The sequence below is a fragment of the Grampus griseus genome (assembly GCF_964374135.1).
Source record: "Grampus griseus genome assembly, chromosome: 11".
Lineage (NCBI taxonomy): Eukaryota > Metazoa > Chordata > Mammalia > Artiodactyla > Delphinidae > Grampus > Grampus griseus.
The window spans coordinates 36043154-36187332 of NC_139005.1; the positions used below are offsets into that span (position 1 = coordinate 36043154).

The following is a 144179-nucleotide window of genomic DNA, read 5'->3' on the forward strand; positions in this document are numbered from 1 at the left end:
GGCTTGACGTGTGTGTGATGGATCCAGGCAGCTATGCTGTCCACCTTGATGGCTGTCGGCGTTGTCAGGATGATCTGGTAAGGTCCTTTCCACCTGGGTTCTAGGGTCTCTTGTCGATGGCGTTTGACAAGGACCCAGTCACCTGGCCGGAGCTGGTGTGGAGTAGGTGGGGGTCCTGTTGCATATAGCTCTTTTAGTTTGGGCCAGATTGTCTCGTGTATCCGCTGTAAGGCTTGGAGGGAAGACAGGAGATTATTTTCTGGGTCCAATTGGATAAGGTTAGTCTTTAGATTAGGGATGATAGGAGGAGGCCTACCATGCATTATTTCGTAGGGAGTAAATCCTAGCTTATAGGGGGAATTTCGCACCCTAAACAGAGCGTAGGGGAGTAGGACTACCCAGTTAGCGCCAGTCTCCATGGTCAATTTAGTCAAGGTCTCTTTTAGAGTTCTATTCATCCTTTCTACCTGTCCTGAACTCTGGGGCGGTATGCACAATGTAATTTCCAATTAGCCCCAAGTATGGAAGCCAGATCCTGACTTACCTTAGAAACGAAGGCTGGCCCGTTGTCGGACCCTATCATAACTGGAAAGCCATACCTGGGCAGGATCTCTTCTAGTAGCTTCTTAGCTACTATTCGTGCAGTCTCATTCTTGGTTGGGAATGCCTCAGTCCAACCTGAAAAGGTATCTATAAACACCAGTAAATATTTATACCCATATTTGCCAGGCTTTACCTCCGTGAAGTCCACTTCCCAGTAGGCTCCAGGCTGGTTTCCTCTCTCCCGGATGCCAGTGGTTGGCGGGTGGGTGCTGGCATTATGGAGTTGGCAGACTGCACAGTCAGCAACCAGTCGTTCAGTCTTCTCGGAGACATTTTTAATTTTAAGTCCAGTCTGCCTGATGAGATCCTGTAGCCGTCGGGCGCCCAAGTGGGTGCTACGGTGGATCCGTTCAAGGACCAGGGTTCCTAGTCTCTCAGGAAGGAGGATATTGTTTTTAGCGTCCCGCCACCATCCGTCTCTAACCTGGGTTAGAGGAAGCTTGCTCATCCATCTGATGTCATCCTCCGAGTAGTCGGGTTGGGGCGGTAGTTCCCGGGGGCCTGGATCCGGCAGTTGCAGGGGAAGTAATGGTATTGGAGTGTGTGCCGCCTTTCGAGCCGTCTGGTCTGCCAAATTGTTGCCTCGGGTGACTGGATTCGTGGGTTTTTGATGCCCCGGGCAGTGTACAATGGCTAGCTTTTTGGGTTCCCATATGGCCGCTAGCAAGGCCAGGATTTCCTCTTTGTTCTTGATGTCTTTGCCCTCTGCTGTGAGTAGTCCCCGCTCTCGGTATATTGCCCCATGTATATGTGCGGTAGCGAAAGCATACCGGCTGTCTGTGTATATGGTAGCTTTTTGGCCTTTGCTCATCTTGAGAGCTTGGGTCAGGGCAATTAATTCAGCTTTTTGGGCTGAGGTCCCTGGGGGGAGAGTCTCTGCCCATATCACCTCAGTTTCTGATGTTACTGCTGCCCCCGCATACCTCTGACCTTGCTGGACAAAGCTGCTGCCGTCAGTGAACCATGTGACTTGTGCATCCGGTAGGGGCTGGTCACGTAGGTCTTCCCGAACCCCATGGATCTGGGCCAGTACCTCTGCACAGTCATGGAGTGGGGAGTCCAAATCCGGGTCAGGTAATAGGGAGGCAGGGTTTAATGCCCGCGGCGGAGTGTAGCTGATTCTGAGGGGATTTAACAGTAGACCCTGGTAGTGGACCAATCGAGCATTGCTCATCCATCGGTCGGGAGGCTGTTTGAGAACCCCGTCGATGGCGTGGGGGGTGGTGACATGTAACTCCTGCCCCATAGTTAGTTTGTCAGCATCCTTTACCATTAGGGCCGTGGCGGCGATCATCCGGAGGCAAGGAGGCCAGCCGGCAGCCACTGGGTCCAATGTTTTTGATAGGTAAGCAACAGGCCTGGGCCAAGGACCGAGGGGCTGGGTCAACACGGCCTTAGCTATGCCTTTGCTTTCATCTACAAAGAGGTGGAAGGGCTTGGAGACATCAGGGAGACCCAGGGCGGGTGCGGATAGCAAGGCAGTTTTGATCTGCTGAAATGACTGCTCAGCCTCTTCTGTCCATTCAAAGGGCGTCTGCTCTTTGGTGGCTAGGTATAGCGGTTTGGCCATTTCAGCAAATTTGGGTATCCATAAACGGCAGAACCCAGCCGACCCCAAAAATTCCCTCACCTGTCGAGGCGTGGTGGGTCTGGGGATGCGGAGGACGGTTTCCTTCCGTGCATCTGTGAGCCATCGTTGCCCCCCTTTCAATAGGTATCCCAGGTAAGTTACCTCAGGCCTGCAGATCTGTGCTTTCTTGGCAGAGGCTCGGTATCCCAGGGTGCCGAGAGTCCGTAGGAGGTTTCTGGTTCCCTGCAGGCAGGCTTCAGCGGTCTCAGCAGCTGTTAAGAGATCATCAACATACTGCAGGAGGGTTACATTGGGGTTTTGTCTCCGGTACTCACTGAGATCCTCGTGTAGGGCCTCATCAAACAAGGTAGGCGAGTTTTTGAATCCTTGGGGAAGTCTGGTCCAGGTGAGTTGTCCGTTTATACCTCTCTCGGGATCTGACCATTCGAAGGCAAAGAGTTCTTGACTTTTGGGCGCCAAGGGTAAACTAAAAAAGGCATCTTTGAGGTCCAGCACAGTATACCATTGTTTTTCTGGACTAAGGGCGCTCAAAAGAGTATATGGATTGGGCACAGTAGGATGGATGTCTATGACCCGTCTGTTGACTTCCCTCAGGTCCTGCACTGGGCGGTAGTCTTTACTGTTAGGTTTGCGGACTGGCAGCAGGGGTGTATTCCAGGCCGACTGGCAGGGACGCAGTATCCCCAGGTCAAGAAGACGGCGAATATGAGGAGTGATACCAGTCTTGGCCTCTAGGGGCATGGGATACTGTCGGACACGTGCAGGATCTGCCCCCGGTTTGATCTCTATGAATAGGGCTAGGCGGTGTTTGGCTAGTCCCACCCCCCCTGTTTCTGCCCATGCTTCGGGGAACTGCTGAAGCCATGACTCTATATCTTGATTTTGGGAGGGTGGTTCCTGGTGAAGTCGGTACTCATCTTCCAAGTTCAGGGTGAGCACAGATATGGGTTGGTCGTGAGGGTCTGTTACGATTGGCCCCTCTGGCCGAAAATGAATTTGTGCTCCCATTTTAGTGAGTAAGTCTCTCCCCAGTAAGGGGCAAGGGCTATCGAGAATGACCAGAAAGGTATGGGTTACCCTTCCCGTGCCCAAGTCCACAGTTCTCTGAGTGGTCCAAAGGTAACGTTTGACTCCCGTAGCTCCCTGGACCCAGGAGGATTTGTTAGAAATTTTCCCGTGGGGCTTAACCAAGACCGAATGCTGTGCCCCTGTATCCACCAGGAATTGGACTGGTTTCCCCTCCACTCGTAGGGTTACCCTGGGTTCGGGGAGGGGGTCCGAACCCCGTCCCCCCTACTTTGTATCATGTGTAAACAGGACTGGGGTGGCGTTCGGTTGCCATTGCCCCTGGTTGGGGCGCGGCTGCCTTTTCTTGGGGCATTCCCGAGCCCAGTGGCCCTTTTCCTTGCAGTAGGCACATTGATCTCTGTCCAATGGTCGCCTGGGAGGTCGAGTGGCTGGGGGGCCCTCTTGATCTTTCTGAACAATGGCCGCCAAGACTTTAGTCATTTTCTCAGTGGCTTTAAGTTGTTTATCCTCTGGGGCGTCCCGGTTATTAAAGACGCGCTGGGCGATACGGAGTAAGTCCTGTATCTGTTTGCCCTCCAGATCTTCTAACTTCTGGAGTTTCTTTTTAATATCAGGGGCTGCCTGGTTAACGAAGGACATTACAATGGCGGCCTGATTTTCGGGGGCCTCTGGATCCATAGGGGTATACTGCCTAAAGGCTTCCATTAATCTTTCTAAATAAGAGGAGGGACTTTCTGTTTTACTTTGTACGATAGAATATACCTTGGCCAAATTAGTGGGCTTGCGCGCGGCAGCCCGGAGACCCGCCATTAGAGTCTGGCGATAAATGAGCAGTCGTCCCCTACCTTCTCCGGTGTTATAGTCCCATTCATCCTGCGGGGGGCGAGTTAAGGGAAAAGCTGCATTGATGAGGGCAGGGTTAGCGGTGGGTTGACCATTATCTCCAGGAACCAGTTTTCTCGCCTCCAGCTGGATTCGCTCCCGTTCTTCGGTAGTGAATAGGATCCGGAGGAGCTGTTGGCAGTCATCCCAGGTGGGCTGATGAGTGAACATAACACTATCTAGAAGAGCTATCAAGTCTTTAGGATTATCAGAAAAACGGGCATTCTGGGTTTTCCAATTATATAGGTCACTGGTAGAGAATGGCCAATACTGGAGTCGGGGGTTCCCTGTCTCATCGGGAGGGCCTATTTCTCGCAGGGGTAGGGCTATGGTGGAATCAGGATGGCGGAACCCTGGGTCGCGCTGAGTGCGTCCGCGAGTGCGCCCAGCCGGCCCCTGGGAATTATTTTCATTGGGCAGGGGGACCGGTAGTGCCTCTGCCTCTCGGTCCTCCGGTTCTGGCCTGGGTGGCCCTCCGGGAGGGGCCGCAGGAGGTTCTACCAAGGGGAGAGGAGCAGGAAGGGGGACTGGTTGTGGGGCCACAGGAGGAGATTGATATGGGGGGGGGGTCTAGGAGAAGGAGGTCTTGGCTGTCAGAGAGTATGGGTGCAGTTCGGGTCTGAGGCTTGGGAGGTTTAGTTGGTCGGGCCGCAAGGATCTTATATGACCCTGATGACAAAAAGGGGGTCATCCAGGGAGGAGGGTTTTCTACCAGGTCCTGCCATACCAGGATGTAGGGGATCTGGTCCGGATGGCCTTCTTTTCCTGGCAAGAAAACTCTAGATTTAACTTTTAGGATTATAGGAAGACAAAAGGTACCCTCGGTGGGCCAGCCAACCCCGAAAGTTGGCCATTCAGAGCGGCAGAAGGTAATTAGTTTTCTTCTCCGGATATCCAGACTGAAGTTGTGTCCTCGGGACTTTACATCCCCGAAATTAGCGAGAAGGAGGGAGAGGGGGGTACTCTGTGCTTGGCCCATGTCTAGGTCCTGGAAGAGATTGATTAGAAAAGGTTACTCTGAAAACAAAAGTGATTAAGAGCAGTCCCAATAGCGGAGTCTGTAAAAGGAGGAAGGGGAGGTTATCGCGTGCGCGCTTCAGATGGGCTGTCAGCCCCAGATGGGTCGTGGTGGACGTCTCCAACCACACCCGACTAGGTGTCCTATAGCGCGTCCGCCAGGACTGTCCTAGTCCCCAAAACAGAAGGTACCCTGAGCCGGCTTACTTACCGATCGGTTGTCAGCGATGACCCGTTGACCTGATGTCTGGTGGGCTTGGGGGCATCCCGGACGAGCCCCCAAATGAAATGCCCAAGGTCGCGAGGCCCCTCCACAAGACCACCAGAGTCGAGAGTCAAAGCCAAACGGCAAGGGTCATTTATTGCAGGTTCGAACCTGGACCTCCGCGCACTCGTTGCCGGTGACGCTAAGAGGTCCTGGCGGAGTTTAGTACAGCTCTTTTATAGACCGGTACAAACATAGTCGCCGATTGGTTGACTTTTAAACAAAGACACTAGTCGCCGATTGGTTGACTTTTAAACAGAGACACTAGTCGCCGATTGGTTGACTTTTAAACAGAGACACTAGTCGCCGATTGGTTGACTTTTAAACAGAGACACTAGTCGCCGATTGGTTGACTTTTAAACAGAGACACTAGTCGCCAACTGGTTGACTTTTAAACAGAGACACTAGTCGCCGTCTGATTGGTTGGACGGTTGCGGGGGGGGGGGGTGTCAGCAGGCGTAATTACAGAAGCGAGAGCGGCTGGTTAAGTTTCGGTTTCCTGAGGTTTTGTTTCTTAATTAGAAATACTTAAGGCGGGGCCATGGTCGCAAAAAGAAATAGTGCAAACAGGAGGACTGATACAACCCTAGCAGTGCTGCGGCCTCCACCAGCCCAACGGCAGGGCGTCGGGAGGCTGTGCGCCCAACTTCAGGCGGCGCTCCCAAATGTGGCAAGCCCAGCGCCGCGCCCTGGAATGGTCCTTTTTCGGCCCTTCCCCTCCGGAAAGAACAGAAAAGAAATTCCAGGAAAAGCACAAATTGAATGCAGGGCGTCAACTCAGTCTTATTCTCACCAAACTAGAACATAGCCCCCTCACAATGACCTTTCTCTCCATCCTATCATCCACTCATCCCCATGGTCCTATCCTAGACCTCATCACTACTAGAAACTGCATTACTTCTAAACTCTTAATTTTACAATAGTACAATACCACACGTTTCAGCCACCAGATCTCTTGTTCATGTATTCCCACAGCTACAAACCTTCAGCCCTTCCCTCAGCTAGCCTAGATCATGGTACACTATCATAATCACACTCTTTCCAAAGACCCTGAGCTCTCTTATCCTTTTATTCCTCCATACTACGCTCTTGTCAAAACCCTGATTGTTAATCTGCCTTCTTCATATATGCACTGGTATCTGAAAATTGGTAAAGAAAAATCATGAATGTAAAACTTGTTTAGCTTTAAATTAGTATCACAGACTGAAAGCAAGCGGGACCCTGTGGGGTCCTCCCAGGTACAAATCCTTTCCATGTTTCTTTTTTATAGGAAATGGGCTTTATTCAGCCTCCTAGACCTTCCTGAATACTAAAAGGCAGAATCAAACTGGTACTATTCAGGGAAGTGAGGGAATGCAGAAACAAAGGAGGAGAACTCAAGAAACAATAGTGCAGCTATTAAAGCAAGCTCTCCTTCCTCCTCGAGATATACATAACAAAATCTTTGAGTTCTTCTGCAGGAACTAAGGCCCCACCCAGGTGGAGGATGGTAACTTCAGGCTGAGCACAATATTGCTGGAGTGCAGCCCTGTTACCTCACCACTAACCACTCAGAAGAAATCACACTCCCCGCAGCCCTCATACCCAATTTTGCTGACAAAACTTCTCCCCCAAAACAGTCAGGGAGTTTGGGGGTATTGAGTCACTCATTCTACTTGCTTGGGCCTGCAATAAACCCTTCTCTGCTCCAGACTCCAACTTTTCAGTTTGTTTTGCCTTTCTGTGCTGCAGGCACATAAAACTGGGTTCGGTAACAAGTACACAGAAAGACCCAGAAACCCTCACTACTCTGTTTTTCTGGTAGATTCACTTTCCCACACCCTCTTTTATTTTATGTCCTTTTTCCTCTAACCTTCCACACCCCTCCTCAGTCTTCACCTTCACTCTCAGCTGAAGACTTTGCTAGGGAACCATTGACCAAAACCACCATCCTTGGCCAGACATGATGATAACCGCTTGCATGAGTTGTCTCACAACACAAGGTCCCAATGAGGAACACGGTGCTCCTGCTGAGAACTAACTGAGAGAATTCTGGAGGGGCCACAAGGAGGGAGTAGACATCTGCCAACCTCCCAGAAACCCTCACGCTGGAATCCATCTTGGCTGAGACATGCGTGCACCATCAGGCAGGACCCTGAGTCAGACCAAATATGAACCAAGAAAGATGATTGGCCAGGGACAACCCAGAAACTAACCCCATTACCGTAAAACCTGAGACTGTGAGTCACGTGGCAGCGCAGTTCCCCTGCTGCTCTCTGCCAGGATGCCCCTTCCCAATAAAGTCTTTTGCTTTATCAGGATTTGTGTCCTCGGACAATTCATTTCCGAGTGTTAGACAAGAGCCCCCTCTTGGGCCCTGGAAGGGGACCCCCTTCTGGCAACATACCTACACAGAGATGTGCCTCTGCACTGCTCTTTTCTGTGAGTCCAGAGGAGAAAATGCTCTCCCCTGCTGAAGGAAGGCCCCTCTTCCACACATGGTCCTTTATTCAATCCCTCCTGCTGTCATCAAGACTGTCTCCTTCTCTCCCGTTCCTACATTGTTGACATCCCCTCTCAACTAAAGCATTCCATTGCTTCCCCGACATTCTCGAGTAGCTTTGACGTCAAAGAAAAGGACCTCACTTCACTGTAGACATCCCTCTACATTCCACACTACCTTTCCACCCCACTTCACAGCAAAACTGCTTCAAACTTTTTCTATACTCAACCCTGTCTGCTTTCTCACTTTTCCTCATCTCTCTGAAACTGAGCAGGACCCTGTGGGGCCCTCACAGGTACAAAAGGCTTTCTGTGCCCCCCGTTTCTTGTTTGTAGGAAAAGGGCTTCAGCCTTCCAGACCTTCTCTGAGTTCAAAAGGGAAGACTCAGTTACTAATTCGGGATCGTATAGCAATGGGGTAGGATCCTCGTTCCTCCTCAGGGGATGTGCAGCAATGAGATACTGAGTTCTTCCACAGGAGCAGGGAAGAACTCCCGAGCTCCACCCAGTTAGAGGACGGACGGTAACTTCAGGCTGAGCACAAGTATGTGGACCCCAGACTGGTTGCAACCAGAGGGCTGGTGACTGAGATTCCTGGAGCACCACCCTGTCACCTCCCCACCAACAAATCAAAAGAAAGTCACATACCCTGCAGCCCTCTTCCCCAATTTTGCCTATAAAACTTCTCCCCCAAAACCATCAGGGAGTTTGGGGTTTTGAGCCACTCATTCTCCTTGTGTGGCGCTTGCAATAAACCTTTCTTTGCTCCAAACTCCAACGTTAAAGTTTGTTTGGCCTCACTGTGCACACGAACCTGGGTTTGGCAACATCTTCAGTGGGCTCCAATCTGGCTTTCACTTACATTTAAGACTATTTTTGTCAATGTCATTTTCATTCTCTCTGTTGTCAAATTCAAAGAGCTTTTCTCTGTCCTTATCTTACCTCTCAGCAGCATTCCAGGAGGAGGTTAGCCTTTTCTTGTTATAATCTTCTCTTGGCTTCCTGACACAATGCATTCTTGCTTTTCCTCTCACCTCACTGCCTCCTCCTTCTCAGAGACGGTGTCTCCTTCACAAACTCTCTTTGCTGGTGTCCCTCAGAGTCATTCCAGGGTCCTCTTCTTCTGTTTTCTCTCTACACCTTTTCTTCCATGATCCCACCCAATAGTTTTAAATACCACCTATACTTTGATGATTCCCAAATTGGTATCTCCAGTATGGATGTCTCCTCTCAACCCCAGGTACTCATAACCAACTTTAACCAATGTCCATTGAATGACTCAACAGCTTCATGAACCAAAATTGAATTTCCAGTTCAAACTCGTTCCCCAGACCTTCACTGTCTTAGTAAATGTCTTCTTTGCTCATCTCACTGCTCAACCCAAAAGCCTCAGAATCTTTGTGATCCCTTCATTTCTGTCATTCATCACATTTAATCCATCAGAAAGCCCCAATGATTCTAGCTTTACAGCCTATCTCAAATATACCCATTTCTTTAACTGCCATCAACTTTGTCCATGCCACCATCATTTCCTCATTTCCCCTCTAGTCTACTGAATAGTCTTTCCCTCCCTCCCTCCCTCCCTCCCTTCCTTCCTTCCTTCTTTCCTTCCTTCCCTCTTTCCTTCTTCCTATTACAGAGCAATGTGCCCCCAGTGCAGAAAGCCAAACTCTGACAGCAGGTGTTTGCAGCAAAGTAAGAATTTATTTGCAGGAAGTCAAGCAAGGAGAATGGGCAGCTCATGCTCAGAAGACTCAAATTCCCAATGGCTTTCAGGCAAGGGTGTTTAAAGACAGTATTGGGAAGAGGTTCATAGAACGCGTGATCACCTCTTGGACTTTCTTCTGATTGGTTAGAGGTGAAGTAACAGGGTAATGTTTCAGGAATCTCAACCTTCTGGTTCCAACCAGTCTGGGGTCTACATCTTGTGGTCAAAAAGTGTCATCATCCTCCACCCAGTTGGGGGAGGGAGCGTCTTAGTTTCTACAGAACGATTCAAAGATATGCATCAGGTTGTTATATTTATCCCTTCAGGAGGATTTAGGAGTCCTGTGACCCTATTGTCCTAACCATTAACTGCCTGAGCCTGCTCTCTGGAACGCACGGAAGGCCTAGGAGACTAAAGCCCTTTTCTCTACAAACAAGAAACAGAGAACAGAGGGGTTTTTACCTGGGAAGGACCCCCAGGGTCCTGCTTGGTTTCAGTCTCCCCTTTTCATTGATACTCCTCAATCCTGAGAGGAACAGGGGCAGGACAAGAAAGGGAATAAAGTTTTGGATAGAGAGATTAATCATAAACTCAGCAAGGGATCTCAGTTTTAGGGGGACTCGGTTTCCCTTCCTTCTCTTTCTCTCTCTCTTTCTCCTTCCTTCCTTTCTCTTTCTGCCTACTTTGTAATCTCTTGCCTATCCCTTCCTACCCCATTCCCCGCAACAAGAAAGTGATTTTAAAAAATAAGAAGATTACTCCCTCACCCTTCCCTGGGTTCTATTGCACTTATAATAAAATCCAAACCACTTACCATGTTTTATATGGCTGGGCTTCATCTAGTCCCTGCCCAACGCTACAGCCCCTTCCCCTTTGCTGAACAATGCTTATCCCCATAGATTCTGCCCCAGTTCCACAGACATAGCATGTTTTCCAGTCTCAAAGCATCTGCACATGATCTTTCTTCTGCTGGGAACCTTCCTCCCGCCACTCCTGCACATCCAGCTTCTTCCCATCCTTCACAATGTGCCTGAAATGTTACCACCCAGGGTAAAGTTTGCCTCATATCTACCTTGTTTCTTTTCTAGAACTTATTATAATTTACACTTTTTTATTGACTTAGATTGTCTCTTCAGTGAAACTGAATATAAGCTGTGTGGGCAATGACCACATTGAACTTGTTCACCATGATATTCCTATAGTCTAGGACAGAGCCTTGCAAACACGTATTTCTTTCTTTCTTTTTTTTTTTTTTTTTTTTTTTGCGGTATGTGGGCCTCTCACTGTTGCGGCCTTTCCCGTTGCGGAGCACAGGCTCCGGACGCGCAGGCTCAGCGGCCATGGCTCATGGGCCCAGCCGCTCCGCGGCACATGGGATCTTCCCAGACCGGGGCACGAACCCGTGTCCCCTGCATCAGCAGGCGGACTCTCAATCACTGCACCACCAGGGAAGCCTCTCAAACACGTATTTCTTGAATGAATTAAGTACCAAATCAATGACATACCTGGAGGGAAGTGACATGATCAAATCCATGTTTTAGGGCAGTGGCTCTTAACTAGAGGCAATCCTCCCTCTCCCCCAGGGATGTCTGGATGTTTTGTATTGTCATGACTGGAGTGAAGGAGGACTTGCTAGTGAGTAGAGGCTAGGGTTGCTGATAAGCATCCTGTAAGGCACAGGACAGCCCTACACAACAAAGAATGATCTGGCCCCAAAGGCCCACAGTGTCAAGGTTAAGAGACCTGCTTTAGAGAGATCAAGGTAAAATTTAAAGAATACATTATTGCTAATCTCTTCCTCAGTTGGCAGTGGAGAGACCAATTAGAAGGTCGTTCCAGGTAAGAGAGGATGTCCTATAATAGAAAAAAGTATGTGGTAAGGAGAGAAGTTTGGATATAGGGTAAATGTTTAGAGCTGACTATACTTTGTAAATAACCATTGGAGGAGAGAAAGAGTCAGACAGACAGACAGACAGACAAAGATATCCAGGATTACCCACAAGTTTCTTGTTTAGATGTCTAGATAAAAGCAGTGCATTCATTAAGTCTGAAGATATAGGAAGCTGAGCTCACTTGGAGAGGAAGATGAAATCAGTCTTGAATGAAACGTGAAGTTAATAAATTGTTGGGGAACTCACAATTCGAACCTAACAAATTCCATCGCTGAAGTAAAAAAAAAAAAAAAATCCAAGATATAAATTCTCAGAGATAAATCAAGACAAATCTTATAAAGGTGAAAACAATACGGTATGAATAAATAGCATACAGTACAATTACTAGAGATATTTCACAAAAGGAAAGAAAAGAGAATAACATGAAATAAGGTAAAAAGGAATAAAAACTTCAGAAATGCAGTGATTCAAAATATCTAGAGAAATCATTGAGAGCATACAATAAAGCAGAAACTGAATTTACAATAAGATGATGATGAGAGTAGGAAACCTTTAAACTGATGTATAATCCCTTTTAGCACAAGTGAGCAATAAATGGCCAGTTTGGATTACTCATGTGAAAGGAATTTAAAAGTTTTATAATATATATAGAAAAGATCTTTTCTATATGTATCCCCTTTAAAAACAATGGTGTTAAGGCTTCTGATTTTATTTCTGACCTTTATAACTTGAAGTTCTTCATCATAAAGAAGATTTATATATGTTTATGGAACCACAACATAAAAATATACTTTTGACTGAAAGAAATTATACTTTAAGATCAAGGCTTCATTGTAAAAGACTACAATATTTTAAAATACTGGTTGTGGGACTTTCCTGGTGGCACAGTGGTAAAGAATCTGCCTTACAATGCAGGAGACAGGTTCGATTCCTGGTCAGGGAACTAAGATCCCACATGCTACAGGGCAACTAAGCCTGCGCCACAACTACTGAGCTCATGCACCTCAACTAGAGCCCATGTGCTGCAAACTACAGAGCCCACACGCTCTGGAACCCGTGCGCCACAATGAGAGAAAACCTGCACGCTACAACTAGAGAGAAGCCCGCGCACCACAAGGAAGAGCCCGCACACTGCAAGGAAAGATCCCGTATGCCTCAATGAAGATCCGTGTGTCACAACTAAGACCCAAGGCAGCCAAAAATAAATTAATAAATTTGCAAAATTTATTAAAATAAAGAAATTTAAATAAAGAATTTTTAATTTTAAATTAATTAAATTAAATTTAAATTAAATTTAAATTTTTTAATTTTAAATTAAAATAAAGAAATTTAAAAACAAACAAATAAATAAATAAAATAAAATACTGGTTGTGGTAGGCTGAGATATCTTCCTTCCAAAGATATCAGATCCTAATCCCTGGCACCTGTAAATTTTACCTTATCTGGAAAAAGGGTCTTTGCAGATGCGATTAAGTTAAGGGTCTTGAGATGGGGAGATTATTCTGGATTATCTGCGTGGACTCTAAATGCAATCACATGTAATCTTATAAGAGGGAGGCAGAGGGAGATTTGATACAGGCAGAAGTAGAGAAAACAGACAGAAGAGGAGGCCATGTGACTATGGAGACGGATTGGAGTGATACACCCGCAAGCCAAGGAATGCTGGCAGCCAGCAAAAGCTGGAAGGGGAAAGGAATAGATTCTCCTCTAGAAGTTCCAGAAGAAGCTAGCCTTGCCAACACCTTCATTTCAGCCCATTAATATTGATTTTGGACTTCTTGCCTCCAGAACTATGAAAGAATACATTTCTGTTGTTTTAGGACACCAGTTTGCAGTAATTTGTTATTATAGCAGCCATAGGAAACTAATACAAAAGAATATTTTAAATACTTGTATATTTAAAAAACAAGAAGGAAAGTAGGGAGAGATGAGACGAGATGTGCAGATATCTGATCTCAGAGGACATTGTAAACTGTATGAGGGAGGTTGGTCTTGATCTTAGCTTAGGGAAGAACCACAAAAAGATTTTAATCAGAAGAATGGTCTGATCAAATTTGCATTTAAAAAGGATCCTTCTGACTACAGCCTGGAGAAGGAGTTGGAAGGAAGCTAGAAGGAAGAATGCAAAGAGACTTCTAGGAAACAAGAAGGGGTTGCAAACCAGAGGGACTGGTGATCTGGAATGCATTAGCGGCTGTGGGGATGGTTAGAAGGGGCCAGGTTGAAGAGATGTTTAGGGGAATGCGTAGACAAGACTCAGTAATTAATTATATATGAGGGGAGCAGGGAAGAAAGAGTCAAGCTGACTCCCATGTTGCTGACTTCAGCAACTGTTTGTCCTATTTTACTATTACCCAAAGAAGGAAATACTGCTAAAGATTTGAGGCGAAAGAACTCATTTGAATTTGAGATGTCTGTGAGACATCCAAGTCAATGTGTGTTTTCTAATTTTAAAAGTAACATGATTTGTAGTAGATTATTTGGAAAATGGAGGGAAAAAAGAAAGCAAACATCATCTTTAACCCCACTACTCAGAGACAGTTACAGTTAATACATGGGTGTATAGTCTTTTCTTTAAACCTGTATACACACACACACACACACACACACACACACACAAGCAATATTAGGTGATTAAAATATTGTTTTGTAATCTGTTTTTCCCTTTAACAATGAATCATGGCCATTTTTATCAATCATCATTCTTCTACAATACTTTCAACGGCTGCATAGGATTTTATTATATAAATTTGCTACGACTGATTTTAGCAGTCCCCTATTGTCATCAAACCCCTTTTGTCATCAAAATATATAACGAGAGGACTTTTAGGGCAGTGAAACTATTCTGCAGTTAAATATCATTATACGTTTTTCAAAACACATAGAATGCACAACACCGAGAGTGAGCTCTGATGTAAACTATGGATTTTAGGTGATAATGGTGTGTCACTGTAGATTCTTTCATTGTAACAAACGTACCATTTTTGTGTGAGATGTTGATAGGAAGGGAGGTCGTGTACATGGGGAGGCGGGAGGCATATGGGAACTCTCTGTACCTTCTGCTCAACTGTGCTGTGAACCCAAAACTGCTCGAAAAAATAGTCAAGTGTATTATGATGAGCATCCTTGTATGTAACTCTGTTTGCATATTCCTGACTATTTCCTTAAGATAAATTCCAGTAAGTGGAATTGTCTGCTCAAAAGGTATGCTCATTTAACAACTTGTTTGTGTTACCGAATACCCCTCCAGAAAGTTTATGGTAAGTTACACCCCTAAGAGGGTACACTTGAGTTGATTTCTTATCCCTGACTCAACACTGTCCATATCATATTTCACTCCACACCTCCATTTACCCCATCCTCAAAATAATGCTATCGAAACATTATTGGATATTTCCATCAAAAAATCCCCATTTTCTTAACCACAATATAGTACCAAGTTCACTCTGTTTTTTGACTACCAGCTAGCTGCATCTCTGAGAAAATGTATGCCATGCTAATTTGTCTTTATTTAAAATAAAGAAATTCCCACATGGATCCCAGATGTTGACCATTTAATGCAAGAAGGTGTTTCCTCATTATACAAACATGGTATGTGTCCTAAATATTGGCATTGTTTCATTTATGAATCACTTAAAATAACTACATCACAAAAAACAATGGTTCACGTGTGAGTCATAAATTAAACAATGCCAATTTTTTGATGTGCACCACATTTGTATAATAAGGAAACACCTTGGATTAAATGGTCAACATCTGGAATCCATGTGAGGGCTTTAAAAAATTAGTGCTACATTTTCTTAAATTGTCCCATTGTAGAAAGAAATCCAAAATGGAGGCAATTTTTACAAAAATTTCCCTGCTCCAAATATCCTTGCAAGTAGTGCATTGCTTGGTTGGTACAAAAGCCTAAGTCAAAGCAATATAGTCAAGTTCCATTACAGGGAATGCCATAGGAGTCTAAGTCTTCTGTTTTCATTTATTTTAGATCTTATGCTGTGATACTGAGGAACACAGTTGTAGTGGATTGAATAGTGGTTCCCAAAAAAGATACGTCTATGTCCTAACTCCTAAAACCTGTGACTATGAACTTATTTGGGAAAAAAGGGCCTTTGCAGATACAATTAAGGATCTTTAGATGTGATGTTCCTGGACTTCAGCTCTAAATCCAGTGACAGGTGTCCTGGATAAAAGAAAGAAAGAAAAGAAGAAAAAAAGAAATAAAAGAAAGGCAGAGGGAAGTTTGTGACATAAACACATAGGAGAGAAAAACATAAGAAGTCAGAAGTAGAGACTGGAGTCACACAGCCCAAACCAAGAATATCTAGAGGCACCACCAGAAGCTGAAGAGGGGGCTTCCTCTCCTTCTGAGAGACCAAGGCCCTGCTGACGTCTTAATTTTAAATTTTTAGCCTCCACAACTCTAAGAGAATAAACTTCTGTTATTTTAAGCCACACAGTTTATGGTAATTTGTTATGGTAGCCCTAGACAACCACCATGGAAATTCATTGTAATAGGATTAGATTTACATTATGAATTGGTTATGACACGCACTTTTTTCAAATTTAACATGCTTGATATTTTGACTTTTGATTAGCATCAAGCACTTAATGGTTCTATTTTGGGTTTAGATAACATTCAAGGCTCTCTTTTAACCTTGGAATGTTCTGATCCCAAAAGATTCTCTCCATAATTTCTGTTGTTCAAGCACATTTGAGAGAATATCCATAGAGTTGTGAGAGCTGGGGAATTCTAGACTGGACAGGCAAAACAGCCTTATCAAAGAAACCTTCAAAATGGTGACACACGTCAGATACCCATTAGCTTACTGGACCTCTGCCCACACTGTGAACAAAAATATGTACCTGAAAAAGCTAACTAATGTATCAATGTGACCATAAAGCACAATTAAAGAGAGGTAGACTATTACCCTACACTAGTTATGTTTGCTGCTGGCTACGTACTGAAATCCATGTGTATACACTCCCTTGGATTTTGAATGGATGGGGGATGTTTTGATAAATTTCATGGTGGATTTTTGGAAGAGGCTCTCCAGTTAGTATATTTGATATTCCTTGATATTCAACACCACTGAAAGTATAAGCCCAAACTTCCTCAATTTTCATTCTACATCTAGTGTTTGCTGGGCTTTCATTTAGTTAAAAGAAATAACAAGCATCAGATTGTTTTTCTTAAGTAAATTTTTGGTACAGGAGCCCAAGATCATTCTTCCCATGACCTACCATCTCCTGGCCCCATCCCCTGGTCCACCTCAAGAAATGAAGGAGTTACAAAGAAATAATATTATGCAGCTGTCATAACCAGTTTAAAGAATTTTTAATGGCATGGGAAAATATTCTCTATAAAGTTGAGTAAAAAAAAACAGAGGATAAACTAGATATACACTAGGATCCAAATTTGTTTAGACATATACATTTACATACATTCAAAAGTGAAAAATTTTCACAAGAGCTAAACTGGCTATCTCCAGGTGGCAGAATTACACATGAATTTTTCGTTGTTAGCTACATTTTCAAGTGTTTCTTAATAATGAGCATGTACAGCTTTTATAACCAAAAATACTAATGTAATGGAACCCAACTAACAGCTGGAAGCTAAGAACCATCTTTGGGGGGGGGCTAGTACGTTGTCCTTAAGGTATTTGCTTATTTAAGAACTGGTTTATAAAGGATATAAATTAATTCTCCAAGATTTTCCCTATATAATCAAGAATACTCATCATCCTGATTTCCTCCCACTTGTGTTATTTGCTTTTTCTTCGCTCTTACCACTCACCATGGTTGCAAGTTGATCTGAGGCTGGGAAGGTAGAAAGACGAAAGTAGAGGGTAGGGTGCACTATGAACAAAAAAGTCACTATATTCTTTCCTTAGACTCTTTCTGACTCCTCTTGGGACCAATTGTGGCCTAAATGGAGGGGAGAGAGCACAGAAAATCAGCAATGCCAAATAGCTTGTATTTTTCTGAAAAATGGAGCACTCAATAATCACCCCCCCCCAATCCACCACCACCACTGCAAATGGATAGATAGGGTTTTGGAGGATGTTAGATTATTTTTTACCCCAAATTTACTGGATCCAGTCACTGGTAACACGGAATATTTCAGAAATAGTTTGGCAAGAAGACCAGATCATAAGTTCCTTAAGGGCACGGACCATGCTCTCCCTCATATTTGTTTACGTAGAGCCTAGGACAGTGCCTGACATATAATGCTTAAGAAGTGTTGAGATCCAGAAAGAAAAAATATTTTTGTGGATTTCAAAAGAGTGCAGAGGCAGTGTCTAACAAGCTCACGAGCGCAGCGGAATGAGCTTTGTTTTATTAAAGGCCAGCGGAACCTGACGAAATCACTGGTCATCAAGGGATCGGTGGTGGAGCAAGCTGGGGAGTATGTACCTTTGCAAAAGATGCATCAGAATGGGGAATGAAGGGAGCCAGAAAGAACACGTGTGGTTTATATTTAATTATGCTTTTATATTTGAAAAGTGAAAAGAAGTATATGTATGATTCTAAGGGGGTGGAGTGGGAGGTGTGGGTGCTGAAGAGTATTATGAGGTATATGCCAAATCTGTGCACATACCCAAAACTGGTTGGAAGGTATGGCATGTTCAAGGGTATGGATTTTTAAAGGCTGTGAACCACCAGACTGAATAATTAGGTTCCCCATTCAAACCACTTCATTACTAAGAAAACAGAGTTGCCTTTTAAACATCGGTGATCATGGCCTCACTGTCTCCAGATCCAGTGACCATTCCAAACCTGGTTATATACTTCCAACCCTTCATACTTAGCGTTATAAAATATTTTCCTGTATAAACGCTGAAGGATGGTGTTCACCATTTTTTCCCTTCTCTTCCACCTAAGATTAATTAGACAATGTCTTTTAAAAAATTTTAAACACTTTTGCCTGCAGGCTTATATGGTCCTGGTGCTTTCTAGAGTAGTGTTGGTCTGGAAAGCAGACAGAAAACATACTCTTATGTGATCCCTCGGAGCAAAGGAGTCTGCATTTAGAAAACAGAGGGAAATACACGTGTAAGAACACTGTAGGTGGAGGCGGCGTTGGTAAAGCACAAGTCAAAGGGGAAAGGAGACCCTTGTCAATTAGAATATGAAGCTCAGCACTTCCCTCCAACAATCTGGGTAAATGAAGGCAAAATCAAGGCACAGCAAGCATATGCCTGTGGACCATGTGCGTGTTTGTGTGTGTTTCCTAAGTACCCCTAATATATTCATCCAAGATGTACTTTTCCTAAGCCTTTAACACACGCTGAGGTAGAAACCAATTAAAAAATGTTATCTGTGGGCTTCCCTGGTGGCGCGGTGGTTGTGAGTCCGCCTGCCGATGCGGGGCACACGGGTTCGTGCCTCGGTCCGGGAAGATCCCACATGCCGCGGAGCGGCTGGGTCCGTGAGCCATGGCCGCTGAGCCTCCGCGTCCGGAGCCTGTGCCCCGCAACGAGAAGGCCACAACAGGGAGAGGCCCGCATACCGCAAAAAAAAGTATCTGTGTATACGATTATCAGGCCAATCATACAGAGAGAAGCCTCCGCTGGGTCTCAGAGCTCGAGATGAAACCCTGGGGGAAGATCATTTAAGCACCAAGTAGCTCACTTCTAAAACCTGGGTAATCGGATGGCCAAGACGCATGTTTCTCTCATTTGATTTTTAAATTATTCTCAAGAAACATTGACCATAGATAAGCACTCTATGATTTCTAGCAACAAGTGATAGAAAAATACACTTCCATTTCATAAACACTCCTGAGTGACTCTTCTCTACAGAGACTTCAAAGTTGAAGACTTTTGTGATTCTTTACTTTCCCCAAACTTCAAAATTAATAGAGAAGATACTGAAGAGAAAATCATTCCCCAAGTAAGAGATTATAAAGTACAACGTGCTTCTGAATTTCTTTAATAAATTTCTCTGCAATCCTCAAAATGTATGTCTTACAATGCATCTGAGAGCTGGGTGAATACATTCACAGTGGTAGACACCCCCGCATGGTTGGTTAGATTTCAAGAGCTGAAACTTGACTGCCAGGGGTCAAATCCCATTTATTACCCTCAGTACCTTGGGCAAATCACCCTGACCATACTGGTCTGGGTCCCTTGTCTGAGTAACAAGAATCCTAATAGTAATAGAGTCCCTACACTTCATAGGGTTATTGTCACGAGGATTAAATGAGTTAATCCACATTAAAGGCTTATTAGCAGTCTCCAGCACACAGAAAGGACCTGATAAATGTAAATGAGGTTAACATTATACAAAGAAAAGAAACCGTATTATAAATCATTTTAAGACAGGTTTTAAAATTTAAATTGCTGTCAGCAGATCCCTGCCTCTGCTTCCCACAAAGAGGGACTGAGACAATCTTCTTCTGAGATGATTTTTGATCTTCTGATAAAGACATAAGCTAGCATACACTCAATCAAGTTCCATTCATACAAAACAATTCCCTGGTGTTGACAGAAAACATTATCATCTGAAATATTACCTTTGCTAAAACTTTAAACCCTCGAAGTCTATAGCTAAGAACGTAAGCAAATTAGAAGCTACTCTCCTTATGTAGCTTTCTCACTAACAAAATTCCACATCATAAACTTCTACTAATGTTTCTTGTCCACAGATTAATAACAACCTAGTTCAAAACCACATCATTTCCTTTTTCTGCCTCATTTCCTTCAAAGTGAAACATAATTTTTTCTTGGACCTGGAATAAAAAATTCTAGATGAACTAAGCAAATCGTTACCAGAAATGCAATTTTATAATAATACTATTTCAGAGTACTCAAGAAACATAAAACATCTGTGGTGATGTTTTTGTTAATACATAAAAATAACCTAATATATACTGCATACCACCTAGATGGAAAATTGAGTCTATAACTAAAAGTGCAAACAGAAATCACTATAGATCCCATCAGTATCAGGTTTTGAAGCCCAGTTGGGAACATTTTAAGAACTGTGACACTTCTTTAAGTCTTGGTTGGAGGTCACAAACTGCTTGGCACAGATGTTTTCTTTGGCCAACACAGTATTTCAAAATTATTAAACTCAAATATCTTTAGGTGAGTCATGCCCTCTATTTACCTGACAGGCCCTTAAAGGCATTTTATTTGGCAGACCCTGATTAAGACCCATCCTTACAGAAAAGAGATCAAATGATAATCATTAGTTAAATGGGTCCCTCCCGCACTGATAGCCTGATAAAGTTCAGAGCCTTGGAAATTAAAGGTACTAACAGTTACATTCAGAAATTCTTCTAGTTGCTTGTTGGATTAATTGTAAATACATACTTTCAGTGCGTGTATCTAATAGTGGCTCATTTGATTAGGATCTCTGAGCTGAGCTGTTAAAAATCACTTACATCTGGATACTGAAAGAAACCAGAAAGTAGAGAGTTTTTTAAAAATGTTCTTTTGATATGAAAATTTGTACTGAAGTCCAAATTTCACATAATTTTCAAAAAATTAAAAACATTCAGTCATCGTTGGTTTTTCTTCATATAAAAGGAAGTGAATTCGCTCAATGCACTATTTAGAGAGAAACTAATTTCTACTAATGTATTTTAATGAATATTTATATATATACACATAGAGACACACGCATATATACACATATTCAGAGTAAGGACTGAGCTGACCATTATTCTCGTTCTTTTCAGTTCCATCGTACTTTCTGGGAGATTCTGTTCCACTTACAAATTAAGTCTGAGTCTAGGACCCAAATAAGAGAACACTGGAGAGGTTTCCTAAAACATTAGTCCATGCTTCACTCCAAAGGTGTTAGGTTTTAGGCACTGAGACACAAGCTAGCAGGCTTAAGAGTCCAAACGTTAATAGTTAACTGTTTTTACGTTAACGTGGCAGAATGCTTCCATTCACACTGAGCCAGTAAGTACACCCTTGTCTCTGGCATCCTCTTCAGAACACAAATATAAGGCACCTTGCAGTGACTTTGCTTCTGGGGCCAATGCCCCTGGACTCTCCAGGATTAGTCTCTCTGATGGTTCTGGTGAATTCTCCCTCCATCTTGGACTCGAGTGCTGTTGGGAGATTTCCCAGAGTGAAGGACATGGAGAAGGGAAACCCAGAGCAGATCTTGAGAGGGGGTCCTCTTGAAGGACTACTTCTTGGATACACCTGTTGGAAAGCACTTCCTTTTCTTTGGAATTCCGCCATTTCATCCTTCTGTTCTGAAACCAGATTTTCACCTATTGATAAAGTAATTGGACAAAATGATCACTTACATCACGTTACTTCACTTCAGCATTTTAAACTGTAATTTCTTCCACTGTGCCTTCCATAGAATACCTTATCCTGAGAGCCAGCCTAGCAAAGTCCTTGTGGCTTTTTACTTCAGAAGTATCTGAGAAATTACTTTAGTACAGCATCTCCACACACTTATGAAACAAAACAACTGTGGTAAGCTGCTGACATCCTGAAAGTCAGACATCTTTCAAGACTGATTTAACTCTCTTCGATATTTTAAAATCTCATTTAGTCTGTGCTAAATTATTTATCCAAAGGAAATGTTATTGACTAGTAATAGCATCTGAGTGTTTACTTTGTGCCAGGTGTCAGGCCAGGCGCTCATCGTGGATTATACAATTTGATCCTCACAAGGACTGCAAGAAGTCCTTATTTCACACATAAGAAAACTGAGGTTCAACGCAATGAACCAGTTCAAGGTCACATAGCTAGTAAAACAGAAGCATTTAGACTAGAATCCGTGACAGTCCCACTCCAGCGGTGAGGCTCTTATAAACATTCAGACCTCATCAGAAACTTCTGGAGACTCAATTAAGATTACATTTTATAATGCTTGGATAAATTGCAGGCTTTATACAATTTTTAAGTTCGAGTACTTCCAGGATTTATCAAACTCGAAGAATTAGGCTCAATAAATAACAATTGATTGTAATTAACCTAAAAGTGCTTATGATGGTAGTTTCTAATTTGAGCCATAACTTCCCCCACCCCACTTGAGTCTCTCTTTACTGCTAACCTCCCTCTGACTGTGTCGTCAACTGTGCCTGAGCAGGAAACTTCACAACTGGTTTTCTGATAGCCAATCACATTGCTTTCCTGTGCATTACACTGCACCCTTTTTTAGTAGCTTTCTAGTTTTAGAACAAAAACTGGAAAATTTTTACCTAAAGAAGTAATTATTAAAGTGTACCAACCAGATATTTCTCCCAATGAAGTAAAAAATTCTACCTGAGATGGTCTTTCCAGATTGGCAAAACAATTCTTTCATTCTTTCAATGTGATGGGCAATGTCCAAAATGGCTACAAAAGAAACCTACCACAGGCAGCTGAGTCCGAAAGACTGCCATCTCAGTTGTAATCCTGTGATTCAGGCTTTTCACAAGAAACCAGTCCTAATGCATACATAGCAGAGCATTTGCTTCTGTTCACAAACTCATTTATTATTTGCAGTAGGCATTTACTCCCAGAATGCCTGCCAACTATTTCTAATGGGTTTTCACCAAGACAGTTATTTGTTGCCATTAGTGATTTTTGTCTTTCTCATCACATTAATTATTTTCTTCTCCTCTTAGCTTTTCTGTATATCCAGAAATTTTTTGAGTAATATCTCAATTTAAAAAAATCATGAAAGGAGTTTCTTCATAATCAGTGGCATTGGGACAAATGTACATATTTGGGAAAAATCATAAAATAAAATTTCTACCTCTCAACAAATACAAAAACAAATTCCAGATGGATTAAACAGCTAACCATAAATACAAAACTACAAAAATTCTAGAAGAAAATATAGAGATGATCATTACAGTCTTGGGGAGATGAATGTTTTCTTAAGCATGACATAAAAAAATAAGGCTACAAAGGGAAAACTAGATCTGACTACATTAAAAAAAGAGAAGTTTTTGTACAAATAAAGATGCCACAAGCATATGAAAAAGCCACAAACTACCCAAAAGAATTAAAAGCAGGGACTCAAGGAGATATTTGTACACACAATGCTCACAGTAGCATTATTCATATTAGTCAAAAGGTGGAAGCAACCCAAGTGACCACTGATGGATGAATGAATAAACAAAATGTGGTATATACATACAACTGAATATTATTCAGTCTCAAAAAGGAAGGAAATTCTGACACATGCTACACCATGGATGAAACTTGAAGACATTATGCCTCGTGAGATATTCCAGTCACAGAAGGACAAATACAGTATGATTCCACTTGTATGAGGTGCCTGGAGTAGTCAAATTCACAGAGACAGAAAGTAGAATGGTGGTTGCCTGATGCCTGTGGGGAGGGAGGAATGGGGAGTCATTGTTTAACGGGTGCAGAGTTTCAGTTTCGAGAAATGAAAAATGTTCTGGAGAGGGATGGTGGTGACAGCTGCATAACAAGGTGAATGTACTTAATGCCACTGAATCGTACACTTCAAAAAGGTTAAAATGGTAAGTTTTATGTTATGTGTATTTCACCACAATAAAAAAAAGCCACAAACTTGGAGGGGATTTTTGTGGCAGCTGTTAACAGGAAAATGTTACAAACCATAATATTCCAAATATTTTGATTAACAGCCAAAGTAATTGCTGCATATCTATCAACAAAAAGACAATAGAAAAAAAAATGGTGCAGCCATGAAAAGGTTAAATTCAGATGAAAAATGACCAGTAAAGTGATTAAAAGATTCCCGAGTTCTGATAATTAGGAAAAAAATAACAAATACAACTGCCCATGAGGTTGGCAACATTTTCAAAAATTTAAATAGTGGAGGGATTGCAAAAAAAGGACTACTTATTAGTAAGAGTAAAATTTGATATAATTCAATATCTTGATACAATATTTGGAAAGGAATTTTTAAATTGATCACAACTTAAAATGTACATACACTTTAACTTATAAATCCGACTCCTAGTTCCCTATCTTACAGAAATATTTTTAAAGTGCATAAAGATATGCAACAGTAAAAACTAGGAAGTAACTTAAAGCTGAGGATGGCTAAGTGAATTACAGTATATCCATGTCATGGTCTGCTCTGAGACACTCACTAAAAAAGAATGAAGTAAATGTGTATGCAGACATGGAAGGATGTATCCCATGCCATTTGAGTGGGGGAAGAAAAAGCAAAGGGCAAAACAATACTCACTGTCAGCAGCATTAATCCTAATAGCCCCAAAATGGGAACAATCCAAACACCCACCATTAGAATGGATAAACCCTGGTTTACCATGTAATACACACAGCAATGAATGTAAACGAGCTACTGCTACAACACAGCCACGTGGATGAATCTCGCAAACACATGGTAAGTGAAAGAAGCCGTATACCAAAGAAGATGTACTGAGTGATCCTATCTGTATAAAGCACAAAAACAGGCAAAACTAATCTATGCTGTTCAAAGTTCCGAAGGAGAAGGTAGTGACCGGGAGGGGGCAGGCAGGGGGCTCCTGGCCCGGTGGTAATGTTCTACCTCTTGAGCTGTGTGCTGGTGACACAAGTGATTTGTATTATCCTTCAGAAGATGTTAAAATAGATGCAGAGTGTGATGCCATTTTTATTTAAAATTATATACACGATTCTAGGTCTCAGCTTCTTCATTTGTAAAACAGAAATAGCAAAAGTAGCTACTTTTATTATCTGCAAATAACATCAAATGTAAGGGCACATAGTAGTCATTATGAAAGTATCTGTGTTTTTATGTTTGTGCATATATGACACACATATAAGTTTATTTTAAAAATAATACATGATATGCCAATAAACTCAAACAAGAGCCATACATAAATGACAGTAGTAACCAGGGAGTTGGATTGGAAAGGGAACAGATATGTTTTCATTTTTAACTTTACCAATCTCCCTTTTGTTTGAATTTACCGTAATAAATACCATGTAGTCACTGTGTAATTAGATATAGTGTACATGCAAATAAGACAACGTTAAATTACTTCCAAGCTGTTCGCCAAATTCAATAAGGCAAAAAGCGTTCATTCCTGAGGCACTTGAATTTTAAAAACTATATAATCGACTATGTAAAACTATGTGCCTGTGGATAACAACTGGGAGATAACATACAAATATGGAAACAGTTCGTTATCTCAGAGTGGAAATATTATGGTCATGGCCTCATAAATAGTCCTTAATAGGCTTGCTGCATTCCCTTTTCAACAGTTCCTTTTAAAGAAGATGCTATGTACTATCACGGATTTTCACACTTTCCCAGAGCACTGTCAGATCAATCCCAGCCACTTTTGATCTTTTAACACCTACCTCAAGTTCCAACTCAACCAGAATCCCCCAGCCTCCCAAACCTGCACACTTTCTCCCCTCTGACTCTGCTGTGTCTTATCCATACTAATGCCATGCAGGCCAGGCCCACTGAGCCCCCCACGTGATCCTCTCTCAGGCCCAGCAATTCCTCTGAGGATCAGGTAATTCCCATCACTAGACTCCCTAGGGGTATAGGAACCAGTGCTATGACCATCCTTTCCAGAGATGGGGATTAGTGTAAGGCTCCAGAGAGATACATAAGTTCTAGGAGAACCACTGATCTAGCTCCATTATTTGGCAGTATATCTAACCTACCAGGGGCTGTTTCCTATATTAATGTCTTATATTGTTATCTAACCGTTCATGAGGTTCTGCTTTGTTTTCCCAGTTGGTTGTATAAATTCCTGGGGTCCAAGGAGTGTTATCTTAATCAGTATTTATCAATATTCCCTCTTACCTAGCACAGTGTCTTACGCACAATAGACCACCAAGATATATCTATTGATTTGTCTGTCACAGACACAAAATTGCTCTGTGACATAGACAGAATTCCTATATTTGTCCCTGTTTTTAAAGTGAGAAACTGAGGCACAGAGCAGTCAATTAAGGTTATGGGCTCATTAGTCCCACACACGAGGAAAACACAGACTGGCTGATCTAGGTCAATTATCCTCTACCACACCTCGTACTGCTTCCTACGACTATAAAAAGTCGGGGGACAGGGGGACAGATCACTTCCCTAGGGAAAGGAAGCAAGGTTAAGACGGGTTTCATCCAAAAATAACTAGTTTAATAACATCCAAAGTTAGAAACCAGGTCATTTGTATTGAGGGAAGTACAGTAGAGCATGGTGGTTAACACAGAGCCTCTGCTAGCCCTTCAGGGCCTTTATGCTGATTCAAAGATTCCAGGTGGAAGGAGCCTTGCACCTGGAAAGTCAGTTTGACAAGTAGAGTACCTGCTGCATTTCAGTTGCTGCCATCCCTCTTAGCCAAATGGCCTTGTGCAGTGAACATCCTGCACAACTGTACATGGTGGCTCCAGGTTAAAGAGAATGCAAACTCCAGAGTCAGATTGCCTGGAGTGGGAGCCCAGTTCCAAAGCAGCTCCACTTTGTGACACTGGACCTCTGTTTACCTCTCTACATTTCCTCATCTAGAAAATGGGGATATTTCATATGGTGATTATAATAGGGATTAAATAGGAAAATGCTAGTGCCTTATACTGTTAACTATTTATAAGTAGGCCAATCTTTAAATGGAGTATGCTGCACTTCCCAAAAGGCTAGAAAGTCTCTTTCAAAATTATATGAAATATCATTGTACAAGAAAGGTTTGTAAAGGTTGCAAATGTGAAACTACTTGACTGTACTTGACATAAGCCCACAGTGCAAAATAATGAAATCTATTAAGAGGTATTTATGAGTCACTCATTCATGCCTTGATTTTGGACTGGAAATGAAGAAAAAGACAGGAAAATTGGTTCCTGCTTTTGAAGGCAATTATGTAACCTGTTTCTCTGAAAACAGAGCAAACAATGTAATGATGTAAATGCCACAAGCCTTCGCTTTTCTCTTCATTTGGGAAGAATTAATCAGGCGAAAACCTAGACCTCTTCAGCAAAGGGACCGATTTCCAAATAGGAATTGTGACATATATTTCCACCCACTAAAAAATTATGCAAGTCGTTTCAATAATGCTTCAGGGTCCAGTGCTATGCCTACTACAACAAATAGTTACCAAATGAATGGATACCATTGGATTCCTTCAGAAATCAGGAGCAGTAGATATCTTCCTGCTCATTAGTACCTGTGATTCCTTTAGTCCCAAGTTGACGGCAAGTTTCTTTCGGTCTGTTTTGCTGATATATTTCTGCTTCTGAAACATTTTCTCCAGAGCCTTTCTCTGGTCCTCAGAAAAGACAGCTCTTCTTAAAATACCCCTCCGAGCTTTGGAATTAGATTCCTGTGTCAGAAGAGGCAGCACACTCTCTTCTCCTAGAGGGGAGAAAAGATACAAAAAGCCCCATTAGCTGTAGGGAGAATTCCAGCTGTCTTTTCCACGACAATACCCTCCTTCTCTGTACCATGGCCCAATTATCTCATCTCTGAACTCTGCACATGTAGAGAGCTTCTTAACCTTTTTTTGGTCGTGGACTCCACTGAGAATCTGATAAATGCTCTTTGCTCCCCATTGGGAAAAAAAAGTACATATGCTTGCCTTCCCAATTTTGCATGCCATGTCAGAAAGTCCATGGTCCCAGGTTACAAAGCTCCAATGCAGAACTAGTAGGTGGTTTAAATACTTAATTTTCCTCTAATTCTTCATTTATTTATTCATTCATTCATTGTCTCAAACTGTTGAACACTTACCATATGCCAGGCACTCCTCTCAATACTACACACTGAGAAATAATACGTATGTTTTATCGTACTCATTACCTATAAAATCAAGTGGGAGGCATTTATTGAACCAGCATCACAAGTGTGACGAAGTATTCCTAAGAAGAGGGTGCACTGGGAGCACAAAACAATGGGCTTAATCTTCATCTGGGATGTCAGGGAAAGCTTGCAAGAGTCAGAGATGTTTAAACTGAGAAGGAAGGTTTGGAAGACCTCCAATCACCCCCTCCCTGATTCAGTTGATCATCAACTCCTTCAGGGAAGAGACATTTACTACTTTTTCTGCCTTTCTGCAGCTAGCACAACACTGGTTCCCACCCTCTGTGAGTTTCATTCATCATTCACTATTCATTTATTCAGCTTCCAAGCTGTGGTAGGAGGAATAATGTCCTTTCCAAAGATGCCCATGTCCTAATCCCCAGAACCTGTGAACATATTACATTATATGGCAAGCGGTAATTAAGGTCGCAAATGGAATTACAGTTGCTAATCAGCTGAACTTGAGGTTAGGAGAGTATCCTGGAGTATCCACGTAGGCCCAATGTAATCACAAGGGTCCTTATAAGTGGAAGAGGGAGACCAAGAAAGGAAGTCATAGTGATAGTTTTGAAGATGCTACACTTCTTCCTTTGAAGATGGAGGAAGGGGCCATGAACCAAGAAATGCACTAGAAACTGGAAAGGCGAGGAAACAGATTCTCCCCTAGAGCCTCCAGAAGAAATGTAGTCCTGCTGACACACTGATTTTAGTTCACGGAGACCCATTTCAGGCTTCTGACCTCTATAACTGTACGATAATAAGCTTGTATTAAGACATGAGGTTTGTGGACATTTGTTACAGCAGCAAGAGGACACTAATACACTGGGTATCTGCTGAGGAAACCAGACAAACGGCACATGGTCCCCACCCTCAAGGAGTTCACCTTCTCATGGGAGGACCAATACATGAACGTCACTCCAGAATACAGGCACCAGAGGAGCAGGGACTCCAGTGTACGACTGTATCCGGTATGCATTTGGGTGTTTGATAATTATTTCTAAATAAAAAAGCAAATGCATGTCTTAAGTACTGAAATAGAATGATCCCTACAGTGCTCTGGCATCACAAAAAAGGAAGTGATGAGTTCGAGAAAATAGTCAGGTTGAGTCAAGTCTAAAAGGACAATTCAGTTCCAGAGAGAAAGAACCAAGGCCAATCCAGGCAGAGTGACTAGCATGTCTCAAAGCACCAAAGCACAAAGGAATAAAGTCTCTCCAAGGAAAAGTAAGCAGTCTGCAAGGCCTTGGAAGGGCATGAAACAGAGGGTGCAAGCTGGCAACCGGATCCAGCCTGCAGACGGGCTTTGTTTAGCGTGTTGGTTAAAAATTCTGAGTTAGTCGTTCACATTTAATAACTGGGAGGTTTCATGTGAAGTCCAGGTTTCCAACATCTCTTCAAAGGTAACCACACTAGGCTCACCTTCCCATAAAGCAGAGATCTACCATAGTGAGTGGCAGGTGCCCTCTTTAGATGGAGCATGTGGTCCCCAGTTTGCCATAGCCTCACCTAACTTGCTTTTTTTTTTTTTTTTTTTGCGGTAGACGGGCCTCTCACTGTTGTGGCCTCTCCCATTGCGGAGCACAGGCTCCGGACGTGCAGGCTCAGTGGCCATGGCTCACGGGCCCAGCCGCTCTGCGGCCTGTGGGATCCTCCCGGACCGGAGCACGAACCCATGTCCCCTGCATCGGCAGGTAGACTCCCAACTACTGCACCACCAGGGAAGCCCTAACTTGCTTCTTATCTGACAGGCTGTTGAAGACATCTAGACCTCTGGCACAGAGATTATGAAATGGAATCAAGCCAGACCATAGAGAACTACAAGGGTTTGGAACATTACCCAATAGTTAGTGAAGACCAATAGAATATGTTTAAGCAGGGTGTGACATGATAATAATAAACCTACACTGAGCACTTCCTCTGTACTCATACTTACTATGTTAAGTCGCTGACATGCATTATTTCATTTAATCCTCCCAACCTACCTATGCCATGAATGCTACTATTATTCTTCCCATTTCACAGATGAATAAAAAGAAGCTTAGGTAGCTTACGGAACTTTGTCCAAGGTCACATGGCTAGGGCTTCAAACCCAGGAATACTGATTCCAAAACAAATGCTCTTAACCCTACAGTGGACTGACACAATCTGACTTGTATTTTAGAAGAAAAATGTCAATAAGTGGATAAATCTCATCAATTTTACCTCTGTAATATAATAGCTTCCCTTCCTATTTGTTTAAAAGATTGTAAATATCTCCCAGCTAGTCTCTCAGCTCTGGGTTGTGCCTCATTCTGATTCATCCTGACATTCCCAGAACTACTGGCCTCTCCCTCTTTCTTCCAGGTCTGTAACACCTGCATCTCCGTAGAAATGCAAGAGCCCCTGGGATGTAATCAAGCCCAGTTCTTTACAAAAGTCTACTTTTACTGATGCCCTTCCCATTCATCCTCTCATGGGATCTTGGTTAATTCTCCAGCTACAGAACCAATTATTTTTGCCTCTCTCACACCGAGGTCATAGCTGGAAGTCAGGCTTTGGCACCTGGATTCACTATTTCTTAGAGATTTGAATCGTTTTATGCAATATTTGTCAGTAATAAAAATAGTATAAACATCTCAATATGTTCATATCTTCCTAAATACTTTTCTTCTCTGAACTATCCTTTGTATAGAGACCATGGAATTGGCCCTTCTGCACTATTTCAGATCACAGATTCATCTCGTGAGACGGTGTCTCTCTAGGAAGCCTCAGGACAGAAGTCTCTGGAGGATGGAAGAACTGGGTTTGGATCTCAGCACTTGGAGTGAGTTACTCTTTCAGTTTATTTTACGGAGTTTCTTTAAGGATTTGATGAAATAGCACAAAACATTTCCAGTGCCTAGCCCACAATAAGGATCCCTCAAATCTATTTCACTTGCCCCTGTTGAATTTCATTTTATTCTTATAAGAATCATATGCCACAGACATCCTCTGTACGGATGAAGAAGTGTTCAGAGCAGTTAAGTTCCAAAGCAGCACAAAGGACACAGATCTCAGTGGTAGCAAGACCTTCTAAATTCAAATTCTTGGCTCCTTTCTATGCTTCCCCACACTCTTTCTTGATGGGTCAAGAATGGGAAGAAAGAAACATTTATAAACATAGCCAGAGTTCCTGTCTGTGTCTATGGGCTTCTGCTCCCTGTCCTGGGTCAGTCTGTGAGCCTGGACCATATAGCATCTCCTATACAACCTGGCAACAGTGTCCTCAGATTCCAGCATCCCCTTCTCACTTCCTATTTTGATCTGGAATTCTTAATTTGTAACTGTATACAATCTACCATTATTAAAGCCATATGTACTAAAAATTAGGAAAGAAACTTAAATATCCAAAGTTAAAGAAATGCATAAGCACATTATGCTATATCTACTAGGTGAAATTGTAAAGAACCACTAAAGATGATGACTAGGAAGATGAGGCAGCAGCAAAACAAACAAACAAACAAAAAACATTATCTGCTCAAAGCTAAGTAAAAATGCAGAGAAAAAAGACTGAAAGGCAAAACTACCCCACTAAGATAGGATACTGTTGTAGAGTTATGGACAAATAATTCACCTCCACTCTACATTTTAAGTCTGGCTCAGTTTTCTAAGGAAAACAAGCAAATGTTGTAGTAACCTTTTGGGGAGTAATCTGGCCAAGTGATTGAGTCGTCGCTGAGTGACACCTGAAAATGAATCCACTCCATCCTTCACAGATGCTCACAGTTGATAAGGAGAGGTCCGAGAAGAACAGAGACAGCCAAGGTACAAGTGAGATAAACACCCGCAGACCACCACATAGGAAGCTTTTAAGCACCAGATAAGAAGCCACTTAGTCTTGGAGGCCAAGAGAGTGAGTCCTGAGAGAGAAGAGCTGCCAGAAGACTAGCAATTCCTCTTGCTGGCCATCCTGACAAAGGTGGGCAGAGAGAGGGACTGACATTTGCAGACGCATGAGTGGGGTGAGGACGAGTGTGAAACGTGGTGAATCTAGGAATCTCACACGGCTTGGAACTTCCAGACTGCAGGGGATGAGCGGGAAGAACACAGGACATTAGCTGGGAGGTAGATGAGGGCCAGGGGTGACTGAAACAAATCTAAGGGATAATTTGCCACAGAGGAAAGCCTTCCAAGGACTTGCCCAACTTAGTATTTTAGAAAGGCCAATACTTTTTGAGCTAATACAACCTTTTACTTTTTTAAATAATTTTATTTTGTTCTTATTGAAGTATAGTTGATTTATTGAAGTATAGTTCAATATTGTTCAATATTGTTCTTATTGAAGTATAGTTGAAACTAACAGTTTAGTTAGTTTCAGGTGTACAGCACAGTGATTCAGTTTTATATATATAGTCTTTTTCAGATTCTTTTCCCTTATAGGTTATTACAAACTACTGAGTATATATATTTCCCTGTGCCATACAGTAGGTCCTTGTGGGTTATCTATTTTATAATACAACTTTTTAAATCTGTACAGAAATACAAACAAGTTTTTGGACCAATAAAGCTAGTTTAAAAAAAAAATCTGCCTACATTTTTTTCTAAGCTGAGGTTTTATACATAGGGATCATGATTTTACTCATTTTCACCCCTTCTTCACCAAGATTTACATGTTTACATAAAACAATGGGGTAACACATTTAAATGCCCCTACGACTTTTAATAGGAACCTACAGGTTTTCCTATTGAGTTATGTTTAAGTGAAGAGAAAGAAGAGTCCCGTCAAGGGGATCTACAGATAAATTATTCTCACCAACGTGGTAAAAGCTAACGTTGAAGGGTCGTGCACACAAAGCAGACCTCAGTCTCTGAAAGACAGAGCTGGAGTGGTTGTGAAGGTCAGAGGGTTAACTCCTGGGTCTGGTCTTTGGGATTCGGTGCCCTATAAGAAACACGAATACAACCACTGAACAAGCAAAAACCATGGCAAAGATAAAGAAGATTCCGTTTTTCCTTTCTTTGCTAGTTGCCTGGTTTCTCTTCGCATTCCTCTCAATACACAAATTGCGCTTGTTTTCATAAACGGAGGTGGCTCAGTTTCCTACAAGAAGCATGTGACAAGATGCTACTTCTACCACTGATGCTCTTCTCCTTGTCTCCCCCATGAGTCTTTTGTGGGCTGTCTCTGGATCTAACCATAAACTACCCTATACCATCTTCCTACCTTCTAAATCTAGGAATATGGGCTCAATTACACCTGCGAAACATAGTGACTTCAAGAACTTGTTGGTAATTCAAAAATCTCTCAGAAGCTACTGAAAAGTTACAAGCAACAAACACCTCTGATTATTCCTAAATTCATGACAAAAGTCTGATTTATATGGAAACTTACAGGTGACAAAAATAAATAAATAAATAAATAAATAAATAAATAAATAAATAAATAAATAAAATAAATAAATAAGTAAAATAAATAAAATAAATAAAATAAAAATAACAATGAAAAGGGACAGAGTTTAAGGCATGCAGTAGAAAAGACAGGGCCGCCAATTGAAGGTGCTATAGGCTCTGCTAATTTGCGAATATCATTATTATTATTTTATAATGTGGCTTCCATATATATTTGGGGCTCAACATGCGCTGATGTATGTGGCAACGACAGGCAGCATGGCATGAAATCTTTACCACAATCCCCAGAGGTACATATTATCATCCCCATTTTCCACAGGAAGAAACTGAGGTTCTGGAAAGATAAGTTGTGCAATTGAGGTCATACACCCAAGCAGAGTGAGGCCAATCAATGCTCTTTAAAATTATACCGAAGATTGTGAAAATTACCAATGTGCCGGGAAAGAGGTCGGGAGGTAGGGAGAGTCATTAAAATGGCAGAATGACCTAGTATAGAAAAGTTTACAAAGCCCTAATTCCCTGCATCCTGAGACAGCCCCCATGTACCACACCCCCCTGGGAATCCCTGTGTGCAGTGCCTTGTGAAGGGCATTTTGAACAGAGGTGTGCTGTGTGTGAATGATACAGTACGGGGTGGGGGGCAGCGAAGAGCAATAGAGAAACACAGCAGTAGATAGGCCTCTGTCTACCCCAAGGTAGGCTACTACTACTACTTATGAACATTTGGGGAGAAAGGGAACCCCATTCCAGGAACGACCCTCGAATACTTTCACTGCCACTGTGGAACTGCTGAATAGAGCCATCAACTTGGAAAATCTATTGTCTTCGAGTCTCTGACTCCTTTAAACTTTCTTCCTGGTTGACCAAGTGTCATTTATCTCCCTTCACTATTGAGAAGTCAAAACCTATGTTCAACTTATCACACATACACAATTATGTTTTCACCACAATAATTAGGCTTCTTTCTCTGTTAGCACAAAATGCTGCATCCCTCTGAAAATCTTAGAGTTCTAAAGATAAATCCTTATAAAAGAAGCTCTCAGGCAGCCTTTTATGGATTTCCATAGGTCTTGATCAGTTCCCCAAGCCCACTCACTGCTCCAGCTGAGAGCAGGAAACATCCAGGTCAGGTGGTAAGAAGACCCATCAGAGCACTGCCACCTTTGACAGTGTCACTCATAGGACGAACCTACAGTAATAAAAATAAGGTCCTTTCCCTGCTGCCTTCAACAAAATCCTAAATTCAAATTTGGAGAGTATTCTATGTTCTTTTAAGTTTTAATGAGAAAGGGAAGATAGTAAAATGATCTCAAAACGCAGAATCTAAGTTCACCTCCCAAGAAAAAGGGACAGCAATTTATCCCAGAAGAATATTTCCTCACTCATATTTTTATAATGCTGCTGCAAATTTAAACTTTGTCTTTTAATGCATAAAATTCTTGAAAGGTCAAATTCAAGTTGGGTACTCAAAGACAAAACGAAATCATTATCTCATTAATTCAATTAGCTATTCTACAAAATTAAGACTCCTATACATTTCATGTAGTCTTTTCCTTAAGGTCATTCTCTGCATAACTTCTACAACTTTCCATCTCATTTTATGAAGTATGTTATTTTGAAAAGAACCTTATGGATATACTATCAAAGATTTTCCTTACACTGCTTTGGGGGAGAGGAGAACTTTTACCACTGCCTTTAAATTTTTCCCCACTGTAAGGATTGTGCTTAAATACCCTATTAAACTATTTATTATATGTGAGAAGGGCACTAGATGAATGATTGTTTCCACAGTGCCACAAGTCAATCATAAATCTAAAAGGTTAACAAGAGAAACTAAATCAATTTTAAACAAGTGAATCATGTTAACAGTCAAAATGGTATTTCACTTGCTAGCTGAGGATGTGTTGCTCTAATCCTACACCTTTTAGAAAGAGTGAAGTCAATATTGTGAAACAATGATGAGGGCCACTGATTTCATCTCTTAGTAAAATTTTTAGTGTAAACCATAATTTTGGCTATCCGAACTGAAATACAAAATTACTTCAACAGTTCATTTTCCTTCTTTCGTACAAATGGAAAAAAACTTAAATGCTTGGGCATAAAATCATTCTTCCTATTAAAAAAAGAAGAAGAAAAGAAAATCTAGTAAATGCCTTAAATTAAAAAGCTTACCGGGCAGTTGTAAGTCTTATTAACTGTTCCTTGGTATCATTATTATTTATGTAATATTCTTAATTGAAAGCCTAAATCCACCATTTCATTATTATTTGCTGCCAATACAGTGAACATCATAAATAAGAAAATAAGAAATTCATTTCAGATTTATCACCAATGAGACACCAATGTTTATTAAGAACACTTGTGGCATCTCTATGCTGTTTTATTTTATTTATTTATTTATTTTTTCTAGTGTTCTTTCTTTTTTTTTAAACATCTTTATTGGAGTATAATTGCTATACAATGTTGCGCTAGTTTCTGCTGTATAACAAAGTGAATCAGCTATATGCATACGTATATCCCCATATCCCCTCCCTCTTGCGTCTCCCTCCCACCCTCCCTATCCCACCCCTCTAGGTGGTCACAAAGCACCGAGCTGATCTCCCTGTGCTATGCGGCTGCTTCCCACTAACTATCTATTTTACATTTGGTAGTGTATGTATGTCAATGTTACTCTCTCACTTCGTCCCAGCTTACCCTTCCCCCTCTGCATGTCCTCAAGTCCATTCTCTATGTCTGGGTCTTTCTTCCTGTCCTGCCCCTAGGTTCATCAGAACATTTTTATTTTCTTTAGATTCCATATATATGTGTTAATATACAGTATTTTTCTCTTTCTGACTTACTCCACTCTGTATGACAGACTCTAGGTCCATCCACCTCACTACAAATAACTCAATTTTGTTTCTTTTTATGGCTGAATAATATTCCACTGTATATATGTGCCACATCTTCATTATCCATTCATCTGTTGATGGACACTTAGGTTACTTCCATGTCCTGGCTATTGTAAATAGTGATGCAATGAACATTGTGGTACATGACTCTTTCTGAATTACGGTTTTCTCAGGGCATATGCCCAGTAGTGGGATTGCTGTGTTGTAGGGTAATTCTATTTTTAGTTTTTTAAGGAACCTCCATACTGTTCTCCATAGTGGCTGTATCAATTTACATTCCCACCAACAGTACAAGAGGGTTCCCTTTTCTCCACACCCTCTCCAGTATTGTTTGTAGGTTTTTTGATGATGGCCATTCTGACAGTGTGAAGTGATACCTCATTGTAGTTTTGCTTTGCATTCCTCTAATGACTTGTGATGTTGAGCAGCTTTTCATGTGTTTGTTGGCAATCTGTATATCTTCTTTGGAGAAGTGTCTATTTAGGTCTTCTGCCCATTTTTGGATTGGGTTGTTTGTTTTTTTGATGTTGAGCTGCTTGTATATTTTGGAGATTAATCCTTTGTCGGTTGCTTCGTTTGCAAGTATTTTCTACCATTCTGAGGAGTGTCTTTTCATGTTGTTTATGATTACCTTTGCTATGCAAAAGCTTTTACGTTTCATTAAATCCCGTTTATTTTTGTTTTTATTTCCATTTCTCTAGCAGGTGGGTCAAAAAGGATCTTGCTGTGATTTATGTCATAGAGTGTTCTGCCTATGATTTCCTCTAAGAGTTTTATCGTGTCTGCCTTACATTTAGGTCTTTAATCCATTTTGAGTTTACTTTTGTGTATGGTGTTAGGAAGTGTTCTAATTTCACTCTTTTACATGTAGGTGTCCAGTTTCCCCTGCACCACTTATTGAAGAGGCGATCTTTTCTCCATTGTATACTTTTGCCTCCTTTATCAAAGATAAAGTGACCATATGTGTGTGGGTTTATCTCTGGGCTATCTACCCTGTTCCATTGATCTATATTTCTGTTTTTGTGCTAGTACCACACTGTCTAGATTACTGTAGCTTTGTAGTATAGTCTGAAGTCCAGGAGCCTGATTCCTCCAGCTCCATTTTTCTTTCTCAAGATTGCTTTGGCTATTCGGGGCCTTTTGTGTTTCCATACAAATTGTATAATTTTTTGTTCTAGTTCTGTGAAAACTGCCTTGGTAGTTTGATAAGGATTGCACTGAATCTGTGGATTGCTTTGGGTAGTATAGTCATTTTCACAATGTTGATTCTTCCAATCCCAGAACATGGTATATCTCTCCATCTGTTTGTATAATCTTTAATTCCTTCCATCAGTGTCTTATAGTTTTCTGCATATAGGTCTTTTCTCTCCCTAGGTAGGTTTATTCCTAGGTATTTTATTCTTTTTGTTGCAATGGTAAATCGGAGTGTTTCCTTAATTTCTCTATCAGATTTTTCATCATTAGTGTACAGGAATGCAAGAGATTTCTCTGCTTTAATTTTGTATCCTGCTACTCTCCCACATTCATTGATTAGCTCTCGTAGTTTTCTGGTAGTATCTTTAGGATTCTCTATGTATAGTATCATGTCATCTACAAACAGTGACAGGTTTACTTCTTCTTTTCTCATTTGGATTCCTTATATTTTTTCTTCTTCTTTGATTGCAGTGGCTAAAACTTCCAAAACTATGTTGAATAATACTGATGAAAGTGGGCAACCTTGTCTTGTTCCTGATCTTAGAGGAAATGGTTTCAGTTTTTCACCATTGAGAACAATGTTGGCTGTGTGTTTGTCATATATGGCCTTTATTATGTTGAGGTAGGTTCCCTCTATGCCTGCTTTCTGGAGGGTTATCATAAATGGGTGTTGAATTTTGTCGAAAGCCTCTTCTGCATCTATTGAGATTATCATATGATTTTTATTGTTCAATTTGTTAATATGGTGTATCACATTGACTGATTTGCATATATTGAAGAATCCTTGCATCTCTGGAATAAACCCCACTTGATCATGGTGTATGATCCTTTAATGTGCTGTTGGATTCTGTTCGTTAGCATTTTGTTGAGGATTTTTGCATCTATGCTCATCAGAGATATTGGCCTATAGTTTTCTTTGTTTGTGACATCTTTGTCTGGTTTTGGTCTCAGGGTGATGGTGGCCTCATAGAATGAGTCTGGGAGTGTTCCTCCCTCTGCTATATTTTGGAAGAGTTTGAGAAGGATAGGTGTTAACTCTTCTCTAAATGTTTGATAGAATTCACCTGTGAATCCATCTGGTCCTGGGCTTTTGTTTTTTGGAAGATTTTTAATCACAGTCTCAATTTCAGTGCTTGTGATTGGTCTGTTTATATTTTCTATTTCTTTCTGGTTCAGTTTCGGAAGGTTGTGCTTTTCTACGAATTTGTCCATTTCTTCCAGGTTGTGCATTTTACTGGCATATAGTAGCTTCTAGTAATCTCTCATGATCATTTGTATTTCTGCAGTGTCAGCTGTTACTTCTTTTTCATTTCTAATTCTGCTGATTTGAGTCTTCTTTTTTTTTCTTGATGAGTCTGGCTAATGGTTTATCAATTTTGTTTATCTTCTCAAAGAACCAGCTTTTAGTTTTATTGATCTTTTGTATTTCTTTTTCATTTATTTCTGATCTGATCTTTAGGGTTTCTTTCCTTCTGCTAACTTTGGGTTTTTTTTGTTCTTCTTTCTTTAATTGCTTTAGATGTAAGGTTAGTTTGTTCATTTGAAATTTTTCTTGTTTCCTGAAGTAGGATTGTATTGCTATAAACTTCCCTCTTAGAACTGCTTTTGTTGCATCCCATAGGTTTTGGGTCATCGTGTTTTCACTGTCATTTGTTTCTAGGTATTTTTTGATTTCCTGTTTGATTTCTTCAGTGATCACTTCGTTATTTAGTAGCATATTGTTTAGCCTCCATGTGTTTGTATTTTTTAGTTTCTTTCCTGTAACTGATATTTAGTCTCATAGTGTTGTGGTTGGAAAAGATACTTGATATGATTTCAATTTTCTTAAATTTACCAAGGCTTGATTTGTGACCCAAGATATGGTCTATCCTGGAGAATGTTCCATGAGGACTTGAGAAGAAAGTGTATTCTGTTGTTTTTGGATGGAATGTCCTACAAATATCAATTAAATCCATCTTGTTTAATGTGTCATTTAAAGCTTGTTTTTCCTTATTTATTTTCACTTTGGATGATCTGTCCATTGGGGTGTTAAAGTCCCCTGCTATGACTGCGTTACTGCCAATTTCCCCTTTTATGCCTGTTAGAATTAGTCTTATGTATTGAGGTGCTCCTATATTGGGTGCATAAATATTTACAATTGTTATATCTTCTTGGATTGATCCCTTGATCATTATGTAGTGTCCTTCTTTGTCTCTTGTAATAGTCTTTATTTTAAAGTCTATTTTGTCTGATATGAGTATTGCTACTCCAGCTTTCTTTTGATTTCCATTTGCATGGAATATCTTTTTCCATCCCCTCACTTTCCATCTGTATATGTCCCTAGGTCTGAAGTGGGTCTCTTCTAGACAGCATATATATGCATCTTGTTTTTGTATCCATTCAGCCAGTCTATGTCTTTTAGTTGGAGCATTTAATCCATTTACATTTAAGGTAATTATCGTATATATGCTCCTATTACCATTTTCTTAATTACTTTGGGTTTGTTTTTGTAGGTCTTTTACTTCTCTCGTGTTTCCTGCCTAGAGAAGTTCCTTTGCATTTGTTGTAAAGCTGGTTTGGTGGTGCTGAATTCTCTTAATTTTTGCTTGTCTGTAGAGGTTTTAATTTCTCCATCAAATCTGAATGAGATCCTTGCTGGGTAGAGTAATCTTGGTTGTAGGTTTTTCCCTTTCATCACTTTAAATATGTCCTGCCACTCCCTTCTGGCTTACAGTTTCTGCTGAAAGATCAGCTGTTAACCTTATGGGGATTCCCTTGTATGTTATTTGTTGCTTTTAATATTTTTTCTTTGTATTTAATTTTTGATAGTTTGAATAATATGTGTCTTGGTGTGTTTCTCTTTGGGTTTATCCTGTATGGTACTCTCTGCACTTCCTGGACTTGACTGACTAGTTCCTTTCCCATGTTAGGGAAGTTTTCGACTATATCTCTTCAAATATTTTCTCAGACCCTTTCTTTTTCTCTTCTTCTGGGACCCCTATAATTTGAATGTTCATGCGTTTAATGTTGTCCCAGAGGTCTATGAGACGACCCTCAATTCTTCTCATTATTTTTTCTTTATTCTGCTCCCTGACAGTTATTTCCACCATTTTATCTTCCAGCTTATTTATCTGTTCTTCTGCCTCAGTTATTCTGCTATTGATTCCTTCTAAAGTATTTTTAATTTCAGTAATTGTGTTAGTCATAACTGTTTGTTTGCTCTTTAGGTCTTCTAGATCTTTGTTAAATGTTTTTTGTATTTTCTCCATTCTGTTTCTGAGATTTTGGATCATCTTTACTATCATTACTCTGAATTCTTTCTCAGGTAGGTTGCCTATTTCATCTTCATTTATTTGGTCTTGTAGGTTTTTACCTTGCTCCTTCGTCTGTAATGTAATTTTTTGTTGTTTCTTTTTTTTTTTTTTTTTTTGATGGATGGTACTGTATTCCTGTCTTACTGGTTGTTTGGACTGAGACATCCAGCAATGGAGTTTGCAGGCAGTTGGATAGAGCTGGGTTTTGGAGCTTAGATGAGGACCTCCGGGAGTCCTCACTCCGATTAATATTCCCTGGGGTCTGAGGTTCTCTGTTAGTCCAGCAGTTTGGACTCTGAGCTCCCTGCACAGGAGCTTGGGCCCAACCTCTGGTCTGGGAACCAAGATCCCACAAGCTTCATAGTGCAGTAAAAAAAAAAAGAAAGAAAGAAAGAAAGAAAGGAAAGAGCAGTACAATATCAAAGAATAAAAAACAAAATAAAATTAGAATGATAAAAAATACATTAGGAAAAATAAAACTATAATTGGAACAACTGCAACAAAGTAAAATAAAACCACACCAGAAAAAAGAAAAGGAAAAAAAAGGGGGGGAGGGGAAACAAGCCAAAAGGAGAGAACAATAACAAAGTATAAAGAATAAAATAAAATTGGAAAAATAAAAGAATTGAAAAAATAAAAATATAAAAGAATCAACCACAATGAATCAATAAGGTAAAACAATCCCAATCTAAAAGAGGAAAAAAGAAAAAAAAAATTAGCCTTGACTATGGGGGCAGAATTTAGGCAGGGGTGGAACTTAGGCAGGGGCGGGGTTTAGGGTGGGACGGGACCTAGGTGGGTGGGGGGGCTACGTTTGAGCATGGGGTGGGGCCTCTGCTTAGGACCTGCATGGAATAGGAGAGGGAGCACGTCAAAAGGAGGGACTCTGGAGTGTGTAGTTCCGGAGTTTGGAAGTAGCGCCCTGAGTGAGGGTGTATGGGTGGGGCTTGGGTTCTGCATGGCAGGAGCGAGGGTCCAAGGGCAGAGGATTAGGCCCGGGAGCCCAACAGGCTTTCCGGTGCCTAAGTGGACAGGGAAAGCACTGGCTGCGTTCCTCCACGCCCCCCACCCCCATCTCCCCCAGGTTCTCCCCTGTCACCACTGCTGGACCCGTAACCGTGGGTCAGTCCCACTGGGTTTAGGCACTCCTCCCCTCCCCCAGCCACCCCTCGGGGTGCTGGTCCTGGAGGTCTGGCCTTTACTTTTGCTCCCCCTTCCCTCCCTCCCGCTCCCTCAGGAACTGCACAGCTGGAGGGGGCCTTGGTTGGCAGAGGATCAGGCCCGGGATCTCAGCAGGTTCCTGGGGGCCCAAGTGGGCAGGAGAAACCTGGCCATACTCCCTTTTGATCCTCTGCCCTCCCAATGGTTCCCCAATTTCCCCCTTCGGGTGTGGGATCCCTTCCCCTCACCCAGCCGCCCCTCAGGGGTGCCAGTCCCATCCCGCCTCCACTTTTCCTCCCCCTTCCTTCCCCCAATGACCCATGTCCTACCCGGTCACTGGGGCCTCCTCCCATCCCCTTAGGTTTCCGAGGTTCCCCACCGGTGCCTGGTAGGTGCCCTAGTTGTGCCGAGACGCGAATTCCGCATCCTCCTAGTACGCCATGTTGACTCCACCCTTCTATGCTGTTTTAAAATGCCAACTTAGAAATGGAGACAAACCAAGTGCATTCTCATCCTCAGCCTGAACTGTGCTGATTTTCCCCTTGTACGTTTTATTAAATGAAAAAGATAAACACAGGGCTTTGTAAGCCTCCAGAGATAGACACCACAATTTACAACAGCTACACAAAGGCATAAAGTGGGAAGGGCTGAGAAGCAGATGGAGAAAAATGAGACATGCTTAGGGTGATTTTTTTCAAGCAGTCAGGAAGATGAGGTTATCTAGAAAATGACTTTGGACCTACTTTTATGTGCTCTATTTAGTAAACTGGCCTGGGCATTAGTATGCTTTTATGGCTTAGGAACTCATTAAAACAGTACTATAAAATGAATACACACACACATTCACGCATACATGAATGTCCACCTGTTACATGCAATATTTTGGTACATTGCCCCTTACCTGTCTATATTTCCAGAGAGTTTCTAAAGTAGAAGACCAGTATTATACCAGGGTGAAAACACTGAAACTAGGGGTTGGACCTCTTTCAATCACCACCCCTGGAATACCACACTGAAGATTTAATTCCACAGAGATGCCACCATGCTGTGGTATCAGATATTTGGGGTTTAAGTCTCTACTCCAGGCATCCTTTCCTGATACTCTAATATATGGTGATAAATGTCTCCTTAATCTGTACAACAGTTTTCAATTATCCTCACAGGAGACCACCTTGAAGGAGCGAGAAAAGGGTTTAGTCATGGTTTCTATTTTTCTCTTTGAATCAATACATTCTAGTTAAATGGACAATTAATAGGTCACTTCCAAAATAGTGTATCAGTCCTGGTTAATAAACAATCCCCACAGTGGACAATGGGCCCTATGTATTCAGCAAGTCCTGTATACACTCAGCTCATCCACTAAATCCTTTTTCAGGTGGACAGGGTTATATGGGAAGATGAGCTAGAATGAGTCTATAAAAGTCAGTTTCATTCACCGCTTTATTTTTCAGCCAAGTGCTTTAAATGGTGTCCAGAAATTCACTTGGAATGTGAGACAGGAGAAAAGACTGACACACAGAGCCTTGCTTTATGACCATACAAAAGGGCAACTGACCCTTGCCCGAGCCTTTTCCCTGTGAAATGGTTCCGAAAGTTCATCTGCACAGTGAAAAATCGTGGTGAGGTCGCGTGTGGATGAGTCAAGTGAAAGTGACGATTGGTCACGGGTCTGTCACCCATTGTGGCCGGGTCCCGGCCATGTAAAGTGCTCTGTGGGAAAGTATCAGCCCCCTAAAGAGATGCTCAGAAGCTTGCAGCTCATTAAACGGCCAGCATTTGCTGCCTCACTTGTCAGGAATCATTCTGTTGAGCAACTGCTCTCCTGAAACATTCATAAAACACATGCAGAGAGGCAACAGGGAATCTGAATTCAACCGTGATACAGCTCTGGACTTCCACCTGACTCTAACCCTATTTCACTTTTCACCTGACAGAGCTGTTAATCTGAATCAATGTTTTCTCTTGGGCAGCTGAGATAAATGCACCCCTCCTCTGGACTTCTTTATCATAAACTCAAATCCTCTGTCTACAGATTCTTAGCTGACCTAGAAATCTCAAGATCAGGTGAATTTTATTTCTTTTTATTTTCAGTTAGACATTTTTTTCTTTGTGCGTGTGAGTGTGTGTGTGTGCTCTTCAAGTTTTTGAAAGTTGTCATTCTCCCTCTACCCTGCACACTATTACAATTGTGTAATGTTTGAAAAGTTCTCTTGAAAACGTTTCCTACAACCCTGGTTGGTTTTCTTAAAGATCTTAAGACAAGGTATTTATCTCCTTCTACAATCTTGACAATTTTTGATTATTTTCCATGGATACCTAGTGACTTTCTGTGTCACATTTTCAGTTGAATGGAAATTTTACACAATTTCTTAGCTTTCTTTCCTTCCTTTCTTCTTCTTTAAATGAGCATTGCTACACGTTTCAGAAAGAGCCAAATGGGTCCCTCTGAGATCTTTTACATCAAATGGAAAATAAGTTGTTTTCCTTGGTGTGTCAGCCCTGGGTTTCAATGCCATTAGAAGCCACTCACAATCGCTCAGTGTGCTGAGGTTCGATAAATCTCTGGAAACCTCCTGAATAGGATCGCTGTGATTTTTAGTGAGGAATTATCTCCTTGCCATTGCATTACCAATTAGTTTTCCAGAGCACATTAAATCCTGATGCTTTGGTTTACAGAGTAACTGAGGCATTGCTGATGAAGTATAAAAACTTACTTGGAAAAGCAGTGGGGGAGGCAGGGCGCCGACAGGACCCACCGCAGCACGACGAGTAGAACGGCGGGGCGCTCAGAAAAAAAGGCTTGGAAGGCGCTGCAGAGAAAGCGTTGATCACACTGATTAGCCATATCTCTTAGACAGTATTCAAAATTCCAATTTCCCCGAAGTCATGGAGTAAAGCACTACATCTTCTGAGGCTTTCGTTAAACTTTTACTGGAATTAAAGTCATTTTAAAGCAGGTTTTACCTGTCAAAGAGCTTGCTAAATAATTTAATCAAGATTTGGAAGCTGTGGTGTAAACAATCAAATTATCAAAACCAAACTTAGAGTCATTCGTTTTCTGTGTGGTTATAAGTAGTAAATATCAAATAGTCCTTTATCTAATACAACCTCGAGCAACACTGCCCAGGAGAACTCTCTGTGATGATGGACATGTCCTCTACTTGCACTGTCCAATATGTATCCACTTGTCACATATGCCACTAAGCACTTGAAATGTGGCTAGTATGTCTGTGTAACTGAATTCTTACTTTAAGTTCTTTTTAAATTTAAATAGACTCATGTGTCTAGAGGCTTTCACATTGAACAGCACGGCTCTGGATATAATACTTACCAAGAAACAATCTGGATGTTACACACTCCAGTTTACTCTTTTAAGAGATGGTATTACTCTACTGCTTATTTTCAGAAGGTTCTTTGAAATATATAGATAGCTAGATTCCAAAGTTGATAACAGTTAATTTACTGAGCAATTCCATAACAAAAAGTGGTCTTTCTGATCACTTTTACATGACTCAAAGTATTTGAGAATAGTAACAACATTTACTCTCAAGAGATATCAACCTGAAAGCATTTGTGTTTATAGTATAGGGAGTTGCCATATAATTCTGCTCTTCTCATTTTATTAAACTATTCTATTCAGAACATTTTTAATTCATATACACGGAATAGTTATCATTACTTTTGTAAATAAAGAAATTTTACACTCTGTTCCTCAGTAGATGAAAAATAGCTATAAAGGATGTCACAGAATATTAATGGCTCTTCTTTATTGAGCACTTACTATATGCCAGGCTTTGGTTTAGTACCTTAGATACAACATGTCCTTTAGTACAGTGGGGTTTAATACAATATAAATATGGGTGATATTTCTTTAGGTGGGCAACTTGCTTTTACCATCACATACCCAGCAGAGTGCATGGCACATTCTAAATAGTCAAAAAATGTTCAATAAATGAATGATCTTAAAACTAAGAAATAGGAAATCAGGAATTAACCTCTTCCCTGCTCCCCTGACACACCCTGAAACATAGTTATCTTCCACAACAGATGACCTTGAAATCTAGAACATGACTTGAAAATAAATATTTTTACTACTCTCCCTTCATTTTCAATGGAAACTTTTTTCTTTTCTTAATCATATACAGTGAATATTATTTTGCTACAAATACATGTCTTTTTCAAGAACACAGTAATTTCAGACTCATATTTTAACCAAATGATAAGTATGTGTTTATTTTACCAGTATCTTTGAAGGATATTTCAAAATAAGTATATATAAGAATTTTATGGTCCCATGGTCTTTAATGTCTTTGAATTGCAAATTAATCATAATGCAGGGTCTTTTCTATAATATGATGGAAAGTTGTCAATGTCAGTGTTTTTAGTTTTTAAACATCTGGATTTTCAAATAATAAAATGTCTTAATGCTACCTTGAAAATATGGCAACTAAGCAAAGTATGAAAAGGAGACCCACTTTGGTGCTCAGTAAGTTCTATGAAACTTTAAAAAAATTTTCATTGTTATCATAAGTTGTTCTAATACTGACTGAAAAACCATCATAGAAATGATAAATCACTTTATTTGAATTTGACATCTTAAATTATAAGAGTACGGCATTATTTAGGCAGAGTTACATTTTCTAATGTTTCTATGAGTTTATGAAGCACTTTGAAATGTGGAAATACATTTCCCTGTATAAAAGTTACCTCATTATGTCTATTCTCAAGTATTTCTGTTAACTAACTTATTTCACCTCCAAACTAAACACTCTGTAGATAATTAAGTTATGGCTATTGTGCTGTTTGGCATTTTTGAAACTGAGGTAAAAGAAAAAGGCTGAGCCATGTTGCCTTCACATACATGTGTGTAAGCATTTATCATGACAGTTGGAAATATACACACAAAAGAAATGTTTTTGCTCAATATCTCGCGTAGAAAATAAGCACATTAGTGATACTATTAAAATAACAATGCAGGACATGGACAAATTACAAATTGTACTCTTCTAGCCAAAACGTTTCTCAGTCTAACCCTATGGCCCTAAAATGAAAAAATAAAGAATTTTTTAAAAAATGGATGGTTCATTTGAGACAAGTGTTCAATTAAATTCATTTGTGATGATAAATGAGGTTCTGAGACATAGGACCTTAGTGGTAAATTTAACCAGAAAAGGTTTTAATGGAACAGTTTGTTACAGTGCTCTATATTATCCTATCTGAATATAGTAAAGCTGTAATCAAAATGACAGTCTGTCTACAGTAGCAACTCTAGCGGCTAAAGAACTACATGTGACATGACCAGGCTTAAAGTTCCACCGTGTAGCATTTCTCCACCTTTTAAAATCACCTCACTGACACACATATATTTACACAGATTAGTCAATTCCTAATTTCCATACATAATACACCTTGTTGAAGCTGGTTTATGTAGAAATCACTGTGAAATTCCAATTAAGTGCTCCATTTTTTTATGTGCTCCTACGTGGACATAAGTCAAATGCTAATCCAGCTGAGCATGTGACTGCAGGGATGTTGAATGGTGTGAGGAAATAGCCATTTAAAACAACGTAGTGCGTTAAAAACATGTGTAACACTTTTAAGTGTTTGTAAACCACATGGTTTTTAAAGTGGTGAGCAAAAACAGAAACTCAAGTGTGATAAAAACAAAGGGACGAGTTAACAGATGCATTAAAACTTTTGTAAACCACTTAAGAACTACCTTGAAGAAGCTCTGAAAAGGGCAGAAAACAAGGCAATTTCAAGCAGATGATATGCATTTCAAAGCCAATCAGTATCATTTAGATGCAGTCACTTTATCATTTATCATGAGAGAAACAATTCATTTTAGGAGTACTGAACAATATTTATGATCATACTATTTACGGAATACTTCCTATACACAGGCACTGGACTGGCTATGCATTTAACACTTGCTATTTCATTCATTAATATTCAACCTCAAATGGGCAAGCATCTGGAATGTGATGATGACTGGTCTCAGCACATTTTTTAAAAGACCAGGGAAACACAGATATTTTAGCACAGTATGTAGTTATTAGCCATGAGGGATAAGGATGTCATGCACACAGACTGCCAGTTATCCAGTAAGAGATGGAACCCAGAAAATGGACATCTCCACATCTCCCCAGCTTTCCATAAGAGAAAAACGAATGGCTTTCCCTATGGCAAAAATGCACACTGTCAGGTTCTATAGCGTGATGTTAGGTTCCCTCAGCACAACACTTCAGGATACTCCAAATTTTGTATCCTGCCAACAAATCTGCCTTCTGGGTTCTGTGGGAATCTCTTACAAACAAATGACTTAAAATTTCCGGAACAAGACTGTCTGAATCCAAATGGCTAAAATCACTTATTCACAGAAAACTTCATGAACTTTTCATTTCTTAATCAGATGTTCTGACTTATTTGAAGACACAGAATCAAACTACCTATTAATTATTTTGAATGTTTAATTAAGATGGGAACTTAGAGGCAACTTAATGGTGAACTGGCCTGGTTTGTTTTCTTTTTAACTTAACTACACGGTTCTCTGACAAAAGCATCCCACAGTCAAGGGTGGTTACAAGCCTAGATACAGAAAAATTATTTTCAAAATTCTGTTGTCTAGAAAGCAAGCAAAACATTTTAAATTGTTTTTTATTATTTTCATTTTTCTTTACCCATGGAGAACAGAGTGTATCTACATGGGGTGAAACCACATTCTTTTTATTGTCATAGCAAACTGTGGTATTGACTGATCTGTGCTGACGTTTCAAAGGACGGATCCTAAAGACCACTGATAAAACCTTCAAATAAATTTCAGGAGCTACCGCGATGCTATGCCGACTGGGCAGCATATTTTAGAAGGACAAGGAGAAATGAGAAAACGTTCCAAGGTGTCTTACAAAGGCAACCAAAAGGTCAAAAAATACCTCTGGGAAAGAATAACAGAGAATTAAATAATTTCAAAAGGATGGTTTTAATGACCTCCTTCAAGTGCTGGGCACATGGCACCGGGAATAAAGAAATCTAAACCCCTGACCTTGAAATACTACACAATTGAACTGACTATAAAGAATAGAGTGGACCCACCCCACCCCCCGCAAAAGACTCTAAAGAATGACAACCATCTGTCTTGAGTAGTAAGACCTAAGAAATAACACTTATGAATAAGGTGTGATTTATTTTATCACACAACCTGGACGGAATTCATTTATGTGATTCACGTGCAAACTTGCCTTCCATCACAAGGCTAAGCAAGTTAAGTCATCCTTTACCTTTCTGCTCATCAGAAAACAAGAGAAGTCTGCATTTATTTTTGCCTTGAGTATTTCAGAGACAGCAAAACAAAGGTCTTAATGTTCTAGTACAGTTCACGAGAAGATAAAGCAAATGCAGAGTCTACTTGTTTGATTCTGTCCTTTTAATTCCACGCAAATAATACTTATTGCATATCTATCAAGGGCCACATTATGCACCGTGTGCTGGGATGACACAGATTAAAAAAGGATGGCTTCCCTCCCTGGAAGAATTTCTACCTTTAAATGTTCCGTACCTTACAGGTCTGAATCTGCTAATCAAATAAATGAAATACAAATATCTTCATATGCCAAATTCAGTTTTTTTTTTTTTTTTTTTTTTTTGGTACGCGGGCCTCTCACTGCTGTGGCCTCTCCCGCTGCGGAGCACAGGCTCCGGATGCGCAGGCTTAGCGGCCATGGCTCACGGGCCCAGCCGCTCCGCAGCACGTGGGATCTTCCCGGACCGGGGCACGAACCCGTGTCCCCTGCATCGGCAGGTGGACTCTCAACCACTGCACCACCAGGGAAGCCCCAAATTCAGTTTTGTCCTATAAAATCTGAGGCATTTTCCAAGGCCATGAGATCTAAAAAACATAGTACTGTGTGTTCCCCTAGCCAATGTTTCTCAACTCTGAATACACCTCAGAATTATCTGGAGTGCTTTTCAAAGATACAGATGCCCAGGCCCCACACCAATTGGGTTAAATCATGCTGGCGAGGAGTGGGCCCCCTAGTATACCATTATTTTTCAAAAGTTGCACTCGTGATTATAATGTATAATCAGGATGAGGCCACTGAAAAGAACACAAAAAAATGCCTGACGTGCAGCAGGCACTCAATAAATGTTAGCCTTTATTCCTACCACTATTATATAATTTGGGATCGATTGTAAGACAGCATATAAAAAGAAGCAGCATGGTCCACATTTCCACTAAAATATACTATCAAGAACAAAGAAAAGAGTTATTATTGTTAGGAAGGCTTTGTCAAAGAAGGCTTTAAGCAGGAAAAGCATCTTGATCTGGAAACTTGATTTGGAAAGTATTTGAATGGCAAAAGAAGAGAAAGGCATTCCAGGAAGGAAAGGTGGCATGAACAAAAGGAAAGAAGGCAAGGATGATGGTGACACCCAGGGCAGGTTAAGGAGACCAGCCTGACTGCTGGCCCAAGGCCAAAGATGTGAACATTAAGAATGTAGTTGGGAAGCAGCCGCATGGCACAGGGAGATCGGCTCGGTGCTTTGTGACCACCTAGAGGGGTGGGATAGGGAGGGTGGGAGGGAGGGAGACGCAAGAGGGAAGAGATATGGGAACATATGTATGTGTATAACTGATTCACTTTGTTATAAAGCAGAAACTAACACACCACTGTAAAGCAATCATACCCCAATAAAGATGTTTAAAAAAAAAAAGAATGTAGTTGGACACCCCAATGTTCACAGCAGCACTATTTACAATAGCCAAGACACAGAAGCAACCGAAATGTCCATCGACAGATGAATGGATAAAGAAGATGTGGTGTATACGTATATGTGTGTGTGTGTATACACACACACACACACACACACAATGGAATATTACTCAGCGAAGAATGAAATAATGCCATCCGCAGCAACATGGCTGAACCTAGAGATTATCATACTAAGTGAAATAAGCCAGACAGAGAAAGACAAGTATCATATGATACCACTTATATGTGGAATCTAAAAAAAATAAGATACAAACGAACTTACTTACAAAACAGAAACAGACTCACAGACACACAAAACAAACTTATGGTTACCAAAAGGGATAGCGGTGGGGAAGGATAAATTAGAAGGCTAGGATTAACAGATACACACTACTATATATAAAATAGGTAACCAACAAAGACCTACGGTATAGCACAGGGAACTATACTCAGTATTTTGCAATAACCTATAAGGGAAAGGAATCTGAAAAAGAATATATATATAACTGAGAAAAAAAAGAAGGTGGCTGGAGGAGCTAAATGCAATTGATGGAATGAAGGTCTTGAAGGACAAACTGAATATTTTTATTTGATCTGATAGTCAAATGGGGATAATTAAGGTTTTCCTAAATAGCTTGGTGATATGATGAAAGCTACATTAAAAAAAATCACCTGGCAGTAGTGGATGGGCTGTAGTGGAATATACAGGGGCTAAATGGAAGGATTCTACTGTGGTCACATGCTGCGTGGCAAGAGGTAACGACCAGTTGTTTGGACACTCCCACTAGCATCTTCTCTTCTGTCCTCACGACACCAACAAGGGGGTGGGGTCTGGCTTTTCCTCAAGCTGTGGGGTTCTAGTTCATTGCAATTATCAAAATTAGTGCCTTTCCCTTCAAGGAGTCTTCATTAGACAGCTGCCTCTCCCTTCAAGGAGTCTTCATCAGACAGCTTCCAAAAAATGAGCAAAATTTGAGGAAATCCCTTGCTCTTTTTATTATAAAGTCAGTGTCACAGAAGAGAATACCATGGCAGAACAGTACCTGTAGCTCTCAAACCTCTAAAATCCTCAATAAAGGCTCCTTGAGTTCCCAGCTCTACCACGATATGTGATTAATTCCTGGCACACTTTAAATGGTTGCAAATTATTTGGCACTCCTCCCATTGACAGCCATCTCTATTTCCCCTTCTCTTATATTTGGGATAGTCTTGCTGCCTTGCTTGACCAAGGGATATGGAAGAAGTGACATTCTGGAACTTCCAAGGCTAGGTTGTAAGAAGACTTACAGCTATTGCCTGGGTTTCCAGGAATGTTGCTCTTAGAACTCTGCCTTTCAGAACCCAGGTGCCATGGTATAAGAAGCTCCAGGCCCTTGGAAAATCCAAGTGTGAATGCCGGAACCGCTCTAGTTGAGCACCCCATCAGCCAGCGTCCCTGTCAGCCAAGCGAGTCAATAGACATCCATCTTGGACATCCAGCCCAGCTGAGCCCTCAGATGATGGCAGCCCCAGCTGACCTCTAACTGCAATGAGATTCCAAGTGAGAACCACCCAGCTGCGCCCTGCCGGTCCACGAAACCGTGAGAGAAAATAATAAATTGTTCCTTTAAGCCTCTAAGTTGTGAGATGGTTTCTTCGCAGCAATACCCCTTTTCCAGTATGTATTTTACTTATGGTGGAAGGGTGGAAAGCTGTCTTTCACATCTTTCCCTGTATGTTGTCAATGGGCTCTTGAGGTATGTGGTTGAAAGTCAAATGGTGAGCCTAACATCTGTGGTCATTTTGAAATGAGGCTCAATGCAGTTACATGAATTGCTTGGGATTATATAATCAGTAATTTAAAGACCTTAGATGTGAATCTAGACTTTAAAATTAAAGAATTACTGCTAAAACCAGCTCAGAAAACTACACATTCTTTTAAAATTGACTCAATTTGCCATTTATGCTTTGGAAAAGGTTTTGGCAAACTTTTACTGTAAAGGCCCAGATAGTAAATACATTAGGCTTCGCAGGCCATGTGGTCTCTGTTGCAGCTGTTCAATGTGCAGTGTGAAAGCACCTATAGAAAATACGTAGACAAACAGAAATGACTCTGTTCCCGCTTTGAAGAATCTGTCTTTTGGTTTCAGACCCAATCTAACTCTAGGGTAGGTTCAACACACCTAAACTCAATCCAGTCCTAGGTTAGTCTATTAAAAAAATTCACCAGCAGTCATGGTTTTTATTCTCTTTTAACGTACATAAATCTTCTCAAAGAATAATTCCTCCACATATTTTAATTTTGAAAGTATTAGGGATTTAAATCTTTAAGGAACAAGGAATTTTGAGACTTCTCAAGAGAACTGGTAGATATTGTATATTCTGTTTCTGACGGCCACTTAGAACTAATGAAATCAAGGCTGTTATGGCATGCGTGGTGCCTGAACACGTGAAAGAAAAGGGAAAAACCTAGTTCATCTTTGGAATACCTATAAACAAGAAGGCAATTAAATATTCAGCAATATATAGAAAAAGACCTGATGTTTTTTTCCTTTCCTTTTCCCCATGCTTTGTTTGATTCTGAAACAAAAGTCTAAAAACTTATAGAGGCTTCCTGATCTTTGACTTTAGAGAATTTTAGTGCCTTAAGTTTACTGTTCATATAACTTACAAAAAGAGTGTGCCCCTGAAATACTCCCAACTAATAGCTGGCTGACAAAATAATAACGTTATTAAAGATAAAATCAGTTATGGTAACTTTATATAAAGTGATGAATCACTCAGCATTGCCAAGTCAAGTATTGACTGGAGGCTAAAAAGAATGAAAGGGAGAGATTTCATTAAAAGTGGAAACATTACTGAAAGTAAAATAAAATATTTTTGGAATAAAATATACAAGGGTCTGGTAAGCATATTATACGTTAAGGCAAAAATCCAAATTCTTACTAAGAAAGTTTAAAATGGAAGCATGATCTAATGAAGTCTTTAAAGAAGGATTCTAACAAGCATTCCTGGATAAAAATCATATTGTTTCTTTCTACAGTTTCCCTTTTTATTCCTGACAGACTCCAGGTGCATTTGAATGAAAACAAAGTGATTAAAAATTGTTTTTAATTAAAAAATTTTTTTTTAATTTTAAATTTTAAAAAATTGTTTTTAATTTTTAATTTGACTTAAAAATTGTGTACCTTCACTGTGGAAAGAAAAATGACAGTAATTAAGGTAAAAAACTTTATTTAGGGCCTCTGTTAACCCAAGATTAAGTGGACAAACACTGTTTTAAGAGCTACAAATCAAGCCTTCCCACAAGGTATAAAATGGATTCTAAAATTACGGGAGATGTCAGCAAGAGAAATAGTGTGGTGGAAAGTAGGTTGAGGAGAAAATAAGGTATTTACCCCCCAACTCTAACATAAAAACACATTTCTTATGCAAAATATTTGATAATCCTATTGATTAATGCCTTATAAGACTTCAGAAAAACCTTATAAAGCAAGGTTACATAGAGATATGAAATAAATGGTAACTTATCAGTGACTTTTTTTATGAATCCAACAAAAACCTTACATTATGACTTCAAATTATAGAAGTTAAAAACTAAATCGAAATAAGCAGGATACCAAACAAATAAGATCTGCCTCAGGAATCAGACACATTATAAACCAGTCTCACAACATGATCCAATGGCTGATTTGTTAACTCTTAGAGTTTGAGAATTAAGAAATTTATGACTCAAAAAAAAAAAACCAAACACACATTTGTTTAAATATTTGAAAGACGATAACATTTTTGCTTCTGTAAAAACTTTCATAGCAATGAAGCTAAAAGTATTTTATGAACACAGCTATTATTTATGTTGCTTCCCTTACTTTCAACTTGATACCATCTCTATCATTGTTCAGCAGCAAAACTAACCGTAAGATGTTTTCTTATAGCAAAAAGAGACTTTTTCTGGTGGGCACAAGAACAGGATGGAGGAGGCACACTCCAAAAGGAATATAACGGACTCTAATGCACAGCATTGGGTCCCACAACTGAGCCACATTGATGGCAAACAAAAGTAGCTAAAAATCACCGTTGCCAATTATTTTAAGTTGCCCACAACATATGACATCCTTTGGCTTCCTGACACGACCCTGAACCCTCTGGAACCTACATTTACTTCTGCATAAATCCGTACGCAATTTTCTGGGCATTCAAACCACTGTGCCTCTTAAAATAATCCTCAAATCCCTAAAGTGAGTAAGAGTTAAGGGAGAAATTCTAAAATGTTCCTACTTGCCTACTGTATTTACTCCTATTTGATTATTAAACCTCAGCAATAAAGCTTCAATACATGTTAACAGATTGAAATTTCTTGCTGTTAAAGCAAAGTAGAGAAGCATATTTTAGGGATTGGGAGAGGGATAGGTGCTAAAGTGAGAGGCAAGTAAAATGCACATAAATTGCTACCCTTTTGTAATTCCAACTCAGACATTATTTTGGAGGGAGTGTGGTTTTCTCAATCTGAACCAGAAGTAAAAGGACTGTCTCTTAATCCTACTGGTTCTCGTCACTGCAAGAACTTCCTGAACCTGAAGTTTATGAACTTGGGGACCCTATAACAATTTGTTCAGAGCTGATTCCTCAGGAACTATGTAAAAGTTATTAATATCTTCATATAAATCCAAAGATATGTTGAGCAGATTATTTTTAAAAGTACAGGTGTAGGGCTTCCCTGGTGGCGCAGTGGTTGAGAGTCCGCCTGCCGATGCAGGGGACACGGGTTCGTGCCCCGGTCTGGGAGGATCCCGCATGCCGCGGAGTGGCTGGGCCCGTGAGCCACGGCCACTGAGCCTGCGCGTCCGGAGCCTGTGCTCCGCAACGGGAGAGGCCACAACAGTGAGAGGCCCGCGTACAGCAAAAAAAAAAAAAAAAAAAAAAGTACAGGTGTAGTAAGAATATTGTTTGGTATTATCTACAAATTCCACCAAAGGATGTTTGGGGCGATAGCCTGAGCAAGGAACTACCAGCATGGGTCCCATCATTATCCTTTTCTGGATCCCCCATTCCCTTTGTCCTGGTTCTGGGTCAGTATCATCAATAGTCAAGATCCTGTGACTTTAATTTGCCAAAACAAACCTAGAGCATAGCGTCAGCAAAAATAAATGACAAACTCCGGCTTCATAAATCAAATCGCAGTCTTCAGCTGGACTGGAATCCCCACCTGGAGCACAGATTCATCTTCTTCTCCCTCTCCAAAGTGCCTAAGATGTAAGAGAAGCTATTTTATGTCACACTTTCAGGTATCTCAGTGAAAGCGGATAAAGCTACCAGTTGGGAAAAAAAACGTAAGTGCAAGTAGTTTAAGACGGAGTCAAGGATTAATAGGTCAAGAGTAACTGGCACTGTGAGGTGGACAAGACACTCAGAGTGCACGTGACACATTAATTAACAGCCCTACAGGGGTACCAGAAAAAAATACTATGGATGTGGTTCCATTTCTGTACTACATAGTACAACCTACTCGACAAAATTACTTTAAAAAAAGAACAGTTCAATTCAACGTTTCAGAATAAACATTTGCTTTCTAAGCCTTTTATATGCAGCCCTAGGAGTAGATTTAATAATCACTAAATTACATTCAGGATATTATCTTCATTTCAAACACTTTCTAAAATGTTTAACATAACAAATGTTACTGAAAAGCAAGGCTATTTGTTCCACTTACTTTGAAGAAAACTGGTGACATAACTAAGAGAAATTTTAAATTTTCAGCTTTTTACATTTCAGGACCCTCTTTAATATACAAAAACATGGATATTTAAATCTAGCACAATAGCCACCAAGTAATGACATTAATGAACTTCTGGGGGAGGATCTCTGATGATTAGGATTTACTTGAAAAACCTGGTTTCATTAATAAACTATAATATCCAAAATTCTTTTTTTCACATACAACCCCTGGAGGTGAATCTACTCAACTACCTGTTATTACACTAAACATGCCCCTTTCAAACTTCGAAGACTGCCCTCTGATTTTTTAAGTTTTTAAACTACTCTATATATACAACTTGACAACATACAGCTATGGAATGTTCCTTTGCTTGCTCTAAATACTTAAAGGCTTGCCAGTTTTCAGGGATGAAGTACTATATTCTCTGTCAAAAGCTATATTCTCTGTCAAAAGCTAAACTTTCATCCATAATCTGTAAACCTGTGTTACTGTCACCACCTTTCAGACACGTAACAAGATGAAGGGGAAGGCCAATTTCTTTCCTTATGGGCTCAGATATAAGATCCCTGCCTGATTTATTATTGTGATACATGCAATTGGTTATCCCATAAGCCCTCATTAGTTTTCTCACATCCAGTGAAAGACTAATCCAAGGAATATGGAGATTTGGGGCAATTTTCTTCTCTTTCACAAGACCACAGATGTTTAAACTGATACTTCAGACAAAAACAAAATTAGGAAGTGGAATAATCTTTGTAGGAAAAAATTGGCCTATTATGAGAATTAAAGCAGCTAACAATTATGAAAATGCTTGGTAAACCATAAAGTAGGACAGAACATGGACTATAAGCTTCACAGGGGCAGAGACAGTCATCTGTTTTGTTCACTGATTCTCCCAATGGCCTGGAACAGTCTGAACACATGGGAGACAGTCAGTAAGCATTTGCTGAATGAATGAACTATATGGTATAATTAATAGTGGGTAACAAAAATAATGAAGCCGAAATGCATGCAGTGGCATAAATCCTCTAGTTAAATGGTGCTTTCACCAGTGCCCTTAAAAAGAACTCCGGGGTTTTCTTATTCAACATCTAGACTGGTGCACTCAACAAATTAAGTTGAGAAAAAAATGAGTAGTCAAATACACCGAAATCATTAAAAATCACATTTTGTGATCCACTCCTAAGTTAGTGTCTAAAGGATGAGAACTGGTTGTTCACTGATGTTTCAGAAAGAAGTATTTTATCGTTCTGAAAACAGTAGCTTTTCTAAATCTCCTTTCTACTCTTTACAGAACGTCAATCACTATTTCATCCTCATCTAATTTTCAGGTGATAGCTAACATTGTCAGCACTCATTATAACTTCATAATTCTTCACAGTACAAAAGAATTTCCACATTTGGTAGGGCAAGAATCTGTCATTTAAATAAAACTGGAGCACGGTTCAGAAAGCTATATTCTCTGTCAAAATTTTTTTAAAATGTTTTTAAGCAGCATATTTGTGGGCACAATTTTATGGGGTTCTAATCTTAAGATATTTTTTGAGTTTCAAAAATTAAATGCACTCTTCACAAGAATGAGTTTTTTGAAATAAAAAGTTATTTGTTCAAATAAAAATTAACCTAGGAAAACATCAAATCTTCAATAAGGACTGAAAAAAAATTAGGAAAAATATAGGCTTAAGCTATATGAAAATACTTCAAAGTGAAATTTAACTTCTTATACTCTCAATTATTCCAAAAAGCATTTTTGCATTTTGATACTTTAATAAGCGTACAAGAATGAGTATGTTCTTGAAAATAAAAATAACGTAGTTAGGAAACCCTTTACCCAGTAATTGTAACATCTTGAATGAAAATGAATAGGTATACAAAATTATTTTTCAGTTATTGAAATGTCTGCATTTGATTCGCATTTGGTTTACTTAAATTTAACCTGTAAAATCTACAAAGGTTAAAATTAACTTTTTTGAGGAGCCAGTCATGATCAAGAGCAACTTAAGAATTCTTGAAAAACAGCTTCTATGAACACCATGGCAAACCACCAAAAGTTATACAAATCACCAAATCTTCTTGAAAATGTTATTTTAATGAGTCATTATTTACCAGCTCTTGTCTACACGAACCTGCTTTACACGTTTCTAATTTTCCTAATACTTCAAAAAGAACAGAGTGGCTCAAATTTCCAAGGCACATAAATTTTGTCTTAACTGTACTTGTTCCTCTCCCAGGGTGCGAAAAGGCTGCCTAGAATTTAGGTTTTACACTATGTGAATGAGACCGGTGCTAATATAATTATATTTGTCCCATTCTGTTAGTAACCATTTCAAACTGAAAGACCAGGACAGGTTCTAAACATGTTCAATTCTATAAAGCCATTAGCAATAAATTTGATTCGGCAGTTTGGTGGGACAATGAAATCTGCTGAAAAAGCGTCTATTAGTCATTCTGGACAAACCCACCGGGATTTAAAGAATGAGTTAAGATCGTCAAAGGACGCAAGCCAAAAAAAAAAAAAAAAATTAATCCACTGGATCTCAGTTTTTGAGTCTCTAAGAGGCTTTCCCTTTCTCGCTGCCAATTTCGGCAGCCCCTCCCGTAAGCTTTAGCTAATATATTGACTAAACTGTCCGCATCCTCTTCCCAGTCACGACACTTAGGTTTTATTCGGGAATTAAAACAAGCAAACCAAAACTGCCCTTCTTTTGGTAAATTCTCATTTTTTGGCGAACTTCCTACTCCAGGTGCCAATTAGGCTGTTCCAGCTCAGCACTAAGAAAAAGCCAGCCTCGATTTTCTTGCGTCTCAGTGATCCAAAATGTAAGAGTGAAGAAAGCCAAAACTTTGCGCAACTCTTTTTCCAAAGATCTCTGCGCGCGTTCTGCAACCGCCTCGACCGTCGCAACGGTTTGAAGAGGCAAAAGCCCCCAAAGCGGGCCGAGCGAGGCTCTCCAAGCCAAGAACTTTCCAGGGAAAGGGTGTCGCGCGGCCTCTGGGACAGGAGCGGGCGGGTGGAGACGCTGAACTTGGGAAACCCCGTGAAACTGGTCCTGCGAACCCAGAGATCTCAGGACCGGGGCTGCCCTTTCGGCTAATGCCAGGAGGTGCCTCCAGAGTTTCTTCAAAAAAGGCCTTAAATTCAAGGCAGCCCTACCACTTGTAGAAAGAGGGGACGGAGAGGAAGCTGGTGGTACGCGAAGGGGAGGAAAATCACAGTTAGTGGTGGTACCCTCCTCACCCCCGAGGCGGCATCTCCACTGAATCTCTAGATGCTCTCGAAAGGTCTAGACCCAGGCGGATTCCTGCGCACTAGGGCCGGCGCGCCCAGGTCTCGGGATCCTTAGGCCAAGAAGCGCCGCGCGCAGCTGGGGAGGGGAGAGCGGACTCACCTGGGGTTGATGGCTGGAAGGCACAGTCTCGGTCCGCCGGAGCCCGGCTCGGCAGCCTGGCGCCGTCCGCCGAGGGGCTGAGCACTTGAAACGCCCACCGCGTGCCGTAGAGCGCCCCGCTGGGGCTGACTGGTTCTGCCGCGGGGCACAGCTTGAGCGGAACCGGGCTGGCGGGCAGGGGCCGGACCTGAGCGCCCGCGGCGAGAGCTGCTGCCGGGCCGTGGGGCGGGGGCGGTGGTAGCCTGTGCGGCGGGGCGCCCCCAGCCCGCAGCAAGTTCTCGATCAGGAAACTCTTGCCCAGGTTGCCGAAGCCCGGCGCGGCGGGGAAGTTCAGCAGCGCGGAGGAAGCCACCACGTCCCAGTAGGCGCCGGCATGGGCCGCCACGGCGCTCGGGAGCATGGTGCGGCGCCCCGGACCGCTGCGCGCCCGCTTCCGGACCCGCGCCCCGCGCGCCGCCTCCCGCAACGCTGGAGCGCGCTCAGCCGGGAAAGGAGGCGAGAGCACCGCGGACGCTGGCGGGTAGGGAGAGATATTATTTTCTGGGCTGGGCGGTTTTTTAAAGGAGGGGAGGAGTGAGTGTGGGAGGGGGGAGCTGTGCGTTTCCCCTGCCCGCGGCGTTGGCTCTGGGGGCGCCGGGGGAGTCCCTCCCGCCCTCTATGCAGATTCAGACTTTTTTTTTTCTAGAAGGCTGGAAGGTGTGTCCAGCCCATCCATTCATGTCACCCGGCCCACAAAGTGACAGACGCGGCCAACAATAAGGGCAACCCCGAGAGTCCGAGCTTTGGCAAGGGGAGGGGACGCGTAGCCGGAGGAGACGGGAGTGGAGGCGACGGGAACCGGGCGCTCGCCCCCTCCCAGCAGCCAGGCCCCGGCCCTCTCTAGGGAGCCAGCGCTGCCCCGGGGGGCCAGGACGCGTGGACGCCCTCGCGGTGCGCCCTGAGCGCGGGCGGCGCTCTCACCTGGAGAGCGCTCGGCGGACCACCTGTTGGGCGACCCCTGGCTGTCCCGTGTTGGTGTCACTTCAGGGCATCCAGGGGAGGAGAATGGGAGTCACCAGTGTCTCGAAGGGCTGTAGTCATCAGAGAAAGCCACACGTGTTACTGAGACTTGTGGTGGTACAGATGAAAAGGTACCTTTTCAAGAATGGGGTTGTTCGCGTATTAAATGTGGCCCCTGTTTGTTTTTAAGAGGAAAAGAAATGTTTTTCTTGAAGACCTTTTAAGAAATTTCTCAGGTTCCAGCAATTCATTTCCAGTGACTTTTTAGTAAGATTTGACTTAGGAAGACTCAAGAAGAGGTGATCTAATAAATTTTGATCTAGAAAAGGGGATCTTGGTTGGAGTTGGTTAAATGGCAAACAACAGATGCTTGAGTCCAAAACCCGGGAAGAAAGCCACCACCAAACCAAAGGTGGCTGGGGCCTCCTCAGAGACCCGGGTGTGAACACTGAGCTCCTTAGAATTATAGTTGCTCTTTTTTCTTTTTTTCCCTAGAATTGTGGGTATTTTCAATTTATTGACAGTCTGCCAAATAGAGACTGGACAGGTGAAAAAAAGCATGTGTGTCATTAAAAGTTCTAGTTAACCACAAGGCAACCTCACTTTTAAAATTTATTTATTTTAAAGTTATTTATTTATGGCTGCGTTGGGTCTTGGTTGCTCCGCGCGGGCTTTCTCTAGTTGTGGTGAGCGGGGGCTGTGCTTCATTGTGGTGCGCAGGCTTCTCATTGCGGTGGCTTCTCTTGTTGTGGAGCACAGGCTCTAGGCGTGTGGGCTTCAGTAGTTGTGGGACGCGGGCTCAGTTGTCGTGGCTCACAGGTTCTAAAGGGCAGGCTCGGTAGTTGTGGCGCGTGGGCTTAGTTGCTCCGGGGCATGTGGGATCTTCGCGGACCAGGGCTGGAACCCGTGTCCCCTGCATTGGCAGGCAGATTCTTAACCACTGTGCCACCAGGGAAGTCCCAGCAGCCTCATTTTGCTCATGACTGTCTATGTCAATGGAGTGTTTACACTGTGACTTCTCTGTCAGTTCACACTTCCCACTACCACTCTCCTGTGCAAATTTCGATGCATTTATTTAGAGTACAGTTTTTAAAGGATGTCTGCAAAGTTTGGGGTCACATGTATAGTTTTACTCTTTACCCTAAGAATAATTTTGCCCCTAGCTTCCATTTACTTAAAAGCTGGCTGGAGTTGCCAGGCTTGTGAGATAAATTTCCTCTTGAAAATTCACCTGCTTGATTTGTGTTTCCTTTACACTTGGTATGTCCAAAGATTTTTAAAGGTCCACCCTTTCCCGCTGCTGCCAAATGGGAGAGAAGTTTCTGGCAAGGCTGGTGCATGTTACTAATATTCATTCACTTATTGATTTAATCAACATGCCTTTACAGAGCATTTCATGTATATTGAGCACTTGTGGTGGTCCTGGGAATATATAAAGAAAGATCTTGTCGTTGCCTTGAAGTTCACAGCCTAGTGAGGGAGAAAAGCAAGTAACATCTTGTAATTTGGAGAGAAAAGTGTGAGAAAACTTCCAGAAGTCTCCCCTAAACTGAGTCCTAAAAAGTGGACTGTGGTTGAGGATAGAATGTGAAGTAGTAACCTTTGAGATTAGCAAGGAATAGAGCGATTACATCATCGCTGCCATTCCTGTATCATAGCCACCATTTATCCAGTGTTTACATTTAGACAGGTATAGCACTAAGCACTTTACACATTTTAACTTGTTTGTCTCCACAATAATCTTATAAGGTTGGTGCTATTGTTATCCCAGTGTTACCATGGGGCCCAGAGAAATTTAAGTAACTTTCCTAAAGCTGCACAACTACCAGAGCCATAAGGCTGAGACACAATTTAAACTGGATGATTCCAAAGCCTTGGAACCTTTAAGTTCAACTGTCACCCTCTCCACAAACCTGATTTGCCAGGCTAAATGGTGTTGCCTGGCCGTCCGAAGAGGGGCTGAAAAACAAGTATTCCTTTTTTTTTAGTGGAAGGTGACAGTGAAGATTTGAGCAAAGAAACTGTTGGGTCAGCCAACTTGCCACAGACAGATAAGAGGCAACTGGAGAAATCCAGACAAGATGATGTGGAATTTAATAAAGTTAATGGTAAGAAAATGGAATGGAGGAGATAAATATTGTAATGATTGAATCAATAAGACTGGATAATGCAGGTCTCAGTGGGGGGGTGACCCCCTCCCTCCCCAGGGGACATTTGGCAATGTCACAACTATTGGTTGTCACAACTTGGTGGGGGGCAGGGGTTAGCTACTAACACCTAGTAGCTGGAATCCAGGGATGCTGGATTAAACATCTTGTAATGCACAGGACAGCTCCCAGCCTGAAATGTCAGTAGTGTGGTGGCTGAGAAACCTCAGCTATAGAGGATAAGGGAAGAATATAGAAGAATATCACTTCTCTGGCTTTCTGGTTCAGTGACTGAGCAGATGCCCACTTATCAAGATGGGAACTCGTAAGAGGAGGAGTAGTTTTACATGGGGGTATGAACAAAAGGATGGAGATAGATGTTCTGGTTGTTTATGAAATCTTCGAGGGAGAATAATGTAGTGAAAAGGGAAGTGAGTCAGGAGATAGATGCTGGGGGATACCGACATGGAGGGATGGAAAAAAGAAAGAGGAGCTGTGAAGGACACTGAAAAAACAATCAGTCAAGATTTGAAGACAGAAACCAGGAGAAAATGGTAGACAAGGGAGAGACAGTTTCAGAAAACTGTGAATGGCAAGCTTTGGTGAAGACCTGCTGTATGCTCAGCAGTTTCTTCTTCCAGCTGGACAAAAGCCACAGTGCATCTCCCAGCCTCCCCTGCAGGCTGTGTATGGCCGATGGAGTAAGAGGGGAAGTGATCTATTTCTCCTCCAGGGCTGTCCCCTGCTAACAATCCACACAGCCCTCTGCACTCTTTGCTCTTCAGCCGCCAGATCAGAGGTCCAGCTGAGGACCCGAGGTCCGCAGGGCATGGTGGAGCCACAAGGTGAAAGGAGCCTAAGTCCCTGCATCACCCTGGAAGGCCAGTGACCATGAATATTTCCATGAGTAAATTATGACATAAGCAAAAAGTAAACCTTTATGAGCTAATGCCATTAAAATTCAAAGAGTTGATTTCCATAGCATATCCTCACTTACCTTAGTTAATATGCAACTCTGTAAATGCTTCAGACCAAAAAAATAACTTGATTCTAAGTGACTAGGGCAAGAGGCTTTTCATGGGGAGCAAGAGAGGCAGAAATCAGTCTGTGGATGATTGAAGGTCAACAAAAGATAGGAAAGTAGAGATTGAAGAAACATGAGGGAAAAGCTAAAGGGAGTCATGGGTTAAAAGAAGAGATGAATATATCTATATGATGAGAAAAAAAGAGGTGCTACAGACAGGAGGCTGAAGGTTCAAAAGAGGTGGGGCTGTTTGATGGAACCAAGAGAGGCGATGAGCCCAGCACAGGCTGGGTGGGCTCTTTCTTTCCTGGTAAAGCAGTGTTCCAGGCCTCAGGCCCATTCTTACGCAGCCAAGTGGGGGATGATAAAGACTGCCTTTCCCAAGAGTTATCTTTATCTTCAGTTAACACCAGACTTCTTTAGTTAGTTCAATGAACATTACAAATTATTTTTCAGGAGATCAATAAGTGGTGTTTAAGATATGGAGGGAAGCATTCCACCTTTATGTGAAAGCCTTTAACCTCCAGAATGGAGCCCAAGGCTTAATTCTGAACCAGGCCTGCGCTCAGCCACTGACTCAGAGAACTCATTTCCTAAACCCAACTAGGGTTAGCAGCATCCCAGGACTAGAACACTGTCACATTTCCTCAAGCAAATCTCTCTTAGAGGATGTGACCTTGAAAGGGCCAAGAGCTGGACATTATTGAGCTTCCAAAATCTATTATATGACTGTCTCTGTACCCACTTGCACATAAATGTTTAAGTGCATCATAGAATTCAGTCTGACACTTGCTTCCACATCTAGTGATAGTGGGGTTATGGGAATGGCTCTATATCCCTTAATTTGCTTAACCAGTTGTTAGAAGCTACTGATATTTATGAAAAAGAACCTAATAGTTGAGAATGCAGAAAGAGGCTCAGCCCATTTTGCTATATAGAGTTTTCATTCCTTAAAGAACCACCTTGGCCTATGCTAAGATCCAGTCCAAAAAAAAAAAAAGCATCATGACAAACTTAAATGACTTCAGGGTCAGATGGGTAAAACCTATGGGATAGCCCGGTATAAAATAATGAGTGCGAGTTAGCTAGTAAAGAAGGGTGGGAGGGGGAGAGAAGGAGAGGAGGGGAGAGAGCCTGTAGGGAAAAGTGTAGGCCGAGACCTATATTGTCATTAAGCTGGAGAAGTAGGCTGGGGCCAGATTGTGCCTTGTATGCAGAACTCAGGATTTTGGACTTTGTCATTAAAGCAATGAGATGTGCATAAGAAAAAAAATTGTAACTATGTGTGTTGATGGATGTTAACTAATCTTATTGTGGTCATCATTTTGCAATATCAGATGGTTGTGTTGCATACCTAAAACTAATATAATGTATGTCAGTTGTATCTCAATAATGTCTGTCAGTTGTATCTCAGTCTCTGCATTGAGATACGATCTCCTATATGTATTTTAAAAGACCACTTCTGTGGTACGGAGGCTAGGCTAAGATTTGGAGAAAACTGGGATTGGAGACCATTAAAGTAATCCAGGTAAGAGGTCCCAGGAGTTTGGGCTGGGTTTGTGGCAATGATGATGGGGTGAAGCAGGAGAATTTGAGAGCTATCTAGAAGGTATCTGTGAATTTAGAGTCTGAGGAAGTCTTGTCTCTCCGTAAGGAACCAGTATGCTTAGTTTTATCAGACCGTGAGAACTATATAGCCATTGTGTTTCCTGATGTGTTTTGAATGCCAAGAAGTTGAGCTAATTTTAGAGTTCAATGGCAGTAACTCCCTTAGCCTGCCTTTCCCTCATCCCCATCCTCTCCTTAGCTCACTTTACATCTTTTATGTTTATTTTAATGTCTCTGTTATATGTGTATCCATTTAGTGTGTCTCCTCAAATCCTTTAAGTGGTAAACAGATACAACAAAGTATATCTTTTTTTATTTTAAACTCGCATGCTTAACCATAGTTCCATTAAGACCTGGACCTCTGTAATGGAGTCTGAAGAAGCTCTTCCCACCCCTCCATGATCAGCAGAATTCTTCCTTTTGAGCAGGAGAGTCTCTGTGCTTCGTGGGGAGAGAAGCCTTCTCATAGCCCTGGTAATACAGACACTGGATGAAGTCCAGGATGAACTGCTGACCTCTCGTTGGCAGCCTCTGAGCACCTGCTCCAACAATCAGACATCTTTTAAAAGGAGACGCAATTGTGAGGAGCTAGGCTCTGCCCTCAATTTAAAGGAGAAGATTCAGGAACCTTTTGTATCCCTTTTAGTAACCTTTAAGTCTGGCTGGTGCAGGGTTACTCAGGGAGAAACAAATATTTCCCATTAACTGCTAACTGTGTAGATTCGCTCCATAGCCCAACACACACTCACGACTCAGAGCCTGAGGCAGATTACATTCCTAATCCTTGAATTAGAGGAAAAAAATTAAAAAAAAAAATACAGGAATATGTTAAGAGTTAGGCATATTCAACCACGTCAATAACCATTACTCAGTTGATTTCTGTACAATTCTCTTCTTTCCCAAACATTCTCCCACTCCCTCGACCCCATCTCATCCCATATACTCTCGGGTCTCTGAAATACATTCTAAAACTCTGGCTCACCTCTGAAATATGTTTTCAGTGTTGACCTGGCAGGACTCATGCTCCGATTGTCCTACTTTTCCTGCACATGTCTTTCCTGGCTGGCTCTGTTGGCATTGGTGTATCCTTTTGCCATGCCTCGGGCATTGTTCATCTCCGTGCCCTGCATTCAACCTTCAAGCTCTATTTTACTGACTTTCTTCGGTAACTGGGAGACTTCCCAGTTTCTTTCCAGGCCATTCAGTTTCTCTGGCATTCCTTGCTCATTGATCATTTCTAACCACGTCTCCCCTTGTACTGCTTGGCCCCAAGTGAAATGTGAGAACCACTGAAAGATTTTGAGGAAATTACCCTGGGTGCTGCTGAACAGCAGCCTTTTCAACCGTTTCTCATTAGCTCAATGTCCTCAGAGTCACAGGTGCCTCTCATTCATATTGAAATCCTGCAAAGCTTTCTGGTTGGCCCTGAATTACCGCTTTGGACAAAAGGAAGGATACACATTGCATCGTGAATTTTGTCATGTTCCCCAATGTTTACACCAAAGTAGTCCCTTCTGATGAACATTAAGTTGTTTGCATTTACTGCCAAAATTATGAAGTACACACGGAGAAGCTAATCCCTTGTGAAGCTCCACTCTAAGGCTCTGAATCCAGGCTCTCTTAACCAAATTTAGATGTGTTAATCGCCTTGCTTCAGGGTGTCCTTTCTCTGGTGAGACTTTGTTTCATGTAAAATACAACAAGTATTTTAGGCCAATAAACAAAAATTAATCCCTAGAGTTTTTTCTAGTCCCCCAGTCCTCTGTTGAGTTTCACAGCTTTGATTTATTTGAAAACTAGAGTAACATTACACAGCTTCTAAAGTAAGCATTGCTTGAAAGTCAACCATTTAAATTATGGGGTGTAATTCTGCAGTGGCATTCCAATACCCTCCCTGTTTTTCAAGTTACTACATATATTTCACTCTCTCCATCATTCCATCTAGTAATCACCCCAAGCCCCAATCCAACACTTCTGCTCTAGCTACACGTTCTTCATTTAGCCTACACACTTTGACCAGTCATTCAGCGATGAACTTGTGAAATAGCACACCACTTAACTGAATGACACACCAACATCTTTCATTTCTTCTTCCATTGCAATATTGCATTACAGATTACGTTGTTTAATTAGATAGATTCTGCCAAAGTCTCACCTTTTTAATAGAGCATAACTACTAATTAGTACTCTGATTAGGTTCTTGTTAGATTTGGAAGTAATAAGTTTTGATTTCTTTAAAATATTCTACAACTCTGACTTCTTACTAATTCAAATGGCCTTCTCCTAGGCAACACTCTCTCAATGTAAGGGTTTACTCGTTCCAAATGTATGTAATGTTCAAAGATAGGGATAGGTTAGTTATGCTCTGGTAACACATGACTCCAAAATTGTAATGGCTTAAAGCAGTTAAGGTTTATGTCCATCTCTGAGGGCCATAACTCTCCTCCACATAGAATTTATTCCTGGCTTCAAGCTGATGGAGTAGCCTCTATCTGAAGTATTTCTGGCCTTTTGGTAGAAGGAAAAGAAGGTATATCAAAGCACATACTAACTCTTAAAATTTCTGCCCAAAGAGGGCACACGTCACTTCTGCTCACATTTCACTGGCCAAAGCAAGTCACGTGGCCATGCTTGAGTTCAATAGGGTGAGGAATAAAATCTTCCCATAAGGAGGGACACTGTGCATGTGTGAACAGTTATAAAGTGCGCTACAGTATCCTAATCATATAATATTCTGCATTAATTAGAAATCAGAACATACATATAATACTACTGGGTTATAAAATCAAAGGAAAATATGATGATCGAAAACAGTAAACTCGCTTGATCATAGAAGGAATTATCTTTGGTTTGCCTGAGTACTAACAAAGCCTCATAGTAATGCCATTAAATTATTTAGTTAGATACCTATGCAATTTTTTTCTTCATTTATTTCCATTAATTATCTGGATTTTTTCTTACTTTGCCTAATATAGCTATTAATTTGAGATAGCATTGAATAATTTCTAGTGATATTTTTGTATAGTACAGATCACTGATATCAGAGTTTTAGACATTTTAAACTGTATCTTAAATGTTTCTATATAAACCATAGTCTTCTTCAGTCATTAAAATAACATAACTGTTTATTCTCTAAAGATATGTTGTTTAGTAAACTACTCCAGTTAAAAATAGAGGAACAAACTTCTCCCCTCATCACCCTTTTTTTTTTTGAGTTGAAGATATTTGCTTGCTTCTACTAAATGTAGTTACAGTTAACCAAAAAATAAATACAGCTTTTTAAAGGTGAATTAATGCCCTTTTGAGCTATAGCTACTACCAAGCATCTCACAGTTTATTTATTCAAAAATACTTATCAACTGCTCTAGTACATACAGTGGGCAAGGTACTGGGGATACTGTAGTAAGTAAGACAGAGATGGTCTCTCCTCAGGGAGTTTAAACTCTAGTTAAAGAGATAGAAAATACATTATTAAGCAAGTAAAATAATTATATGCTGTTGATAAATGATAAGAAAAAATGAAATGGATGCTGTGTTTAGGGAACGAATTGAGACAGAATGAATATATTCCAAAATAGTATATTTTGGAAATAGAATATATAGATCTTACTGATGGATTGTTTGTACGGGGTGAGCAATAGGGAGAAATCCAGGCTCACTCAATGTCTGGGTAGATCACCTGGGTAGATGATAGTATCATCAACTGAGATGTGGAAGAATAGAGGAAAATCAGGTTTTGGAGGTAGCTGGCAGCAGAGGGCTTCTGTGTTTGACACGTTAAGTTTGAGAAGCTTATTAGATATAGAAGCACAAAGATCAAATAGAAAGAAACCTATATAACATCTGATATGTGTAATATTGTACATAATGGTATTATATGTTAGAACGTGCATAACGTTTTATATATATGTGTGTATAGAAAGAGAGACGGAGACAGACTACATCATCTAGAGATAGAACAGAGGAGGCAGAGCCAGCAAAGAAGATGGAAAAAGAATGCAAAATTTCTTCTGTAAAGGGTCAGATAGTAAATAGTTTAGGCTTTGCAAGTCATAAGGCCTCTGCCACAACTACTTAACTCTGCAGTTGCAGTACAAAAGCAACCATAGACAATACAGAAAGGAATGTATGTGGCTATGTTCCAATAAAGCTTTATTTATGACACACTGGAATTTCATATAACTTTTATATTAATGAAATTTTATTATCCTTTTTATTCATTTTCAACCATTTAAAAAGGTGAGAACAATCCTTAGCTCACAGGCAGGACAAAAGCAAGCAGTGGGCTAGATTTGGCCCATTGCTGTAGTTTGCTGACCTCTGAGGGAAACTCCCGTGTATTAGTTATCTATGACTGTGTAACAAGTTACCCTAAAATTTAGCAGCTTAAAACAACAAATATTTATTTTCTCATAGGGTCAGTGGATCAGGAATCTGGGCTCAGCTTAACTGAGTCCTTGGCCCAGGGTCATTCACAGGCTGCCATTGAGGTGTTGGCTGGGACTAAGTCACCACAAGGCTCCACTGGGGAGGATCTGCTTCCAGGCTCACCTGGTGGTAGCTGGCAGGATTCAGTTCTTCCCTGCCTGTTGTCCAGAGACCTCTTTTAGTTTTTGTACCATGTGGGCCTTTCCATAGGGAAGTTCACAACATGGTAGCTGGTTTCCATCGAAATAAAAAAGAGCAAGCAAGGGGGAGTGGGCAAGATGGAAGCCGGAGTCTTTTGTAATCCAATCTCAGAAGTATCACCCATCACTTTTGCCATATTCTATTCATATAGAAGCAAGTTGCTGGGTTTACCCCATGCTCAAGGTGAGGGGATCACACAGGGGCATTACTACCAGGAGAGGGGATCATTGGGAGTCATCTTAGAAGCTGCCCCCTGCTGGGAGATGTGGTGTTACACACAGAGGCTGAGAAAGGAGAGTGGTTCCAGAATGCAGAAGTGGTCAACTGTAGTCAATGTTGCTTAAAGGGTTAGAAAGATAAGAATGGAAAAGTATTAAGTGTAAGGAGATGATACGAAGAGTGAATTGCAGGAGAGTTAAGTGGAGACTTTATAAAGGCCACTTTCAAGAATTTTTGCTAGAAGGAGTCTAAAAATGAAGTAGTTGCTAGAAAGGTACATGAAGTAAGGAGGGGCTAAGAAAAGAAAAGAAGGTAGGCGATTCTTGAGCATGCTTGTATACCGATAGGAATAGTTCAGTAGAAAAAGAGAAATTCTTGATGCAAGGGGGAAGAAAAACTGAAGGACTGTCCTTAAGAACAGAAGTGATGGAATCCAGATTACTCGTGCAAGGATGTTTCTCTGATGGGAGGAGGAGGGCATCCTCTGTTGTAACTGCACAGAAGAACATGGGAAGAGATATCAATGCGAGCAGTTTGTTGATGGAAAGATAAAGGAGTTCCTGGATGGCCTTCATATATTCAGAAAAGTATGAGATGGTGCAGACTGGTATAGGAGATTTGAGGATGGAGGTGTAGATATGCAATAGGACACCATTTTTTGGAAAGTAGGGAAGTAAACTTACAGGGAACACATTTTAAGATTGCCTGGCGTGATCGAGCTCTGTGTTCATGTTTTTAATGTCAGTCATCCTGATGGTTTGATTTTCTGTAGTACCTTTCAGCTGCTCAAGTTTGCATAGGAGAAAATGGGTAGTTTGCGGTTTTGCTGACATGTACAATGAGGAGGAGTAGAGGCAACGACTGTATTTAAAAGGAGTAAATGAACCATAGAATCAAGGTGAGTCCATAGAGAAGTGAAACCAGGGCCAGTCTGATTGTGAGAGAGTGGTGAAATAATAGAATAGAGGGGATGCTTCTTTACAGAAAATTGAGATTCAGAGGAGAAGTTGACCACTTAAAAATGCTTCTCATAAATAAAGTCTCCTTAATAAGAGGATACTTGACAGGTGAAATCCACGTTCAACTTTGAATTAGTTTGATTTGGTGATTTTTAAATCACTCAGACGGAAAGGAGGTTTTCTCCTTTAAGAAATATGGCACTAAAATGAAGGAGAGTGATCTTTAAAAGGAAAGGGAGGTTTGACCAGGAAGGGTAGGGGAGGGTTGATGCTGATGAACCAGCTGGAGCAATCAGTGTTTCTCCTGTAGCTTCCTAACCCTGTAATTTCAAAGCCTGGATATGCAAAAGCGTCACCTGTGTAGAGCTTGCTGAAAATCAGATGTCAGGCACCACTCAACACTTTCTGATTCAGAATTAGCATCTGAACCTTAACAATCACCTCAGATGTTGCTGATGGACAGTCGGGCTGAGTGTAGCCTTTAACTGGCTGGAAACTTCTGCTTCCTGCTTCTTGGAAGCAAGTCACCATAGAAGTGCGTCTATCCAAAGACCATCATGCTGAGACAAGCCCAAACCACATGAAGAGGCTCTGGAAAATGAGGTGCCACTTAAAGAGAGAGGGGCTGACAGGGGGAGTATCAGAGATAGACAGACAGACACTAAGACACATAAAGGCAATAAACATGTGAATGAGACATCTTGGATATCCAATTACTATGTCCCTCTCTTTGGGTCTTCCCTATCTGTATTTAAACATGCTCAAGTTTCTCCCAGCTGGCAAAGCAAAACACATTCTTAACATCAGAGATTCTTCTCTAGCATGGCTTTCACTTTTTACCTTCAAGTTTACCTTCTAGAAAGGGTTGTCTACTTTCTGTCTCTCCTCCCCATTCACTCCTCAAACTACTATAACATGACTTCCTCTCTCATCCTATAGAGACCTGCTCATGCCTGAGTCATCAGTGATTTTTTTTTTCTTTTTTGCTAAACCCAGTGGTCACAGTTGGTCCTTCTTGAAATCTTGATTTCTCTTAAGCTGATGATGCCTATAACCATTTCCTCTTCCTTGAAACAGTTCTTTCTTTAACATTGGCTCTAGTCTCTTCTAATTTTCCTCCTACTTTTTGAACATCTCATTCCATTTATCAGTGTCCCTTCCTCTGCCTGTCTCTTAAATTTTAGTGTTCCATAGGAACTTCTTTACTAATATTTTACAAACTCTCATTGGTTGCTCTGACTATCCATCTCTGTGGCTTCGACCACTACCTCCATGATGAGAATCCTCAAACATCTCTAGCCAAGATTTCTGTCTGAACTAGAATTCTTAACCTGGGGTTCACAGACCCATTGGGGGGTCTGTGCAGAATTCAGAACAGCTTAGGTGGGAAAAAATTATACCTTTCTTCTCATTATTCTTTAACTGAAATTTAGCTTTTCCTTCAATTATGAATGTACGCAACAAACCACAATGGAACAATTAGTACCTGTACCAATAGAAGCCACAAATACTTTTATATCAAAATGCAGTTGTTGCAGATATCTTGAGATATGACTTACACTTACTGCCACTTGAAAATTTTGGTAGTTATTAGACCTACCACTGGATCCTCTTATTATTTAACATATTAATAGGAAAATTCAAATATTACGAAGTCACAGATTTCCTTTTCTATATTTTGATACTGCTTTTCCTTTTTTACTCTCTATATTTTATTTTATGATTTTAAAACATTTTTCTGAGAAGGGGTCCATAGGCTTTATCTATGATAGACTGATAAAGAGATCCATGAGACCAAAACTACATTTAATTCCTGAGATAAACTCAACTCTGTCATATACATGGCTAGATTTAGTTTGCAAATATTTTGTTTAAAATTTTTGCATCTATGTTCATGAATCAGATTGGCCCATGATTTTGCATTCCTATACTGTCCTTTTTAGGTTCTCTTTTCTTTTTTCTATTTTCTGGAGATTATATAAATTGAAATTATGTTTCAGGAAAGTATGGTGAAGTCTTTTCTGTATAACTAAATAAATCAGGTGTTTTGGGGGGGAGGGAGATTTTAGCCACTGATTCAATTTCTTTAAAGATTAAAGATTACACTGATTTTCAGTCAGCATGGCCATCATCAAAAAATCTGCAAACAATAAATACTGGAGAGGGTGTGGAGAAAAGGGAACCCTCCTACACTGTTGGTGGGAATGTAAATTGGTACGGAGTTACCATATGATCCAGCAATCCCACTCTTGGGCATATATCTGGAGAAAAACATGGTTCAAAAGGATACATGTACCCCAATGTTCACTGCAGCACTGTTTACAATAGCCAAGACATGGAAGCAATCTAAATGTCCATCGACAGATGAATGGATAAAGAACATGTGGTACATATGTACAATGGAATATTACTCTGCCATTTGCAGCAACATGGATGGACCTAGATATTATCGTACTAAGTGAAGTAAGTCAGAGCAAGACAAATATCATATATTGCTTATATGAGGCATCTAAAAAAAACTGATACAAATGAACTTATCTACAGAACACAAACAGACTCACAGAGTTAGAGAACAAATTTATGGTTACTCGGGGGGGAACAGTGAGGGGGAGGAATAGACTGGGAGTTTGGGATTGACATGTACACATGGCTATATTTAAAATAAAATGCCTTTCCATTAAAAAAAATTAAAGACTACACGGGTTTTCTATATTTTCTTGAGTCACCCTTGGTAAGTTATATTTTCTAGAAATGTATTAACTTCAAATTTATAGGCAAAAAAATATAATATACTTTTTCTGTTTATGCTCTGTGGAATTTCTAATTATATCTTTTTTATTCATAATATTATTTTTTCTTTTTTCTCTTGATTAGTCTTGCTAAAGTGTGCTTAGTCAATTTTATTAATTTTCACAAAATATCAAATTGGTATTTTTGATCCTATTTTATGTGTTTCCTATTTTCTGCTAGTTGCATTTTTATCCTTTTCTAATTTTTATTTTCTTTGGGTTTATTCTGATGTACTTTTCCTAATCTGAGGGTAAAGTGCTTAAGCAATTAACTTTTATTCTTTCTTTCTAATATAAGCATTCAAGACTAAACTTAAGTACAGTTTATAAATCCCATTAACATTGGCAAACAGTGTTTCACGTTTCAGGAAATGGCACCACCATCCACCCACATTCAGGGTACAATCTTCAAGTCATACTTGATATTTTTCCCACTCCTTCATACGCATATCCATTCACTCACTAAATTTTGTTGATTTTCATCTTTTAACTATTTCCCTGATCTGTTGATTTCATCTTATCACCGTCTGACAATACTCTAATCCAAGCCTTGATTATTTTTGCTCATTCTACTACAATAACCACTCTAATTTATGTTTCCTGAGAGCAGAGTGTTTGTTTCTTGTTCATTGTTATATCCTCAGAGACAAGAAAAGTACCTTGTACTTTAAAGTACTCAATAAATCCTTGTTGAATGAATGAATGAGAACCATTCTAACTAGCCTTCTCCTATTTACTTTTGGCCCTCCAAGATGTTTCTTTTTCTTCTTAATAATGAAATACTTTAGGCTTAATGTCAGGGCAGGTAGAGATCCAGATGGCAGAGTTAGGAGGACACTGAGCTCATCTCCCTCCACGAACGCATCATCAAAAATACGACTACAGGGCTTCCCTGGTGGCGCAGTGGTTGAGAGTCTGCCTGCCAATTCAGGGGACGCGGGTTCGAGCCCTGGTCCGGGAAGATCCCACATGCCGCAGAACAACTAAGCCCATGCACCACAACTACTGAGTCTGCGCTCTAGAGCCCGTGAGCCACAACTACTGAGCCCGCGCACCTAGAGCCCATGCTCTGCAACAAGAGAAGCCACCTCAATGAGAGGCTCATGCACTGCAACGAAGAGCAGCCCCCGCTCACTGCAACTCGAGAAAGCCCGTGCTGAGCACCGAAGACCCAACGCAGCCAAAAATTAATTAATTAATTAATTTTTAAAAAATAGAAAGAAAGATCCATATGCAGTTTGGTAGGAAAGGAGGAGAAGCAATCTGATTAGGATCTGCACCCTGGATGGAGGACCCAGGAGAGGAGGGGGATATCACAGGCTAAGGGATATTCCCTGGGGAGCAAGAGGTTCAAGCCACATATCAGGCACCCCAGCACTGGGATCCAGGAATGCAAATCCCCTTAGCTGGATTGAAAACTAGTGGGGCTTACCAGAAGGCTAAAAGAAACAGAGACTCTGCTCTTGAAAAGCATGCACATGCTTGCTTACTCCCAGTCACAGCACAAAGGCAGCAAACTGAAAACTGCCTGGGGCTCTAGCTGGCTTGCCAGGACTGCCCCGGTTTACCCCAGGCCTGCACCAGGCACCCACTCCTGCCCGTATTGCTCCAGTGCTGATCTCCACTGGAGCAGGGGCTGCCATTGCCAATGACAGTGCACACACTTAGAGGGAGTGGAGCCAGCTTGGACATGACCCCATCTCTGATCAGAGTGAAGGTAGCCATTGCCAGGACACACATGCCTACCTACATTTAGGAGGAGTGAAACTAGCTCCAGGACAGAGACCCACATTGCCAGCAGGAGCGAAGCCAGCTCAGTAGTGTGAAACCACCCCTCTGTCCCTGACCCAGCCTCTAACCAAGGCACACAGAGGGAAAAAGTAAAAACCAACACTAACGTGAAGCCCCAAACCCATAGGCCCCTGTCACTAAACCAACCAAGGTAGAGACAGCCATCACCCACACAAGAGAAACCCAACTCCTTCAGGGGTTCTGCTTCAGCACCTTGAGCCCTGCACTCATACCTGATAGGGTAGGGACAGCCATGAGCATCAGAGAAGCCCTGGATTGCACCTGGCTGTAGCTTTAACCCCTCCATCTCCAGCCCTGTCTCCCACCAAGGTGATAGCTGACAGCACACCCTGGGGGAAGATGTGACCATGCTCACTTCAGACCCAGCTTTCCCACCAAAGCCAGTGGGCACACACAGACTGCATAGAAAGCTCCCACACAGGGACACCCCTTCAAGACTAGGATAGGTAACTGTTTCATGTAATTTCATAGAGACAGAAATTTAAACAAAATGAGAAGACAGGAGAATATGTTGCAAATGAAAGAAAAAGAAAAAACCCTGAAAAAACCCTAATGAAATAGAGATAAATAATTTACCAGATAAAGAGTTCAAATCAATAACAAGAATGCTAACTGAACTTGGGAAAAGAATATATAAACACAGAATTTTAATAAAGAACTAGAAAATGTAAAAAAAAAGAATCGGAGTTGAAGAGTATAATAGCTGTAATAAGAAATAAACTAGAAGAATTAACATCAAGGTAGGTGATACAGAAAAATGAATAAATGATCTGGAAGATAGAATAATGGAAATCACCCAATCAGAACAGCAAAAAGAAAAACAACTTTTACAAAATGAGGAAAGTTTAAGGGACCTCTTGGACAGCATCAAGCATACCAACATTTGCATTTTAGGGCTCCCAGAAGGAGAAGAGAGAAAGAGAGAAAAGGATCAAGAATGTATTCAAATGAAATGATGGCTGAAAATATCCCGAACCTGGAGAAGGAAACAGATATCCAGGTATAGGAAACACAGAGAGTCCCAAATAAGATGAACCCAAGAAGACCCACACCAAGATATATCATAATTAAAATGCCAATAGTTAGAGAATTCTAAAGGCAAAAAAAGAAGTCACATACAAGGGAACCCCCTCTAAGGCTACCAGCTGATTTTTCAGCAACAACTTTGCAAGATAAAAGGGAGTGACTTGAGGGCTTCCCTGGTAGCGCAGTGGTTAAGAATCCGCTTGCCAAGTCAGGGGACACAGGTTCGAGCCCTGGTCCAGGAAGATCCCACATGCCACAGAGCAGTTCAGCCTGCGTGCCACAACTACTGAAGCCCACGCGCCTAGAGCCCGTGCTTCACAACAAGAGAAGCCACCGCAATGAGAGGCCTGCATACCACAACGAAGAGTAACCCCTGCTTGCTGCAACTAGAGAAAGCCCCACGCACAGCAATGAAGACCCAACACAGCCAAAACTAAATAAATAAATAATGTTTTTTTAAAAAAAGGGAGTGACTTGATACATTTAAAGTGCTGAAAGATAAAAACCAACAAACTAGGATAGTCCACCCAGCAAGGTTATCATTCAGAATTGAAGGAGAGATAAAGAACATCTCAGACAAGCAAAAACCAAAAGAGTTCATCAATACTAAACCAACGCAAGAAGAAGTGTTAAAGGATCTTCTCCAAGTGGCAAAGAAAAGGCTGCAATAAGAAGTAAGAATTTGATCACAACTAACTGCTGAACAATCATCGACAGGAAGACACTGGAACTCACCAAAAAAGATACCCCACATCCAAAGACAAACAAGAAGCCACAATGAGATGGTAGGAAGGGCGCAATCACAATAAAACAAAATCCCATAACTGCTGGGTGGGTGACCCAGAAACTGGAGAACGCTTACACCACAGAAGTCAACCCACTGGAGTGAAGGTTCTGAGACCCATGTCAGGCTTCCAAACCTGGGGGTCCAGCAATGGGAGGAGGAATTCCTAGAGAATCACACATTGAAGGCTAGCAGGATTTCACTGCAGGACTTCGACAGGACTGGGGAAAACAGACTCCACTCTTGGAGGGCACACAAAAAGTAGTGTGTGCATCACGACCCAGGGGAAGGAGCAGTGACCCCATAGAGACTGAACCAGACCTACCTGCTAGTGTTTGGGGGTCTCCTGCAGAGGCGGGGGGTGGCTCTGTCTCACTGTGAGGACAAGGACACTAGCAGCAGAAGTTCTGGGAAGTACTCCTTGGCGTGAGCCCTCCCAGAGTCCGCCATAAGCCCCACCAAAGAGCCCGAGTGGGCTGCACTGTTGGGTCACCTCAGGCCAAACAACCAACAGGGAGGGGACCCAGCCCCACCCATCAGCAGGCAAGTGGATTAAAGTTTTACTAAGCTCTGCCCACCAGAGCAACAGCCAGCTTTACCCACCACCAGTCCCTCCCATCAGCAGACTTGCACAAGCCTCTTAGGTAGCCTCATCCACTAGAGGGCAGACAGCAGAAGCAAGAAGAACCACAATCCTGCAGCCTGTAACACAAAAACCACATTGATATAAAGATAGACAAGATGAAAAGGCAGAGGGCTATGTACCAGATGAAGGAACAAGATAAAACCCCAGAAAACAACTAAATGAAGTGGAGATAGGCAACCTTCCAGAAAAAGAATTCAGAATAATGATAGTGAAGATGATCCAGGACCTCGGAAAAAGAATGGAGGCAAATATCGAGAAGATGCAAGAAATGTTTAACAAAGACCTAGAAGAATTAAAGAACAAACAGAGATGAACAATACAATAACTGAAATGAAAACTACACTAGAAGGAATCAATAGCAGAATAACTGAGGCAGAAGAATGAATAAGTGACCTGGAAGACAGAATGGTGGAATTCACTGCTGTGGAACAGAATAAAGAAAAAAGAATGAAAAGAAATGAAGACAGCCTAAGAGACCTCTAGGACAACATTAAGCACAACAACATTCGCATTATAGGGGTCCCAAAAGGAGAAGAGAGAGAGAAAAGACCCGAGAAAATATTTGAAGAGTTTATAGTCGAAAACTTCCCTACCATGGGAAAGGAAATAGCCACCCAAGTCCAGGAAGCACAGAGAGTCCCATACAAGATAAACCCAAGGAGAAACATGCCAAGACACATAGTAATCAAACTGGCAAAAATTAAAGACAAAGAAAAATTATTGAAAACAGCAAGGGAAAAATGACAAATAACATACAAGGGAACTCCCATAAGGTTAACAGCTGATTTCTCAGCAGAAATTCTACAAGCCAGAAGGGAGTGGCATGATATACTTAAAGTGGTGAAAGGGAAGAACCCACAACCAAGATTACTCTACCCAGCAAGGATCTCATTCAGATTCGATGGAGAAATCAAAAGCTTTACAGACAAGCAAAAGCTAAGAGAATTCAGCACCACCAAACCAGCTCTAAAACAAATGCTAAAAGAACTTCTCTAGGTGGGAAACACAAGATAAGAAAAGGACCTACAAAAACAAACCCAAAACAATTAAGAAAATGGTAATAGTAACATACATATTGATAATTACCTTAAACGTGAATGGATTAAAGGCTCCAACCAAAAGACACAGGCTTGCTGAATGGAAACAAAAGCAAGACCCACCTATATGCTGTCTACAAGAGACCCACTTCAGACCTAGACACATACAGACTGAAAGTGAGGGGATGCAAAAAGATAATCATGCAAATGGAAATCAAAAGAAAGCTGGAGTAGCAATACTCATATCAGATAAAATAGACTTTAAAGAATGTTACAAGACACAGGGAAGGACACTACATAATGATCAAGGGATCAATCCAAGAAAAAGATATAACAATTATAAATATATATGGACCCAACATAGGAACACCTCAATACATAAGGCAACTGCTAGCAGCTATAAAAGAGGAAATTGACAGTGACACAATAATAGTGGGGGACTTTAACACCTCACTTACACCAATGGACAGATCATCCAAACAGAAAATTAATAAGGAAACACAAGCTTTAAATGGCACAATAGACCAGATAGATTTAAGTGATATTTATAGGACATTGAATCCAAAAACAGCGAACTACACTTTCATCTCAAGTGCACACGGAACTTTCTCCAGGATACATCACATCTTGGGTCACAAATCCAGCCTCAGTAAATTTAAGAAAATTAAAATCATATCAAGCATCTTTTCTGACCACAACACTATGAGATTAGAAATGAATTACAGGGAAAAAAACATAAAAAACACAAACACATGGAGGCTAAACAATACATTACTAAATAACCAAGCGATCACTGAAGAAATCAAAAAGGAAATCAAAAATTACCTAGAGACAAGTGACAATGAAAACACAGCAATCCAAAACCTATGGGATGCAGCAAAAGCAGTTCTAAGAGGGAACTCTATAGCTATACAAGCCTACCTCAAGAAACAAGAAAAATCTCAAATAAACAATCTAACCTTACACCTAAAGAAAGAAGAACAAACAAAACCCAAAGTAGGCAGAAAGAAAGAAATCATAAAGATCAGAGCAGAAATAAATGAAATAGAAACAAAGAAAACAATAACAAAGATCAATAAAGCTAAAAGCTGGTTCTTGGAGAAGATAAACAAAATTGATAAACCACTAGCCAGACGCATCAAGAAAAAGAGGGAGAGGACTCAAATCAATAAAATTAGAAATGAAAAAGGAGAAGTTACAACAGACACCGCAGAAATACAAGGCATCCTAAGAGACTACTCTAAGCAACTCTATGCCAATAAAATGGACAACCTGGAAGGAATGGACAAATTCTTAGAAAAGTATGACCTCCCAAGACTGAACCAGGAAGAAATAGAAAATATGAACAGACCAATCACAAGTAATGAAATTGAAACTGTGATTTAAAATCTTGAAACAAACACAAGTCCAGTACCGGATAGCTTCACAGGTGAATTCTGTCAAATATTTAGAGAAGAGCCAACACCCATCCTTCTCAAACTCTTCCAGAAAATTGCAGAGGAAGGAACACTCCCAAACTCATTCTATGAGGCCATTATCACCCTGATACCAAAACTAGACAAAGATACTACAAAAAAAGAAAATTACAGACCAATATCACTGATGATTATAGATGCAAAAATCCTCAACAAAATACTAGCAAACAGAATCCAACAACACATTAAAAGGATCATACACCATGATCAAGTGGGATTTATCCCAGGGATGCAAGGATTCTTCAATATACGCAAATCAATCAATGTGATACACCATATTAACAAATTGAAGAATAAAAACCATATGATCATCTCAATAGATGGAGAAAAAGATTTTGACAAAATTCAACACCCATTTATGATAAAAACTCTCCAGAAAGTGGGCATAGAGGGAACCTACCTCAACATAATAAGGCCATATACGATAAACCCACAGCAAACATCATTCTCAATGGTGAAAAACTGAAAGCATTTCCTCTAAGATCAGGAACAAGACAAGGATGTCCACTCTCACCATTATTATTCAACAGTTTTGGAAGTGCTAGCCACGGCAGTCAGAGAAGAAAAAGAAATAAAGGGATACAAATTGGAAAAGAAGAAGTAAAACTGTCACTGCAGATGACATGATAGTATACATAGAGAATCCTAAAGATGCCACCAGAAAACTACTAGAGCTAATCAATGAATTTGGTAAAGTTGCAGGATACAAAATTAATGTACAGAAAACTCTTGCATTCCTATACACTAATGATGAACAGTCTGAAAGAGAAATTAAGGAAACACTCCCATTTACCATTGCAACCAAAAGAATAAAATACCTAGGAATAAACCTACCTAGGGAGACAAAAGACTTATATGCAGAAAACTATAAGACACTGATGAAAGAAATTAGAGATGGTACCAACAGAGGGAGAGATATACCATGTTCTTGGATTGGAAGAATCGATATTGTGAAAATGACTATACTATCCAAAGCAATCTACAGATTCAATGCAATCCCTATCAAATTACCAATGGCATTTTTTACGGAACTAGAACAAAAAGTCTTAAAATTTGTATGGAAACACAAAAGACCCTGAATAGCCAAAGCAGCCTTTAGGGAAAAAAACGGAGCTGGAGGAATCAGACTCCCTGACTTCAGACTATACTATAAAGCTACAGTAATCAAGACTATATGGTACTGGCACAAAGACAGAAACCCCGATCAATGGAACAAGACAGAAAGCCCAGAGATAAACCCACGCACCTATATGACAAAGGAGACAAGGATAGACAATAGAGAAAAGACAGTCTCTTCAGTAAGCGGTGCTAGGAATACTGGACAGCTACATGTAAAAGAATGAAAGTAGAACACTCCCTAACACCGTACACAAAAATAAACTCAAAATGCATTCGAGACCTAAAAGAAGACCAGACACTATCAAACTCTTAGAGGAAAACATAGGAAGAACACTCTTTGACATAAATCACAGCAATACCTTTTTCATCCACCTCCTAGAGTAATGGAAATAAAAACAAAAATAAACAAATGGGACCTAATGAAACTTCAAAGCTTTTGCACAGCAAAGGAAACCATAAACAAGACGAAAAGACAACCGTCAAAATGGGAGAAAATATTTGCAAACGAATCAACGGACAAAGGATTAATGTCCCAAATATATAAACAGTTCATGCAGCTCAATATTAAAGAAACAACCCAATCCAAAATTGGGCAGAAGACCTAAATAGACATTACTCCAAAGAAGACATACAGATGTCCAAGAAGCATACGAAAAGCTGCACAGCATCACTAGTTATTAGAGAAATGCAAATCAAAACTACTATGAGGTATCACCTCACACCAGTTAGAATGGGCATCATCAGAAAATCTACAAGCAACAAATGCTGGAGAATGTGTGGAGAAAACGGAACCCTCTTGCACTGTTGGTGGGAATGTAAATTGATACAGCCACTATGGAGAACAGTATGGAGGTTCCTTAAAAAACTAAAACCAGAATTACCATATGATCCAGCAATCCCACCACTGGGCATATACCCAGAGAAAACCATAATTCAAAAACACACATGCACCCCAATGTTCATTGCAGCACTGTTTACAACAGCCAGGACATGGAAGCAACCTAAATGCCCATCAACAGATGAATGGATAAAGAAGAGGTGGTACATATATACGATGGAATATTACTCAGCCATAAAAAGGAACAAAATTGGGTCATTTGTGGATACGTGGATGGATCGAGAGACTGTCATACAGAGTGAAGTAATCAGACAGAGAAAAACAAATATCGTATATTAATGCATATATGTGGAACCTAGAAAAATGGTACAGGTGAACTGGTTTGCAGAACAGAAATTGAGACAGATGTAGAGAACAAACGTATGGACACGAAGGGGGAAAGCAGCGGGAGGTGGGGCTGGTGGTGTGATGAATTGGGAGATTGGGATTGACATGTATACACTGATGTGTATAAAATGGATGAGTGATAAGAACCTGCTGTAGAAAAAAATAAATAACATTAAACTAAAAAAAATTTTTTAAAAAGAAGTAAGAATTTATAAGAAAGAAAAAAATCCCACTCGTAAAGGTAAACATACAGTAAAGGCTGTGGATCAACCACTTTAAAAAGCTAGTACAAAGATCAAAAAATAAAAGTTGTAAAATCAAGTATAACTGCAATAAATAGATAAGGGATAAATATGAAGATGTATAATGTTACCCAAAATACAAAATGTGGGAGAGGAACGTAAAAAAGGTAGATCTTTTAGAATGTGTTTGAACTTAAATGAATATCAGTTTAAAACAAGTAAATATTGTTATAGGTCAGCATATATGAACCCCATGGTAACCACAAATCAAAAACCTACAATAGGCACAAAAATAGAGAGAAAGAAACACAAGCATACTACTAAAGAAAATCATCAGACCATAAGGAAAGAAACTAAAAGAAGAAAAGAACAGAAAGAACTACAAAAACAACCAGAAAACAAGTAACAAAATGACACTAAGTACATACCTGTCAACAATCACTTTAAATATCAATGGAATAATGCTCCATTCAAAAGACATATGGTAGCTGATTGGATATAAAAAACCAAGACCTATCTATGTGCTGCTTACAAGAGACTCTTTAGAGCTAAAGACAAATTTAGGCTGAAAGTGAGAGGATAGAAAAAAATATTTCATGCAAATGGAAACAAAAAGAAAGCTGAAATGATAGCAATACTCAGATCAGACAAAGTAGACTTTATTTTTAAAATATCTTTATTGGAATATAATTGCTTTACAATTGTGTGTTAGTTTCTGCTTTATAACAAAGTGAATCAACTATACATATACATATATCCCCATATCCCCTCTCTCTTGCGTCTCCCTCCCACCCTCCCTATCCCACCCCTCTAGGTGGTCACAAAGCACAGAGCTGATCTCCCTGTGCTATGTGGCTGCTTCCCACTAGCTATCTATTTTACCTTTGGTAGTGTATATATGTCCATGCCACTCTTTCTCTTCATCCCAGCTTACCCTTCCCCCTCCCCGTGTCCTCAGGTCCATTCTCTACATCTGCATCTTTATTCCTGTCCTGCCCCTAGGTTCTTCAGAACTTTTTTTTAGATTCCATATATGTGTGTTAGCATACAGTATTTGTTTTTCTCTTTCTGATTTACTTCACTCTGTATGACAGACTCTAGGTCCATCCACCTCACTACAAATAACTCAATTTTGTTTCTTTTTATGGCTGAGTAATAAATATTCCATTGTATATACGTGCCACATCTTCAGACAAAGTAGACTTTAAAACAAAGTCTAGGGCTTCCCTGGTGGTGCAGTGGTTGAGAGTCTGCCTGCCGATGCAGGGGACACAGGTTCGTGCCCCGGTCCGGGAAGATCCCACATGCTGTGGAGGGGCTGGGCCCGTGAGCCATGGCCGCTGAGCCTGCACGTCTGGAGCCTGTGCTCTGCAACGGGAAAGGCCACAACAGTGAGAGGCCCGCATACCTCTCTTTTGTCTATGACAAAAGACAAAGAAGAGCATTATATAATTACAAAGGAAACAATATAAGAAGAGGATATAACATTGGTAAACATATATTCACCTATTAAACGAGCACCTAAATATGTAAAGCAAATATTAATAGACATAAAGGGAGAAACTGACAATAATAGAATAATAGTAGGGGACTTTAATACTCTACTTATATCAATGGACAGATCCTCCAGAGAGAAAATCAATATGGAAACAGTAGTCTTAAATAACACATAAGACCAATTAAACTTAATAGATATCTACAGCACATTCTATCCAGAAACAGCAGAATACACATTGTTTTCAAATACACATGGAATGTTCTCCAGGATAGATCACATGCTATGTCACAAAACAAGTCTCAACAAATTTAAGAGGATAGAAATAATATCAAGCATTTTTCCGACCACAATGATGTGAAACTAGAAATCAATTACAGAAAGAAAAATGGGAAAAACACAAATGTGGAGGCTAAACAACATGTCACTAAAAAACTAGTGGGTCAATGACAAATCAAAGAGGAAGTCAGAAACTACCTTGAGACAAATTAAAATGAAAACACAACTTTCCAAAATCTATGGGATGCAGCAAAAGCAGTTTCTAAGAGGGAATTTTATAGCAATACAGTCCTATCTCAAGACACAAGAAAAATTACAAATAAACAACCTAACCTACTTTTTAAAGGAATCAGAAAAAGATGAACAAACAAAGCCCGAAGTCAGCAGAAGGAAGGCAATAATAAAGGTCGGAGAGGAGATAAATAAAAGAGACTGAAAAACAATAGAAAAGATCATGAAACCAAGAATTGGTTTTTTTAAAAGATAAGAAAAATTAATATGCCTATAGTCAGGCTCATTAAGAAAAACAAGAGAGGACCCAAATAAACAAAATAAGAAATGAAAGAGGAGAAATTACAACCAACATCAGAGAAATACAAAAAACGTAAGAGAATACTATGAACGGTTATACACCAACAAATTGGACAACCTAGACATGCAGAAGTATTTAAGACTCTGGACAATGATATCAAGCAACTATGAGACAAATAAATATATGTAAAAGTATTTAAGAAGGGACTAGAAGATTCTCCAAAACTAGGCCTAATTAAGGAAATAATGCCCAACAATTTCCTATGTCCATCTTAAATAGCCAGGCTACCTTTTATTTTAGTTAAGAAGTAGATTGTTTTACCAGACTAAAAGGGTTACAGGCACACCTTGGAGATATTGTGGATTCAGTTCCATTGTGGTGACAATAAAGCAAATAGGCAATAAAATAAGTCACACAAATTTTTTGGCTTCCAAGTGCATATAAAAGTTATATTTGCACTACACTGTAGTCTATTAAGTGTGCAATAGCATTGTCTAAAAAACTGCAAAATTTACCAAAATGTGACACAGAGACAAAAACTGAGCAAATGTTATTTTTAAAATGGTGCCAGTAGACATGCAGTGTTGCCACAAACCTTCAATTTGTAACTCTGTACTTAATAGACTACAGTGTGTAATGTAAAAATAAAATTTATATGAACTGGGAAACCAAAAAATTCATGCACCTCACTTTATTGTAATACTTGCATTATTGCAGTGGTCTGGAACTGAACCTGCAATATCTCCAATGTATGCTTAAAATCTCTTTTCTTTCTTACTTGCTTGTAAGGTTTCACTATAATATATCCAATGATTACTCTTTTCCCTTTTTGATAAATCCTCCTCAGAACTTGTAGTGCTTCCTGGATATGATGATTCATATATTGGATCAATTCGAGAAACTTCTCAGCTATTATCTCATTAAATATTACTTCTCTTCCAACTATTCTTTAATCTCTCTCTTCTAAAATCCTATTAGACCAATTCCAGACATTTTTTGCTTGATTTTCCGTATCTCTTATCTATATTTTCATCTTTTCATCTCTTCAGTCTTCCAGGTAATTTCCTTATATCTATATTCCAGACATTATTTCTATCCTCAGCTGTTCAATTTGCTATTTAATTTGATTTAGTGGAATTTTTACTTAAATGATTCCATTTTCAATTTTAATTTTAAAAGTTCTATTTTCAAATCTTTTTGGCCATTTTTAATACTTTATTGATCTTTTCTTATATTTTCATTCCTTTCTAAATGTTTTTAAACAATTTAAGAATACTTATTTTATGGGTTCTATTAATAATTCTGTTATCTGAATGTCCTAAGGTTCTATACCTGTTTTTAATGTGTCACATGAAATTTGCTTCTGGTAGGTTGCTTCCTTATGTATTGCAATTTTTGACTGTGAGATCTTTTTTTTAAAAAAACATCTTTATTGGAGCATAATTGCTTTAAAATTTTGTGTTAGTTTCTGATGTATAACAAAGTGAATCAGCTATATGTATACATATATCCGCATATCCCCTCCCTCTTGCGTCTCCCTCCCACCCTCCCTATCCCACCCCTCTAGGTGGTCACAAAGCACCGAGCTGATCTCCCTGTGCTATGCGGCTGCTTCCCACTAGCTATCTATTTTACATTTGGTAGTGTATATATGTCAGTGCTACTCTCTCACTTCGTCCCAGCTAACCCTTCCCCCTCCCCATGTCCTCAGTCCATTCTCTACATCTGCGTCTTTATTCCTGTCCTGCCCCTAGGTTCATTAGAACCTTTTTTGTTTTTTTAGATTCCATATATATGTGTTAGCATACGGTATTTGTTTTTCTCTTTCTGACTTACTTCACTCTGTATGACAGACTCTAGGTCCATCCACCTCACTACAAATAGCTCAATTTTGTTTCTTTTTATGGCTGAGTAATATTCCATTGTATATATGTGCCACATCTTCTTTATCCATTCATCTGTCGATGGACACTTAGGTTGCTTCCATATCCTGGCTATTGTAAATAGTAATGTAATGAACATTGTGGTACATGACTCTTTTTCAGTTATGGTTTTCTCAGAGTATATGCCCAGTAGTGGAATTTCTGGGTCATATGGTAGTTCTGTTTTTTAGTTTTTTAAGGGACCTCCATACTGTTCTCCATAGTGGCTGTGTCAATTTGCATTCCCACCAACAGTGCAAGAGGGTTTCCTTTGTGAGGCCTTTTTTTTTTTTTTTTTTGTGGTACACAGGCCTCTCACTTTTGTGGCCTCTCCCATTGCGGAGCACAGGCTCTGGATGCGCAGGCTCAGCGGCCATGGCTCATGAGCCTAGCTGCTCCGCAGCATGTGGGATCTTCCCAGACCGGGGCACGAACCCGTGTCCCCTGCATCGGCAGGCGGACTCTCAACCACTGCACCACCAGGGAAGCCCTGTGAGGTCATTTTTAATGGTGTTGTATCTTAGAGAAACCCACTATGATCTGACTTTAATGTGTATTACTCCAGAGATATTTTGTGGCTATGTCTTCCAATCTTTCCAGCCTTGCTAAAATGAGGTCTTGAGAAGATGCAAATTGAGCAATTGAAACTGAATCCCAAGCTATATATTTCATATGAATAAGTCATATTTTACCCTGTAATTTTTAATTGTTTATACCAGTAGGGATTTTAAGTCCCCATATTACCAAAAATGGAAATGCTTTATTTTTCAGCAGGAGCCAGATTAATCCTTTTACAAAGTATAAATCTAGTAATATAACTCACCTGTTTAAAAACCTTCAATGGTTTTCTTTTCTCTTTTTAGAATGGTATAGAATCTAAAATCCCTAACATGTTCTTCAAAGCCCTGAATGATCTGCCTCCTGGCATCTCAACCAGTTTCCCCTAGATTACTGCTCTTTGTTAGCTTCCTTTGAGGGTGTTATGTTACTCCCCATCCCCAAGACTTTGCATATTCTATTCCTGCTGCTGGGAAAGCCTCATTCTCAGCTTCACCTGGAAAATGCCCACTTGCCTTTTTCCGTTCTCAGCTTGAGTGTTGCTTCCTCAGGAAACCTTCCCTGAGTTCCCTAATCTTACAGTCAGCTGAGGTTAGACTCCCATGTTATTCACTTTCAAAGTACCCCAAGGATTGTGTTATGTATAATCAAATCATTTCTTTTTCATTTAATGGCTGTCCTCTGTACCTAAATAAGCTCCAGGTGAACACAGCTGGGTCATCAGTTCTGTTCATTCCTAGCAGTTAGTACGTTGCCTATGTTGAAGAATAAACAAACAAAGCTTACCATTGTGTTTCATATTTTGAAACAGACATACACATTTTATTTAATATAAACGTGCTGCGAAAAGCTGTATCAGGAAATCAAACTCCTGTTTCAGATACAAGGAATTGCATGGAAGTTTTTAGAGTGTTGGAGACTGAAGAGCTTAATTCTAGGCAGGAAAGTAATTTTTATAAAGTAATTCATGTTAAATTCCATTGTTTCTGAAGTAACCATTCATTAGTAAGTTTAATTTATAGACTATTACTATTGCCTATAGTAACCATTGTTATTACTTTTTCACTATTTATGTTTCTCAAGTCTTAGCATCTATTAAAAACTAAGAACAGTTTATAAAAGACAAGCTCTGTTATAATGATGATAACATCTAATAAAAAAAGTTCCTTTTTCTTTACATTGAATGGCAGGAAATTCAACAAAGAAATATGTCACTTATGATAAAGCACAGAACATTCAAATTTAATCTTAAAATGTGACTAGTTAGCTAACCAAATTTAGCCTCCTTAAGACATAGACGTTTTATAACAAAGTATCTGAATAAACAAAGTACTCTATGATTCAAGTAATTCTTTTCATCACCTCCTTTTAATTAAAGCTGATTTGCTTCTTAAAGGGAGACTCAGATTTCTGGTTTCCTATTTTTTATTTCTCAAAGAGGGAACTTATATTATTCTCTCCACACGTGCCACATTATAGAGGGTGATAAATATATGTTGAATAAAATGGTTAACAACTTGAATGTCATTTCATCATGATTGATTGAACCTCATTCAGCTTGTTACCCCCAAGAAGCTATCAAAATGACTTTTCTTGGGTTTTCAAGCTTATATCCTTTTTCCTCCTTCCTTTTAAAATCTATTTCCAAGGCACTGTTTTAGCAATGATTCTTATCCCTGACCCGAATTATTGCAAAAAGCATCCCAGCTACATTCTTTGCTTCTTAACCTTATTTTCTCCAACCACACCACCATGCCGATGTATCATATAACATTTCTTCATTCCAAATTAACTAAACCAACATTTACTGAGCATCTGTAGCCTGGTATTGTTCTATGCACTAAGAACTTAGAAGTGAACAAAACAAGTACTCCCCACGTCTCATAGAACTTACTTTCTCAAGGGAAGACAGACAACAAACAAAGAATAAATATAAATTGTATTGGCAGGTAAAATTAACTGCTACTAAGAAAATAAAGCAGGGACTTCCCTGGGGGCCCAGTGGTTAAGGCTCCACACTCCCAATGCAGGGGGCACAGTTTCGATCCCTGGTTGGGGAAATAAAATCCCTCATGACTCACAGTGAGGCCCAAGAAAGAAAGAAAGAAAATGAAAATAAAGCAACATGAGGGGATAGAGTGTCAAGTAAAGTTATTTTGGTTGGGATTTTTGAAAAGGCCAGTCTAAGGAGGTAATAATATTCAGGCAAAATTCTGAATGGACACAAGTCATGAAAATACCTAGGACAGAGGATTAGCAGCTGAGCAACAGCAAGTACAAGGCCTGAGTGAGTGCACACTTGGTGGTTTTGAAGGACAGTAAGGAGAGACCAGTGTGGATGAGGCATGGTTAGCTGGGGAGAGAGAGGAATTGATGTTGGAGCAACAGCCTGGAACTAGGTCGTGTATAGCTTAATAAGCCATCCAAGTACTTTCCATTTTATTCTAAGTATGATGGGCAACCAATGGAAGGTCAAGAGCAGGGCGGTTAGGTTTTGGTTTACATTGTACGATAGTCACTCAAGCCTCTAAGTAGGGAAACTGGAAGGGAATTGCAGGGGTCCAAGTGAGGATAATGGTGGTGTGGACTAGGGTGAGGTAATGGAGGCAATGAGAAATGGTCATATTTGGGGACTATTTTGAATTTAGCTCCCAGATTTGCTGATGTTCTGGGGAATCAAGGGCTCCTCCTTTGTTCATTTTACCTGATGCCGTGAGGTGCTGTGAGATCAGTTTTTGGTATTTTTAGTTTGGGCTGTGCCTCTATGTTAGACGTACAGGTGGAGATGTTGCTTAGGGAATTGGATGCAGGAGTTTGGAGTTCAGGGGAAAGTTGGGGCTGGAGATATAAATTTGGAAATCACCAATATATAAATGGTATTTAAAACTAAGCCATCGGGTGAGATCATATAGAACAGTGCTTTCCAATCATTTTCATGTTGTAGCCCACATTGAAAATCATACTGTTTGTACACTCGAAGAGGCAAATAGACAAAACGGCCTGAAGCCAGAGGTGATGACCCAGAGCCTCCAGGAATCACATGTTGGGAGTACTCACAATTTGTGTGTTCACAATGGTTAGGACAAGAGTGAAACAGCATGCCATGGGCACTCCAACAATTACAGGTAAAGAAGTAGACGAGTTTTTTAGCAAAAGCGACTGACTAGGAGTTGCAGGTAAGGTAAGAGGGAAACCAGGACCATGTGTCATCCCAGAAGCCAAGTAAAGAAAGCAGTTCAAGAAGGAAGGAGAATCAACTAGTCAGCTGCTGCAATAAGACTGAGTAACATGGGGATCAAGAATTGACTATTACCCGTTTTAGAGATAACTGATGCTCAGAGACGTTGCCCAAGGTCTGAGATGGGACCCGAGAGTCTACATTTCTAATTAGATCCCAGGTAATGTAGGTGCTGCTTATTCATGGATTGTGCTGAGTAGCAAGGCTCTTCTAGACCAAACTCTCCTGCCAAGTTCTTTTTTCTTTACTTTTTAAATTGGAAATACATTTTTAAAAGAACTGACTCTTAGATCTGGCAAAATTGAGATTTTTGGGGATCTTAACAATTACTATTTTAGTCTAGTCAGGAAGACGAAAGCCTGATTGTAATGGGTTCAGAAGTGTATAGGAGCACTATTTATAGTAGCCAAGACGTGGAAGCACCCTAAATGTCCGTCGACAGATGAATGTATAAAGACGATGTGGTATATATGTACAATGGAATATTACTCAGCCATAAAGAAGAATGAAATAATGCCATTTTTCACTGGATGGACCTAGAGGTTATCATACAAAGTGAAGTAAGTCAGACAGAGAAAGACAAATACCGTATGGTATCATTTATATGTGAAATCTAAAAAAAGTGATACAAGTGAACTTATTTGCAAAGCAGAAATAAACTCACAGATAGAAAACAAACTTATGGTTAACAAAGGAGAAAGGGAGAGAGATAAATTAGGAATGTGGGATTAACAGATACATACTACTATATGGAAAATAGGTAACCAACAAGGCCCTACTGTACAGCACAGGGAACTGTATTCAATTTCTTGTAATAACCTGTAATGGAAAAGACTCTGAAGAAGAACATAAAGAAACAAATCACTTTGATGAACACCTGAACCCAACACAACATTGTAAATCAACATTGTACTTCAATAAAAAAAGAACGTAGGAGATGAAGGAGGAGTGGCAATGCATTTAAGGAAATTTCCTGAAGAGTTTTATTTTAAAGGGGAGCAGAGTGATGGGGCAATACCTGAATGGAAATGAGTGAGGTTTTTTGTTTTGCTGCATTTTCTAAGGGACTAACAAGAATAACCCAGTGTTAAGGAAAAAGTGATATTTCAGGAAACAGAAGGGATAATTACAAGAGCTAAGTCCAAGGGTGAGAAGGGGAGAAGATCCTCACCTGCACAACTGGACTACTGGGTCCATGTACGACCAGGTTACTTGGCCTTACATAGGAGTCTGGACAATTCATCTGTTTCAACAGGTGGAAAGGCAGAAACTGTGAATACAGACATAACTTGATTAGTAGATTTGTTGGTGGGAAAAATAAGTTCTTAACTAATTACTTTTACATTTAGTGAAATAAATAAAGGTATCAACAATGAATGAGTGGAGTAGGAGTTTAATATTATATTTGAGGACAAAGGAAACAGGGTTTTTCATAAAGTAGTCTCAGAGAATAAGAAGGTGAATTGGCTAGACAAATGTTGGAGATCCCACTTAAGCTCTGTGGTCATAAAGTTAAGATGAGAGCATTCTGTATGATTGTGTGTTTAGCTGCACCAGAGCAGGAGCAGAGCAGATGGAGAATTGGACTTAAACATGGTTTGCGTTTCGCCACTGAGTACAACAGGGGGACAGAACGGCGAGAAGCTGAGATTAGATGGAAAGGAGTGATTATGATTATTAACAATGGAACCCAAGCTAGGTAAAAAGAGGTATGAGTATATAGAGTGGGTGATGAACTGAAAAAGTTGGTGAGGTCAGTGAATCGAGAGTCCCTGTGGGCTCAAAGAATTGTTAAAATCTTAGTGTTTGAAGCACTGAGCTAAAAGGATAGTAAGTGGTCCTTTCTAGAGAGTAGGATGCTTGCTATTAGGAGTGCTACAGACTGAATATTTGTTTCCCCTCAAAATTCATATGCTGAAATCGTAACTCCCAATGTGATTGTATTAGGAGGTGGAGACTTTGGGAAGGAATTAGGTCATGAAGATGGAGCCCTCAGGAATGCGTTGAGTGTTCTTATAAGAAGAGACTCCAGAGAGATAATTTTTCTCTCAGCCATGTGAGGATACAAGAGAAAGATGACTGTCTGCAAACCAGAAAGAGTGCCTTCACCAAACACTGGATCTACTGGTGCCTTGATCTCGGACTTCCCAGCCTCCAGACTGTGAGAAATAAATGTTTTTTGTTTATGCCACCCAGTCTATGGTATTCTGTTATAGAAGCCTGACCTGATTAAAACAGGGAATGGGTGATGGTGGTGGTTGTTTTCATTGTTTGGCAATGAGAAGTTCTATGGAAGTAGGTTGCCAGGGTGGAGTAAAGACAAGATCACAGGCGGGAAGGAGGTCAGGGAGGAACCAAAATTTCAGGGTTTGGGATGAAACAGTCAGGTGGAAACAGAAATGACCAAGAATGATGACAGTTCATTGAGTCACGTGCAGTCATCTGAAAAGAAGTAAGGGATGTGTTAAAATCTGCAGTGAATAAAGAAAAGTGACCAGAAGGATCGTGGATGCCTGCAGTGTGGAGTGAAGGTTGATAAACCAATATAATTCTTCAAAAGAAGGTTGATAAACCAATATAATTCTTCAAAAGAAGAGAAATATTTTAGGCAAGGAGGTAAGAACGATTGTTAGGAAACAACAGAAAGGAATAAAAGGGCAACTATCCCACTTTCAGGTCCAGTGATTTTCAAGATGGAGGTGGAAGCAGCCATCACTTGAGAAGGCTTGTGTGATGCTCTGTTCTTAGGGAAGTACAAGATTTTGGTTAGAGCAAGGTGGCTGGAGCCTTCAGAGAAGGAATTTGAGGATGGAAGGGACTTTGCTGATGACAATGAAAAGTTCCAAAGGGCATAGTGGAAGGACTTGAGGGTTAAGGAGGGGTGGAATTTGGGTTAGATTATTGGATGTACAGTGACAGCAAGGGTCTAGGCAATGCAGGAAGATTTTAAGGGCTTAGACTTCTTGTGATGATTTCAGTGGGGGAAGTATGGCATAAAAGGGATTTGGTAGGGAATTTGGTTCCTACTTTTCCAGTCTGATCTCAAGCATACTTCCCTGAAATCCTCTACCTATTCAATTTAACATCTTCCACACACTGATATACCTGTTGCTCTACCCTGATCCTTCTACACAATATGGCTTTATCACTATTCTCTCCTGCTTCCTCTAGAAAATTTCCCCATATTCTTACCAAGTCAGGATTCATCCCTTCACATACCTCTATAATTGTCTAATGTAATCTGCCACTTACCTATTCATTTATGTATAATATTTCTCGCACGATAGACTATGAGCTCCTGAACTGCAAATATAGGGTGGCTCCTATTCTCCAGAGTACCCAGAACTGTTGTCAAAGGTCAATAGAAATGTAATTAATTAAATTCTCCCCTTTATTCACCCTGAGGCCTCCAGACTTCAGCACTATATCTATGACGGTGATAAATAACCTATGGAAGACCCATGTAGAGGTAGTCCTGCTGCCTCTACCTCATTCTCTTCAATCCCAAACAAGTCTGGCCAGTGCCTTTTGGGGTTAGACAGCATAGAGCAGTGAAGAGTCATTTTTGATGTGTAAAGCATGGAAATACCCACACGAGATGCGAAAATAAAATACTGCCCAAGTTGGGCTGGAAATTGGAAAAACTTAGCATTTACATGGTCTTGTTTCAATATAAAAATACAACTATGGAGTATGGAAGCTAAAAGGCTCTGGTCTCATAGTAATGATTAGGGCCAAGAGTAACTTAATTTCACAAAGTTATTTTGTTTACCAATTTTAAATATACACATGCACACACACGTATGCTTATAAAAACTAATTTTTTATGTAATTAAAACTACTTAAGGACATTTTAAATCAATTAACTGTATCTGTTATTATTACAACAGGTGATCAATAGGTATAAATGTTCTGTTATAATGCAGTTTAATAGTATTCGTGTAATTTATGTGTACTGTAAATGAGAATATGATTTCACAATTTTAAAACTTTTTTCCTGCATAAGCATATTCTATTCTAACTTTGCTGAAAAGGTTTATTTTAAGATGTACCCATTTTATTTTTAAAAGTGTCCTTGTATTTTGTATTTCGTTTTCTGCTTAGTGATATTTAATCATCTTATTATAAACCTTTTATGTGATTTGTATGCATATTACTGCTTTTCAAAGTTGATGAGCTGTTCTCACTTTCTTTCAAACACACATAATAGTTTGATTTTAAAATTCTCAAATGTTATAAATATTTCCAAAAAAGTTCTCTGTGAAATTAATTTTTTTCTGTGGAAAACAGATGAATTTTAGCTTATTTAAGCTTTTCAACGATTGTCAATTAATTGCCGTGAATACTGCAATAGAGTACTACAAAGACTTTGAGGGTGGCACTGAGAGTCAATGTATTCAGATAATTTTATGGGTTCTGGGTGGAGAATTAAGTTATAGTTAAAATATATTGCTTTAAAAGTCATATACTAGGCTAAGAATGTATAAGCTTTCAGAGTGTCGTCTCTCTGGAGTTGGGCTGCCTCAGTTCAAATCCCAGCTCTACCACTTACTAGAAGTGTGACCTTCTGTGAGTTACTTCAGCTGTCTATGGCAGACATTATTGTTCATTATACAAAATGCATTCTCTACCTATTCTCCTCTGCCTTTTTCTGGCTGACAGAGCCTTCACACCCCTATAGAGGCCCAAAATACCAATGCTTCTTGTGGCTTCCCTTGAAGTTAGGTACTGGCCTGTGATCCAATCCTATCCAATGGGATGTAAAGAAAGCCTGCCAGAGATATCCTAGGACAGGTTTCCCTCCCTGTCAAATGGAGAATAGGAGGCAATGCAATGCAGTTCTTCTTTGGCCAAATACTGTTCTGTCTCTGATGCCTGAAGCTGTGGCAGCCATCTTGTGAACTATGAAAGGATAAGCCAAAGAGCCAACCTGAGGGGAACAAAGGAGAAAGAGCCTGGGTCCTTGACAGCATCACTGAGCCACTGGGCAAGTCCAGGAGCTTTTTATCAGAGTTCCTGTTACATTCAATTTTAAAATTTTCTCATTATTTAATCCATATTTTATAGGGCATTAGGCCATTCTGTTACATGCACATAAGAATATCTTAGTATACTCTCCAGTTCAATACTGGATAGATACAATGGTAGCAGATACCCTTGTCTTGTTTTTTATTTCAAGGGAAGGCTTTCAACATTTCACCATCATCAAGTTTGATGGTATCTATAGGGGTTTTTAGAAACCCTTTATCAGTAAACCATTCCTAGTTTTCTAAAAGCATTTTTTAAATTATAAATGGAGGTTTAATTTTTCTGCATCTATTGAAATGATCATATGTTTCTCCTTTACTTTGTTAATGTGACAAATCATATTAATTCATTTGCAGATTGTATCTAACCTAGAATTTTTGGAAACCCAACTTGTTTATGACATAATTAAACTATTATCTACTTTGGATGTTATTGTTGAATTTGATTTGCTATGTTCATCCATGTTTATAAATAAGATTGACCTTTAATTTTCCTTTCTCATAATGTCCTTGTCAGATTTTTGGATTGAAGATACGCTAGCTTGTTAAAACAAGTTCATAGAAGTCTTTTTCAAATTTGCTGGAAGAGTTTTGCAAGAGAGGAAATATTTCTTTCTTAAATGTATTTTAGAAATTGCCAATTATACTATGTGGGCTTGGAGCTTTCTTTGTAGGAAAAATTTTAATTTCAAATTAATTTTTTTAATAACTGTAAGAATATCCAGATTTTCTGTTTCTTTTTGGGTTAGTATTGGACCAAATATATTTTTCAAGAATGTATCTATTTCACCTTATTTATTACAATACTGGTATAAAATTATTTTTAACATCCTTTTACTATCTTTTTAATATGTGCATGATTTGTAAAAATGTGCTCTTTTTATTCTTAACATATTATTCATGTCTTCTACATTTTTTTTGTAATCAGTCTTATTGCTTTCTATTTCATTAGTTTCTGCTTTTATATTCATTATTTCCTGCTATTTGCTTTCTTTGAATTTATTTTGCTATTCTTTTTCTAACTCCTTGAGATATATACTTAGATCATTAATTTCAGACTTTTTTCAAGTATTTGCCTTTAAGGCGGTGTATTTTCTAAGCACTGCTTTTACTACAAGTTTTAAATTTGTATTATTTTCATTCTCAATTAATTAAAAATATTTTCTAATTTCCAGTGTAATTTCTTCTTTGACATATGGATTATTTACAAGTGTATTTTTCATTGCCTAATATGTTGAGATTTTCGAGTTATCTTTTTATCATTTTTTTAGCTTACTTGTATTTTGGTGTGAAAACATCATTTGAAATTTGTTGACACTTTGTTTATGGCCCAGTATATGTTCAATCTTTGTAAATATTCTGTACACAATTAAAAATAATGTACATTCTGCAGTTGTTGGGCAGAGTGGTACATCTATTTCCATTATGTCTAGATTGTTAATTGTGTTGTTCAATTCTTCTATATCCTTGCTTTGTTTAGTTTTATGTTTGCTTTGCTTTTTTATAACACTTGTTATAATTGTGGCTTTGTCCTTTTTTCCTTGCTGTTTTGTCAATTTTTTTCTTTGTATATTTTGAGGTTACATTATTAATTTCATACGCTTTTACAGTTGTTTTATCTTCCTATAAAAATGAGCCTTTTCTACCCTTTTACCTGACATACATGCTTTAGATGAATCTCTTATAAAGATATATGGTTGTATGTTTTAATCCAGTCTGACAATCTTTGTCTTTTAATTAGGGTATTTAATCCATTACTATTTAATGTAAACATTGGTTTACTTGAATAAAAATATGCCATTTTACTAAGTTTTTAAAATTTATCTCTTCTATGTTCTTTCTTCTCTCCTTTCTTCCATTATTTTGGATCAATTGTTTTTTATTATTTCATAGTTTTCCTCAGTTAGCTTGGAAATTTGTTCTACTATCTTTTATCATTCTTTAGTGATTATTCAGAGATTTCAACATGCATACTTAACTTATCAAAGTCTAATCTTAGTTGATGCTTTTACTCCCTTCTGAGACAATGAAATGATCTTGGAATACTTTAACACCATTAACTCTGTTCCCAATTTATATGCTATCATTGTTATATGTTTCAATTCTATATATATTTAAACTACGTAAGTCATGATAACTATTGTTTTATACAGTTGATATTTATTTACATTTACCCAAATTTTTACCATTTCTATTATTCTTTTTCCCTTCCTTAATCTCTTTCTATTTACCATCATTTCCTTCTTCCTGAAGGAAGTTTCAGGTTTCATATACTATGGATCTGCTGGTAATGAGTTTTCTCCATTCTTTAAATTTTATCTTTACTCTGGAAGGATATTTTAATTGGGTACATAATTCTAGATTGGCATATTAGAGGTTTCATACAATTGCATTCTGGCTTTCACTGCTACAATTGAGAGATCAACTCTCAGACAGTTATTACTTTAATGGTAATCTCTTTTTTCCCTGGGTGTTCTTCTTCTTTTTAATTGTTTATTTTTTTCAATTTTACTGTGATGTATCCAGTTGTGGATCTCATTTTATTTATCCTGAATGCAGTTATATAGTTTCTTTTTTTTAAAAAAAAATAGTTCTTTATTATTTATTTGGCTGCTCCGGATCTTAGTTGCAACATGCGAGATCTTTGTTGCCGCATGCGGGCTCTTAGTTGCAGCACATGAGATCTAGTTCCCTGACCAGGGATCAAACCCAGGCCCCCTGCATTGGGTGCACAAAGTCTTAACCACTAGACCACCAGGGAAGTCCCTATATAGTTTATTAAACTTGTGATTTGTTGTCTTGCAGCAATTTTTGGAAAAAGTCAGCCATTATCTCTTCAAATATTGTTTCTGTCCATTTTCTTTGTTATCTCTTTCTGGTACTGCAACTAAATATAGATTAGATATTTGCATGTAATTATCTATTAGAATTCTTACATTCTTTCCTTATGTTTCTTTTCTCCTTTCTCTTTTGCCTCATATTTTGCCTTATTTCTCCATCTGAAGTTTGGATATTTTCTTCTGAACTCTTTTTTCAGTTCACCAATTCTCTCTTCATTTGTTTCTAATATACTTTTTAATCAATCCATTAATTTCTTAACTTTGCTGTGTTTTTTGCTTATAAAATTTATATTTGGATAAGGATATTTTGTAGGTGTCAAATGTGCCATGTCATTTTTTTTTTGTAGTTTCTAGCTCTCAACTGAATTTTTTAAATTTTATTTTTTATCTCCTTGAACTTGGCAACCAAGTTATTTTAAAACCAGTGTCTTATTAATTTAATATCTGAAGCTTCTGGGGTTCTGGATTTTTTGTCTGTTGTTTCTACTGATTCTCTTTATGCTAACTAGTCTCCCTATGTGTCATGTTATCTTTCATTGTGTACCACACACTGTATATAAAAATTTGTTTGTGAAATGATTTGAGACCTAGGATAAAGTTACCTTTCTCCAAAGAGGATTTTCCATTAGCTTTTGCCAGGCACCTAAGGATTTTAGCAATCCAGAATTACCTTTAATCAACTTCAAGAATTGAGATTTTCTAGGGCAGATAGATGTGAGGACTAGATAGCTTATGGTTCAACTTTGTTAGTTAAGTGTATATCCCTTCAGGGTCCCAAGCCAAAGTGTTCACCTGAACCCTCAACCTTAACAGGTCCTTGACTCCAACTTTTGTTGCCCTAGCCCTGTGAACCAATCAGAAGCACTCCTCTCAGCCATCTTTTGCAAACTTTCAAGTTCCAACAGGGAGATGTTCCCCTCTTCCTGTACACCCTTTCCTCACATTTCTCTGTTTCTGTGTTCTTCTGGATTGGGGGCTGTAATTATTCATTACCTCATCAGCAATCTGGTATGTTCAAGCAAATGTTTTGGGGGTTCCCCCCACCTTTTCTAGTTGTCTGAGATAAGTCTAAATTGCCTTATCTTCCATTTCCTAAAGCCACTGATACGCTTTCTGGGCTTTGATCTCCTCAGTTATAAAATGAGGAGAACAATTACATCTCTATCTTATAAATGAAAGAATTAAATAAAGTTATATAGGTAAAGTGCTTAGCAAAGTACTTACATGTAATAAGAACTCAGTAAATGCTAGCAATACTACTACTAATAAAATAAGCATAATATTATCCTGATTAATATATTTAGGAAATGTGTTTCTTTTTAGCTGTGATCAGTCCAAAACCAAACTATTAAGGCAAACAGAACTTTAAAGAAATGCTTTGTACTGACCAAACCAGATAAAAACCCAAGTCCCCAACATGCTCCCCAGATGTCTGGCAGCGTTCAATTCAAAGTCTTATGCCAATAATTCTATATAGTTTGCCAATCAATGATTTTACCGTAGACCAGAGGGAGAATTTATCCAAATCATAAACACTCACAGGTTCAAACAATACTTAGTGATCAAAAACACATACCCAAAAGGAAAATTGCTGAGCATAAAAATTCCATCTGGGTTAAGCTGTCTCTTTTCCTTTGTGACCTTTTTTTTAAAATAGTTTAGTAAGTTTCTGCTAATCATATCAGAATCTCCATTTAAAAAATTTTTTTTCCTGTACTTCAGTCAGGTGTATCCATTAGGATTATTTCAGTTGTGTGTAACAGAGAAACCTAATACTGCTCAGGACTGGAAGCACAGCTCCATAAAGTTATCCAAGGCTCAGGATCCTTCCAGTTTACAATTCTGCCATCTTAGGATGTGATTCTAATCCTCAAGGTCCGTATGGCTGCTAGAGCTCCAACATCACATGTATATTCCAGGCAGTTGGATTTAGGGGTGAGCACAGGGGCTAGAGGGAGAGAACTCCTTCCTCTCAGAAGGACTTCTTGGAGGATCCACACAATACTTCTGTTTACCTTTTATTGGCTGGAACATAGTCACATCATCACACGTAGACACAGAAGACTGGGAAATGTAGTTCTTTACCTATGCATAAGTGTGTTCATTCACTAAAGAGAAAGAGGTGAGTCAGCATTAGGAGTTAACAGTCTGTGCCTCAAAATGGACTGAGAAAGGGAATTGTGATGAATTTCCTGAAAGACTAAATTAATTTGTGTGAAAAGGTAATATTTTCCAGGTTACTTTAATCCCTAGTGCAACCAAGAGCTGGGTGTGGGCATCATGAGGAAAGGAATCAACTATTGCGAACTTGGGTTAGGGAAAAAAAATATTTGAAAAAAAAGACTAAAAATTTATAGGCAAAAAGAAAGAGGGAAAGAGTGAATTTCTGGACATTTTGATATAACTTAGAAAACCTGTAAATTAAATGTCAAGGTGGAATATTTTTGTACTATACCATTGGATGTGCAGGAATTTAAATCAGAACACCCCTAAAAGTGTGTCTGTCACTTGCATGATGAATACTTTCAGGAAAGGTCCTTAAACACTTTATTCTACCTCTTAATTAAAACATGACAATTTGATTTCTCACTCATGAAGTGTTTTCTCCAGGCCATGTCCAAAACAGCCCCTTGGCTGGCTGGGTTTGTGAGGAGTTACGCACAGCACCTGCTTCTGCTGAATTACATGGGACTCCAGCAGATTTTACCCAGTGATGTCAAAGGAAAATACAAGTTATTTTTCAAAGTAGGTTAGCATCAATATTTCCAAATAACTACTTGGTTTGGGGACCATCTACTTAAACTGTTTTCTGGGAATTCCTATTTTTGGTAAGCTCTCCTCCTGAGTGTCCAATTGTAATACATATTTATTCTGTTAATTTTCCAGTGACTGTTGTAAAATACATTAGTGTTGATCATTGGATCTAAATTCTAAGTGCTGTCATGTTTTAAAATACAAACCTACATTGTACAATGCCCCTTGCCTTCTTTTTCCTTCAAGGCATTCTTACCTCTGGCCTGGGCTTTAAAATATTATAGCTTATTATAATCTGTCTTTGATGCTGGAAACCAAAGTTAAGAAAAACCCTTTAATTCAACAACAACAAAAAATTCTTGGAGGAAAATTTGTACTTCTGTCTTAGTCTGTTTAGAAGCAAATGAAAGTTTAGCTTTAAGGAGGGAAGAGAGATAGGTCAAACTGTTCCTTTTGCCTGCTTGCCAGATGATGCTAACACATCATTGTCTTTTCTCACTCAGGCATAAATGCCTGAAAACTCCTTTTTCTTCTGCTTACCATTGCCTTAACCAGTAATACTCTTCTCAGACAGCAAGATACCTGAATGTCTAAACATTTATCTATACTAATACAGGCTCATTTCATGTGAAAGCCTGCCAGGCAGGAACTAGGCTGTCAGCTTCATCCCATCAAAAAGACTTTCAGTCCCCAGGACTGATGGCAGGTTCCAATTGTTAAGTCATTCTTGCTAGAACTGAATTTTAAAGTCAGGCTCCGACTGTTAAAGAATGGAGCTCAAAGAGGGTATTTAGCCAGAAATGTTGCAATTCTAAATATAATTATCCTGGCTATGGATTTTGTTCTTGTCGTCATTATTTTTTAAATTTGGGTACTGAGCGAAACTCCAGGGCAACAAATAATGTGTAAGGGCAACCAATACTGCATAATAGTTCTTGTTTTGGTACATTTGCTTTGTAGTGATTTATTAAGGGAGACTGAAAAAGCCTGATTAAAATGCATAAACAGCGCTGAACAGTAAACAACCATGTCTAAGGATGAAAAAATGGGACCCACATGCTGTGCATGGAAATTGCCCTTAACAACATGGCCTATTGTTGAACAGATAGGAAGCCAAAGGTTGCTTGTAATCAAATTTGAAGTTTCCCATCACTTATAAAAGCAACACTTCCTTGTGCAAACATTTCAATTTGTTGTAGTTAAAAACTGCTTCCTGACTTAATCCTTATAGAAACCAGGAGTTCTTTTGACTGTTAGGTAGATAGAAAAATGTTGACAGAGAGCCCACAAGACTCGAAAAGACTAAGTGAAACCAAGTTTTTGTGTTGAGGGAGAAATAAAAACTAAAGACTCAACAGGAGCAAATTAAATCAGCAATAGAACTCAAGATAATTTTTTTGGTATTTCTTTTAACCAAGGAAAAAAGAATTTGATGAGTTGGCTAGGTGCTCAAATCTCTTCTATTTTCTCATTTAAAAATAAGACAAATTTTAAAGGAAAAAAAAAAATTTTTTTTAAACTGTCTCACTATAGCCTGAATCGAGCATATGGAAAAAGACTCGAAGAGAAAAGATCATTAATAATATGACAAGACTTATCTGATGGGCTGAATTACATACGTACAAATACTTATTACATAATAATAATTCCTAAAATTTATGATTTGAAGAATATTCATTGCTAATTGAAGAGACAAAAAAATTAACTGCTAAACTTTTAAGCCATATTTATTCTTCCACTGTATGGATATAGTAGAGAAGAAAGAATAATAAGTTCAGGAAATTTAAATAATTTCTTTAAATTATAATACAAATTTAATAATACTTGTATTATGATCTGTAGTATCTTAGTTAACATGAAAAGCATTTTTAAACGTTTTAATACCTTTTCCAAAGACATAAAGAATGAACAAAAAAGTCGTCACCTTCCAGTCTCCAATATCCTTGTAGCACAATTAAAAAAACAATTCTCAAATCTCTTATTGTTAAGCAATCAGGTCTTTTTCATTTTCCAGTACTAACATTGTAATGAACATCCTTATACGATAATCTTTGTATACATTTCTAATTATTTCTTTGGCACAAATTCCCTCACATATAATTTAGAAATTGTGGAGCACAAAAATTTCACTTACTGAAAAATGGCCTTCCAGAAAAGTCTTACCAGTTTTCATCCTACCAGTAGTACATAAGACTGTATCAAAACCATTTAGTGTTATTTCTTTTTAATCTTTACCATATTCATAAGTGAAAATGGCATCTTTTAATGGCATCTTAATACAGTGCTAAGAAATCTTGTGTCCAATAATTGTTAATGAGTTTTAGTTATAATTATGGGTATTGATATGTTTTATCTCTTGTTACAGATACAAAGGTGGTCAATACAAAAACTCCTTAAATTAAGGTAGCATTACCGTTGCTCTGAAGATACATGCTTAATTGTAAAATAAAATTAATGCTTCTATAAAGAACCTGAAATCACAAATTTATGGAGGGAAGATGTTCTTGGAAAGTAACCTATCCATGCCTCTCCCATTCCCTGTAACCATCACAAGCACTTCCCTTTACTTGGGAACAGAGCAGTGAGTCCAGAGAGGTCCAGGAATATTTGTTATCCCAGGAACTGGCCTGTGGACCCCTTAGATGTGTAGGGGAACATTGCAGCCTGTGATCCACAGAGCTGCCAGCTACAGGGAGAGAAATGCTGGTCTGGGCCAAGTGTGACCTCAGAGGCCAGGATCAACAACAGAAGGGGCATTGAAGGGGCTCTTACCCCACTTCAAAAACCAGAAAGTAGGCTTTTCAGTACATTAAAGAGAGACTGGGTACTTTTTACTAAAATCATAATTCCTCATCCGACGATAATTGCAATCATCCTGCTAAGCTAACTCCCTGCCTCTAAACTCTTGCCTCACCAAACCATTATTACATTGCTATAGATTTCTTATCCGGAAGCACAGGATGGATTATGCTCTTCTCAATTTAGAGTAAATACTTAGGCTTCCTACACCTCCACACTCTTGCCGTGAAAGAAAAATCTTAACTGTTAGCATAAGTTTGAGAGCCTTCTTCATTCAGCCCTACCCTACGTTTTTCAGCATCAACTCCATCTCATTTCTTTGTACATTCTGCGCTATAGACACTGGTCCGTTCGCCACTTCTCAAACATGCACTATGACTATCCATTCCTCCAAGCTTTTGCTCTTATTTACTCTTCCCTTAGCCTGGAATACCCTTCCTCCCTTCTCTGTTCACAAAATCCTATACAGATTCTTTCTATCAAAGTTAATCATTCCTTCCTCTGAAGTCTTAATGCACTCTGTTTGGCACGTTTCCTTCTGCCTTGTAATATTGATGGTTATTCACACCCCTGCTTTCCCCCTTAGATTATAAGCATAGGAGAAACGGTCATCGTATTTTCCTCATGTTTGATTTCCCCAAAGCCTCCCTTGCACAATAAATACTTCATAAAAAGGAAGTGCCTGCTCAGTAATTGTTTCGTGAATTGAATTGGATCTTTTAATTACCAGTTTTAGTTGCTTTCTATATAAATATGACAAGTTTATGAGAAAAAGACACTCCCCATTAGTTCCAAAGTAGAGTTGCCAGGTAAAATGAGAACATTCAGTTAAATGTGAATTTGAATTTACAATTCACATTTAACTGAAGGGCCTATATTTTTATTTGCTACATCTGGCATCCCCAATCCAAAGACATGCCAGTTTCACCACTGTCAGGGTTAACTTCTGGGCAATAGGGAATTAGTGTGGGCATAAATCTGTTTGTATCCAACTCTACTGTAGCAATATGTATATAGCCACCATGAATCCCCTTCATGTAAGGGGAAGGTAATGTTTTGGGAGAAAAAAGAGCAGAAGAACAAAGGTAGTCATTTATAATTTGATCCTTATCGTCTCACAATGATAGTGGCTATTTGAGGAACCCAGGGGAATAATTTCATGTATTAATATAAATTCTTGAAATAGCTAGTTGTTCTGATCAACAAGATAGCCAAGGTAAACATTTGAGGTCTTTGAGACATTCTGCTTTCTTATCCTCACCCAGGACATTTCTTCATGCTGCCCTTGGTCTCTTTCATTGTCTCTGTAGCATCCCAACCACAATGGGGTCATTGTATGGGCACTGCTTGTGCCAACCTTTCATGCTCGGCCCTGAGGGGCCATGTTTACCTCAAGTTATTTGATAACATCCTCTCACCTTATCCCTCTCCCCACCTCTTCTCTTTTCTAGTTTCCTAGGCAACAGTTCGTTAGTCTAATAATAAACCAATGCTTGCCATTGTACAATGAGATCAATAGAACCATCAGGATTCTCCTTTGCTCCCAGATAACATCTGCAGTTTAACACTAACCTTCTGGGGACAATTTCTGGCTCTCCTTAAATTCTCTGATCAAAGAGGGTTGGAATTTCCTGTAGGGGTGGGCGATGTCCTCTGTGAGGAAATTATTTTTTGGAGAGAGAAACCTTGCAGTATCCTTCAAATCGAATTATGTGAGCAGCTGTCTGCTGATGAGTTAAGCAGAATTTCTTATTTGCCGAAGTGTAACTAGTATGTTCAGACCTCACCATTCCAACTACAAAGTAATTTCCTATTTATGCACATCACACCTAAGTTGAGCTCCCAGTTGCCCATAAGGAACTTATTGCTCCTCAGAAGTGTGCTGTCATCACCATCCTATAGGCCCTTAGAGAAGAAACCCTTATGATCTTCAAGCCTGGCCACTGTCCAATCTCTGTTCCTCTACTTCTGCAGAAGAAAGCTCCCAGGAGCCCATGGCTTCACCGGAAAAACACTCCTACAGAACCCCAGACACATTTAAAGCAATACAAATTGTTTAATTGCAGAGAATAAGTTTCTGGCCGTGCAATACACTGAAAAGTAACTGTCATCAGGATAAAAGCCAGTGACTTTGGCCGCTTTAGCAACTGCAATCTAGTCAATCACACAGACTATTAAAAGATATGTGAAGGACCCTGTAGGGAAATTGTGACTGCTGAATTAAGCAGAACAAAGGCCACACTCAGATTTTCAGCGTGACTTCTGTTGCAAGAGTGAACAGCCTTCTACCTGTCAGCATATTTTTCCACACTTTAAAGCTGTGAAGGCCAAGATGTAAGTCGTGTACTCCTCAGGACTCTGTTTGCTGGTATCTGAAACCGATTGTAGCTAGCTTTTAAAAAACAAAAATAAAGGGGGATGTATTACAGAGGGATGTAATGATTCAAGGGACTTCAGGAGAATTCAAGGGAATTCTCAGAATTCAAGGGAAGACGGGGCTAATGGGTACTGAAAATAGGAATCTCAGGAATTCGAGAATCTCAGCTCTCCTTCTCTCTGTGTGTTGTTTCATTCATTTTTCTCTTTTGTCATTAGTTTCCTCTGCTCCCTTAATCTTCATGGCAGAATATGGCTTCCCACCATGTTGTGGTCAGCACCATAAAGAAAATAAAAGCTTTTCTTGAAGGATAGGGTCATAGTTCTCAGCATGGCCACCAGGGGCCCAGCCTCAGTGGAATGGGAGGGAAGTAAAGCAGTCATTGTAAGCTGGGCAGACACTACACAAGGGATAGACTCAAAGCAGACACAGCTACCATTTTCCCTAGTTTCCTGTGACCAACTTGGAAGAAGGAATGGCAGAAATGTTGGATATCTGGTTATATGCTGATGTTAGACTTGTGATAGAAGAAATTCAGAGTGATAAAAAATTGTAATTCTCAAAATGCCATGTACTTAGTAAATATCAGAAACTCCTATCCCATAAGCCTAACTGTTCATTTATTTGTCTTCTTTAATTGCTAAGCAGGACATCTCTTAGAAATAGAACTTAGTTGAATTGGTTTAAAATAACATCATTCTGTTTGGGCTTATAAAGGTTTTTTGCTCTAAAATTATTCATGATTCACCATTGGCAGAGTTCAGACCTCCTGCCTGAGTAAGTTTCCTCAGTGCAACCAGATTTCATTCATATACTCTCAAAAGAAATGAAAAGTAATCTGACAAAAAGTAACCTTTGAATGTCATTCAGCTTTGTGAGGACTAGCAGATAGGAATGAAGCCCTACTCAGTGCTACCTTCATTTTTACTCTTTTCTTTGATGCCCCTTTAACGCAACGGTCATACTTTCCAGTCACCTCTTACAGTCATTTCCAAGGCATTTTTGTTCACCCTTATCATTAAAAAATTAGTACATTCTTCCAATTTAAGTTTATTTATTTACTAAAATATTATATACATAATATTATATAATAATAAATAATGAAACCTTTAAAATGCGATCGATACTAAATGTAAGTGGAAGTTATATTTTCTTCCCATACACCAATGATCACCTTGTGCACTGGTCTACTGTCACAGGACAGTCAGTTAGTCTGAGCTGAGTTGTTCTTAGTGCATCAGTTTGGGTGTCCTAAAGAGCAGTCCTGAACTTAAGTATAAGGTGTTCTTGATAATCATATCTTAAAGTGAATTCTCCAAGGCTCAACTTTCCATTGTGTAAGTGCCGTGAAAAATTATCTGTTAGTGCCAAAAAACACAGAATTAATATAAAAGTGAGCAGAATCAAACAAGCAAAGCGAATTTTCTACAAAATGAAAAATTTAGAAAAGACGTGCTGGCCCAGCTGGGCTTGACAGTAAGGCTACACACACTGAAGCAGTTAGAACAGGGCTTCAATCTATGATTGACTGAGACACACAAAACCTAGCAGGGAAGAAGGGAAGCCAGTTGGATAATGCTGCTCTCCAATGATCAAGTTCTCTTGCTTTTTCTCTGCATTCCTTCCTTTGTCTTCTCTGCAAATACTGAGACCCTGAGGTGATATTGACCCTGGCAGAATGTTTCAGGCCAAAAGAAATCATAAGATATAGTAACATGTAATATAATAAACAAGCAGTCTTATTCTTGAGTAAAACCTCTCTCACAAAAAAGAACAACCAAAATTTAACAATAAACTGAAAATAATATTTATTAAGATAATGGCAGGTAAAGGATTCATATCTCTGATCTATAATAAATGCATATAAATTAATGAGAATAGTAAGGCCTTCCACCAAATAAATCAGGAAAGGCTAGTCACAAAAGAATAAATGATAGATTGGCAAATATGTGGGGAAATGTTGAATTTTTATTTATTTTATTTTATTTTTTTGCGGTACGTGGGCCTTTCACCGTTGTGGCCTCTCCCGTTGCGGAGCACAGGCTCCGGACACAGACTCAGCGGCCATGGCTCACGGGCCCAGCTGCTCCACGGCATGTGGGATCTTCCCAGACCAGGGCACGAACCCGTGTCCCCTGCATTGGCAGGCGGACTCTCAACCACTGCGCCACCAGAGAAGCCCTGAATTTTTATTTTTTAAAAAGTCATCTTATTTGTTAAATACTTATTTTTTTTAAGTATTTAAACAAAATATTATTTACTAAATTAGCAAAGATTTTAAACTGTCATAAAGGTACTGGCCAAAGTGGTAAAATGAGCACTTGAATTCATCACAGGTAGAAGTACATATTAACCTTACCCTTTGGAAACCAGTTTTTCAAAACAGAGCAAAAGCCATAAGATATCTATTTCCTTTGATCTAGTAACTCCTTTTCTATTCATTTATCTTAGGGTAATCAAAAACCAAGATATAGAGACCAGCATGTTTACTGATACATTATATAAAGCATTGGAAAAATTTAAAACAGCAGATTATTAGACAATATGAAAGTAGATAAGCAAATTATGATATATCTGCATGATACGTCATTGTTCAGCTTTTAAATTTTTGTTTATTAGGGGAGTTTGGGGTATGCTGGCTGCTTATGTTAAACTCATCAGTGAAACAGTAGGATATGCAGTTGTCCTAAGTAACGACAACAACCAAAGGCTCTAGGTAGAAATGGACAAAAACTCTATGAGTTATTTTTCTTGGTCAGTGGATCTATGAATGATTTTAATTTCTTTCTGTCATTTAGTTTCTATATTTATATGTCTTTTCAAATTTATATTCATGTAACAAATATTTATTAAGGACCATGTTCCACATACTGTCCTAAGTGCTTGGGATAAAGCAATGACAAAAACAAATTTTCCACTCTCAACAGGGTTGCCAAATTTAACAAATAAAAAATACAAGACATCCAATTAAAATTGAACTTCAGCTAAACAAAGAATAATTTTTTAATATAAATATAGTATTTCATCTGGCAACTTTAACTCTCAAGGAATTTAATTTAGTTGGGGATAAATTTCCTATAAAGAGCATGAATTAATTTTTTAAATTTATTTTTTGTGGGAAAATAGACATAACATAAAAGTAACTTTTTAACCATTTTAAAGTGTACAATTCAGTGGTAGCAAGTTCATTCACAGTGTTGCACAACCATCACTGCTACCCAGTTCCAGAACTTCCTCATTGCCTCAAAGGGAAAATTCTGTACATATTAAGCATTCACTCCCCACACCCCCCTCTCCAGAGTGCCTGAAAACCACTAATCTGCCTTCTGTCCCTATAGACTTGCCAGTTCTGGACATTTCATATAAATGGAATCACACAAGATGTGGCCTTTTGTGTCTGATGTCTTTTAGTTAGCATGATGTTTTCAAGGTTTATCCATGTTGGAGCATGTATCAATATGTCATTCCCTTTTTTAAAAAAAGATTTATTTTTGGCTGTGTCGGGTCTTAGTTGCGGCACACGGGATCTTCGTTGAGGCATTCGGGATCTTTTATTGCAGTGCGTGGGCTTCTCTCTAGTTGTGGTGGCGGATTTTCTCTTCTCTAGTTGTGGCACACAGACCCCAGGGCACATGGGCTCTGTAGTTGTGGCGTATGGGTTCCAGAGTGCGTGGGCTCTGTAGTTTGCGGCAGGCAGGCTCTCAGTAGTTGTGGTGTGCAGGTTTAGTTGCCCCGTGGCATGTGGGATCTTAGTTCCCTGACCAGAGATCGAACCTGCATCCCCTGCATTGTAAGGCGGATTCTTTACCACTGGACTACCAGGGAAGTGCCTGTCATTCTTTTTTTTTTTTTTTTTTTTTTTCCGGTACGCAGGCCTCTCACTGTTGTGGCCTCTCCCGCCATGAAGCACAGGCTCCAGACGCGCAGGCTCAGCGGCCATGGCTCACGGGCCCAGCCGCTCTGCGGCATGTGGGATCCTCCCGGACCGGGGCACGAACCCGTGTCCCCTGCATCGGCAGGCGGACTCTCAACCACTGCGCCACCAGGGAAACCCCATGCCTGTCATTCTTTTATGGCTGCATAATAATCCATTATATGTGCATACCACATTTTGTTTATCCATTCATCTGTTAATGGACAGATGGGTTGTTTCCACCTTTTGGCAATTGTAATGTATGCATTAATTTTATACTTTAAAAAAATAAGTTTTATCTAAACTATAAAAACCATTAAGGGATAATGAAAATCTGTCTCAGAGCTTCCTCTATGTCAATGTTATATGTTTAGATAACTCTGAGTAAAGTAGAGGACCAGGCAATATTCAAACACAGAATCATGTCTTAAGCAAAGTAAAATAAAATGAGGCAGATACAAAGAAGCATAAAATAAAGATTTTGTCATCAGGAAGCTTATACCAAATTCTGGGAAACGAAAGTCAAAAGTCCAGCATTTAATCAAAGCACGGCTGCACTGCCTCTCAGTCAGAAATAGCTGAGTTTAGATTACCAATTCAGGGCTGCTCCTAGAACAATAAGTAGAGCACATCACATCTGCCTGATTAAAAAGCTTATCAAAAAAAGAAGAAAACCAAAAAAAATGTGCTTCCCAGGAAAAAGAAACTGAGACCTTTATCCAAAGACAAATCACATTTTCCAACCATTAAAGCCACATAAGTTCAGAAATATTGGAGTCTCTCCTCCAGCACCTCCTCACAGCTCATGTAAGATAACTAATTCCTGTCTTCCCATTTTTAGTGAGTGGTCTTTTGTTTTAGGTCCTTTGAGGTTTTCAGACTTACATCAGTAAATTCTTCCTTCCAACATCTGGGGGAAGCTGGCTTACAAAACCTTGTGCCGGCATCAGCAAAGCATCGTGAAACGTGAGAGATGGAAACAGACATGGGGGCACCTTCGCATTTTTCTCTCCTTTGGCAGGAACCCAGGCAGCCAATGCCTGACCCAAAGCCAAAGGAGACACAGAGGGGTGATCTGAGTAAGATGGGGAGGTAAAGAGGAGTCAGAGATTCAGAATTCCTCAAGTGTCTTCTCTGGCTCAATGGGTTCATTCCCTCTTCCAGAACTTGCCAGACTTTTCTTCCTTTGCCCTCACTCAAATTACCTGCCTTGTCTTATCTTCTACCACCCATGGACTAAAATGTGTTTTTCCTTTAAGACTCAATGCAAATCCTACCTTCTCCAAAGAAGCTTTTCAGATTGTCTTCCTTCCTGCAATAAAATCGATGTGATTTCTTCCTTCCTTGGACTTTACCTCGCCCTATGGATTACAATTGCTGAATATTCTAGTTATTCGTGTTTTTGTGTTGGCACTTGCTTCCATACATACGCCACCATCCAGCAGACGTCATACAGTCCCAAAAGGTTGTCTCCTCATGGTAGCAACTACAGTCCACTTGTTTCTAAACCCCGCCATCCTTTTGTTTACCCCGCCACACACCCATAACAGGTTGACCAGTGTCGTACACAGGTTTGATACTTTGGAAAAAGTATGAGTGGATGAATGGTTAATTATTTTTAGGCTCTAATTTCAAGGGCAAAGTCTCTTCAAATAAAAAATACCTGAAGAGCAGAGTAGTGATATTTACCTGCCCACTGCAAGCTACACGTAATTGATTGAATCTCTGTGTTATCTAGGTAGATGGAGCATCTTCCTTTTATTCTTAAAAGAATTTGTCTTTTAGGGTGTGAAAGAGAAAATTTAACTCACTGTTCTCTAGATACCTCCTAAATTGTACCCTTCCTTCATTTCCATTTTTTCCTTAACCATTGTTTTCTACACTTAGCTTCTCAATTTAATTTTCTACATCAAATCATACAAGCTTTTCGCTGTTACTATTTTGATGATTTGATAATTATTCCAAATATTCCAAATGGTCATGCACTAGAATAATTTCCATCTTTATGTGAAAAGTGGAAAAATAGCATGCTCTTAGGAAGAAATTAACCAAAGCATTAATTTCTTTAACCAATGGTACCTGGCTATGTTGCTATTATTGTTGTTGATCGTGCTGCTGATTTTGTTTGTTTGTTTGTTTGCGGTACGTGGGATCTTCCTGGACCAGGGCACGAACCCGTGTCCCCTGCATCGGCAAGCGGACTCTCAACCACTGCGCCACCAGGGAAGCCCTCTGCTGCTGATTTTTTGTGTTGCTCCAATTGCAGTAGAGTTGTCAACACTTCACTTTATTAATTCATCCGTTCCTTCAACAAGTATTTATTGAGTATGATGTCTGAGATACTGAACTAAATAAGTACAGTACTATGTACTGGATCCTCTTTCTTCTCACTCTTGACAGTGCTTATTCTCTTTTGCCAGCACAAGTTTCCCACCATCCCTGAAGGACTGGTGTCCTTCGGGATGTTGTTCTTGAATCTCCTCCTTCAGTTACTGGGGATGGCTAACATCTGGCACGGGTGCAATCACTGCCGTCTCTGGAACCAATGATGATCCTGGTCATCGTTCATGGCACTCTCTCCCACCATATCTGAAGGTGACCTTAAATTGTTTCTCAACACAGCGCCTCAGAAAGCTCTGTCATTTCGATGATATGCAATAGGAAATCAACTTCCTTTTCACCTCTCTCCTGAATTACTTCATCTGCTTCTATGACTTCCACTTTCACACCTATGAAGATGGTTCCCAAACTCTACCTGACATTTTTCCTGAGTTCGAGTTTCATGTTTCCAGTAACCTAAAGTCCTTCGTCACTTAGTGTTTCAAACTCAGCTTCTTTAAAACCAAACTTATTATATTCTCCATGAAACCTGCTCTTGGGAATTACTTGGGAATCATCCAGTCTAGAGGTTTTAGGCTTATCTCTTTTTCTTATCTCTCACTGCTCATTTCCATATGAGTTTGATCATTAAGTTATGTTAATTCTACTTCATAAATGTCTCTTAAATATGTGATTTCTTATCCTTTTCCACCTTCCTAGGTTAGCCCATCAGGGATTGCCTACTGGATTCTTACAATAACATCTAGCCATGAATGAATTACTCTCTTCTCCAAGTCATTTTCCTCCTTGTCATCAATTATCTTCCTAAAGCATGGATCTGACCATATGAGTGGTTTCCCTCATCTCCATCAGTGGATCCTTAAAATCCTTCAATGTCATCAGCAGAAATAGCCTTTCATACTCTAGCCCCAAGTTACTTTTCCAAGGACATTTCTCATCACTTCCCCAATTCCCAGCTTTTTGCTTCAGGCATTGAGTATAAGCTACTCCCTAAATACACCATGAACCTTCATACCTGTGTGTTTTTCCTCATGCTGTGCAATCTGCTTATAATGCCTTTCCCCCCACGAACTGCCTAGGGAAATTCTCCTTTTTCAAAACTTAGTTCTCCCCTTCTCATTCTGTCCTTACCTCTCCCCTCCCCAGCCAAGCCTCCATCATTGGTGCATGTTGCTGTGTTGGGTGATGGTTAGTTGAGTCTGTCCCACCAGGCTGCTGAAACCTAGAGTGGTCTTATCCATTTTTGTACCTATAATATGAATAAGCTGAGTTTCTAACACATAGTAAAGGATTAGTGAATGTTCTAGGCATATGCCAAAGCAAAGCATACCCCATCTTCTGAGTCAGTTTCCTCTTGAAAGAGTATCTGGTTGGTAAAAGAAGATGATTCGTTTGGTTTATATTTGAGTCTTAGCACGTGGTCTTAAATTGGAAATTGTTGAGTTGCCAATACTTTTTCCAAGTCTCTAGTGAAATTTTCTTGGGAAGTTATGCAGTGAGGTGATTCATCCAGACTTTGTAAGACAAAATTGTCCCTTCTTTTCCTTGTTCTGGAAACAAAAACAAAACCATCAATGCTTGATTGACATCAGTGGAAAAAACCCTTTTGTTTCCTATAATCCAGTGTTTTCATTAAGTAATTTGCAATGTGGGGGGGGGGAGGAAAAGAGTCTTTGTAGGGGGTTCCAGAGGCATTCTGCCTAAGAAAATCTGATTAATTTGAATAGTGGATTTGGAGTCTCCAACCATACCTCATAAAAGCCATCCCTAGAGAATGGACTTTGCAGTAACAAGCTGCTTCTACTTCTGGATAGAAATCCCATTTCGTTCTGCCTACAAGCCCGTGGAAGACATTTCATGACAGTTTCAGACTGAAATATATTTTAAAGAGGGAAACCTGCTTATGGTAGTGGTTTGGCATAATAATATGATATAATCAAATGTTGACATCTGTAATGACATAACTCTTTACTGTAAAATTAAAAATATTAGAAGGCATATCAGAGCGTTAATGCAACTAGACTGTAAAATTAAAGCTAAAGACCTGCACTGTGGATGGCAGGTCTCCGCTAAACCAATCTAATAATATTTTCCTGCATTATAAAACTGTGTTTAATAAGGCAAATGGTATTAATGAATTAAAATACAGTTTGTGAGAGCATGAAGGCCTCCAGTCCACATATTGCTGTGAGCAGTTCACACTGGAATTCTTTCATGAACTGTGGGGTCCATTTTGCAATCCAAAATGTAAGTGGAAGCATTAAGAAATTGGATCAAGACAGAGAAAGATTCCCAAAAAATCCCACAAAGCTAGGATACCAGTAAGTGAATCTTTCCTACAAAGAAAAAACTGCCGGATTACAAATGAGTGCTCTCTTTAGTTAGCAGGCTAAATTAGTGTGCAGGCCTGGATAAAGGGAACAATGGACACCTTCTGACACCAGGCTGTGTGTCTGGTGAGCATCCCTCAGTGCAAATGTTAGTACTGTGTGAGTATTTATTGTGTTTCTATAAAGTCCTAATGAGCTCCTTGGGTGAGAGTGAAACCCTTTGCTTTTTCACACTGTGCTCAAGACCCCTAAACTTCATGGGGTCAAATCTAAAGAAAGGGTAATGGACCATGAGGTCCAGCTTAATAGACCTGATATTAACACAGCAGCAAGAATGTCACCAAATGCAAAGTTTAGGGCAAGCAATGAATGAAGTATTTGTTACACTTCAAGAATATACAAAGGTTATAACAGAGTAGCGGCACTCTATCAATGTCATCATTGCAGGACTTTGAAAATCTGCCATGTATGAAATAACCCTGCAACACATCTTTAGGTTGGTTACGACACATGAATTTGCTTTCCAGCAGCAAAGAATACATTAGAATAGAAAATTATGCAACTGCAGCAACTACCTATAATTACTTTCAGGTATTGACAGTTTCTTGCCCATAGAAATAATCAGGATACTCTCAGTATCTAATATTCATAGAACGGAAATACAGTGTACTCTTCATGTTGCTTACACAGTTCATACAGTTTAGGGAAAGTACACTTTCCCTAAATGAAACAGAAAGATTTTTCTCCTCCAGTGGTCTGGTTTCTTTAAGATAGGACAGATATCCCTTGGTTCGAAATGAGTAAAACATAACAACACCGAGTATGATGTCATGAAGCAGAGCCACTTGTGTAAATATAGGACTCTTTAACCAGATTTGTTAGTCCATGTAGTTGCTGGCTCATCACAGTCCTGGTCTGTTATTACAGTGAATTTCCGTTCAAATGATGCCATGTAAGCCACAGACCTGGGATCTGAAAGCACCGTACTCCATGGTTTTGTTCGTAAATTAACATTAAAAGCTCCATCGCTCTCTCCCAAGGGTAAGAATGGGAAGATCTGAGGGTAGGAACCAGTAAAAATATTTATGTGATTATGCACCTTCCATGTTTTCATTTTCTGCTGGGTTAAATAGTTTTCTTCGGCATTGACTCAAGCAGGCTGAAAATTATTGGAGGACAGGACTCTATCTCTACTTCTGTTGTTTTGTGTTTCTATTCCCAACACCAACGATAAAGCCACGATATTGTCCACATATCCTACACCTGATAGATACAGACAAGAAATGTTGTTCATTACTTACCAACTCCTCTTTTCTCCATGACTTGATCACCACAAAAGTGGAGAATTGTATTTACTCAGGAAATTCAGGCAGTATATTGTCAAATTAGCTAGCTAACATATACCATCATGAACTTTCAGCAGATTATTAATTGCTGATTCTCCATTTCACTTTACATTATTGATTTGATTTTCAGTCATCTCCCCTATCCACTAATTTTCAGAGGTTACTTGAATGTCACTTTCATATTTGTAAAATTAGACCAGGTTCAAATAAATGAAAAACCTCATAGGTTTCAGATAACTAGTTTCAGTGTTCAAGGCCATAAAGCAGGGAAATTTACAAACCAGAAATGCTCCTGGACTCTTTAAGTTCCACAATTAACTGCTGTCATATCTCTTTGAGTATTCTCTTTGACTAATAGGAAGGGAAAGAATGACATAATCATTTTACTTTGATGTTGCTATTTTTAAGGGAAATGCAGAGAAATGTAGAAGTGCAAGCCAGTTAATTTTTATTAATAAAGAAAAAGCCAGAAACATTTATCCGTTGATGGGTTTGACCCTAAAGAAGGGATATTACAAGCCAGCTGAATGTGTGTGATACAGGAACATCAAAACTCTGACCTAACTAAAAATACCACTTCCAAATTCTAGCCTGCCAGAAGATCTAGAATTTCTATCATTGGATTCATTGCTGTGCATAAAACATTATTCACAGAAGGCCCATTAAAATGCAGACACAGTATATTTACCCAATAATATCCATTCTCTCTCTGGTATATATTAGCCAAAAACAGGACATAGTCCAGAGCAGATTGTCTGAACTGAAAGAGTGCAAACTCGAATAAAGTAGGATGTGAAAGGAATTCTGGGGTTCTAAGGCACCCCCTGCAACTACAGAATGGTAAGAAGTCACCCCGGGGTGGAGGGATATTAAGACTGCCTTTTATGAAACTAGGCATAAAGCCTAGTTATGTCTATTAGTGAACTGTTTCTAAAAGTTTCTCTAAAATTAGCAGCTCTTAAACAAATTTACATTTATACTCCCTGGCTTAAACATACAAAGGTGTAATTTTTACACCAAAAGTAAGTGTAATTTGTTTCTTCTGATCTAATTTTAGAAGTGAGACCAACACAGATGCTGGAAAAGAGATACTTCCACTTCCAGCTAACAGGAAGTAACAGGGGCCAGATTTACCCTCCCATCATAAATATATATGATTGAAACAATGGTTTTCTAGACACTGAACATTAGGGAGTCAAGGACAGTGATACTCCAAATTATGATTTTTTAAAATAGACTTTATTTTTAGAGCAGTTTTAGGTCCACAGCAAAACGGAGTGGAAAGTACAAAGGTCCCAAATACCATTGCCTTCTTCCATACACACAGCCTCCCCAACTATGAACATCCCACCCCAGAGTGGTACGACTGTTACAATTGATGAGCCTACTTGGATGCATCGTTATCACCCAAACTCCATTTCTTACATTAGGGTTCACTCGGTGTTGTACGTTCTGTGGGTTTTAAACAGTGTATGATGACATGTATCCACCATAATAGTATCATACAAAATAGTTTCACTACCATTAAAATCCTCTGTGCTTTGCCTCTTCCTCTCTCCCTTCCTGTTAACCCCTGAAAACCACTGATTTTTCACTGTCTCCACAGTTTGCTTTTTCCACAATGTCATACAGTTGGAATCATACAGTATGTCGCCTTTTCAGATTGGCTTGTTACTTAATAATATTCACTTAAGATTCCTCCATGTCTTTTCATGGCTTGATAGCTCATTCCTGCTTAGCACTGAATTATATTCTGTTGTCACCATGTACCACAATTTATTTATCCATTCACCTACAGAAGGACCTCTTAGTTACTTCCAAGTTTTGGCAATTATTAATAAAGCTGCCATGAACATCCATGTCTAGGTCTTTGTGTGAACGTAAGTTTTCAATTCATTTGGATAATCACCAAAGAACATAATTGCTGGATCGTATGGTGACAGTATGTTTAGTTTTGTGAGAAGCTGCCACACTGTCTTGCAAAGCGGCTGTAACATTTTGTATTTCTACCAACGATCAGTGAGAGTTCCTGTTGCTCTACATCCTCACCAGCATTTGGTGTTGTCAGCGTTTTGGATTTGCACCATTCTAATAGGTGTGTAGTGGTACCTCGTTGTTATTTTAATTATACATTTCCATAACGACATATGATGTTGAACATCTTTTCATATGCTTATTTGCTATCTATATATCTTCTTTGGTGAAGTGTCTGTTTAGGTCTTCTGCCTACTTTTTTTTTTAACATCTTTATTGGAGTATAATTGCTTTACAGTGGTGTGTTAGTTTCTGCTGTATAACAAACTGAATCAGCTATACATATATCCCCATATCTCCTCCCTCTTGCGTCTCCCTCCCACCCTCCCAATCCCACCCCTCTAGGTGGTCACAAAGCACCGAGCTGATCTCCCTGTGCTATGCGGCTGCTTCCCACTAGCTATCTCTTTTACATTTGGTAGTGTATATATGTCCATGCCACTCTTTCACTTCGTCCCAGCTTACCCTTCCCCCTCCCCATGTCCTCAAGTCCATTCTCTATGTCTATGTCTTTATTCCTGTCCTGCCCCTAAGTTCTTCAGAACTTTTTTTTTTTTGAGTCCATATATATGTTAGCATACAGTATTTGTTTTTCTTTTTCTGATTTACTTCACTCTGTATAACAGACTCTGGGTCCATCCACCTCACTACAAATAACTCAATTTCGTTTCTTTTTATGGTTGAGGAATATTCCATTATATATATGTGCCACACCTTCTTCATCCATTCATCGGTCGATGGACACTTCTGCCCACTTTTTAATCAGGTTGTTTGTTTTCTTCCTGTTGAGTTCTTTGTATATTTTGGATAACAATCCTTTACCTAATACGGCTTTTGCCAATATTTTCTCACAGTCGTTGGCTTGACTTCTCATTCTCTTGAAATTGTTTTTCACAAAGCAGGTGTTTTTAATTTTAGTGAAATCTAGCTTGTCTACTATTACTTCATAGATCAAGCCTCTGTCGTTGTAGCTAAAAAGTTATCACCTTGCACAAGGCCATTGAGATTTTTTCCTATGTTATCTTCCAGGAGTTTTATAGTCTGGTGCTTTGCATTTAATTCTACACTCCATTTTTTTTTTTTACATCTTTATTGGAGTATAATTGCTTTACAATGGTGTGTTAGTTTCTGCTTTATAACAAAGTGAATCAGTTATACATATACATACGTTCCCATATCTCTTCCCTCTTGCGTCACCCTCCCTCCCACCCTCGCTATCCCACCCCTCCAGGCGGTCACAAAGCACCGAGATGATCTCCCTGTGCTATGCGGCTGCTTCCCACTAGCTATCTACCTTACATTTGGTACTATATATATATATCCATGCCACTCTCTCCCTTTGTCACAGCTTACCCTTCCGCCTCCCCATATCCTCAAGTCCATTCTCTAGTAGGTCTGTGTCTTTATTCCTGTCTTACCCCTAGGTTCTTCATGCCATTTTTTTCCCTAAAATTCCATATATATGTGTTAGCATACGGTATTTGTCTATCTCTTTCTGACTTACTTCACTCTGTATGACAGACTCTAGGTCTATCCACCTCCTTACAAATAGCTCAATTTTGTTTCTTTTTATGGCTGAGTAATATTCCATTATATATATGTGCCACATCTTCTTTATCCATTCATCTGATGATGGACACTTACGTTGTTTCCATCTCCGGGCTATTGTAAATAGAGCTGCAACGAACATTTTGGTACATGACTCTTTTGGAATTATGGTTTTCTCAGGGTATATGCCCAGTAGTGGGATTGCTGGGTCATATGGTAGTTCTATTTGTAGTTTTTTAAGGAACCTCCATACTGTTCTCCATAGTGGCTGTACCAATTCACATTCCCACCAGCAGTGCAAGAGTGTTCCCTTTTCTCCACACCCTCTCCAGCATTTATTGTTTCTAGATTTTTTGATGATGGCCATTCTGACCGGTGTGAGATGATATCTCATTCTGGTTTTGATTTGCATTTCTCTGATGATTAATGATGTTGAGCATTCTTTCATGTGTTTGTTGGCAGTCTGTATATCTTCTTTGGAGAAATGTCTATTTAGGTCTTCTGCCCATTTTTGGATTGGGTTGTTTGTTTTTTTGTTATTGAGCTGCATGAGCTGATTATAAATTTTGGAGATTAATCCTTTGTCAGTTGCTTCATTTGCAAATATTTTCTCCCATTCTGAGGGTTGTCTTTTGGTCTTATGGTTTTCCTTGCTGTGCAAAAGCTTTGAAGTTTCATTAGGTCTCATTTGTTTATTTTTGTTTTTATTTCCATTTCTGTAGGAGGTGGGTCAAAAAGGATCTTCCTGTGATTTATGTCATAGAGTGTTCTGCCTATGTTTTCCTCTAAGGGTTTGATAGTTTCTGGCCTTACATTTAGGTCTTTAATCCATTTTGAGCTTTTTTTTGTGTATGGTGTTAGGGAGTGTTCTAATCTCATTCTTTTACATGTACCTGTCCAGTTTTCCCAGCACCACTTATTGAAGGGGCTGTCCTTTCTCTACTGTACATTCCTGCCTCCTTTTTCAAAGATAAGGTGACTATATGTGCATGGGTTTATCTCTGGACTTTCTATCCTGTTCCATTGATCTATCTTTCTGTTTTTGTGCCAGTACCATACTGTCTTGATTACTGTAGCTTTGTAGTATATTCTGAAGTCAGGGAGCCTGATTCCTCCAGCTCCGTTTTTCTTTCTCAAGATTGCTTTGGCTATTCGGGGTCTTCTGTGTTTCCATACAAATTCTGAAAGTTTTTGTTCTAGTTCTGTGAAAAATGCCAGTGGTAGTTTGATAGGGATTGCATTGAAACAGTAGATTGCTTTGGGTAGTAGAGTCATTTTCACAATGTTGATTCTTCCAATTCAAGAACATGGTATATCTCTCCATCTATTTGTATCATCTTTAATTTCTTTCATCAGTGTCTTATAATTTTCTACATACAGGTCTTTTGTCTCCTTATGTAGGTTTATTCCTAGATATTTTATTCTTTTTGTTGCAGTGGTAAATGGGAGTGTTTTCTTGATTTCACTTTCAGATTTTTCATCATTAGTGTATAGGCATGCCAGAGATTTCCATGCATTAATTTTGTATCCTGCTACTTTACCAAATTCATTGATTAGCTCTAGTAGTTTTCTGGTATCATCTTTAGGATTCTCTATGTATAGTATCATGTCATCTGCAAACAGTAACAGCTTTACTTCTTCTTTTCTGATTTGGATTCCTTTTTTTTCCTTTTCTTCTCTGATTGCTGTGGCTAAAACTTCCAAAACTATGTTGAATAAGAGTGGTGAGAGTGGGCAACCTTGTCTTCTTCCTGATCTTACTGGAAATGCTTTCAGTTTTTCACCATTGAGGACGATGTTGACTGTCGGTTTGTCATATATGGCCTTTATTATGTTGAGGAAAGTTCCCTCTATGCCTACTTTCTGCAGGGCTTTTATCATAAATGGGTGTTGAATTTTGTCGAAACCTTTCTCTGCATCTATTGAGATGATCATATGGTTTTTCTCCTTCAGTTTGTTAATATGGTGTATCACGTTGATTGATTTGCGTATACTGAAGAATCCTTGCATTCCTGGAATAAACCCCACTTGATCATGGTGTATGATCCTTTTAATGTGCTGCTGGATTCTGTTTGCTAGTATTTTGTTGAGGATTTTTGCATCTATGTTCATCAGTGATATTGGCCTGTAGTTTTCTTTCCTTGTGACATTCTTGTCTGGTTTTGGTATCAAGGTGATGGTGGCCTCGTAGAATGAGTTTGGGAATGTTCCTCCCTCTGCTATATTTTGGAAGAGTTTGAGAAGGATAGGTGTTATCTCTTCTCTAAATGTTTGTTAGAATTCGCCTGTGAAGCCATCTGGTCCTGGGGTTTTGTTTGTTGGAATATTTTTAATCACAATTTCAATGCTTGTGATTGGCCTGTTCATATTTTCTATTTCTTCCTGATTCAGTCTTGGCAGGTTGTGCATTTCTAAGAATTTGTCCATTTCTTCCAGGTTGTCCATTTTATTGGCATAGAGTTTCTTGTAGTAATCTCTCATAATCTTTTGTATTTCTGCAGTGTCAGTTGTTACTTCTCCTTTTTCATTTCTAATTCTATTGATTTGAGTCTTCTCCCTTTTTTTCTTGATGAGTCTGGCTAATGGTTTATCTATTTTGTTTATCTTCTCAAAGAACCAGCTTTTAGTTTTATTGATCTTTGCTATCATTTCCTTCATTTCTTTTTCACTTATTTCTGATTGGATTTTTATGATTTCTTTCCTTCTGATAACTTTGGGGTGGTTTTCTTCTTCCTCTAATTGCTTTAGGTGCAAGGTTACGTTGTTTATTTGAGACGTTTCCTGTTTCTTAAGGTAAGATTGTATTGCTATAAACTTCCCTCTTAGAACTGCTTTTGCTGCATCCCATAGGTTTCCGGTCGTCGTGTCTCCATTGTCATTTGTTTCTAGGTATTGTTTGATTTCCTCTTTGATTTCTTCATTGATCACTTCGTTATTAAGTAGTGTATTGTTTAGCCTCCATGTGTATTTGTATTTTTTACAGATCTTTTCCTGTAATTGATATCTAGTCTCATAGCGTTGTGGTCAGAAAAGATACTTGATACAATTTCGATTTTCTTAAATTTACCAAGGCTTGATTTGTGACCCAAGATATGATCTATCCTGGAGAATGTTCCATGAGCACTTGAGAAAAATGTGTATTCTGTTGTTTTTGGATGGAGTGTCCTATAAATATCAATTAAGTCCATCTTGTTTCATGTATCATTTAAAGCTTGTGTTTCCTTATTTATTTTCATTTTGGATGATCTGTCCATTGGTGAAAGTGGGGTGTTAAAGTCCCCTACTATGAATGTGTTACTGTCGATTTCCCCTTTTATGGCTGTTAGTATTTGCCTTATGTATTGAGATGCTCCTATGTTGGGTGCATAAATATTTACAATTGTTATATCTTCCTCTTGGATCGATCCCTTGATCATTATGTAGTGTCCTTCTTTGTCTCTTTTAATAGTCTTTATTTTAAAGTCTATTTTGTCTGATATGAGAATTGCTACTCCAGCTTTCTTTTGGTTTCCATTTGCATGGAATATCTTTTTCCATCACCTTACTTTCAGTCTGTATGTGTCTCTAGGTCTGCAGTGGGTCTCTTGTAGACAGCATATATATGGGTCTTGTTTTTGTATCCATTCAGCCAATCTGTGTCTTTTGGTGGGAGCATTTAGTCCATTTACATTTAAGGTAATTATCGATATGTATGTTCCTATTCCCATTTTCTTAATAGTTTTGGGTTCTTATTGTAGGTCTTTTCCTTCTCTCGTGTTTCTTCCCTAGAGAAGTTCCTTTAGCATTTGTTGTAAAGCTGGTTTGGTGGTGCTGAGCTCTCGCAGCTTTTGCTTGTCTCTAAAGGTTTTAATTTCTCCATCAAATCTGAATGAGATCCTTGCTGGGTAGAGTAATCTTGGTTGCAGGTTTTACTCCTTCATCACTTTAAATATGTCCGGCCAGTCCCTTCTGGCTTGCAGAGTTTCTGCTAAAAGATCAGCTGTTAACCTTATGGGGATTCCCTTGTGTGTTATTTGTTGTTTTTCCCTTGCTGCTTTTAATGTGTTTTCTTTGTATTTAATTTTTGACAGTTTGATTAATATGTGTCTTGGCATGTTTCTCCTTGGGTTTATCCTGTATGGGACTCTGTGTGCTTCGTGTACTTGATTAACTATTTTCTTTCCCATGTTAGGAAAGTTTTCAACTATAATCTCTTCAAATATTTTCTCAGTCCCTTTCTTTTTCTCTTCTTCTTCTGGAATCCCTATAATTCGAATGTTGGTGCATTTAATGTTGTCGCAGAGGTCTCTGAGAGTGTCCTCAGTTCTTTTCATTCTTTTTTCTTTATTGTGCTCTGAAGTAGTTATTTCCACTATTTTATCTTTCAGGTCACTTATCCATTCTTCTGCCTCAGTTATTCTGCTATTGCTCCCATCTAGAGTATTTTTCATTTCATTTATTGTGTTGTTCATCATTGCTTGTTTCATCTTTATTTCTTCTGTGTCCTTGTTAAATATTTCTTGCATTTTGTCTATTCTATTTCCAAGATTTGGGATCATCTTTAGTGTCATTATTCTGAATTCTTTTTCAGGTAGACTGCCTATTTCCTCTTCATTTGTTAGGTCTGTTGGGTTTTTATCTTGCTCCTTCATCTGCTGTGTGTTTTTCTCTCTTCTCATTTTGCTTATCTTACTGTGTTTGGGGTCTCCTTTTTGCAGGCTGCAAGTTCGTAGTTCCCATTGTTTTTGGTGTCTGTCCCCAATGGCTCAGGTTGGTTCAGTGGGTTGTGTAGGCTTCCTGGTGGAGGGGACTAGTGCCTGTGTTCTGGTGGATGAGGCTGGATCTTGTCTTTCTGGTGGGCAGGTCCACGTCTGGTGGTGTGTTTTGGGGTGTCTGTGGCCTTATTATGATTTTAGGCAGCCTCTCTGCTAATGGGGGGGTTGTGTTCCTGTCTTGCTAGTTGTTTGGCATAGGATGTTCAGCACTGTAGCTTGCTGGTCATTGAGTGAAGCTGGGTGCTGTTGTTGAGATGGTGATCTCTGGGAGATTTTCGCCATTTGATATTATGTGGAGCTGGGAGGTCTCTTGTGGACCAGTGTCCTGAAGTTGGCCTTCCCACCTCAGAGGCACGGCACTGACTCCTGGCTGCAGCAGCAAGAGCCTTTCATCCACACGGCTCAGAATAAAAGGGAGAAAAAGTAGAAAGAAAGAATTAGTAGAAGTAGAAAGAAAGAAAGAAAGGGAGGGAGGGAGGAAGGAAGGAAGGAGAGCAAGGAAGAAAAAAGAAAGAAAGAAAGAAGATAAAGTAAAATAAAATAAAGTAAGATAAAATAAAGTTATTAAAATAAAAAATAATTATTAAGAAAAAAATTAAAAAAAACGGACGGATAGAACAATAGGACAGATGGTGGAAGCAAAGCTATACAGACAAAATCTCACACAGAAGCGTACACATACCCACTCATAAAAAGAAGAAAAGGGGAAAAAATCATAAATCTTGCTCTCAAAGTCCACCTCCTCAATTTGGCATGATTCGTTGTCTAAAGGAGGGAAGGAAGGAAAGAAAGTAAAGTAAAGTAAAATAAAGTAAGACAAAATAAAATAAAGTTATTAAAATAAAAAATAATTATTAAGAGGAAAATTTAAGAATTAAAAAAAAAAAGGACAGATAGAACCCTAGGACAAATGGTGGAAGCAAAGCTATACAGACAAATTCTCACACAGAAGCATACACATACACGCTCACAAAAAGAGGAAAAGGGGAAAAAATCATAAATCTTGCTCTCAAAGTCCACCTCCTCAATTTGGGATGATTGGTTGTCTATTCATGTATTCCACAGATGCAGGGTACATCATGTTGATTGTGGAGTTTTAATCCGCTGCTCCTGAGGCTGCTGGGAGAGATTTCCCTTTCTCTTCTTTGTTCTCACAGCTCCCGGGGCTCAGCTTTGGATTTGGCCCCGCCTCTGCGTGTAGGTCGCCCTCTGTTCTTCGCTCAGACAGGACGGGGTTAAAGGAGCAGCTGATTCAGGGACTCTGGCTCACTCAGGCCTGGGGGAGGGAGGGGCACGGAGTGCGGGGCGAGCCTGCGGCGGCAGAGGCTGGCGTGACATTGCACCGCCATGCGTTCTCCCGGGGGAGTTGTCCCTGGAACCCGGGACCCTGGCAGTGGCGGGCTGCACAGGCTCCCCGGAAGGGGGTTGTGGATAGTGACCTGTGCTCGCACACAGGCTTCTTGGTGGCTGCAGCAGCAGCCTTAGCGTCTCATGCCCGTCTCTGGGGTCTGCGCTTTTAGCCGCAGCTCGCGCCCGTCTCTGGAGCTCTCGCGCCCGTCTTTGGAGCTCCTTTAATCAGCGCTCTTAATCCCCTCTCCTCGCGCACCAGGAAACAAAGAGGGGAGAAAAAGTCTCTTGCCTCTTCAGCAGGTCCGGACTTTTCCCCAGACTCCCTCCCAGCTAGCCGTGATGCAGTAACCCCCTGCAGGCTGTGTTCTCGCCGCCAACCCCAGTCCTCTCCCTGCGTTCGACCTAAGCCCGAGCCTCAGCTCGCAGCCCCGCCCGCCCCGGCGGGTGAGCAGACAAGCCTCTCGGGCTGGTAAGTGCCGGTCGGCACTGATCCTGTCTGCAGGAATCTCTCCGCTTTGCCTTTCGCACCCCTGTTGGCTGCGCTCTCCTCCGCGGCCCCGAAGCTTCCCCGCTCCGCCACACGCAGTCTCCGCCCCCGAAGGGGCTTCTAGTGTGTGGAAATCTTTGCTCCTTCACGGCTCCCTCCCACTGGTGCATGTCCCGTCCCTATTCTTTTGTCTCTGTTTATTCTTTTTTCTTTTGCCCTACCCAGCTACGTGGGGAGTTTATTGCCTTTTGGGACGTCTGAGGTCTTCTGCCAGCATTCAGTAGGTGTTCTGTAGGAGTTGTTCCACGTGTAGATGTATTTCTGATGTATCTGTGGGGGCGAAGGTGACCTCCGCGTCTTACTCTTCTGCCATCTTCCCTCGTCCCCTCTACAATCCATTTTGAGTTAATTTCTATGAAGGATGTAAGGTGTGTGTCTAGGTTCATTTTTGGGCATGTGGATGTCCAGTTGTTTTAGCACCATTTCTTGAAAACTATCTTCTCCATTGTATTGCCTTTGGTCCTATGTCAAATATCAGTTGACTAAATGTCTGTGGGGCTTCTTCTGGGCTATCTGTTCTGTTACATTGATTTATCTTTTGTCAGTACCACCCTGTCTTGATTTCTGTAGCCTTATAGTAAGTCTCGAAGTCAGGTAGCATAGGTCCTCCAACTTTGTTCTTCTCCCTCAATATTGTGTTGTCTATTTGGAATTTTTTGCTTCACCATATAAACTTTAGAATCAGTTTGTCAATATCCACAAAATAACTTGTTGGGATTTTGATTGGGATTACATTGAATCTATAGATCAAGTTGGGAAAAACTGATGTTGTGACAGTATTGAATCTTCCTATCTGTGAACATGGCTGAGATGATGGAATTTTTAATGTTTTGCATGTATATTTATCTAAAGATAAATAAGAGATCCTTTAGTTGGGAAATTTACTGATATCACTATTAGAAAATAATAGAAAATAATATTTAGAAATAATATTCTATTATAATAATATTATAAAATTTAAAATATTTTTTAAATAGAAACTTTTTAAAAAGAAAAGTTTTTGATGCCCTTAATTATAAAAATTAAATATTTCAAAATTTTCATACAAATCCCAAAACAATAAGTATACTTAATTTTTTTACAAATGCTAAAACAATTAATTTATTCAATAATTTTTTTTTTTTTTTTTTTTTTGCTGTACGCGGGCCTCTCACTGTTGTGGCCTCTCCCGTTGCGGAGCACAGGCTCCAGATGCTCAGGCTCAGCGACCATGGCTCACGGGCCCAGCCGCTCCGCGGCATGTGGGATCTTCCCGGACCGGGGCACGAACCCGTGTCCCCTGCATCGGAAGGCGGACTGTCAACCACTGCGCCACCAGGGAAGCCCTATTCAATAAATATTTATTGAACACTAGTATGTGCCAAATACTACACAAGGTGCTGGTGATACAACAGCAGGCAAGACAAGGTTTCTCTCCTCTAGAAGCTCACAGTCTGGAGGGGGACTTTCAATGGATGCATGCAAATAATACAGGGTGTAAATAACCCAGGGTGATTTGAGATCAGCTAAGAAGGACAAAACTTAGCTTGAAGGGTCAGGGAAGCCTTCCTGCAGAGGGTAGCAAGTAAGGTGAGACTCCTCCCCCTCTTCCCAGCTTTTAAATATTGAAGGACTCCAGTCTTCTCCTCTACCTACATCCAGTCCCGAGACAATTGCATCCATTCTGAGACTTTAAATAACATCTTCAGCTCCTGAGTCCCAACATTGATTCTCCAGCATCCTCCAACATTGATTCTCCAGCATCCTTGACTTCTTTTGAACTCTAAACTCAGATATCCAACTGCCTACTAGACATCTACGTTTGGATGTCTAAGAAGTATTTCAAATTTAATATGAGAATGTTCTTGATTTCCTTCTCCAAACCCAGTCTTCCCATCTTAGTAACTTGGGTCCTTCATCCAAAAACCTTGGAGTCACCCATGACTTCCCTCTTTCTCTCACATTCCACAGTCAACTCATCAGTAAGTCCCTTTGATTCTAATTTCACAATAAATCCCAATGCCAATGACCTCTAACCACCTTTCTCTCTATCCCCCTAGTTCAAGCCAGCATCATCTCTTTTCTGAACTATTGTAATAAACCACCGGCTCCCCTCCTATTTCCAGTATTGCCTCTCCACAGCAGCTTGCATAGTTTTTTTAAAAAAACATACTTTGTCAGTTTCCTGCTCTCAATTCTCCAAAGGCTCCTATTAGCCCTAGACTAAAATCCAAATTTCTCACATTGGCATTATATGTCCCCTGCCTACCTCTCTTGTTTCCTGCTGCTCTACCTTTTGCTCATCTCACTCTAACTAAAACTGGCCTTTTGGCTGATCCTCAGATATATATGGTTGTTTTCACATTAAGGCCTTTGCACTTGCTCTTGCCTCAGCCTGGAACATTCTTTCCTTAGCTCTTCACAGGGTTCTAAACCTGCCCCTCACATTTCAAGGGCCTAGGGCACAATAGAGGCTCTATATCTTATTTTTAAAATGATAAGACAACAAACTGTCAAATAAAATTTATTCTGTCCTCTTGCCTTGACAAATAGACTTTCCTGGTCACAATTTTTTTTAGGAGTCATTATATGATATAACAGGCAAAAATAACAAAGATTATTAAACTTAAAAATATTTAGGTGTTCTCTTGATGGGACAGCAATGTTTAGATGAGTAATAAAATATTTACATAATTCATAAATTGTTACGTTTTAATCTAGTAAACTTAATTAAAATCACTTTTTTTTTTTTTTTTGCGGTACGCGGGCCTCTCACTTTTGTGGCCTCTCCCGTTGCAGAGCACAGGCTCCAGACGCGCAGGCTCAGCGGCCATGGCTCACGGGCCTAGCTGCTCCGCGGCATGGAAAATCACTTTTTATAATCAAGATTTTTATGTGTGTTGTGTTGACAATATTGACCTAAAGATTAAAAATAAAATGAGCTGTATTCAAAATGCACAAAATTTGAACATGCTTTAATGAAAAAGTTATATGTAAAAAAATTAAAATTATTTTTCAGGTTTTCAAAGAAGTTATAAATATTTCAAAATTGTGTATTAAAACTAAAGGCCCAAATACAAATATAACTAAAGACTATCAAAATTATAATAAAAGTATTTAAATGAAGAGGAAATTTTATTTCTTTTTGGAAAGTTTACTTAAATTGTACTGAAAATTTTTATACATATAGAATGAGCCACAATTCTAGGGTTCAATTCTCATCTGATTTTTTCAGTGTAAAAAATTGAAGAAATTCATATATTCAAAAACCAAAAATCACAACATGAGGAGAAAGAAGTAGATGGACATTTAGCACTAAAGGGGAAATATTTTTCGTTATGCAAGAATCTATTCCTTTCTGAGAAGAATTTTACAATTCATTTAATATTTCCTTCATTTCAGCACCTCTGTGATTCATATCCTACATGAAAAGCAGCCCAGATCACCCACCCTGACAGCGTTAGGATGGACGCAGTAGCCTTTTGTGTTGAGGTCACAGCACGAGAGATTTTTGACAAGAGTTTTCCGGGGGCCTGAGCAGTTTTATTCACAAGAAGAGATGTTTAGGGTCACTAGCTGTGCTGGGCCAGCACTGAGTGCCAGACCCTGTGTAAGAGAAGCATCCATGTGTTCTTTAATGGATTTGTTTTGTATGGGGGGATATGTGACTCCCTCTAACGAGCAGAGCCCAGGGAAGCTGCTGTCTTGCCGGAGTTTCAGGGTGGTATTACAGACCGCCCTCCTTTAATTCTTTCAGGTTTTGATTCAAATGTCCCCTTATTAGATACTGCCAACATGCACATACACAAATACACATGTGTACACACATAGCTGCCCATACCTACTTGCATGTGCCCTCATGATTCTCTAGTCCCTCTTCCAGATTTAATTGTCTTCGGAGGACTTATTCCTACCTAACATATGTTAGGTACTAAGTTTTTATTGCCTATCTCCCCAACAAGAATGCAAGCTCTGTAGATAAAGACTCCTTTCCCCTTTTCTCTCTAGGTCACTGCTGGGAAATGTGTGATGTGTGTGTTGGAGTGGGAAGGGGAACCTAAGCTAGGAAGAAAGAAATACAAGGAATGCAGGAAAATTATCCAATTTGCTGTTACCCAGGGGTCTGTCTGACAAATACCACAAAATACAAGTGTTTCCCAGATTCATATGTATACATTTAAAATGAAGAGAGTCTTCTGATTGGCTTTTAGTTTGGGAGCAGAGAAATTGACTGTTTGCCGAAGGTCCCCTTCAGTTTTCTGTAATGAGAACATGAGAGAATCCTCTGAAGGCCTTTCTCACCCTCTGTGCTTCCTCTCAGCTTGTTTCCTTGAATGAGATCATGTACACATTACCAAAATCAGGTTCTTACCCTTACAAATATGTTTACATGATAATATCATTTGCTAAATAATAAAATGTAAAAATTTAAAGGTAAGCTTATTGTCCTAGCCCAATAAGACTAAAATGGAAAAACAATTGGCAAGACAGCTACAGTCTAAATGCAAACCAAAAAAAAAAAATGGCTTTCTTGATGAAGAATTCTCATAAATATAAGGCTATTGTGTTTCCTGGGCTTTTCTTTTTTCTTGCTCTTTTCCTTTTCCATTCCGTTGGTATCTTTCTCTCAAACCATCACTTGTAGATTATACCAGTAAAAAAAAGTACATAAAGGAAGTCATTGTAAAAATAAAGTTACTATATCATGACTGAAGCCAAAAATATCTAGTTTCTTTATAATAGCAGTGAAGGAGAAGAAATGTAGGACTCATCCCACTAAAAGGGTGATTAATTACACTTCACTAATACCATCGACCTCACTAGGTCAGCAGTTTAGCTGAAACAGGCCCTGACAGTGATCAACCTCATCAAAGTTTGGCTCCTTTTCTCTATTGAAATGTTTCTTCACTAAATTGTTTGTATGTCCCATGACAATGGCTTCAAAGCATTTCTTTTCTCTTTTTTTAAACTTTAAAATGTATACTCTCCCTACAGAAATTTCATCCAGTCTTTTAAGCAGTTGGAAATTAAATCTTTTAATGGCAGTAATGATGATCAGTTAACTGATGTAAATATTCAGTAGTTATGAAAAGTGTCTGCATCAAACGTTAAGTACAAATATGAGATTGCAAGTTTTATTCTAAAGTCATAGAATCCTCTGTAAACAGACATCAAGCATTAACAGTGATTTGTGGTTTCCTGGGAATATTCTGTCACCTTGCATTTAAATATGGGAAACTACAGTTACAAAAATGAAATAGGCCTGATAGTTTTAGGGAAAATACATGTTGTACAATTCTGTGTACGATTACCTATGGAGAAAAGGAGAAAGAAGGAAAGGAGATCAGGATTTAGGACACAAATTATGTGAAGTTCACAAAGCAACTTCAAGTTTGAATAGTTCTCAGGGTACAAACTGCATACGGTTAGTAATCATAGCTCTAGATCTTTCTTAGATACAACCTCCAGTTATCTGTGGGGTATGCTTTGCTTAATAAGCCTTTATTGAAGTACTATGTGTCAGGAAATATGCTGTCCACTGAAGATGCAAAATTTAGTTCACATTCTAGTGGGGAAGAGCTACCTTTAAAATATATATATTTTGCAACTATAGTTACTTTGACTATATCTTGACTGAGAGTTTGCAGTGCAAAGCCAGGCCAGTGTCGTGCATTACTTACAATAAAAGGGATCATTTATAAAATATATATATATATGTATATATTTAATGCCCAGAAGAATTAAAAGCAGGGTCTCAAAGAGATGGTTGCACGTATCCGTATCCATAGCAGCAATGTTCACAATACCTAAAACATGGAAGCAACTCAAATGTCCACAGACAGATGAATGGATAAGCAAAATGTGGTATATCCATTGAAATGGAATATTATTCAGCCTCAAAAAAGAAGGAAATTCTGACACATGCTACAACATGGATGAAACTTGAATACATTATGCTAAGTGAAATAAGCCAATCACACCAAAAAACTAATAGTGCATGATTCCACTTAGATGAGGTATCTAGAGTACTCAAAATCCTAGAGACAGAAGGTAGAACGGTGGTTGCCATGGTCTAGGGAAAGAAGAAATGGGAAGTTTTCGCTGAATGGGTACAGAGTTTCAGTTTTGCAAGATGAAAAAAGTTCTGGAGATGGATAGTGGTGGTGGCTGCATAACAAAATGAACATACTTAATGCCATTGAACTTAAAAATGGTTAAAATGGTAAATTTATGCTACATGTATTTTATAACAATAAACAATTGAAAAAACTACATTTAAAAACTATGAGTATATAATGGAAACATAAACAGTGTACTGTAGTCACAGAAGAAGAAGTGATCACTTCTGTGTTTGGTGGGGAGATGCCCAGAGAAGGCTTGCAGTGGAGGGAATAGTTAAGTGAGGCCTCAGCAGACACAGAACACGTTAACATTTGCTCAATCAACTCCACTTCACTGACACTCCCTCCCATCCCCTCTGTAAGCATACTGCGTGATGGTCATGGCTACTGGTTGCTGGTTGTAGTAACCACGTTCTGGAGTGCCTTCCCCTCTCACCTGATGACTTGTGTGCTTATCAAGAGTCAGGGGGCGGTTTCCCTGGTGGCGCAGTGGTTGAGGGTCCGCCTACCGATGCAGGGGACGCGGGTTCGTGCCCCAGTCCGGGAGGATCCCACATGCCACGGAGCGGCTGGGCCCGTGAGGCATGGCCGCTGAGCCTGAGCGTCCGGAGCCTGTGCTCCGCAACGGGAGAGGCCACAACAGTGAGAGGCCCGTGTACCGCAAAAAAAAAAAAAAAAAAGAGGGGCGTTTATTCCCCAGTGTTTATGCCAATTGTACTTATTATTGTAATTACTCAATCGAATTAAATATTATGTAAACAAATTCTGTTTCTTCATGAAAAGGAAGAGAATGGTTGGTCTATAAAAATGAGTGCTTTGGAAAGGCTTCATAAATTAGTCACTATAAAAAAGTGAAATTGTTGCATTAGGTGTAAGTAAGACACCTATAAATCACTAGAAGAACATTGTAAACATCTAGATGGATTTTGAACCCAGATTACTTCGCAAGCGCACTTAAATTCCTCTTCCTCTTTAAAGAAATCAAAACTAGAAATTATAGAACAATGCAAAAAGGACAGAGTAATGCAAGGTGAACCATAAGAAACTTCAATCAGCAGCCTCGTTCTCACAGAAAAAGTCTTGGCCCCGTACTAAAGTTTGACAATTAAAAGAAACAGTCATATGTTTTCATTTTAAACTGATAGGTAGATAGATAGATAGATAGAAATAGATGGGACGAATCTGTTATTAATTCCCTTTTTCTACCGCATTAGCAATTACAGGTATGATACTCTTGGTAAAGACATAGTGGTGCAGAGCACAGACTCTGGAACCAGATTGCCTGGGTTGAATTATGGCTCTGTCACTTATGAGTTATGTGACCTCAGGCAAATTAATCTCATTGTCCTTTGGTTTTATCATCTATTTTAAATGAGGCTAATAATAGTACCTATCTAAGAGATTTGTTCTAAGGGTTAAGTCATTTAGCACAGGTAAAGCACTTAGGACAGTACCAGAAACAATAAATGCTGTGTGTTAGCTATTACCAGTACTGGTAATGATACTGATATTACTACTACCAACTGTTTTTTTGCCAAGGAGAGAAGAGACAAAAGAAGGGTGGGAAGAAGAGAATACATTCTGAGGAGGAAATGCAAACCACCGAGCTGTGGAGCTGTGATCATGCCAACTGGAGGCGAAGTACATGTGAAAAGTGAATCATGAGGTGGTCTCAGGCCCAGATGGTGAAGGCACTCCTCGGCGGTCCCATTGTTAACCCACCCTGTATCTTTAATTCCCTCTGCTCTCGTGACAGTTTTTGAGATGCTAATAAACGTAGAGATCAAGTGGGCTCAAACCCTAATGAATTTGTAATTTAGCAAGAGATTCGGATACATAAATAGCACAAGAGAATACATGTTGTTAAGAACACATTATATATTCTGTATCTAAAATGTGTTACTAGTGCAAAGAGGAGGGTACAGCAAGTTGACCTGAGAGAGTATGACAGAAAGTGATAATTGAGCTGGATGTTAAGGGTGGATTAAGAGTTTCTCTGTAAATGATACAATAAAATAATAAGCACCCAAGCATGGATAATTGCTATCACTAGAATTGACAGACAAGGTAATCAAAGTGCCTTTTCCAAGCAGTAAGAGCAACAAAGAAACCCTACCCTAAAAGATTTGGAAAGTATAACATCTGTATCACAAGGTCACAGTTGTTTTCTCCTTGACTTATCCTTAATAAAACTCTGAAATATGTCATTGAGCCAAACCACATATCAATTATTGTCTTATAATATCTGAAATATTCCTTTCTTCCATCTTCCTTTATTTCAGCTCTATAGCTTAGACAACTGGCAAGATAAAAATGAACATGAAATGTTGAGAACAACCGAGAAAAGGCCATAACCATTGTTCATTGTCTTTCCCTTCAAGACAATACAATAAAAGGAGATGCCATAAAATCATTCCACTTTGGTATCATTTATTATAGGCAATGTCAATCTGGCATTTTTATTCTGTGCGTCATGTTGACGTTTTAGAGATGTGAAGGGGAGAACTAACTTTTTCCTGAATGCTCACTAAAGATTTGAAATGGACAAGGAAGAGATCAAGCCCTCAGCAGTGGGATTGAGCACAGAAAAGCAGCTGCTCCCCAGGCACTGAATGCAGCCAGACTCCTACCCACAATTTATTCACTGTGTGACACTGGAAAAGTTACGGAGCCTCTGTAAAATGTGGACACTAGTTCTTCTCCTCTATCACTTCTGGAAGATTAAGTGAAAGAATTAATATGGAATACCTAGCACATTATAGGTATTTAATAAATGTTTCTTGAATGAATAAACTTTTTATTCCTTGCCTTTTCAAAAATACTGTGTTGGGTTTTTTTTGGTTTTTTTGTGGTACGCGGGCCTCTCACTGTTGTGGCCTCTCCCGTTGCGGAGCACCGGCTCCGGACATGCAGGCTCAGCGGCCATGGCTCACGGGCCCAGCCGCTCCGCGGCATGTGGGATCCTCCCGGACCGGGGAACAAACCCATGTCCCCTGCATCGGCAGGCAGACTCTCAACCACTGCACCACCAGGGAAGCCCCCTGTGTTGGTTTTTAATTTCCACAGTAATTATATTCATTTGCTAGGGCTGCCATAACAACATACCACAAAACAGGCATCTTAAACCACAGAAATTTGTTGTCTCATAAGTCTGGATGCTAGAAGTTCAAGATCAAGGTGTTGGCAGCAACAGTTAGCTCTTTCTGAGGCTATGAGGGAAGGATGGCTTTCAAGCCTCACTCCCCGGCTTGAAGATGACCATCTCCTCCCTGTGTCTCTTCGTGCTGTCTTTTCTCTTTTACGTGGTTGACTCTGTATCTAAATTTCCCCTTTTTATAAGGACAGCAGTGATAAGGACACCTACTCCAATATGATCTCATCTTAGCTTAACTAATTACATCTGTAACTAATTCCAAATCAGGTCACACTCTGAGGTACTGGAGGTTATGACTTCAACTTATAAATTTGGAGTGGGGACACAATTCAACCCATAAGAGTCACGAAGGCATGTGTAATCATTCAAGCAACATAAAAATATAAAACTTTAAGGTTCTCCTCCCGTAATACAATTCCATTGCTCTGCTTTTAACATTTTGTAATGTTTCCTTCCATAAGTCTTTTGATGCCTGCACACACACACACACACACACACACACACACACACACACTTACCCACACCACATATTAGTCTTATATTTAGACACACACACGTAGTCTTTTTCTGTTATAAAAATTCAATGATATTACACATATTATTTAGCCCCTTTTTTCATTTCACAATATACAATGGACATTTTTCTAAATCATAAACCTATGTAAATATTTGCATAATATTCTGTAGTATGTGTAAATAATAATCTATTCAATACTTGTCCTATTGGTGGATATTCAGAGTATTTCCAGGGTTTGGAGATATCCATTTTTTAAATACAGTTATATGCAGTTTCACTCAGCTTTTTCTTTAAAACTTCTGCTTTGATTTATGTAAGTTAGATTCCTAGAAATGCATTTCTAGGTCAGAGATATGCACATTTATATTTAATTTTACCAGATGAATCTCAAAAATGTTTCAGCAATTCACACATTCATCAAGAGTGCCTAAGAGGTATCAATTTTCCCCACACTTTTGCCAAAGTAGATTTGATCAGTGTTCTTTTAAATTTCTGCCTCTCTGATACATGAAAAGTGATGTATCTCTTATTTCTTTAATATGCATATCATTAACTACCACTGAGGTACAGCATCTTTTCAAATGTTTTTTTGGCTATTTGTATCCTTCTGAGAATTGCTAGATCATCTTTTACCTACTTTTCAATTATATTTCTTGTCTTTTACCCATTCGCAGGAGTCCTTGTATATAAGGGAAATTAACACCTTGTCATATATGCTGTAAATATTCTTTCCCAGTCTATCATTTGTCTTTCAATTTTGTAATAGTGCCTTTTGCCATTCAGAAATTTTAGGCTTTTATAGAGTCAAGTCTGTCCATTTTTTTTTCTGATTTGTGAATTTTTCTGTCTTGCCCATAAATGCTTCAACCGTACCCCAAAGATTCGTAATCACCTTCATTATATTCTTATATTCTCTCTATATTTGTTGTAAGATACAAATCTATTATTTCCTTTTCCTTCCAGGTGAATATTCCATTAACACTATTTATAAGGTAATTCTTCCTTTTCTCACTAAGTTGAAATGTAAGGATCACCATATACTAAGTTCTTATTTTAAAGAATACTTGAATCAGTTTCTGTGCTCGCTCTTCTGTTTCATTGATCAATTTGTTCATTCCTGAGCCAATATTCATATTATTCTGATTGTAGTAGCTATATAAGAAGTTTTGCTATCTGGTATAGCAACTTCCCCTTCACTGTTTTTTTTAATCAATATTTGCACATTTTTTCTTCCATATTAACTTTAGAACTATTTTGATTAGTTAAAAACAACAACAATGGCACTCTGACCCAAATTGCTTGAAATTCATACACATATTTGGGAATATGAACAATTTTCCCTATTCAGGAGGCACACACGTTGACTACATGTGTTTAATATGAAAGCTGCGGGTTAGCAAGGTTCTGTAGCCGGCCCAAGGCCATGCGGTTGGCAAAAGACAGAAACTGCCTTTAACATCTCCTGGTGCAAATTCCAGAATGTTAATCACCTCCTTTGTTCATATCAGAGAAAGAAGGTGATAAATTAAATTACTGATATTCTCTTGACTAAACTACAAGGCAGCTTAACCGTTTACAAGGCTGTCAGGCCCAAGCAGAAGTTGACCAGGCATAGCACCGGTTTATAAGCAACTCACTAGCTTTTATCCCAATAAACTGTTTCTCATTCTTTAAAACATCTGGATAGAATAAGAATGAGAATAAACTTCCACTTAATAAGTACCTGGAAGATTCCTGGCTTAAACATGTCTTTACTGATATGAAGTTCTGTCATTCTAGCTTTATTTTTGGGTTTAAAAACTTATTCTTCTAAAATGTTAATACCCTTATAAAGGTTACTGTACATATGGATATGAATGTGTTTAATTGCTACTCTTTTAACAACCAGCTAGCAAAGTCTCTGTTGAAATAAAATTTTGATCTTGGGTGGTGGGACATGGAGATGGGAATGGTTTTGGAAAATGGGACACCACTTCAGAGTGGCCAAGGTTAAGTAGAATGCGAGAGGCCAGGAGAAGCCTGGAAAGGTGGACAGATGGACAAACAGATGGCTCAAGAACTGGGAGACAGGGCACAGCAAGAGGCGAGGGGCCACATCAGTCACACTTTCCTTTGGGTTAATAACTTCTACCCAGACACCAGGTGACAAAAGAAGCAAATCACCTGGTAGAAACCGGCAGGCTGGCCTTGGTGTACTCTGCCTTCCTACAGTGATGCCGCTGATACACCTCCTAGTCCCAGAGCAGCTACTATTTTTCTTAACAGGAAATCCGGTCACAGTTGCCATCTCTGCTGCTCAAAAATAAAGCTCTTTTTTAGGACATTTTAAAATACTGAAACAATTAGAAGGTTTGTTTCAAGGGAAAAGCCTAGCCTGAAGCTAGTTGATAAGAGATGGACCAACCAGGCAGCAAATAGGAAAACAGATAATGACTAAACCAGCCAAATCAATACCCTATCAAAGTCAGCTAACTGACCAATCAGTACTGTTGAGCTCCAGCTATGGGCAAAGCACTGGTTACATAGAATTTTTTAAAAGCACTCAGTTTTTAACAACTGATATTGGAGACACATCACCTGAGTGTGCAGTGCTTTTGCACGTCTCCACCCCCTTTTTTTCTTGACAGAATAAGATTAGCCGCTGCCCCTCTTATAAAATCAAAGTGGTGACGTTGAGCACAAATTTTCTGCTCATTCTGCTTGTGTGTTATACTTATTTCGTTAAACTGTTGGATCAAAGTCACGCTTATATTATTTCCTCAAAAGAAATCAATGGGCATGGCATAAACTGATGAGTGAATCATTTTCGTTACACAGAGAAATAATGTCAAATTATTACTCCAGAATGTAGGATAAAATATTAGTAAAATGTTCACTAACTTTTTAAGAAGATTGGCATCTATCCTGAATTTACCATATGTGGATATAATAGTTTTGCTTAAAACATTTTCACATAAAAGGGAAATAACTTTAAAATGTGCTACAAAATGTCCATTATTTAGGAGTTCAAATACATATCTCAATATTCTGCACTAAATGCACAATATTTTAATGCAGCCAGGTGGTCAAAACAGTTTTATGTTATTTTCAATCGACATATGCCTCCACTAAAAAAAATTAAGAGACAAAAAAACCAAAATAACACCTTTGTAGGAATGGAGTTTTGTGAAAGGGGTGCTGAATTAGAAGCTACAGGTTCTATACTAGGTTGTGTTTCCTGTGCTGCAGAATATTACACATAGTCGGTAGAAGAAGTAAATGAGATGAGGCCTAGTCATAGGCTCTGAGAACCGCAAAAACCTATCAAATGCAAAATATTTTATTATCATACAAAATAATTGTCATACAAAATATTCTATTATCGTACAGTACTTTCCTGTGGTGTGCGTAAGTAAAAATTTTAAATGCCTATATCAAAAGGTAAATTTAATAGAAAAGCTCATTACTTGAAGAATTTTGCAGTTCTTTGTAATGTATATATGTCATCCCTAAATCTATTTTTTTTGTGAATTTATTTGGTTTTCTTAAAATGAAGTTGCTTTACTGTGCATATATGATAGTTTCATTTCTGTTCATCTGATTCATTCAAAACATTCTGTACTCAAAGTTCCCCTAAATGCTCAATTTAGTGTGATTGCTTTCAATTCAGGCCCTCCTTGTACTGGACACAGAAAGCAAAGGCAGTGCTGCCACCACCAGGAAAATGCAAATCCCAGTATCTCCACTTAAACCATAATTCTCCATTTTCTCTACACAGAATTCTTATTAAATAAACTACGGCATAATATGGGCAACAAGAAAAAAGTGGAAAAGAGCTCCTTAGATGAATGAAACTTAAATTTAAAACTAAACAAAACTGCATCTTATAACAACCAAAAAAAAGAAGAAGAGGCATCCTGGAATAATAGACACAAAGGCGTGTGCTCTGGGTGTAAGGTGCAGTATGGGCATCACTGGTAGTGATTAGTCTCTATTAAATACTTAGTAAGGCGTCTCCATGAGAAAGTATTCTTCCTTATCTACATGACTGAAATACAAAGAAAAAAGCCAAAGAAAATACTAGCATGCATTTAGTAAAGAATTGGGTTGGCATAATATAATTTTATACTGTTGTATAAGAGTACAGATAATAATTTACACTCCACTTGCTGCAAAGTTTTCCTTTTATTGCAAAAATGAAGGCTTCCTGTTTCAAAAATATCACTCAGAATGACCAGGAAAAATGAAATACTAATATTTTAAAAGTGTATAATGTGATTTTTCTTAAAACTAAAAGGTTTATATAATTATAAATTATAATTACATAGTGATATATGTATAGATTATAATTTGTGTATTAAAATTTGGACACAGGACTTACCTGGTGGCACAGTGGTTAAGAATCTGTCTGCCAATGCAGGGGACACGGGTGTGATCCCTGATCCGGGATGATCCCACATTCTGCGGAGCAACTAAGCCTGTGCGCCACAACTACTGAGACTGCGCGCCAAGAGCCCGTGCTCTGCAGCAAGAGAAGCCACAGCAATGAGAAGCCCGCACACTGTAATGAAGAGTAGCCTCCGCTCGCCGCCACTAGAGAAAGGCCACACGCAGCAACGAAGACCCAGTGCAGCCAAAAACAAACAAACAAAGTAAATAAATAAATATTAATTTAAAAAAAAAAAGAAAAAACAATTTGGACGCAATGAAAAGGTGGGGGGTATGTATCCATAAAAGTCTTTTCCAGCTCTTACATTCAACGGCTCTCACAGTCCTTGATCTAGAATCATCTCTGTGAGCATTAGAGAAAATTAGAAAATGTTCTTTCTGTAGTCACAGCCATGAGAAGGAAATTGTGGGGCACACTTAAATCCCCAGCTCCTCCAATCCATTTTTTAAACTATTCAACCCATGTCATTTCAAATAGCTCAAAATTACAAAAGACCAAATTCCTCACTCAGTTACACCCACTCAATTTCCACTGCTTTTTCGTAAACTGTATTAAACACATCTGAAGCTACATTCATCACCAATGAATATGGTATTTATTTATTTTACTTTCAATTAATATTAGTTTGATGTTAAAGAAGTTTCTTAGAATTTTCATGAAAACCATCAAAGGTCCTAGAAAAGCAATTCTAGTCAATGTGTTGTTTGTTTTTTTTTAAAGGAATTTTGCCTTTTTTTTTTTTAATTTAATTTTATTTATTTATTTATTTATTTTTGGCTGTGTTGGCTCTTCGTTTCTGTGCGAGGGCTTTCTCTAGTTGCGGCAAGTGGGGGCCACTCCTCATCGTGGTGCGCGGGCCTCTCACTATCGCGGCCTCTCCCGTTGCGGAGCACAGGCTCCAGACGCGCAGGCTCAGTAATTGTGACTCACAGGGCTAGTTGCTCCGCCGCATGTGGGATCTTTCCAGACCAGGACTCGAACCCGTGTCTTCTGCATTGGCAGGCGGATTCTTAACCACTGCGCCACCAGGGAAGCCCAGTCAATGTGTTTTTTTTTTTTTTTTTTTTCTGTACATGGGCCTCTCACTGTTGTGGCCTCTCCCGTTGCGGAGCACAGGCTCTGGACACACAGGCTCAGCGGCCATGGCTCATGGGCCTAACCACTCCACGGCATGTGGGATCTTCCCGGACCGGGGCACGAACCCATGTCCCCTGCATCGGCAGGTGGACTCCCAACCACTGCGCCACCAGGGAAGCCCCAATGTGTTTTTAATTCTTGACTTTCAACCAAGAAAGTATTAAGCACTTACTATATGGCAGTCCCTGTCTGAGGTACTGGGTGTGCCAAAGTGAACAGGATACAGTCTTCTTGATTCCAACACTAAGAATTAATAAAGGAATGATTTTTTAGCTCTAACCTATGAATATATGTACTTCATGGAGATTACTCCATGTGGAATTCATAAGATAAACATGAAAAGATATAAGAGCAATTGTCAGTGAAATTTGACAACTCTGATAATTTTCCTACCTTGTTTCATCCATCTTTTATGTATTCAGGGGTCAGTACTCAGTGTTTTGGTGTTGAGTATCATGACTTTTTCCCTCGATCAAATTGCATTATTTAGACCACAGCATTCTGAGTGATTCTTTAAAAATGAATATGACAGGGCTTCCCTGGTGGCGCAGTGGTTGAGAATCTGCCTGCTAATGCAGGGGACACAGGTTCGAGCCCTGGTCTGGGAAGATCCCACATGCCGCGGAGCGACTAGGCCCGTGAGCCACAACTACTGAGCCTGTGCGTCTGGAGCCTGTGCTCGGCAACAAGAGAGGCCGTGATAGTGAGAGGCCCGCGCATCGCGATGAAGAGTGGCCCCCGCTTGCCGCAACTGGAGAAAGCCTTCGCACAGAAACGAAGACCCAACACAGCCCAAAAATAAATAAATTAAAAAAAAAATGAATATGACATGATTTAACAATTCTTAAAAGGGTGGAGAACAGAGATGTGTTCCAGATTCCTCCACCCATATCTGGTCTTTCTCAGCAAACATTCAATCTACAGCATACAGCTGTAAGAAGGTGAGCCATGTTGGGGATTTGAGTTGGGGCCAGCCCACCATGCTTCCTCAGCTTGCATTTTCACAATAGCCTCTTAGCTACAATCCTTGCTTCCAGACTCACCTGCATGTCAGTCCATTCTCTGTATACTCAATCATCTTATGTCTATTTAAAACCTTTCAATGTTGTCTCTTTTTTTTAATGTTTTATTTTAAATTGGAAAATAGTTGATTAACAATGTTGTGTTAGTTTCACGTGTACAGCAAAGTGATTCAGT

The 144179-nt window shown here is 39.6% G+C and overlaps 1 protein-coding gene across 1 annotated transcript; it reads right to left on the reverse strand.

The window, feature by feature from the left end:
- Positions 1–21176: 21176 nt before the first annotated feature.
- DBX2 (developing brain homeobox 2) lies at positions 21177–60321 on the reverse strand (the record flags this gene model as incomplete). Its single annotated transcript, XM_082665861.1, has 4 exons — positions 21177–21705; positions 27550–27737; positions 44802–44897; positions 59922–60321. The coding sequence occupies 4 exons, from the start codon at positions 60319–60321 to the stop codon at positions 21373–21375; spliced, it is 1017 nt and encodes a 338-aa protein (XP_082521987.1). The 3' UTR covers positions 21177–21372.
- Positions 60322–144179: the final 83858 nt, after the last annotated feature.